The sequence below is a fragment of the Schistocerca piceifrons genome, chromosome 3 (genome assembly GCF_021461385.2).
Source record: "Schistocerca piceifrons isolate TAMUIC-IGC-003096 chromosome 3, iqSchPice1.1, whole genome shotgun sequence".
Lineage (NCBI taxonomy): Eukaryota > Metazoa > Arthropoda > Insecta > Orthoptera > Acrididae > Schistocerca > Schistocerca piceifrons.
Window position 1 is genome coordinate 535,843,297 of NC_060140.1, and position 138,576 is coordinate 535,981,872.

At 42.6% G+C, this 138,576-nt stretch overlaps 1 protein-coding gene across 1 annotated transcript; it reads left to right on the forward strand.

Annotated features, from left to right (window-relative positions):
* Positions 1-29,228: 29,228 nt before the first annotated feature.
* Positions 29,229-114,372, forward strand: LOC124788805 (juvenile hormone esterase-like; the record flags this gene model as incomplete). Its single annotated transcript, XM_047256087.1, has 8 exons — positions 29,229-29,412; positions 64,033-64,218; positions 87,552-87,757; positions 90,761-90,902; positions 92,732-92,913; positions 103,963-104,092; positions 107,835-107,967; positions 114,204-114,372. Coding segments are annotated over 8 exons (1,332 nt in total), but the record flags the coding sequence as incomplete, so codon positions are not given.
* Positions 114,373-138,576: the final 24,204 nt, after the last annotated feature.

A 138,576-nucleotide genomic window follows, 5' to 3' on the forward strand; every position in this document is an offset into this window, starting at 1 on the left:
CTAGTATTCTAGGTGCGTACATCACTGTTCTCAAAAAGTGATGTATTAAAAATATATATATTGTGACAGAGCAGTTGAATTGCCTAGCTCCTTGAAAACATACCTACATGATGTCCATCGGTGAATGCCACATCTTTCTGCAAGCAATACATTCTTTCGAAGTGATGAGTTATTCCAGAAAATGACCCCATGGGACATTACTGGGTGGAAACATGCAAAGTATATCAGGCGGCTGATTCGTTTGTTTCCAAGATTAGCAATTTATAGCGAGAAAAAGTAACTGAACGTAATTGTCTGAAACTCTCAGTAGTATGCTTCCGGCAGTTTAAGTTTTATAAATATGTACACCCACAAACATGAAGCATCCTACTCTATTTATTGACTACTTCTTATGCTCTAGATCCATAATACTTGAGTTTTCTAAGATAGTAACGTGATCTACACAGTCAAAAGCCTTGGAAAGATCACAAAACTAGCAACTGGCGGTATTTTATTATTTAAGGCCTGTACTATTTGATGAGTGAATGTATAAGTGCCATGACTAAGAACTGTGAGCGATACAAAATCTGTTTTTAAGAAACTCATCACCATGCTGGTGTACTTAACTCTGCATCTGAAGAATGGAACACCCTCAACCATGTCATATGCTCAAATGAAATTGATGGGAAAGTAGTCATTCACACAGCTTAGTGATCAGCAGTTATACCTTGCTACTTCCAAGCCATCATATACCAGTAGCAAAACTTTAATTTTCTTCTACTACCTGGAATTTCCTACATACAGGTTGAGTATTAAGTCACAAATGCGTTAGTGATGTCAGATACAATCCGACAGAAATGACAATACTGAACTCAGTACTTACTTTCTCAAATACAATATAATACAACTGTACTTTATATTCCAAATATGATTACTAGAGCTGCCTTCCTTTCAGTACAGAACGATGCGATACAGTGGTAACACTATGAACAAGTATTCTGGAGTATGGCAGTGCGGCCTACAGGACATAGATAGGGAGTTGCAGACAACCTTTGTATCAGATCAGACTTGAACGCGAGGGTTCCTGGTTGTATAGCACCTGAGCACCACGATGCAATATTTGTTTCAGAAACGTTTCATTTACACTGTACACTGAGGTGGGTTAAAAAATTGTTCTCCGCTTGTCGTACTGTTCGAAGAAAAAGTTCCACCTGCCTCAGTACAGCGTCAGTTCACCATCCCGTTTCTCTGCAAACGTAGGTACTATTTAGTACTTCGAAAAAGCAACGCTGATAAAACGACGCCTATATTTAAGTTGCAAAGTCCACATAATTCTAGTAGCCAGCTATCCTGCAAATATTTTATAATAATTTTCGGGCGAAAGGTGGTTGTTTCATTCCTTTAGTAAAATATCAACATTCTAATACAAGTCTTTTCATTTCCTTTAGCTTAAATGAAAAAAAATACCTGCCATCAAGTCCAAATGTACTTAACTAACAAGTCCACTGTTCTCAGTTAACAGTTCATGCAATCCAGATCACACGCAAAGCAGCCAGAAATAAACATAAGTCCGACCCGAGTAATTACACGAGTTTACAGTTAAAGTTCCGCTACTAATAGTGAGTTTCACTCTCGATCCTTTTCAATGGATTTCTTTAACAGAAACTGATCGCCAAATATTCCATATATGAAAGCGAAACATGCTGTGCGGAATTTACACACAGGCCGAAAGTTCACACGCAGCTAACATTCCAACAAAACAATTCCAAAACTTCCAACTTTCAAAAAACTGCCCGTAAATGCAACTGCTTTCACAGCAACACAATCTGGACGTGAGAAAACAATTACTTCTTCATTTTACACATAATGAAGACTGAAACGTTCAGCATGACTTGCACATCCAACAGCTGACTAGGGACTCCTTAGGTGTTGCTTCTGTCACAGCATATCTATTTAGCAGTGCGCGGGAACTGCTTATTTCTGAGTGGCCGATCATTTTGGCTGGCCAATCAGAAGAATTGTTCGAGATCATTCTCGCGCCAAAACCGGCCTGCGCCAATCACTATTCACAGATGCATTTACATCATTCCAACATTCAAATACTAGTAGATTTAATAAAACCAACGAAACAAAAATCAGTCTTGAAATAAATTTAGAAATCGATTTTACTTTTTGCCGATATTTTGGCTGCCTCCTTACAAAAGCAAGTACACTTAGACATACGTCAACAGTAAAGTGGACACAATCATCTTCCACGCACAAAGACGGCGTAATGCATTATATAAAATTAATCTTGAAATTTAACGTATGCTTCTCATAAACTCTCACATTTGCTCTCATTCATTCCCACAACAACAAAGACACAAATAATAATTTTATCTGATTTTTGTATTACGAAATAGAAAAATAGTTAAAGTTTTTGAATTAAAATATTAATTAAATAATTCTGCCCATTGAGAGTTGTTATGTTTTCAAATGATACCAAAAGATAAACTGTTGTGGTTCCTAACTGAATTTAATTCCCTAAGTTTCGGTTTTGGACTTTTTAAGTAAGTTTTTCTATATCCGAAACTGATAGTTAAAAGGATGAGATTTTTATAGAATCCTCTCCTGAATAACAAGAAGTAGTGCACCGATTTTGAAAATGATTGAATAATATTTAATATAGTTTATTTAGGTTTACAGGTGGCATGAATATACAGTCGTTCGAAGCAACACGAATGCCGTATCTCACGGCTGGCATTAGCGACAGGTGCTAGTGACTCATTGCTAGGACACAACTTGCTGTCTACTTCACAGCCAACGGCTCCAATACTGCAGGCTGTACGGCAATGTAGTTTACTGAATTAACTGTTATCGCATAATAACTCGCGACTCACAACAGGTACGTCTTGGTACAAATGCGGACAATTGTAATACGAGATTCAGTTAGCCGCTTTAGCGAACATTATTAAATCTTGAATTATTCTACGGAAGTTTGCCTTAGGCGACATTATAATTCCAATTTTAGTCTTGAAATAGACATCAGCCACTGCCCCTTCTTAAGAAAACACCTTGTACAATCAAATACACAATAGGTGCACGAGAGAAAAGTAGGATTTACATTTCACCTACTTTAGCATTTAAGAAATATTACTTGAGGTTGGATCACTCCACTTATTGACCCAGTATGGTTCCAAATTCAATATTGACGCAGATCTCAAACACTGCCCCTTCTTAAGAAAATCATATGTACAGTTAAAATACACGAGAGGGACACAAGACGATGATAAGATTTGCACTGAATAAGGGCCGACGACCTTTTAGCATCATGGTATTAAATTTCAAGTATTCCACAGAACGACTCTCCCTCTTTCTGTGTCTCTCTCTCGCAGTGAGATTCCTGACATACTAGCATTACAAAAATGTCTGTCACAAAATTTTGTGCAGTGCTTATTTCCGGCAGTAAATGGATGTTAAATGTCGGCCGTATGACAACACTGTAAGCAAATGTATAGTAAGTATCTCTGTCAGCAAACAAGTGTAGTGATGTGCAGGAGGTGCAGTGGATAGCGTTTTGGGTTACTGTGCAGGAGGTCAACGGTTCGATTCTGGATTGAGGATTATTTTTCTTTATTTGCTAAATGTAGTCTGCGTGATATGGTGTCTGGATCTTATTGGTCATACGGCGATTACAGTGGGTCTTCTACAAAGCAGTTGCACCTACATACTACGAACACAGAAATGGAAGTGTAATTTTTTTCACTGCTTATCTTTTAAAGAAGTCTTTTGCATATCGTGGAAGCGAATTATTTCACACTACTGCATCTACTAGATTGCGAACCTGGTGTTTGTGTAGCCTCCCCCAGTGGTCTCACTAATAGTACCAACTACTATTCTGGTCACGTTCACGTCCATTACATTGCATTATGGTCCTACATCCCTAGTAGGGCTACCTACTGCACCAACTGCACAGCAGTACTGATGTTTGCTAACAGAGGTATTTACAGTAAATGTTATTACAGTGTTGCCAGATTGCCAATTTTTAAAATTCACTTACAAGAGAGTGCACTGAGTTAATGGGTCTTACTTTTTTATCGTGAAACAGTCTAACGATCAAAACTTCCAACATTAGATCACTGTATAATTATCAACTCAGGGGGGTCGCCCTTTCAGGAACACACAGTAAGTACTAAGCTAGACAGAGGCACTAAGCTAGACAGCGGCACTTCTTAGGAAAATAATCGGAGCAATCAGAACACAGAAGATATTATAAGCTACCATCAGTTAAATTGAGCAAATAGTTCACAGGCGAAAAACCAGTAGGAGAAATTTTACGGTCATAGCCCTGCAGGAAACTTACTTACGTCTAGACAAGAATTCAGCAAACAGTTTAGCACTATATAAATCAAACAATGAAAGCTTACTGTGGTAGACACGCAAGATTATTAGAGAATGTTAAAGTCGCTTTGCCACACGTACAGGTTTCAGGACTATTTTTTGCAGGAACATTCTTATGTCGATACACGCTCTGCTTCAGAAGGTTTACTATTACTCTTTGTGCAGTAGTAAGAATTATTTATTGTGGAACTGAGAAGAACAACTGCACTTCCCTGCGGTACGTATACTTCATTGGGAGCTGTACAGAAGCTGGCCAACGACTTCAAGGAGCTTTAGTAAATTTCCGTGGCACGCAGCCGGCTACCAGGGACTCACAGGGTACTTAAGACCACAGGACTTCAGAATAGCTCGTAGCTTCATAATCTTGCACCAGGTTTACCCTTAGTACCAACCAAATTTGCACAGCTTTCTACAACAGAGGAAACGCAAACACCATACAACTTTAATGTTGCCCTAGAGCCCCACAACACAGTCACATTCAGCCACACAAACCACTGCTCATAATCACTCCGCACTATACAAAAGGCCATAAGGCGCTCGTGCCTTTTTAAAACAACACAAGCTAGGCCAAGCTCTATCAGTATCACAAGAAAGGAGAGAAATTTGTCGGTTTCACAATAAATTCTTAAAACTGCCAACGGAGCAATCTTAAACAATTTGAACAATTTGAAGCAGAGGTTACATCAACGAAGGAATCTCCCTGAAAAAAAAAGAAAGGAAAAGAAATAGTCCGACAGCCTCAGCCTTCCTTTTTTTTTGGGGTCATCAGTCATCTGACTGGTTTCATGTGGCCATCCACGAATTCCACTCCTGTGCCAACCTCTCTATCTCAAACTATTATTTTCTGATTTCTTTCTCCATATCACTCAAAATGCTGATGAATTCTTCTCGGGTTATCAGCCGAGTGGTGGTGGTGTCGTCTTGTCGCAACCTTACAATGAGTTTGGTACCCATCATCTTCAGGCGAAGTGGACACCTCGCCAGAAGGTGATGGGTACGAAACTCATTGCAACGTTGCGACAAGACGACGCCACCACTCGGCTGATAACCCGAGAAGAATTCATCAGTGAAATACGTCGAGAAAGACAAATCAGTCTAAGTGCTACTCGTGCTTATTGCGTACCCAGCGTAACAAGTCTAGTCTTGAATTACGTCGAGACAAGGTGGTGGTAGTACTGTCACTGACTTCCCTCATTTGAAGCTCCTCAGAGCTAGAATTACAAAATCTAATTAAGAGAACAGTTATAAACATAAGCTTTATGAGTGTGGATTTTTATTTAAGAGAAAATGGTGCCAAATACATCGTGACTGTGTCTGGTTGTTCATATTACATTGCTGGTTAGCGCTTTTGCTATTATCTTTTTTCTCTGCTTAAACCAAAGAAGGCATTGATCACGAATAATTCCAATTAAAACCACTGCAGGCGAAACCTTTCTCACCCTTGGAATAAAAGCAAAACATATTCCAGTGCGTAGCTGAACAAACTATTACAATTAGCATCAAATTTTAAATGAATTAAGTTCAATCACTGTAAGTATTTTAACGTGTTTCAACGTGTCTCTCCTACGAAACGAAAAACGACATTTTTTACCATTTCTCATCCGTCTGCGATTCAGTGGGAGATTGGAACAAGGAAACTTGATTGGGCCACCGAAAGCTTATAGCAAATGGAGTTTCGCTGTAGAAAGGAGTTGGATTAGCACATCCACCTCCAAGTAATATACTTTATGCGCAATCGGAAACAAAGTCTCCAGATTATCCATTTCTACGACAAAGTGATACCAAAATCTGACTGCTAACTAATGTAGTGCGGCCCTACTGTTAGGAACAAGCATTATGCTAACGTTTGTGAAAACGACAAATTTGAGAGTCTTGCTATAGTTGAGGTACATCACAATACACAAAAATAACATGTTTCGATACACACGTCCCAAACGCGCTCAACGAAGTTGCTCTCCGCGGTCAGCTGAGCTCTAAAATGTTTCTTACTTCCCTTCACAGAGTGAGAAAGGTATCGGTTGCAATGGTTTTCATTGGACATTGTCCATCAGCCTGATCCCTTCCACTCGTCTAGTTACAGCGCCTGCACGATAACATCCTGCAAGCTTAGATATTCCTATGTTCGAACGTTTGCCATAAATTTCACAGGCTGAAATAGTGGCCAGATATTAACTTTACAATGTAATCTTTCCGTGACAGTTGTTCATAGTGCTTTTGACTATTAAAATACTGGCAATGAAAGTTAAGAATAACGTGTCTTCTCTTGGCCTCTTCTGGTTGTCATCTTTCAAGTGTTAGTTTCTAAGTGTGTATTATCGCAATAGATTCTTGTATCTGTTCATCTGATGTTATCTGACTGCTGTAAAGTGTTAGTGAGAATCAGCGACATGGAAACTCTAATCACCATCAATGAAAATCCCGAGTCTTTATCTTGAAACCATCTTCCGATGTATCTTCTACATTGGGGAAGTTTTTTGTTACTCACTCGTGTTATCTCTTCTGCGTTATCTTCAAGGTAACAGTTAGCTCCAATTGAGACCAGAGCTTACTTTGAATTGATTCATAGGGAGATGATTAGGTCTATATGAAGTAACGAAATTCCTTTTGATTTAAAACTTATTATTAGCATTTTCTCTTATGGCGCCAACTGTTATTATACACTATTACCAATGATGGCGCCACCTTATTCTATTGAACACAACACTTCGCTAAAATAAAACGTGTTCGATAAAGTTGTTATCCTGTGGTAATGTCCATCTTGTGTTCCCAGTAACCTTTCTCACATACACTGTCAGAAGAAAAGATCGCAATACCGAACAGTAATTAATGTAAAGTAATTTAAGGAATACACTTTTCTAGGTAACATATTTAGGCGATTTACGTTGCAAGATAAGTGAGAAGCCGTTGCAAATACGAAATGCTGGTACATTAATAATCGGTGTACCCGCCAGAATGTTGAATGAAAGCACGCAAACGTGCATGCATTGAGTTGTACAGGTATCGGATGTCAATTTGTGGGATGGAGTTCCATGCCTGTTGCACTTGGTCGGTCAATATAAGGACGATTAATGCTGTTCGTGGATGACGCTGGAGATGTCGACCAGTGATGTCCCATATGTGTTCGAGTGGAGACAGGTCTGGTGATCGAGTAGATCAAGGTAACATGTCGACACTCTGTAGACTATGTTGGGTTACAACAGCAGTAAGTGGGCGAGAGTTAGCCTGGTGTAAGACACCCCCTGGAATGCTGTTCATGAATGGCAGTATAGCAGATCGAATCACCAGATTGACGAACAGATTGAAAGTCAGCATGCGTGGGATAACGATGAGTGTTCTCCTGCTGTCATACAATATCTCACCCCAGACCATAATTCCAGGTCTACGTCTAGCATGTCTAGCACGCAGAAGGTTGGTTGCAGGGCCTCAGTTGGTCCTTCTAATCAACACACGGGTATCACTCGCACCGGGGCAGGACCAGCTTTCATCAGAAAACACAACAGACCTCCACTCTGCCCTCCAATGAGCTCTCCCTGGACGCCACCGAAGTCGCAAATGGTGGTAGTTTTGGGATAGAGAAATGCACGCTAGAGAGCGTTTGGCTCGGAGGTGGCCTTTAAGTAACCGATTTGTAACAGCTTGCTACTGTCATTCCAACTCTTCGTTGTGCCACTGCTGCCCAAATTGTTGAAGCAGGTGCAGTACGATCCAGCAGAGCCATACGCCGAACACAATGGGCTTTCCTGTCGGTGGTACCACGTGGCTGCCCAGAGCCCAGTCTTCTTGCGACAGTCTTTTCCATTGACCACTGCTGCCAGCGATCATATGCTGTGGCTACTTTCCTGTTATCTTTCTGCAGTATCGCGGTCACAACATCCAGCTTCTCGTAACCTGTTACCCAAACTCGTTCGAAGTCAGTGAGGTGTTGATAGTGGCACCTTTGTCGCCTTAAAGGCGTTTTTCAGTAACAACTCACGACGTCCAGTCACAAAGGAAACTAAAGCTCACTACCGTAATAGTGTGTATTTAAAGCAAACCTTATTTGTATTCTCATAGTGGCCCTACTAGCGCCACTCATACGACTGGCGTCAATTTGAACAGATATCACCTTTTAAATGTAGAAGCACGCCTATCAACTGAAGTTTATGTCCCATTGCTCCGTGGTTTCCTGTTTTCTTTTTCTTTCTTTTTCTCCGTCAGTGTATTTGTTCCAAATATTTCCAAAGCACTTCCACACCACTCACGTTCTTCGCTCTTCCACTCATTACCCTGGACGTCCATGGCCGTTATGCTCCTTTGCTGTTACGCTGTTACGTGCTCCAACACTACTTGGGGGGTACGTGCCTCCAATTTTGCGCCACTGCGTCGCATGCCTGGTCCCCCACCAATTACATCGCATAGCCTCACGTAATTTGCCGATGAGTACAGTATTCTTCCAAATACTTTCCTTGTTACTGGTCTTTTCTTGTTAGCGAGCTTCTACATACAATTGGGGCTGAGTTCAGGACGAATTGACACATTCATTTGCCAATACAAAAATTTTAATGTTTTTTCAATTAATAAAAGTGTTAGGTGGCATCGAAGATTTCCGAAGATGTGGTAGCCTAAGAACTTGCACGGTTTATGTTATTGATGAGAGATTGATGGTGCAGAGAGACGCCACATCCATAGGAATAGTAGGGGGTCCTTTATAAGTCAGCCGAAACCACAGTGTAAACGTCAGAAAAGAGCACTCAAAAGACGCTGATTTCTGAATGTGATTTTGATTGATTGCGACAGAATATTCCAAATCCAGGAAAGGATATGGCAATATTTCAGGTCGCAAGGGCATGGAGCCTGAACAGTATGCCTATGGACTTAATAAATAAACGATGTTCGTATGTAACAGTGGCAGTTTATTATACCACGTTTTGGAATGGCTGACGTATTGTCCTTATAGCTTTAGCTTACTATTTTCTTGATGTTGCTTCACGCATTGTGAACCTTTCTGTGTCGACTATTCGACTCATTCTGCAGTCAGCTACACTGGCAGCATGCATGCTGTTTTGCCAAGTTTCTGTTGCTAGCAAAATATGTAAATAATGCAACAGACATGTGAACGTCGTCTCTGGTACGGTGGGTTGCACTTTGCAGAGTTTCCAGTGGATTTCAGTGTCAACTTGAGTCTACAGCCATAATCATATTTGTCTTCCACGCCAACACAATGACTACAGTCTGTCAGCTTATCACGAGTGTAATGGTTCAAGGAACCAATGTGTCGAAGAAAATCAGAGCAGCAACAGCTAAATCAAAACATAATACAGCCACATACCCTGCAGCCCTGGGCGGTGTACAGTCATTTATGGTGAAAATTGTGCAAGAAATCTGTATAAGACTGAAGGGTACCGCTGTTCTCATGATCTGCATATTCGCTTGACTTGTCGCTGATCGACATGTGTAGAGCATAGTCCACCGGCAGACCTTTTTCTGAACCCAAATTAGAGTCACTCTTTCATTTCAATCCACGACGCCTAGAGGGTCTGGTTAGAGCATGAATCAGTCTCAATTGTCTGCATAAATACACTGAACGGTCACATTAATGGGACCACCTGCCAAAAACCTTAAATGATCGCCAAGGATAGATGCGTTCATGTGTTGATACACGGTTGCAGTTCATTTCGGCCTTAGATATCTCCGCAGCAGTCGATCACAATGGTCATATATGGGCGTTGTGCTTCACAGTTGCTTCGCGCTGGTTCTGGATAGCACAATTTTGCCATGCACAGTACACTTAAACCACGGCGGCACGCGAACTGTTTACAAAGCATTAGGACATGCATGAAATGATCGTATTTATTCGCCGAAACCGGGCAAGCTACAGCCAATTAAAAATGTCTCCCCCGTACGAAAATATACTTAATAGAAGTATGAGTGCAGGCTGTAGATAAATTGTTGATGAAATATGAGAGTTTTAGTGTGGTGTGAGTCGCACTCGGATAGCCTAATGGTAAGGCATCCGCTCTCGATAAGCAGGAAATCCGGGTTTCGAGTCCAGGTCCGGCACAAATTTTCATTATCTTCATTCCTTTATATAGCTGAAGGTTGTTGTCCATATCCATTTCATGTTTACAGAATTTGCCGCTTAAGAAATCCTTCCACCCTTGTCCCAAAAACCAATGATCATGTCCTTTTGGACGTCAGATAAACCGCTGATTTTGCAGAAAAGCGATAAGCTTTACATACCCTACACTTCTAGAATTGCCACCCGCTAACTTGTGACGGCAAAAACAGAAACATCGTCAGCTAGCTGAGACATGTATACTGGCAACACATGCAACATATATTGTTTTTGCAGTATAACGGTATGGGAAACATTCATTTTATTCTTCTTTTTCCATGTATGAAGGATATTATTACTATTGTTTTGTACCAAATATGTAGAATGGTCGCTGCATCACAATTTGCAAGCTTGTCTGTACTCTCTTATGGAGGAATAAATTCATTTACTTTTTCTAAAACACTATGTCATAAGTATTTCGCTCATCAGACCAAACTGAATAAAGCCTCTTGTCTACAATGAAATCTTTGAAGGAATTAGATAATGTTTCTGATATTCTGCACGATGATATTAATGTTAATGCCATGACCCCACCCCCAAAAAATGGATAGAACTCTTCATGATTTAAACGATGTTACAGGACAACTGTATTTAAAGCGAAATAGGAAGCAAACTAATTCCAAATTCCTTCGGTGAACAGTTCTTCAGTTAGTCGAACCAAGTGTGAATCGAAAAAACAGTTAAGTTTGCGAATTCTTATTCGTCAAAATACGTGCCTATATCGTGCTTATTTTGAGACTTCAATCAAGAAATAAAGTTTTTTAAAAACTCTGTTATCGTACCCGAACCGTCGTTCCTCTGTTCAGTAGTGTCTCCCTTATCAGTTGAGTAACATGTTATCTAATCAGGTTATAGTCGCTACAGACTGACCTCCATATAAGAGCCTCCGCTCCGGAGTCGACTTCAGTGTTCGTCCATTAACGCCGTGATCCGTCGGCATCACTAACAGATATGGAGTTGAGACTTTCATTGTGTGGATTGTTAATACTCGTCACCATAGCATGTTTCGCCAAGGTGAATACCATATATATTGTTTCAGTTGAAATACCTGTCAGTTTACAAAAAAATCAAATGTCTCTGAGCACTATGGGACTTAACATCTGAGGTTATCAGTCCCCTAGAACTTATAACTACTTAAACCTAACTGACAAAAGGACAGCACACACATCCATGCCCAAGGCAGGATTCGAACCTGCGACCGTAGCAGTCGCGCGGTTCCAGACTGAAGCGCTTAGAACAGCTCGGCCACCGCGGCCGGCGTCAGTTTACAAAGTGATCATAAGAGTGTATTAGTGTCGTATGGACTAACAAGATATTTAATTGCAGGATATTTACTCGTACGTCACCCGGAGTCGATTTATGTTACAGAGGAAATGCTTATATCCTTACACAGTATTACGTAGCTTTTCTAAAGAACTTTTCCGTACTGTTTTAGACTTTCCAATCAAGAAGAATACTGAAAATTAGTTTCATTTTGCAAAGAACGTGTACACCAACAGTTCTGAGAAAAATTCCATGTATTTCTACAATTTCATGACTTGTCATACTAGCTTTAAGCAGTTTCTACGGGTTATGCGCTACGCTGTACAAAGACCTGTTTCAGGTATCGTTAATTGTACCCGATGGACGCTGAGACGTGGCCATATATGCGTATACTGTTTTGACCTCAGAATCTTTCTCCAGGTTATACAACGACCTGTTTGTAATGACATGAATGTCATCGGTATGGAAGACTGTAACCATTCACTATTTATACGTCTTCCGTTTCCAAGCCATTTTCGGGCGTGACGTGATATTCAGTCGGTGACCGGACAGAATATCTCCCTTGAAATTAATGGATTTATGGGATAGAAAGAAGCGCGACCAACAGAAAATGGCTCTGAGCACTATGGGACTTAACTACTGTGGTCATCAGTCCCCTATAACTTAGAACTACTTAAACCTAACTAACCTAAGGACATCACACACATCCATACCCGAGGCAGGATTCGAACCTGCGACCGTAGCAGTCGGAACAACAGAAGCTGGACCGTTGAAGATACACAATGTAGGTTATTACGGAGGCTCAAATGCGGCAAGAACCGTAGGGTCCGCGCCGTAGTGTGTACAGGAATTCTCCCCTAATAGTCGTCAGGTGCATTCTCTCAAGTATTTCAGCAGATACTTGCAATTTCGTTTCTGCATCGTGCAGCTGGAGTCAGCCCAAACAAATGCTAGCCGTCACGTATTTCACGCTGCACCCAGTGTCGTCGGAAAGCGTCAATTTGTTTCCCATTACAAACAAAATGTTTTTTAAGTGGACGTTTACGTGGCCATTCGACAGAGCGGTCCCAGATTAGTCTAGTGTGATATTTGTTTCATCGAAGTGCGTTAACAGGAACAGTGAAACTGAGAACGTCCAGTGTTCCAGCAGTGACAGCACAACCCTGGCCCTCGTTGACTGCTAGCGGCAGACGCTATAGCGGTCTGCTGGATTGCTGGTTATTTTTCTAGTTTTACTGCCCCTATTACTATATGTCCATGAAACGATTATCACACAAAACTCATTTTGGAATGTGAACTTCAATTGCGGAAACAAACCCCCTTGAGGACTTGGGGAAAATGTTAGGTTTCAGTTATTTATTTATGTATTTATTTTATCAAATTCCTTTGGCGGTTCAGAGTTTTGTCCGGTTAGTTTACAAGGAGAAAAAATTTCATCTACTAGCACCTAACACATCGCTCCTGTCGAACTTCACCTCTTTCCCAGCCGCCGAACCAGGTAGCGCAGTGGTAGCAGATTGGACTCCGATTCTGGAACACGACGGTTCATATCTGCACTCGACTATGCTCATTTACGTGTTCCGTGTTCTTAAACCGATGAAGGAAATCCTGAGATGGTTACTTTCAAAAGCCACGGTCGAATCTTAATCCGGGTTTGTGCTAAGTCTACCATGGCGTCATAGGCGACGAGGCGTTAAACATTGCTCTTTCTTGTTTTTTCTTCCAGGGAGATGATGTGCTCGTGACTGTCAAGCAAGGAGTGTTAAGGGGAACCACAGCCACGAGCGTCTACAACGTGTCTTACACGTCCTTTGTGGGCATCCCGTATGCTACGCCGCCATTAGGGAAACTCCGGTTCCAGGTAAGTGTTCACCTGACGGAGAGTTAATCTGCAGGCTTGTGTCGTAGCACAGTCTTTAAGCTACGTTTGTCCCAGTGGAACGAGAACCGTTAAAAAAACTACGAAAATAATTAATTTTGAAACTTGGAAAGTATCTGAAATTGACGAATCTGATGTGCCAGTTTACGATAGTGCAACTAACTTCCATACGAAATGTGATTATGCTGCAAAGCAGTTTGCTCCTTATACGAGACACGATACTGATACAGGCTGTGTGCAGGGCCTATAAAAAGTGAATTCTGAGCCCAAATAAATTATGGGTATCATCGATAACGCTGATTATATAAAGTGGCTACAGCCAATCCAGGAAATTGCGCCCAGAGTTTAAGTGTGCTAAATGTGTTGTGTGCATATGTCAAGTAATAAGTCAAAACATGTATTCAAAGTACGTGGTTTACTAGTGAACATAGTTCTCTGACTTCCCAGTTCACAACAACGACCATCGAGCATGTTTCTTTCCTTGTTACTAACTTAATGTTAGCAGGCCTTCTCAAAAAACTAGGTATTGGAGATCTTAACGCCCATCTCATCATCAGCTCGGAACTGAATGTGTCATCGCTTAAAAACCTATATGTACACATACCTCCCTGCTCCACATTAAGGATTGTGAGGTCACAAAAGAAAAGTATCTGTGGTGTCACCGCCAGACACCACACTTGCTAGGTGGTAGTTTAAATCGGCCGCGGTCCATGTAGTACATGTCGGACCCGCGTGTCGCCACTGTGATCGCAGACCTAGCGCCACCACCAAGGCAGGTCTCGTGATACGAGAGTGGACTCGACCCCAGTTGTACGAGAACCAAGCTACCGCCCAGTTGTACGCGAACCTAGCTAACGCCCAGTTGTACGAAGCCTTCTCTCTCATTAGCCGAGAGACATAATAGCCATCAGAAGTTAATGGCTACGAACTAACAAGGAGCCATTTGTATCAGTGCCTATAGCTTACGAGTATTCAAGAGAGATGTATTCCAAGGAATAAAGAAAAGATAAGTAAAAAGCATCTACATACTTTTCTTCTTATTCATTCATAAGTTCACATGTTCCAGACTTCACGCCCGTATGCGTTATTGCCGTGCGTGCACTATCGGCCACAGCGTTAGTTTAGCATTCCTTTTCAGCAATCCACATCACGGTGTCGGTCCAGCTACCGACACAACATCTAATGGCGACGAGGGAAAAGGACCTTTTTCTGATTGCTTACATTTATTTCTGATTGCTTACATTTCATTGTGTCATGGCTTCGCCACATTCTCCAGATGTACTGTCCGAATTTTATCGCTTGCAGAATCAGCAGACGCAGGCGTTACTGGATGCCCTTGGACAGCTCGTCCAGGGTCAACGTGCGCTGCACACCGATGCGGCCGCAGCCGCTTCACCGCTACCGCAGCCACAACCGGCCGTTGCACCGCCTTTTAGGCACTACGACCCGAACCACGAGACCTGGCAAGAGTGGTCTCGTCAGTTCGCATTCCACCTTGCTGCCTACAGACTTCAAGGTAATGAGCGGCAGCCGTTTTTGCTTTCTTGTGTCGGTGTGTCCACATACCGTGTGATAGTGAAACTGTTTCCCCGACGCGACGTAGCAACTTTGTCATACGAGGAAATTTTGTCTGCATTAGATGCCTATTTCAAAGAAACAGTTAATGTGGTTGCAAAACGGTATACGTTTTTTCGTACAAAACGTACGGCCGGTCAAACTAATAGGGAGTGGGTAGCAACATTGCAAGGACTTACTAGGGACTGTGCCTTTGAATGTGACTGTGGTCTTTCTTATTCAGATACAATGGTGCGTGATGCAATTGCACAGAACGTTTCTGATGTTCGCATACGGGAGCAAATTTTGAAACTAGTTAATCCCTCCCTTCAACAAGTGATAGACATATTGGATAGACAGGACACACTTGACTGTGCTCAGGAATCTTTTGAAACTTCGCCAGCTGTGTGTAACATTAACCGGCCCGCCGGGCGCGCTCGCGCAACGCGGCCCGGTCAACTGCCCTCGCGGCCGTCCGCACAGCTGCCGCCGCGCGCTAAGCCACGTGTGCCGCGCCAGTCCACAAATGTAGTGAAATCGTGCCCGCGGTGTGCTACTAGACATTCGCGTGAACATTGCCCGTCACGCCAAGCTATTTGCTTCTTCTGCAAAAAGAAAGGACATGTTCAAAGTGTTTGCCAGAAAAAGCTCAGATCAGACAATCACAATCATTCCAGGCCCTTTGCTTCGCGCCGGAATCGAACCAAGGACACTCAGGCTCGTGGACCTTCGCCTATGGACATTCATGTCGTTAATTCCACTTCGTCCAGTGACACTTTCTCTGACAGTAACTGTGTTCGTCCCACAAAAACTGTGCGTCGACGTCGCCGGAAATCACGTCAATTAGCAAGTGATTCTGTACCAGTGTCTGTTCCAATTGCACAAAACAGTCGCTCTTGTCGTCAGCAGGACAATAAACTTTTTGTGGACTTAGACTTTGAAGGCAAAGTGATACCATTCCAGCTCGATACCGGAGCTGCAGTTTCATTGCTCAATCACGACACATACAAACAACTGGGCGCACCTCCGTTGCGTTCCGCAAATGTTAAGCTAACTACATATTCCGGACAGAAAATTCCTGTGTTAGGACAGTGCAGCCTTCTTGCAACATTCAAGGGACAAACAAAACTTGTGTCATTTTACGTTCTTCGTTCTTCTTCTGCAGTGAACTTATTTGGTCTAGATTTATTTAAGTTGTTTAACATGTCTATTGTAAATCAGGTCCTATCAGTGAATCAGACTGTGCCTACAGACAGTGTTTCTCGGCTGTGTGACGAATTTGCAGACATTTTTGCACCGGGCTTAGGTTGCGCTAAAAACTATGAAGCACATTTAGAACTGAAGGTAAACGCGCAACCGAAATTTTCAGGGCGCGCAATGTTCCCCACGCATTGCGTGATGAGGTCGCAGGAACGTTACACGATCTCGAATCACAGGGTGTAATTGAACGTGTGCAAGCTTCTCTCTGGGCCTCACCCTTAGTAATTTTGCCAAAACCTTCCGGAAAATTGAGACTTTGCGTGGACTTCAAGGCCACAGTGAATCCACAGCTAGTGACTGCTACTTTTCCTTTGCCCCGCCCGGAAGATCTTTTTGCTAAACTGTGCCCGGGAAAATATTTTTCAAAGTTGGACCTAGCCGATGCGTACTTGCAAATACCGGTGGACGACGCATCCCAGCGCGTATTGGTGGTTAACACGCATCTTGGATTGTACCGCTTCAAAAGACTGCCATTCGGGTGTGCATCCGCCCCTGCCTTGTTTCAGCAATATTTACAAACTATTTGTGCGTCGGTCCCTACTGCAGCAAACTATCTAGACGATATAGTGATCTCCGGACAGACAGAAGAAGATCATCTTGCGAACTTACGAACATTATTTCAGGTCTTGCGGCAAAATGGTCTTCGCTTGAGGAAGGACAAATGTGTGTTTTTTGCTCGTGACTTACCATACCTGGGACATGTCATTAATGCCCAAGGCATACATCCGAGTCCAGAGCACCTCCGTGCCATACAAGAATTGCCTTCCCCTCAAAATGTGAAACAGCTACAGAGTGTGTTGGGTAAAATTAATTATTACAATAAATATGTGCGCAATGCCTCTTCCATTTCAGCTCCGCTTCATCGCTTACGCCGTAAAGGTGTTCCGTTCGTCTGGACGACGGAATGCGAACGCGCCTTTAGCCAGTTGAAATCGGCGTTGCTTTCTAATACTTGCCTTACGCCATTCGATCCCCAGAAACCCCTTTTGTTGATGGTAGATGCCTCGGATTTCGGGATCGGTGCTGTGCTTGCGCACAAAGTTGGCTCCCATGATCGCCCTATTGCGTTTGCGTCCAAATTGCTCTCGTCTGCGCAAAGAAATTATTCACAGATAGAGAAAGAAGCTTTGGCTCTCGTGTTTGGTGTTACTAAGTTCCATGATTTCTTGTATGGTCGTCACTTTACCATCATCACAGACCACAAACCTTTGACATCGCTTTTTCATCCGACCAAGCCTGTACCTCCACGTACAGCGCAGAAATTCATTCGCTGGTCTATTTTCCTCTCGCAGTACCGCTACGATATCTTGTATCGGTCCACTGCTAAGCACGGAAACGCCGATGCGTTGTCCCGTTTGCCTGTTGCTAAGGATAAAGCATTCGATTCTTCCGAACTTGCTTGCATGTTCATTGATTCGGAAACCGATGAAGTGGTCGAATCGTTTCCGATTGATTTTCGTCGTGTCGCTACAGCCACAGCTGCTGACCCTGTCCTTGCTACTGTTTTACGTTTTGTTGCTACGCAATGGCCTTTGTCAAAGTCTCGGATCGAGGATCCGTTGGTTCGCCGATTTTTTGCTCACAAGGAGAGACTTTTTGTTCGACGTGGTGTTTTGTTGATGCGTTCTGATAATGATCAGTCCAGAGTCGTGGTCCCACGTTCGTTACAGTCCTCTGTTTTACGGCTTCTTCATCAAGGACATTGGGGTATAGTGCGAACGAAACAACTTGCTCGTCAGCACTGTACTTGGTTCGGAATCGATGCTGCGATTACGAATATGTGTTCTTCGTGCCCGGCGTGTGCCGAACAACAGTCCGCACCGCCGCGGAAAGTCTTTGCGTGGCCAAAAGCCACTTCCCCTTGGCAACGCTTGCACATTGATTTTGCTGGTCCATTCTGGAATGCTCGATGGTTGGTTCTGGTCGACGCCTTCAGTAATTTTCCTTTTGTTGTCCGGATGTCTTCCACGACGTCCTCCGCCACCATCCAAGCGTTGTCTGCTATCTTTTGCATTGACGGTCTTCCGCAGACTATTGTTTCCGACAATGGCCCACAATTCATGTCCGCAGAATTTCAGTCATTCTGCCAGGCCAATGGTATTCAACATCTGACATCCGCGCCGTTTTCGCCTCAGTCCAACGGTGCCGCTGAACGATTGGTCCGGACTTTCAAGTCACAGATGTTGAAATTGAAAGAGTCGCATTCTCGGGAGGACGCATTGTTGCTCTTTTTGTCTTCGTATCGCTCTCAGCCCCGAGATGGTCGCTCGCTGGCTGAGTTGCTCCACGGTCGTCCTCATCGCACCTTGATGTCTTTGCTGCATCCGCCGCATCAGGTTCCTGTGCAGCGGCAGACTCCTGTTTTTGCTCCAGGCGCCGTTGTATTTTATCGCAACTATCGAGGTTCACGGCGTTGGCTCGCAGGGCGCATTCTTCGCTGCCTCGGCCGCGCGATGTATTTGGTTTTGGGGGCCTCTGGTGAGGTGCGTCGGCATCTCAATCAGCTGCGCCTCTGTCGTCGCTCGGGTTCTGCCGCTCCCCGTCTGCTTTCAGCGACGGTGCCGTCCGGTCAGCGCCCTGGGGACCCATCTACTGGCTCGCCTCATCCCCAGGTGTTACCGACGATGCCTTCCATTTTGCCCCATGGCGACGCGCCGCCGCCGCCGCAGCAGCAGCAGCAGCAGCAGCCGCCGCCGCCGCCGACCGCATTCGACGCTTCGTTGCCGCCGCCAGGCGCCTCCCAGGGTCACGCGCCGCCGATCGCTTCCCGTGACCAGCTGTCCGCCGCCATGGAACTCCCGCCCGCTCCGGACCACGTGACGTCATCGCGCGTCGGCTACCCCGACGCAATGGAGGTCGACACTTCGGCCCCTCATGTTTCTTTACGGGCGCATACACCGCATGTTGACGTGCACCCTGGACTAGTTTTGCAGGCGTTTCCTAGCTCCCCTCGGACCGGATGGCCGGGTGCGGGTGGCACAGCCTCGCCTGTTGTTAGGCTCCCCACCTCATCGCATACGTCAACATGTGGTCCTCCCCACGGCGGGCGGAAGCCTTATTACACGACCGTTCGCCGATTTGCGGGGGAGGAATGTGGTGTCACCGCCAGACACCACACTTGCTAGGTGGTAGTTTAAATCGGCCGCGGTCCATGTAGTACATGTCGGACCCGCGTGTCGCCACTGTGATCGCAGACCTAGCGCCACCACCAAGGCAGGTCTCGTGATACGAGAGTGGACTCGACCCCAGTTGTACGAGAACCAAGCTACCGCCCAGTTGTACGCGAACCTAGCTAACGCCCAGTTGTACGAAGCCTTCTCTCTCATTAGCCGAGAGACATAATAGCCATCAGAAGTTAATGGCTACGAACTAACAAGGAGCCATTTGTATCAGTGCCTATAGCTTACGAGTATTCAAGAGAGATGTATTCCAAGGAATAAAGAAAAGATAAGTAAAAAGCATCTACATACTTTTCTTCTTATTCATTCATAAGTTCACATGTTCCAGACTTCACGCCCGTATGCGTTATTGCCGTGCGTGCACTATCGGCCACAGCGTTAGTTTAGCATTCCTTTTCAGCAATCCACATCACGGTGTCGGTCCAGCTACCGACACAACAGTATCAATATATAATTCATAGAAGAATTAACCTGTCGGAAAGAAAGCACTAAGTTAATTTGCAATACTTTGAACATTAAAGAGATTAAATGTTAAATTAATTAGGCTGTTTAAAACAATGTCACAGCAAAAATGTTTGAGTCTGTCATTCCCTCCAAGAATCTTCTGCCATCTCAGAAAATTAAAATAGGTGTAATACACTCCTGGAAATGGAAATAAGAACACATTGACACCGGTGTGTCAGACCCACCATACTAGCTCCGGACACTGCGAGAGGGCTGTACAAGCAATGATCACACGCACGGCACAGCGGACACACCAGGAACCGCGGTGTTGGTCGTCGAATGGCGCTAGCTGCGCAGCATTTGTGCACCGCCGCCGTCAGTGTCAGCCAGTTTGCCGTGGCATACGGAGCTCCATCGCAGTCTTTAACACTGGTAGCATGCCGCGACAGCGTGGACGTGAACCGTATGTGCAGTTGACGGACTTTTAGCGAGGGCGTATAGTGGGCATGCGGGAGGCCGGGTGAACGTACCGCCGAATAGCTCAACACGTGGGGAGTGAGGTCTCCACAGTACATCGATGTTGTCGCCAGTGGTCGGCGGAAGGTGCACGTGCCCGTCGACCTGAGACCGGACCGCAGCGACGCACGGATGCACGCCAAGACCGTAGGATCCTACGCAGTGCCGTAGGGGACCGCACCGCCACTTCCCAGCAAATTAGGGACACTGTTGCTCCTGGGGTATGGCGAGGACCATTCGCAACCGTCTCCATGAAGCTGGGCTACGGTCCCGCACACCGTTAGGCCGTCTTCCGCTCACGCCCCAACATCGTGCAGCCCGCCTCCAGTTGTGTCGCGACAGGCGTGAATGGAGGGACGAATGGAGACGTGTCGTCTTCAGCGATGAGAGTCGCTTCTGCCTTGGTGCCAATGATGGTCGTATGCGTGTTTGGCGCCGTGCAGGTGAGCGCCACAATGAGGACTGCATATGACCGAGGCACACAGGGCCAACACCCGGCATCATGGTGTGGGGAGCGATCTCCTACACTGGCCGTACTCCACTGGTGATCGTCGAGGGGACAGTGAATAGTGCACGGTACATCCAAACCGTCATCGAACCCATCGTTCTACCATTCCTAGACCGGCAAGGGAACTTGCTGTTCCAACAGGACAATGCACGTCCGCATGTATCCCGTGCCACCCAACGTGCTCTAGAAGGTGTACGTCAACTACCCTGGCCAGAAAGATCTCCGGATCTGTCCCCCATTGAGCATGTTTGGGACTGGATGAAGCGTCGTCTCACGCGGTCTGCACGTCCAGCACGAACGCTGATCCAACTGAGGCGCCAGGTGAAAATGGCATGGCAAGCCGTTCCACAGGACTACATCCAGCATCTCTACGATCGTCTCCATGGGAGAATAGCAGCCTGCATTGCTGCGAAAGGTGGATATACACTGTACTAGTGCCGACATTGTGCATGCTCTGTTGCCTGTGTCTATGTGCCTGTGGTTCTGTCTGTGTGATCATGTGATGTATCTGACCCCAGGAATGTGTCAATAAAGTTTCCCCTTCCTGGGACAATGAATTCACGGTGTTCTTATTTCAATTTCCAGGAGTGTATTTACGAAGTTTACAGTGACTGAAATGATGTTCAAAATGTTTCCTCTTAACGGATTTGTTGTACTGATTCCAAATCGGGGCTTAGATTTTGCAAGTCAGTAATATTTTCAAAAGTTGTGAAGAATTTAAGATTGTGAATAACATTTTATCAATATTAATTCTCCTGATGGAGGAGGGGACGAGGGAAAACCCATGACGTCAGCAGTGCGACATTGCAACATCTTCACTGGGAGCCATAGGAGATGGGCTGAGGGAGGGACATAATCGAATAAATTAAAGGAGCGTCAGCCTCTCTGTATTCCCCTACTAGCGTGATGCAAAATGCTTCTCCCGTAGTAAATGCCACTAAAGTTGGATGAACATCTCCGCGACCATTTCGCGCACACTAAATGAACCTGTAACGAAATGTACCACTCTTCTTTGAATCTTATTATTTCCTCTATCAATCCCATCTGGTATGGAGCACAAACTGACGATCAGTATTCAAGTATTGTACAAAAGAATGTTTTGTGAGGTACGTTTTCTGTTTCCTGAGGGTTCTTCCAATGAATCTCAATTTGATATGTGACATGTATGGTGAATTTTATGTGGTAGTTTCGCTTCAGATCGTTCTCCATGCGTACTCCTGTATATTTTAGGGAAGTAACTGCTTCCTGTAATTGTTCTGCAATCTAGTAGCCAAACAATAACGGTTACGTATGTCTATGTATATGCAATACATTTGTTCACCTTGTGGCTCAACTGCCACTCCATGCTCCAAGCGTCAATCTTTTTTTGGTCTTTTTGTATTTCGCCACAGTCCTCTGGCACTGCGACTCCTATTTAAACAAAAGCATCACCCTTGAAAAGTTTCTTATATGTACTGTGATCTTATAACTCTCCGTTGTGGGAACGCCCGTAGTTACCTATACGTCTGAAGGCTTCTCTCCATTGAGAATGACATGCTGTGTTCTGTTTGTTAGAAACTTTGCGCTTCAATCACACAATTGGTCCTACGTCCCAAACGTTTGAATTTTGTTCATTAAGAGACAGGGCAGAACTATACCGAGCAACTTGCGGAAGGCAAGGAACAACACAGTAGAAACAACATTCTGAGGTACTAGTCTGAAAGTAAAGTATCCAGAGCAATTAAAAAAATCCAACCGGAGCGCATATCGCAGATAAACCAAATCCGTTGTGAAGTCTGTTGTAAGGACGACTCGTAGTTGTGAGCTGGATATGTCATGCATATAAGGAATCGAGTTGTCTCGTAGTTTCTGCTTCGTTTATATTTCTCTCCGGAAAAGTCAACTCGTGATATGATCTGACAGTTGGTGTCTCCTTCGCTTGGAGCATCACCCTTGTGCAACATTCCACTTTTGATGCGCCACCCATATGGTACGTGGTACATGGACAGATCGTGTCCTCCTCAAAGGCGACCACTTCGCTGTCTGTTACTGCAAGAATGGTAATAGGTTCTGGCTAGTCAGCTTTCCGAGACAAGCTAGCTGTCACACTAGAAGTTACACAATGACCAATCCTAATGAGGGAAGTCTTTCATTGACCCTCAGTGTGGTTTCATTGTTGGCTTGCCCATACATGGATCACATCCGGTGCAGAGTGATAAACAGTAATCAGTGACTATTGGCCTAGCACACATATTGCGGTGGTAAAGCCTTTTGAGTTACGAGAATGTTATTACTTCTTCAAGAAAAAGACAATGAAGCAATCTATTGAGTTAAGAAAAAGAAATTACTGTAATTATTCCATGTGCTAATGAAACTTTTATACTGATTCCGGTCAATGTGCTCGTTTCTGATGCGAATCCATGCGAAGTTAAACTAGTAAATGGTAAGGATACAAGAAGCTGACACCCAAAACTCGAGTGGGAGTTACAGAGTGCTGTATCAGAATGTAAAGGACAATGAGCTTGTATGTTTTGCATATTTTGCTAAGATGCTGTATTGTATACATCCAACAGAACTAAAAATATTAACGACAATAATGGCGATAATAATAAACATCTCTCTCTCTCTCCCCCTCTCTGGATCAGGCATATCGTTTCTGTTAGTAGCGTTCGGTTATCGTATTAAAAATAGCAAAGCACGTACAATAGGGAATGTCATTTGGCTAAACCCTGAGTGTTCTGAATTTTTATTGCACATATCAGCTGAATTTTAGATGATTTTTTGGCTTCAGAATCAGTTACTCAGAACTAGAATATGTGAAAAAGATGAAAACACGTAATGTAATACTCTAAGTATGATTATATTTGGGGGGGAAGACGTACTGAAATTAATTATATTAAGTACACGTGAGATGAAAACTATGAATACAGCCTACAGTTAATTAGTCATACATACTCTCTGTAAGGCTTTTGTTCTTTTGCTTACATATGAACTTAAACAGAAATAAAGTATACGAAGATTTACGTTCCTTCGATATTTAACTTATTGTTGCTGCTGTAAAACTGTTTCTTACTTTCAGTGACAAGATCTGACTACTTAAACATTCACATAAAATAGCTTGTCTATGATATTAGTTGTATATTACTACTTGTACTGAAAAATTACCGCCTCTTTCTCCATTTAAAGATCGTGAGTGCTTGCTTATTGACAAATGTGCATCTTGTCTTACTGCGCAGTATGTACCGTGATTTAGAACTGAACTTCAGTTATTTCAGTGAATAGTCCCGAGAATCTGTTTAGTGTATGGGTCAATGTAAAACCTTCTATAAATTATTATGGCGATTAACGCAACGGCTAAAAGTAGAATTCGTGAATGGAACAGGGAAGGGGGGATCAGATAGTGGTACAATAAGTACCCTCCGCCACACACCGTAAGGTGGCTCGCGGAGTATAGATGTAGATGTAGATGTTACTGTGGGACAGTACGTAAAGCACAGGAGCTTGTAACACTGTTATTGCCATAGATTGCTTTTCTATAGGATAACAACTTCGATTCCCTAATCAGCAAACTCTTCCATTACCAATGTCGAGAATAGTGATTATGGGACTGAATAATTTTGTTTGAGTTTATATGAGGGGGAGTAGAAATGAAAAAGGTTTACCTTTGCTGAGATTCACGTGTATTTTATAATATCGTACGAAAACACGAAAGTGACACTTTGCCTCGATATTCAAGCTCACAGAGTGTTGTAATGCCTTTAACGACCTTTAATTTTGATCTCTGTAGGACTATGGCTAACAGTCACACATGCTCTGTCGATGGGTGAGGTGTGGAAAGTGAAAATGACACTCACCAACACATAAGCCTACCACTTCACATCCACGCGTGTGCTATTAGTACAATATGGGGCGTGTACCAAAAGCTACGTAATGTAATGAGCATCATCAGCAAAGCTATGATGTCCACTCGGCTGCATAAGACCGATAAACACTTGTTACCTAACTCTTTGGCTGATCACAGCCTTTTATGAAACAACTACTGGAGCAACATCTATCTCTCTCTTTCTATCGGAACAGGCCTCGGAAGGTCGAACGGAACAGACCGACCGCCATGTCATCCTCAGACGATGGGCATCACTGCATGCGGATATGGAGGTGCCTGTGGTTAGCACCTGCTTTCCCGGCCATTGTCAATTTTCGTGGCCATAGCCGCCACTTCTGAATCAAGCAGCTCCACAACTGGCTTCACAAAGGATGAGTGCACCCTATTTGCCAACAGCGATCGTCAGACCTAGACGCCACCCATTCAAGTGCTAGTCAAGCCCATCAGCACTTAACACTTCGGTGATTTGACGGGAACAGATGTTATCAATACGACAAGAGTGTTAGAATTGGAACAACGTGCCACTGGTGCAGTTTCTTCTGTATAATCCGCTTATATTATTTTAGTCAGTTTAATATCAAAATGAAAATACACAGTGAAATCTATGAACGTTGCCCCAAACTTGATCCAGGCATACAAACACAAGGAGGAGGCCAGATCGTAAAAAAAAAAAAAAAAAAAAAAAAAAAAAAAAAAAAAAAAAATCATTACTTAAGCTTGGAAATAACTTGAGTCATTAAATACAGGGTGGACGCTAAAGGCGGGAACGTTTGGTCAAAACTGGACTTACAACGAAATCACTTCAAAATTACCAAACTTCCTGTACGATACGTGTCAGTGACAGTAAATAACACTCAAATAGGCTCGGGCGAATACAAAATTTTTAAATTCGGTCACTAGGAGACCTTAATCTGGCACATAATACGTAACACATAGACATGGGTGGACACTAATCACAAGGAAAACACCCTAAGTGCGAAAAAATGTCCCGCAAAATTGGTGTCGGTGTACCACATTTCACTTCTTAAGCTTGCAAAGCAAGTAGATTGTGACAAAATGGAATCTACGTTAACGTACCAATGATAACATGACAACTTGGTCGGATATCATTCACAAAGGAACACGATAAAAATTAATATAATTCTCACACAGACTGTATTAATTAACTTTACAGTGGGCAAACATCTCGTGGAAACAGAAACTACACAGGTCTAACATGTGGCCACTGGCGTACCAATGTGGTCGGATACAACTCACAAAGAAAACGGCACAAATTAAATAAAATTTATGCACAAATGATTGTTGCCTCAAAGGTACTGAACTGGATTAACTTCTACTGGAATCAATTATTTGCAAACGCAATCTAAGCCAAGTTACGTTAGGACGAGACAAATAGCTGGAACATGTTGTCGAACACAAGTCACAAAAGAACCATCCAAAATTCGATAAATTTCCCTACTAACATGGTGTGTTTGCAATCATATTCACTCAGTTAATTTTAGAGCAGAATCGGAAACACACTACACTGAGATTTCATCACAGTTAGCAAGTTCGCGGCAGATAACGCCAATACGTGGCCAAGAAATGTATACGATAAAAAGCCTGGTACTGTTAAAGTAATGAACCAAAAGTGCACCGATCCAGCAGCAAAATGAAATTTTACAGCCAAGGAAACATTGAGAAAACACGCAGCAATTGAAATAAGAGAGTGAACTGACGGTTCACACTACACACTAACTTGCAGCTAAATGCCCGTATTTTGCCACCTAATCCACAAAAATAATAATTAAAACATCATTTACAGTTTCTCTGACTAAACTGACCCTGAAAGGAACATTACTTGCTTTCTGCACGAACAAACAATACGTTCTAATACTTCCTTTTTACCACAATGTGAGGAGCCGCATACAGCTACGTCTGCACAGTTCGCCAGGCAGCCCGTCTGCCCGCCAGCCAACCTATGTCTGCCCAAGAGGGCGGAAGTAGAGGGCAATGGCTCTCTGTTCGAATTCAATAGAGGGTGTTAGTTCTCCTCGGCAGAGACCAATCGGACACCCCCTCTTCTCTGCTAACATCATTCATCTTTGATGATACCTGTTGAATTGTTGAATTTGCTCAGAAGGTTAAGTTGGTACAAACTGTACTCTACCGCCATTCTCTCTGGCCAGACCTGATCCGCTATATTTACCCTAAACTCACTTTCATCCACTCACACACATCGGGATGGAAATGGGGAGGAAAAAAGGAGTGCTACACATAAGTCAAATTCCATTCCAGCCACCAGGCGTAGTACGACAGTAAAAAGGAGAATGGTTTTGATACCCCTACCAACGATAGCAAATTACCATTTAATGAAAATAACAAATGTAGCGAAACAACAGTGACGATTCAGTACAAGCTGACATTTAAAATTAAGTAACACGTTTTTATGGTGTGCCAAGTAACTGATGACGAATACTGCACTAATCTTCAAAGTGACACGTATTCATGACACTATTTTTCAGCATAGTCACCAAGCCCCTTTAAAATCGTCGAATCATTCTACCTGTCGTTTACTTCCTGGATTATAGATATCCGCCCATTTCTAACGGAGCCATTCAAGAACCTTTGCTTGTACATGCTTATCGCTGGGAAATCTCTTTCCTGTGTCGTTGCTGAGAATCAGTTCCTCGATAGCCTGGACACAGTCGTCTATGGGCGTTTTTGATGGCCTTCCTCCCCGGTCAGCGTCATCGACTTGTGTGCGAGCTTGTTCAAGTTGTTAGCATTATTTCTGAATCTGGATGAAATTTAGATGTTTTGCACACAAGAATCCTTCTGAGCAACTAACTCCAACTTAAGAGTACATTTACAGTTGCCGCGTCACGCAACTCGCACACTGTGCTGCACACGTTATCCGTACCGCAGCAGAACCACGTCTGCTAGAAACTAAGAGGCTGATATCCACGTCTGGAAACGCGTCACTCTTGTTGCTCAGTAACTTTAAGCGTGGGACGACATTGTAACTTACTTCTAAGGTCCCTGCGTAACTATTATAGTTCCACTTCCCTGACACGTTTCGTTAACGCCTTTATGATGCTGTGTTGTTGTTGCTGTTGTGGTTGTCGTCGTCGTCTTCAGTCCAAAAACTGGTTTGTCACAACTCTCCATCCTATTATAGCCTGTGAAAGCCTGTTCATCTCGTAATAACTACTACAATCTACATTCCTCTGAATCTGCTCACTGTATTCATCTCTTGGTCTCCCTCTACAATTTTTACAGTCCACACTTCCCTGCAATACTAAATTGGTGATCCCTTGATGTCTCAGAATGTGTCCTATCAACCGATCCCTTATTTTAGTCAAGTTTTACCACAAATTTCTTGTCTCCCCAATTCTATCCAGTACCTCCACATTAATTACGTGATTCGACTATATATCCTCCAGCGTTTCTCTGTAGCATCACATTTCAAAAGCTTCTATCCTCTTCTTGTTCAAACAGTTTTCTGTCCATGTTTCACTTCCACAAGTGGCTACACTCGAGACAAATGCCTTCAGAAAAGACATCTAACACTTGACTCTGTATTCTATGTTAAGGAACTTCTTCAGAAACGATTTTCTTGCCATTGCAAGTCTTTATATCCTATCTACTTCGGCCATCATCAGTTATTTAGTGGCTCAAATAGCAAATAGCAATATCTACTGCTTTGTCTCGTTTCCTAATCTAATGCTCTCAGCATCACATACGCCTACATTCTATCATCATTGTTTTACTCTATTGATGTTCATCTGATATTTCCCCATCAAGGTACTCTCCATTCCTTTCAACTGCTCTTCCAAGTGTTTTGTTGTCTCTCAAAGAATTACAATGTCTTCGTCAAACATCAAAATTTTCATTTTTTCTCCTTGCACTTTAATACCTACTCCAAATATTTCTTTCGTTTCCTTTACTGCTTGCTCAATACAATGGGTCGTAGGATCAATACTGCCTCGCATGTTACTATATTTCTTCGAAATCCAAACTAATCTTCCCCAAGGTTGGCTTCCAACAGTCTTCCCAATCTTCTGTAAAGAATTCGTGTTAATATTTTGCAACCATGACTTATTAAACTGATAGTTCGATAACTTTCAAACCCGTCACTTATTGCTTTCTTCGTAACTGGAATTATTGCATTTTTCTAGAAGTTTGAGGGTATTTCACTCTATGGAATTTGAAATTACTCCGACAAATCATTACAGGCTCCGCAACCGGCAGAAAACTGGGAAGGAATACTCAACGCCACCGAGTACGGCAGTGACTGTATCCAACAACGCGGCGGGGGCTCCGAGGACTGCCTCTACCTGAACGTGTACGTGCCGGGTGTGCCGGAGGAGGGCGCCCAACTGCCCGTCATGTTCTGGATTTACGGCGGAGGGTATAGAAGCGGCAGTGGTTCTGGAGACCAGTTCAGCCCAGACTTTCTCGTCTCCTATGGCGTTATATTCGTCGCTTTTAACTACCGCCTGGGACCCCTTGGTAAGTATTGCTTTCGATAGTCCTATCTACGTGTAGAGGCTTTGATTAACGGTCAAATAGTCCTGAGTCCCGAGTTAGATATCAGCAGTACCGATCAAAGACTTTCAGTTTCAGTAATCACAGCCATTCTGTCAACGATCTGCTCAAGGAGGTCGTAGATGCATACAGAGTTTCAGATTTATTACCCCTACAGCGAGAAACTGCCCTAGATGCTGCAGAATAGGCAGATACCAATAGCGTTAGGAAGGTAATGGAAATAATGGCAATGAACCACAAAATAAGGATCCACAAGAAATGTCCTCTCCAGCTGAAAAAGTGTCACGATGATCTCGACTTCGCCGCGCGGAGTAGCCGAGCAGTCTAAGGCGCCTTGTCACGGTCCGTGCGGCTCCCCCCGATGGAGGTTCGAATCCTCCCTTGGGCATAAATGCGTGTGTTGTCCATAGCGTGAGTTAGTTTAAGTTACATTAAGTAGGGTTTAGGCTTAGGGACGATGACCTCAGCAGTTTGGTCCCATATGACCTTACCACAAATTTCCAATTTTATTGATCTCGCCCTTGACAAAAGATTAAGGATTAAATCACCATTTGGATATCTGGATGGGACTGCCAAAGGAAACAAGATTAAGAGACCAACGAACGAATACACTCCACGATTCGAAGCATGGAGTGTAAGAAGTCTGAACTTCGTAGGTAAAACTTCGAAAATCTGAAAAGGGAAATGAAAAATTCAAACTAGTTGCACTGGGGACCATTGAAATGAGTTGCTGGAAAGATAGAGGTTTCCAGTGACACGAATATAGGATAACATCAACAGCAGCAGAAATAGGAAGGTAGAGCAAGCTCAGAGAGGGAGCTTTCATAATGTAGAGAAGAGTTTCGGAAAGCAGTTAACAAGGATGGTTATTTAGCTGCCGCTTTTAGATAATTAGCTGTTCTAGTGGTACTCAAGCTGAAAACCGTTTCGGCCTTCGTGGCCACTTGTTGACAAACTGCCTCTTGACTTCTGTTTCGGGTACTTCGGCCGACGTTTGTATGATGATTTTTCTGATATTTTGCCACCAAGAGTGGCTGGCATTGTCAAAGCTTCACCCTGAATCGCTAATGATGGACTGGAGTCGAGCTAGCGGCCGCAGCCGGCCGCGGTGGTCTCGCGGTTCTAGGCGCGCAGTCCGGAACCGTGCGACTGCTACGGTCGCAGGTTCGAATCCTGCCTCGAGCATGGATGTGTGTGATGTCCTTAGGTTAGTTAGGTTTAAGTCGTTCTAAGTTCTAGGGGACTGATGACCACAGCAGTTGAGTCCCATAGTGCTCAGAGCCATTTGAACGATTTAGCGGCCGCAGATTATACATACCTAGCGCGCCAACGTCCAAGAGTATTTCCGTGGTCATTTTCGGTACCGTTATCCTCTTACCGCCTGCAGCGGTCGTTCGCTACACCACGGGAACACTAGATCCGTTCGCCTAGAGGTTTTATTCTTTCTCGTTGAAGCTGTTGCCATGTTTGCGTATTTCTATAGCTTCACGATGGTTCAGCAATATATGCCGAAGCCGCAAGCAGAAGATGAAGACATAGAGAAAGTAGGAGGATATTTAAAGGGTAAAACAATACATAATGGAAGATGAAGATCTTGTAGTCGCTGGAGACTGGAATGAAATTGTAGGGGAAGGAGTAGAACAAAAGTTTTCGGGAGAATGTGGGCTTAGAACAATGAATGAGAGAGGAGAAACACTACTTGAGTTCTGTAATACATGTTAGATAGTAATAGCGAGTACTCTGTTCAAGACTCATAAGAAGAGGAGGTATACTTGGAAAACGTCAGGTAATACAGGAAGATTTCTGTTAGATAACTTCATGGTCAGACAGAGATACCGAAATCAAATACTGGATTTTAAGGCGTACCAAGGAGCAGATATAGACTCAGATCACAATATACTAGTGATGAACAGTAGGCTGAAGTTTAAGACATTAGTCAGGATCAACATGCCCCCATATTGAGATACGCTTGAAGCTCTCTAAGGCTGTAGATAGAACAAAAGGGAATAGCTCAGTATGCAGAACAGTTGAAGAGGAATGGACATCTCTAAAAAGGGCAATCACAGAAGTTGGGAAGGAAAACATACGTTCAAAGAAAGTAATTTTGAAGAAACAATGGGTAACAGAAGAAATACATCAGTTGATTGATGAAAGGAGGAAGTACAAAAATGTTCCCGGAAACTCACAATAAAGAAATACTACTTGCTGAGGAATGAAATAAATAAGAAGCGCATGGAAGCTAAGACGAAATGGCTGCATGAAAAATGAGAAGAAATCGAAAAGAAAATGATTGTCGGAAGGGTAGACTCAGTATACAGGAAAGTCGAAACAGCCTTCGGTGACATTAAAAACAAGGGTGCTAACATTAAGATTGTAACGGTAATTACCGAGCGAGGTGGCGCAGTGGTTAGACACTGGACTCGCATTCGGGAGGACGACAGTTCAATCCCGCGTCCGGCCATCCTGATTTAGGTTTTCCGTGATTTCCCTAAATCACTCCAGGCAAATGCCGGGATGGTTCCTCTGAAAGGGCACGGCCGACTTCCTTCCCCATCCTTCCCTAATCCGATGAGACCGATGACCACGCTGTCTGGTCTCCTTCCCCAAAACAACCAACCAACCAACCTGTAACGGTAATTCCACTGTCAAAGGCAGAGGAGAGAGCGGATAGGTGGAAAGAATTCATTGAAAGCCTGTATGAGGGGGAACATTTGTTTCATGTGATAGAAGAAGAAACAGGAGTCGATTTAGAGGACATAGGGGATCCAGTATTAGTATCGGAATTTAAAAGAGCTTTGGAGAGCTTAAGTTCAAATAAGGCAGAAAGGATAGATAACATTCCCTTAGAGCTTCTAAAATTATTGGGGAAAGTGGGAACAAAACGACAATTCACGCCGGTGTGTAGAATGCATGAGTCTGGAGATATACCATCTGACTTTCGGAAAAATATCATTCACACAATTCGGAGGACTGAGAGAGCCGACAAGTCCGAGAATTATCGTACAATCAGCTTAACAGTTCATGCGTCCAGGTTGCTGACAAGAATAGTATACAGAGGAAATGGAAATGAAAATTGTGGACTTGCCAGATGACGATAAGTTTGGCTTTCGGAAAGGTATAGGCACCAAAGAGGCAATTCTGACGTTGTGGTTGATGATGGAAGCAAGACTAAAGAAAAATCAAGACACGTTCATATGATTTGTCGACCTGGAAAAAGCGTTCGACAACGTAAAATAGTGCAACATGTTCGAAATTCTGAGAAAGCGGTAAGCTATAGGGAGAGACGGGTAATATACAATATGCACAAGAACCAAAAGGGAGTAATAAGAATGGATAACCAAGAACGAAGTGATCGAATTAAAAAGGTTGTAAGACAGGGACGTAGTCTTTCGCCCCTACTGTTAAATCCGTACACCGAAGAAGCAATGATGGAAATAAAAGAAAGGTTTAGGAGTGGAATTAAAATTTAAGGTGAAAGGATATCAATGATGCGATTTGCTGGTGACAATGTTGCCAAGTGTGAGAGTGAATAAGAATTACAAGATCTGCTGAAGGGAATGAACAATCTAATGAGTACGGTATATGAATTGAGAGTAAGTCGAAGAAAGACGAAAGAAACGAGAAGAAGCAGAAATGAGAACACGGAGAAGCTTAACATCAGGACTGATGGTCACGAAGTAGATGAAGTTAAGGAATTATGCTACCTAGGAAGCAAAGTAACGAATGACGGAAAGAGTAAGGAGGACATCAAAAGCAGACTAGCGATGGCACAAAGGGTATTCCTCGTCAAGAGAAGTCTACTAGTATCAAACATAGGCCCTAATTTTAAGAAGAAATATTTGTACGTCTGGAGTACATCATTGTATGGTAGTGGAACATGGACTGTGGGAAAACCAGAACAGTAGAGAATCGAAGTATTTGAGATGTGGTGCTACAGACGAGTGTTGAAAATCAGGTGGACTGATAAGGTAAGGAATGAGGAGGTTCTGCGCAGAATCGGAGAGGAAAGGAATATGTGGAAGACACCGATTAGGAGTAGGGACCCGACGATAGGACATCTATTAAGACATTATGGAATGATTTCCACGGTACTAGAGGGAGCTGTAGAGGGCAAAAACTGTAGTGGAATATATCCAGCAAATAATTAAGGACGTAGGTTACAAGTGGTACTCTGAGATGAGGAGGTTGACACAAGAGAGGAATTCGTGGCGGGCCGCATCAAAGCCTAGTCAGAAGACTCTTGAATCCCCCCCTCCCCCTCTCCCCCCAAAAAAAAGCTTCACTGGACGAGCGTGTGTGATAGCTCTTCTCTACAGCAATAAATTCCGTGTCGGCGAATTTTACTGTGTGGTCGGTCTCACACAGCGTGTCCCAAAATGCAGCGCCGCTTATGTTGTGTGATCCTGGTGTTGACCGATCGTTCAGTCAATATATCGTATACTATTTACACGCGGAAAAGTTTGTGTTGGTTCAGTCATACCAACATAACCTTTTCTGCATGTGGATGGTACACGATATATTCCCGATATTGCGAATGGGTACCCCTTTTCCTCTGCCGATCTGAGACACTCTTGTCTCTCCTTTTTCAGATTATAAATAGTCTTTACGCCGTGTTTGCACAATATACGGCCGATTCTGTCCGTCATTGTGGGAATATATGGCAGAAATGCCATACCCGATGTATCACTTCGCTGAGTGTTTGTGTCATTTCATATGTAACTCTCTGGCCGGCCTCTGTGGTCGAGCGGTTCTAGGCGCTTCAGTCCGGAATTGCGCTGCTGCTAAAGTCAAGGTTCGGATCCTGCCTCCGGCATGGATGTGTGTGATGTCCTTAGGTTGTTTAGGTTTAAGTCGTTCTATGTCTAGGGGAGTGATGACATGTTAAGTGCCATAGTGCTTAGAGCCATTTGAAATACAGAGGAAGTCGCGCAACACAGTTCTACCACCTCGGATCTATGGATTACCAAAGATCCGTAAGAATAATGTTAGCGCTCCTGCCTCACCGACGTATAAACTGGCGAAACATGTGGCCTCTCTGCTCCATCTGCACTTGCGGAAGACTGACACATTCAAGATGGACTCAAGAGACTTCACTGAGGAGCCAAGAAAACTAAAACTTGGATCAAACAACATACTGGTCAGCTTTGATGTTGTTTCTTTGTTTAACAAAGTGCCAATCAGAGATTCTCTGAAGCACATTTTCTCTCAAGACACCACCAAGCTCTTTTATGGGTGTCTCACCACGAGCTGTTTCACTTAGAAAGGCAACTTCTACGAACAGCTGCAAGGCGTCGCCATGGACAGTTCTCTAAGTCCAGTGGCGGCCAACTTTTTCATGCAACATTTCGAAGTTCATGCACTGGACTTGGCACCTTTTAAGCCTAACGTGAGTTTCAGATATGTTTATGATACCTTATTTGTGTGGAGCCATGATGAGAAACAGCTCAGTGGCTTCCTAAGACACTTTAACAGCCTCCACTGCAACATAATATTTACCATGGGGTCAGGAAAGGACTAGCAGCTACCCTTCCTGTATGTGCTGGTCACAAGGGATGGTGGAAATCAGGGACACAGCGTGTATCGAAAATTGACACATTGACCGATACCTTCACAAACTGTCAAATCACCACCGGACCCAGAAAAGAGGCGTGATTAATACGATCTTAACGAAAGAAATACGAATATGTAAGCCTCAGCACCTCAGATGCGAAATTCAACACCTAGAAAGCGTTCTGAGGAGCAATGGGTACCGCATACCATGTACATACGGAAAAGTTTACATTGGAATGACTGGCACATCAATCAGTACCAGGATCACGTAACATAAGCGGCAGTGCAGACTGGGGCAGAGCATGCGCTGTCGAGACCGACCGGACAGTAAAGTTCGGCGGCACGGACGTTATTGCTGTAGAGAAAAGATATCACACCCACTTGTTCAGTGAAGCTATAGAAATACACAAACAAGATAACAGTTCAACAGGAGAGAAGAAAACCTCAACGTTAACGGATAGTGGATTCCCGTGCTGCAGCGAACGACCGTTGCATGGGAGCAAGGAAAGAACCGTACCGGAAATGACCACAGGAAAGCCTTTGACCGTTGGCGCACGGGGACACACAACCTGTGGCCACGAGTTCGATTCCTGTGTACCACCAGCAATGTATGATTAAGCTTTGAGAAGGCCAGCCACTCGTGCTGGTAAAACGTCAGAAAAATCATCGAACAAACGTCGGCCAAAGATCCCGAAACTAAAGCCAGCGGGCTGTTTGTCAGTACTGTAGCTGTTGGTGTTGGTCATTAGGAACAAGTAAGGGCTTTCTTGTGGTTCAAGCAAGAAACTGTGAGTGACTATTTGGAAAGTAAATCCACTATGCGCATGTATGCCTTAGCAAGAAACAGTGTCTCAAGAGGTCTTTTATCATTTGTTCTTGTCTGTATATTTGTCTGAGACACTACAAACGTGACAAACATGACCTATTGGTGATGAAAAATATTAATCGTTTGGCTTTCCAAATTCTGCTGTATTGTTTGAATATTATTATTTAAAAATTTATTTTTGTACAATCCTTACTAATCTGCATAATTGATTCGTATTTGTCTCATGAAATTTTCGTCTCTTTTCATAAAATTATTCTTTCTGGTGGCTTAGAAGTTTTTCATAGTGTGCTCTAAGAATTAGAGTATAATAATAGTGAAGAGTATGACGGTAGTATAAATGATAATCAGATTTCTTTTCTGATCTGAGGCTACAGAGGTATCAAAGTTACTATCGTAGGCAACATGATTTGCCTCGATATAGATACAGGAATGATTGGTGGAGGCAATGGGAAGGGTTACCTGACCACAATGAAAGCGGCAGTTTGAGGAGAGGTTAAAATCATTAGAATTGCAGCAGGTGTGCTCACAATCACAGTGATAGAAGAAATGGTTGCCAAGGTTGTTGGGGTGATAGAGATTCAGGTTCACGCCTTGTGGAGGCGTGTTCAACTGATCCAAACATTGTAATAATGTAGCATGACGTAATATTCGCTTTTGAATGTTAGTAATACCTACTTGAATAGGCACAGCGTACAACCTCCGTGTCAAATCTTTCTTCTTTTTTTTACATTCGTCTCTTAGAGATTAAACATCCGTTTGTAATTGCTTGTGCTGCTCACCCGAAGATCCTTGCTATTTAATATGATATTTCTCTGACGAAACAACTTCGGTTTCTAGACTAGAAATCCTGTCATCAAAATCAGAATGCAACTCTTGTAATAACTGAGTGCTTAGCGCATCAACTATTCCTGAAATATATTTCCTAGTAGATTATAATTTTTGCTCTAAATTTTATATATTTCCCTCTAAAGAAATAGCCTTAGTTCGATGCTCCATTGCACTAGCCTTCATTTCCTCAGTCGTTTTTCCGGATTTCCATCCATTTCTTCTGCGAATTCGTTACCCTGTTTTATTTTACTAATATCTAACCTTTCGCCTCATTTTTCCCTCACAAGAAAATTGAAACTTTCTGACAGATTAAAACTGTGTGCTGGACCGAGACTCGAACTCGGGACCTTTGCCTACGCTGGCAAGTGCTCTACCAACTGAACTACCCAAGAAATTCCATATCAGCACAAACTCCGCTGGAGAGTGAAAATCTCATTCTGGAATCATCCCCTAGCCTGTGGCTAAGCCATGTCTCCCCAATATCCTTTCTTTCAGGAGTGCTAGTTCTCCAAGGTTCGCAGGAGAGCTTCTGTAAAGTTTGGAAGGTAGGAGGCGAGGTACTGGCAGAAGTAAAGCTGTGAGGACGGGGCGTAAGTCGTGCTTGAGTAGCTCAGTTGGTAGAGCACTTGCCCGCGAAAGGCAAAGGTCCCGAGTTCGAATCGAGTGAAAATCTCATTCAGACAAGAAAATTATATGTGTTCGAGCAAACATATATGTTTAAAATTTTGGTTACAGAACGTTAAGTACCTCTCAATGTGCTGGTAACTGTCGGTTTTCTGCAAAACTCTGCAAACGTACTCTATATAAGGTAAAAGCCATACGCAGCGCTGCAGTCTGGAACCTCAAGACCGCTACGGTCACAGGTTCGAATCCTGGCACGGGCATGGATGTTTGTGATGTCCTTAGGTTAGTTAGGTTTAACTAGTTCTAAGTTCTAGGGGACTAATGACCTCAGCAGTTGAGTCCCATAGTGCTCAGAGCCATTTGAACCATTTCTGAACCATACGCAGCTCAGATATCGTGAACAACAAATGCACGTGAGGATTGTCAGTAATATCCTCAGAGGAATGTGAATAACTACAAAACGCACAGTGATGGTTAGAGAGTTGATCAGAAGTCGTAACTGCACATCCTATAGTATCAGTACTGACACTTTTGAAGTTGTCCACATTGTCGTCAACATCGTAGCCAGCGTTCAGATAAGTCTAACGAGGTGCTGGTCTCTATACTTCTGCAGATAATTGATTGTAAACGCATTTTTATGATAAAGAAACTGTCATTTCATTGTGGTTTGATGTTTCTGGGGCGTTGTTTAAGAAAGTATGTCAATTTCTTGGCATATAGTTTATAATGGCTGAAAAAATACGTCCAGAGATTGTGCATATTTTGTAGTTTCGGGAGAAGATTTTTAAAATTGCATCTTTTTCTCCAGAAGCATTCCGTGGTACTTGTTCATTTTTATGTCCAGACCAAGAGTCACAAAGCATTAGTGATTTTAACTGAACAACAAGTAGGAGAAACCCTCTTCAGATGTTCTTTTGTCACCTTCCAGCTCGCACTTGCATCTGCGAAGACATTTGGAGGACACCGTTTTCCTATATCCCTTGAAACACGAGTTATAAACTTTCCGTTTGGTTCTTGGAAACATACATAGAATTTGTCTGTCAATCGTCCGTCCATTGATAAAGCAACGTCGATCGTATAGGTGTATGTTGCACTGTTAATTGATTGCAACGTCGAGACTGTGTTCCTCTATCCCTTAATGAAAAGCATTCTTTCGGAAGAGAGCTCGCAGTTGAACTGACTCTGTTCATTGTACAACCCATTTTGATGTTTTTTGTCGTGATAAGCGTATAACTTCAGCAAAAAACGTATGAGCACTTTGAAACATCTTTTCTTCATCATCTTAACTTTTCGTGCATGGAGTATTGTTACACGGTGTGATATCATCCCAAACTTCTTATTGGAATTTGTAATAAATCCCAGTGATGCTGTAAAGTTCGTTCACCCGAGATTTCTTGCTACGTCCAGTGCCCAACGCTGTAAATGCCAGTAATGAATTCAAGAAATGCATTCTAGGGTTTCATCAAACTTCGCCTTAACGCGCTGCTTGACGACATTGAACTGCAGCGATTTCTGTTGAATGCTCATGCCTTTTCTTTGCCACATAGTCCAGTACATTTTTAATATTGCTTCCTGGCTTCAGCTTATGACATCTCTTCAGGGCGTTGTCATATATGTTGAAACCTCTGCCGTCATAATTATTGTAGTATATGCGCTGTCTAGTGTGTTTTCATCAAACACGGAGATGACACTTCTTACTTTTTATCAGGTGAAGGTTGGAATTCACTTTCACTGTAACCATCGCCTGTTCTAGAACTTTCCACATCACACCGCTTGCCGTGAAGTGTTCGTCATTATCATCACTAGCATCATAAGTATGTGTTAGCGTTACAATAGTAACCGTTGCTAATCGGTGATAATATTTTTGCACTGTAATAGATAAAATAAAACAGGTGAATGATTAATTCTCTACACCAGTACCATTTTCACGAAGAAGATTTCGTAGTAATTTCATTTCTACCAATCGAAATAGGTTATCAGGGTTGATTCCGACCTGCCTGACGCTTCACTACACAAATAACGTCACAAAGAGCAACTTAACGTACACACTGCACCGTCGCTACTCGTTTCGACTGGAGCAGCGGCAGGAAAATATCGAATTCGGCATGGCATACTCAGCAGCATCTAATGGACGACTGCAGAGGTTTCCAGATAAACGAATTTCACCAGTACAGTAAGCGACCTTGAAATGATCCCTTCCTCGTACGATCCATGGACCTTGCCGTTGGTGGTATGGTTTGCGATCCTCCGTGATATAGATTGTCGTACCATAGCAGCATCAGCTACCGAGGAGTATCTGTTGAGAGGCCAGACAAACATGTGGTTCCTGAAGAAGGGCAGCACCCTTTTCAGTAGTTGCAGGGGCAACAGTCTGGGTGATTCACTGGCTTGGCCTTGTAACATCAACCGAAACGGCCTTGCTGTGAAGATACTGCGAATGGCTGAAAGCAAGGTGAAACTACAGTCGTAATTTTCCCCAAGGGCATGTACCTTTTCTGTCGGTTAAATGACGATAGTATCCTCTTGGTTAAAATATTCAGGAGGTAAAATAGTCGGATCTCCAGGCGGGACTGCTCAGGAGAATGTCGTCATAAGGGGGAACAAAACTGGCGTTCTACTGATCGGAGCGTCGAATGTTAGATCGCTTCGTCGGGCAAGTAGGTTAGAAAATGTTTGAAAGGGAAGCGATAGGTTGAAGTTAGATATAGTGGGAATTAGTGAAGTTCTGTGGCAGGAAGAACAGCACTTCTGGTCAGGTGAACACAGCGTCGTCAATACAAAATCAAATAGGGGGAAGTGATGGGTTGAAGTTAGGTATAGTGGGAATTAGTGAAGTTCTGTGGCAAGAAGAACAGCACTTCTGGTCAGGTGAACACAGTGTCGTCAATACAAAATCAAATAGGGGTAATGCTGGTGTAGCTTTAATAACGAATAAGAAAGTAGGAATGCTGGTAAGCTACTATGAACAGCACAGTGAACACATTGTAGTAGCGAAGGTAGACACGAAGTCCACACCGACCTCAATAGTACAAGTTTATAAATCGTGATGAGATACTAGAATTCAATAGTAAGAAAAGGAAAAGAGGGAAAAACAGTAGGTGAATATGGAATGGAAATGGAAAAGGAAGCATCCTGGTACAATCTTGTGCAGAGCATGATTTAATCATCACTAACACTTTCTTTAAGAATCATGAAAGTAAGCTGTATACTTGGAAGAGCCTTGGAGGATTCAGTTTCATTATGTAACGGCAAGAAAGAGATTTAGGGACCAGATTTTAAACTGTACGGCATTTCCAAGGGCAGATGTGGAATCTGACCACAATTTATTGGTTATGAACCGTAGACTGAAACTGAAGAAACTGCAAAAAGATAGGAATGTAAGGAGGTGGGACCTGGATAAACTGAAAGAACCCGAGGTTGTTGAGATTTTAAGAGGGAGCCTTAGAATACTATTGACTGGTACAAGGAAAAGGAATGCAATAGAAGACGGGTGGAAAGTTCTCAGAGATGGAATACTGAAGGCATTGGATAATAAAATAGGTAAAACGCCAAGGCATGGGAGAAAACCTTGGATAACGCTAGAGATACTGAATGTAACTGACGAAAAGAGAAAATATAAAATTGAAGCAGGCGAAAGGGAATAAAAATGCCTAGAAAATGAGATTAAGAGGAAGTGCAAAATGGCTAAGAAGAAACGACTAGAGGAAAAATGTGAGACCTTTCGAGAAAAGAGAAGCGGCTGTGTGAATCTGAAGAGCTTGTATGGAAAATCAGTCCTAAACAAAGAAGGTAAAGCTGAAAGGTGTATGAAGTGTATAGATGGTCTACACAAGGGAGATGAACGTGAAGGCAATTTTATAAAACTGGAAGAGGACGTATATGAGGATGAGATGGGAGATATGATACAGCGAGAAAATTTGATAGAGCAGTGAAAGACCTAGCCGAAATTGGGCCTCATTTGGCTGACATTCCATCAGAACTACTGATAGCCTCTGGAGGGCTAGCCATGACCATACTCTTCCATCTGATGCGACAAATGTATGAGACAGGCGAAATGTCTTCTGAATTAAAGAAGAATTCAGTAATTCCGATTCCAAAAAAAGGAGGAGCTGACAGGAGTGAGTATTACAAAACTATCAGTATAATAAGTCATGATTGCAAAATAGTAACACGAATTCTTTACAGAAGAAAGGAAAATTTGATAGAAGCCAGCTTCGAGGCGGATCAGTTTGGATTCCGGAGGAATGTATGAAATCGCGAAGCTATGCTTACCTTGGAACGTACCTTAGAAGATAGGTTAAGAAAAAGCAAAGCTATTTTTATAGACTTTTGTAGAATTAGAGAAAGCTTTCGACGCTGTTGACCTGACTTACTCTCATTGAAATTCTGAAGGTAGCAAGTGTAAAATGTAGGGAGCGAAACGCTGTTGGCAAGATGTTCAGAGACAAGACGGCAGTCACAAGAGTCAAGGAACATGACAGGGAAACCGTAGTTGAGAAGGAGTGAGATATGGTTGTAGCCTATTACCGATACTATTGAATCAGTACATTGAGGAAGCAGTAAAGGAAACCAAAGAAAAATTTAGAGTAGGAATTCGAGTTCAGGGAGAAGAAATAAAAATTTAGATGTTTACCAATGACATTATAATTCCGTCAGAGACAGAATCTTATAACCTCCTTTCAAATTACTGTCCATTGAAAGGACGATATAAGATGAATATCAACAAAAGCAAAACAAGGATAATGAAAATGTAGACGAGTTAAATCAGGTGATGCTGAGAGAATTAGATTAATAAACGGGTCATTTAAGGTAGTACACAAATTTTGCTGTTTGAACATCATGATAAATGATGATGCCCAAAGCAATGTTTAGAGCCTATGGGCGCTCAACTTCGTGATTATAAACGCCTTTACGCACGTTAAAAGAAACGACTGTGGATAAAACTACGAAAACATCATCATACGGTGAGAAGAAAAGTTATAAAATGACACTCATGCACTCCCTCCTCACTGGCGTTGAATGTAGACTGACAATGCGAAGAAAAGCGTTTCTGAAGAAGAGACATTTGTTAACATGGAGTATGGACTTGAACGTCCGGAAGTCTTTTCTGAAATTATTCGTCTAGTGTATAGCCATGTATGGAAGTGAAAAATGGCCGATAAACAGTTTCAACAAGAACAGAATAGAAGCATTCGAAATGTAATGCCACAGAAAAATGCTGAAGTTTAGACGCGCAGGTCATGTAACTAATTAGGAGGTACTGAAAAGAATTGGAGAGAAAAGAAATTTGTGGCACAACCTGATTAAAAGAATGGATCGATTCGCAGGACACTTGCTGATACATCAACGGATCACCAATTTAGTATTGGAGAGAAGTGTTTGGGCTAAAAATTGTAAAGGGAGACCAACAGATGCGGTTAAAGGCGCTGCAGTCTGGAACCGCAAGACCGCTACGGTCGCAGGTTCGAATCCTGCCTCGGGCATGGATGTTTGTGATGTCCTTAGGTTAGTTAGGTTTAACTAGTTCTAAGTTCTAGGGGGCTAATGACCTCAGCAGTTGAGTCCCATAGTGCTCAGAGCCATTTGAACCATTTTTTTGAGACCAACAGATGAATACCGTAAGCAGATTCAGAAGGATGTAGACTGCCGTATTTATTCGGAGATGAAGAGGCTTATACAGATTAGAGTGGATAGCTGCATCAAACCTGTCCTCGGACTGAAGATCACAAGAGAAGCTGCAGAATCTCCTAAATAGGTAACACAACTGCTGGAGGACTCATATGGACAGACTGCACCAGAAATAACTGCTAGTTCATTCATAATCACACCACTTGAGTCACAAAAATAGCACTGTTAACTCAATTATTATCGTCTAACTAACTGACATGTTGACTGAATCCCAAGAAGGTACACATTTATCATGTTGGGTAACAGTGGACAGAACAACATTAAAATCAGACTACATTTCTACCGCAGAGTTCTCAATTCTACCCAATCTGCTGCTTCACTCTTTGACTTACTGTAGCCTTCTGCGTTATAAAATTAATAACAAAAGTTCCAATTAATGAACAACTACCTCAGAGCAGCTCACCAAATCGGTAAACTTACAACTAGTTGATGAGCAAAAAATTCCTCGAATGAATATCCCAAAATTCTCTAAAAAGCCCCATGCTAATATTAAATAAGACAACACTCGAAATCTCTCCCCAGTAATTTACGGAATCTCAGAAATAAAAACTGAAGCAAAAGCAACGCTGCACAGGAAATATGCAGGTTTAGCTACAGAATTGTATTCAGCGTTTAGTAGTGGCTCCACAAACATTGAATATTCGCGGGAAAGATTATCTGAATCAATAGAGAACCACAAAAAATCTCTACTACATGCCTGGTGTCCTCACTTCTACCTCAGCCCAGCTCCGAACACAAAATATTCCAACTCTAGAAACACATTAATTTCGGTTAAAAATTAGTTATATCACACTATGTACTCAGCATCCTCTAACAATGTGAAGACGGCTCCATACAAAACGTATGTCACTGTCTCACTCTGTTCAAACGTCTGTGTTGAAGGAGGAGGGGGAGGGGGTGTTTAAGGACCCTCCAAGGTTCACACAATGAATTATTACACGAAATCATTCCACTTTTCTCACCACAATGTAATCATTTGTTGAAGAATACGATATAAAACGTTGGTATGTTTCCATTTAAATACAGGGGGGCTATAATTAAACATTTGCACATGAGCCATTGTAGACGAAAACTATCTACGGTATGTTTTTCTGCTTAGGGTCTCATTCAGATTTGGTCTAATGGTTTGAAGCGTCCCTGGTGTTTTGCCCTGTACACCAGAGCAACAATTGCGGTCTCACTACACTCCGAAAGGGTGCAGTCACGTGCAGTAGGCTTTCAGGGTCGAATCGTCCAGGGGCTGTCAGCAGTGTCGAAGGCTGTCGAGAAAGTCGTCGTGTTGCTCAAAGCACTCTAAACTGTCGTTTGTGACCGCGAAATGTGTGGGAATCTACGACCCAAAGGAAAGGTTGGTTTCCTTGACGCTCTTTTTTGCCACCGCCTGAGGCATTTTAGTATAAATACTAAGCGGTGGCATGTCTGAAATCTTTTCCTCGGCCACCCATAGAAAATAGAGTGCTTTCAATGCTTGGCTTAGCGGTTCTGACCTCCATCGTAGAGGCTTTGCGAGAGGAGTGTAATTATGTGTATGAAAGGTATGACGACCTTCCCAACGTTTGAAACGTCCATGGTGGCATTGGGAAGAATTGTGGTGAAATTTGGTGTTACTGTGACATTACTAATCAGCCTTAAACCTCACATGGACTTCTAAGCTCCGACCTTGTTTCTCTCATGTATCGACGACTTTGGAGTGTAACCGTGTAGCCGTGCTCGAGAGTGACGTCGTATGGTGTCGCGTTGTTGTACTACTACAGAGGAAGGCTTTAGGCACATTGGAGTCAAGTTTCAAACTTCTGTGTTGCAGTCGGAGTCAGTTACGGGGTTTCGAAAAAGTAACCCTTTAATTATGTGGCATAGTGTATTTCCTGGTGCTTTAGATACTCTACCTTCATCTGATCAACCATTTTTATCTTCCTTACACTTCACTGACCACTTTTGTATCTAGTTTTAGCCATTATATTTACATTTTCGTATTTTGTTTCTACCTACCTCATTCATTCTTTTGACATTCCTCACTCTGACTAGTAGAAAGTTATTCTTATTTAGTTTTTCCCATTTTCATCTTATGCTCACCTCTCCCATGGTAGACTCCTCCCAGACGTCCAAATCGGGTTTAATGTGAGAGAACTTCAAGATACTTCTTTCAGTTACAGAACATATTGTCTTTAACGCAGTGTTTATCATTGCCTTCTGCACACTCGTGCCGTTGTTTATTGCTGATTCTTCTGCACGCAGGAGCAGTTTTCTATGTGAACGGAGAGAACGTCCTCCGAACTTCTGAACTTCTCCGACATATTTTGACAATGCGTGAGCAAATAGTAAGTGACTGTTTTAATCGATAGTCTAAGGCCGCCTATACTGATGAAATGTATTGAAGGCATCTGCCCCTTGACTGAGGTAAACATACTACAATTTTAGAGAAACCAAGGAATGGACAACATTTTTAACTTACTCCTTAGACAACACTGCCAGATGGCAAAATATGTAACTGTAATATATTTTCTTTTTTTCGATAATGTGCATGAGGTATTTTTGATACCTTGTCTTTTATGCTTGTAGAGGTCCGTTTATTTCACTATAGTCACACCCTGCTGGTTGTAAAGCTGAGGGGTTCCCAGTTGAAAATACTTGAGATGCGATTATCGATTTTTCTATTCGACTTTGTTCCAAATCTCAAAATTCTTGCATTCTTCAAACCGTAGATACAAATATTACCCAAAAAAATGGCATTTTCCATCAAACACATGAAACTTCTGTAGCCAGTGTTACACTGTTTCATTGTCGTTACAGAACAGCATCACGAAATCACCAAAAGATGTTTTAATGTGTATTTGTCGAAAACTGCCAACGATCTTCAAGTCACAGATACCATTACAGCGGGTTAAAAGGAGGATCCGTTTGCGTCAGTTCTATAGTTATTGTCAGCACTTGTGACAGATAACGAAACTGATAATAACTACGTATTTGATGTAGTGGTGTCCTTGACTAGGAGATGGTTTCTGGATGTCGGTAAATGCAGACAGATGAGGGCAGGATTTGTTAGCCTCGCGAAGCCGATCATTAAATAAGTGAAGCTTAATTGTGAGTCCAAGCATCAGTTGAAGTCACAACCAGTACAAGAGCTATACAGAGTTATTCATAAGACCTCCAGCACTTGGGAAGATGACAGGGCGAAAACTACTAGACATACTGAAAAAGACACATGTTAGTGGATAGATCATTTCTTCAAGTTTCGATTCGTAATACACGCTGCGGCTTGCCAGTAGTTGTAGAACACAGTCGTCAGCACTGTGGACTTAGATTTGTGTTGGCGGCCGTTCAAATATGCGTCAAGCCATCAACACTGAGTGGTTCCATTATTTTTCTAAACCGCCTCAAACAAATGTCGAGAAGGTTCCTATGAAAGAACGCAGCTGACTTCCATCCCTATATTTACTCAACCCGAGCTTCTGCTCCCTTCTAACAGCCTCGTCAAAGGTGAGATACTCGCTGTTACGTGAAGATCCGTTTACACCTACCGAAAATTGATGCGTGACGAGAACTAAAAAATAATGACGAAGATATCGCAGCTACTAAAGCGGCTTTCGCTGCAAAAAGGTATTGTGAAGAATTCCCTCTCACAGGTGTCCATTTCACAAAAAGGAGACACTCCTACGTTATATGGTTAGCACCACTGGATCTCTGACATACGTAAATAGGCAACAGATCTTTCACGTTTACGAACTTCGAAAGTGAGCTAGTGCGCTTATAACAAGAAGCATTCGGCCAGTTTTGATGCATGAAGTATCTGCGTCTTCGTATTCGAGATGGTGTGCTTATTCTTAGCTGCAAAGATGCTCATCCACTTCTTTGATAGAGGAATATCTATTTAGACACACTCTGATGTTTTATGTTTTAAGTGGTAAAGAGTATTTTGTACGAGGTGGACCGTGTTGCGATGAGATGCAGCAAGCTGCAACCATAGTTAACCCGTTCATGAAGAACCTTTAGATATTGTCTAGGGAGCTACTTCAGCAAAGACAAGTCGTTTTCATAGCTTCATCAACGACAGATTTGATGTCTTACCTCGGTAGCATTAATAACCGGAAGTTGACAGTAGGGGCGGAAACAGACGGTTCTTTTGCCTTCCATGACCTCATCGTCCGTGAAAACGAGTTACAGTGGGTATAGGAAACCCACTCACTGTATTCGCACGCATTTATTCACCGCCACCAGGCCAATAAGGATACGTTTATAAGAACCTTTATTCTTCCAGCGGACGCCGTAAGCTTCCCACCGCCAGCTGCAAAGATATTTCAGTGAAAATGACTGTAATGACCAACAAACACCGCGAGCTGTGTTTGGATGTATCCGGAAGCGGAGCACTGCTCACGAGGCGACTAAAATGCTTCCGGTTTTGTCATTATATGGAACAATAACTGTCTTCTTAAGAGACATAGTACCAAGTACTCTAGCCTTCACCTAAGGCATTCCAGAGAAATCCTCTAACAGATAACATATGCCTCAGGTCTGACGGCATGGTGAAACATTTGTGCCCAGCGACTGTTTTTATTTCAAGTACTAAAGAGTATAGAGGTCAATCGCATGTATTGTTTATTGCATATCCAGATTTTGGACACTGTGTGGCCATCTCCAGGGCAATAAATGTAAGTTAAAAAAGTGAGACCACTTACATATAAGTACCGACTCATCTACTCGTATCAAAAGTTTTAACTTACATTTGCTGCTCTGAAGATGATCTCATAGCAAACCGATAGACAGTAAAAAATATTTGTGATTGATTGCTGTTGCCTTTACTACTTGATATGCCTCAGCGACGCTGCCATTTACAAAACACTGCGTGAGTGAGGGTGAACACTTGTACTGCGGGTATAGTGTGTGCACGACAGAACGACGCCATATTGAATAAGAAAGGTAAGTGCGACTACTTTTTTCAGAGGAAAGGCGGGAGCTGAACGTCCTTTGCAAAATGGACATGAGCTTATGTCCAACGACTCCTGTATCATCATGAGGGACGATTTCTGGTATACAAAATAGTATAGATTATAAGACATAAAAATCTCTAATGACATTCTCCCTAAAAATGGAGTCTGCTACTTAGTACAGCGTGGACCCTGTCCTTTAGAAGGATAATGCGGGGAGAGTGGAGATGGAACGAACATAATGCGATATATCGCGATGGACTAAGCAACAGTGACGTTACATCCAGTACCATGGTTATACATATTCATAAACGACTCCGGAATTACAGAAGATTACAAGACATACTAAAAAATGGGACATCTAGTTTAGAAGTGTAATAGGCGCTGTGTAGTATAGCACACCACTAAAGGGTAGACATGTCAGAACACTTAGACAAATCATCTGCTTCGTGTTGTTCGTGATTGCATTTAGGCGACCCAATGAAGATTTCTTCATACGAGCCACTGTCATTATAGCTTCATGGCCTACAGCAACAGAGTCTTCAGTACATTACTGTAACAGCAATTAGAACAAAACACCGAAATGATAGAACTCTGACTCACATGTGAGATGTACATTGCATCCACATATTAATGGTTACCATGACACAAGTATGTCCACCTTGAGACTCTGTAATCTGAATTAAAGGCTTGGAGAGATGCGCTGTCCACTAATATGTGGCCATTCTTAGTAAGTCTTGTACTTTTCGCTCAATCATTTTATGAAACCCCAGAGAGCTTACGAACAATCCTGTGTGAGGCCAGCAACTACATGGCAGTCATTTACCACATTACAAAGTCTTAAAACATTTATAATTTACACTTGGACAGACTTCGTCTCTAAATAACAGAAATACACTGCTCTATCGACTGAATACTGCTCTTTCATTAACACAGATATGGAGGAATGACTGATGAACAACACTAGAAATACTACCTCTATACTCGATACCATTTGGTAAAATACATTAAATCTGAGCAAACTCTCTTGCTGTTCTTGTATGTGGCTTTCCCTCATTTCTGCCCCTACAAATTAAGTTCACACACATACACACAAGACACATGTAAGTATAGATACAAATATGGTGTTACAATAATATTTGTGCAACTAATCCTGTAGTTAAAATATGTCACGTTTCGGTTTGGCGGATTTGTGTGTTTTATTGATGATGGTGTTAATCTTTGTATGTAAAATAACGAGTCCTTGAACTGTTATGAATTCACTGAGCCTCCTGAGCGATCTGTGCGTGAACAGTGAGGGCTGAATAGAGGCTGTAATATCAACTGGCTAACGCAAAACTGCTGCTGTTGCGTTGTCGTTCTATAGCCAGGGGCTGTTTGCGTATGTCGGCAGGGCGTTGCAATTGGATTAATCGCCAAAGCAAAATTAAAGTGCGAAGTTGCAGTAGGTAGCCACCAGCGCGAAGGAGTCACTGGCTAATGCAAAATTGCTGCTGTTGTATTGTCGCTCTACAGTCAGTTGCTGTTTGTATATATCGGTTGAGCATTGCTATTGCATGAATCGCCAAACAAAATTAAAATACGAAGTTACAGTAAGTAGATATCGGCGCAAAAGGATTCAGTTTGTCTCTTTGAAGGCCAGGCCACCGGCGATGACAACACTGCCTGGAACTTACATCGCCGTGGCACGCGAACGGCCGACTGCTTCCTCAGCCCCTGAATTATGTGCAAATGCAAATTCTCCAGACACTGAAATTCCGATGGATGTCAGTGCCGTCATAGCTGACGACCTACAAGAGTCCCACCAACCTACGAAAACAGTTGAAGTTCCACCGAAAGAGGCACCTGCAACTGTTAAGGCAGCAGATCCGCCGGAAGTTGAAGACCGACACACCTTGCAGGAAAGCGAAACTAACTTGGATACTGAGAAAAGTCCGTCGAGAGGCAATTCTCCCAAAAAAAAAAAAAAGAAACGCCGGCTGGCGCGCAAAGGGGCAGAGGAGACAGCTCCTACACTCCGACAAAAAGCAAAGGAAATAGGTAGTAGCTTAAGCCAACAGATGGCTGGCAACACGAAAGCGACACCAGTTTCTGAGGAGCGTTCCCCTTCTGCGCTGGAAAAACGGGACGTCCAAGGAAAGCTAACAAAGAAAGCATCCACCCACCCCCCAGAAACGAGTCACTCTCCTGAAGATTCACTCGTCCAACGCACGACGACAACGTCATCCAACTGGGCAGACGAAAGCGATCGTAACAATGCGGATGAAGAAATGACAGAAGTTTCAGAAACTAAAACAGACTGTACTCCATCCCCAAAGGTGGCTGATTTCTCCAACGAAGACGTCTCCGTGAACGAACTTTCTAAAGACCAAGGACACACCACTGAAACATTTGCTACCGGTGAATATTATTAAAATGAGTTTTAAAGCTGACGCTTGCGAGACAAAACGGAAGAACGTTGTTTAAAGTTTGATCAAGTAGAACGAACAATGTCTGACATACAAGAGTAGAAGATCGGTACAGTAAACCTTAATAAGATTCATAGTTCCTTTAAATTACAGTACTTAAAAGATTTTATATATGCTTCTGACAGTGACATTATCCTTTTAGAAGAAGTGACAGACATTGAGCTCGGTAACGTACCTGGCTTCAACGCCATTATAAACCCAGGGCATGGAATGGAAATGGGCACAGCTCTGCTCGCAAAGGAGGGCATAGTACTCCAAGATGTGTTAAAACTACCAAACAGTAAAGGAATAGCGGCCACAATAAACAAAATACGAGTCATTAACGTATATGCCCCTTTAGGATCCAGCAACAGGCACCGCAGAACGGAGTTCTTTAAAGAAGAAGTTGTCTCACTACTTGGAACTCTATATGAACACCTTATCCTGGGAGGAGATTTTAACTGTGTTTTGAATGCCAAAGACCAAACTCCCAATTTCAACAAGTGTAGTGAACTAGAACGTATAGTTAATGACCTAAGACTAATAGACTCATGGGAGCATATGCACGGTGCCGCCCCTGGCTTCATCCACACCACAAGTCACTCGGCGAGCCGTCTAGACAGGATATATGTAACTCATAATTTGAAACACCACATTTTGCAGTCAGAAATATGGCCTACCGTTTTCTCGGATCATGCTGCGTACATATGCACAATCAATCTGACGAAACAAGGGACCTACCGAGGTAGAGTCACATGGAAGCTCAACGTGTCACATCTGGAAGACCAAGCTTGTCAGGAGGCATTTTACAAGTTATGAAGAGAGTGTGAAAGCAAATTTAGCTCGTACAACTCTGGCACTGACTGGTCGCTGAAACATGCCAAACCTAAAATACGGAGGTTTTTCATAAATTACTCAAAAGACAAAAACTTTTGGTACAAATCAACTATAGAATTCTACTTTCAGTGTCTAAGGGATTTGTACAAGTCCGATGCAACAGTTGTGGACAACTACGAAAGAATTAACAAAATTAAAGCAAAAATTTTGGCTCTTCGGCGTAAACAGCCGAAAGGCTACCAAATACGCTCGCATTCCCAGAATATAGCACAGCACGAGGCCACTTCCATTTATTAGGTCATTCGTGAAAGCAAAAGGCCGTCTCGCAAGATATTCTCTGAAATAACAACTGATGATGGAAGGATGCTGACGAAGCAAAGAGAGATTAAAGAGGCAATCGTACAGTATTTTGAATCCTTAATGTCTAGTCAACCAGTTGACGAACAGCTTCAAGACGAGTTAATGATCAACCTCCAGGGCAAAGTATGCCACGCGGAAGCACAAACTCTCATCTCGGAAGTGACTGAAGATGATGTCGAAGAAGCTATATATGGAAGCATTAAAAATAAGGCTCCAGGGGCAGACGGGATTCCGGCAGAATTTTATCCGAAATTTAGTGACCTCGTAAAAGCCAAGTTAACTCTCATCTACAACGAACTACTAAACCCTGAAAATGACATCCCGAAAGAATTTCGTGAGGGACTCGTAGTGTTAGTGCCAAAAACCACCAACACGAAAACTGTAAGCGCTCTGAGGCCAATTACGCTTTTAAACAGCACATAGTATTAGGAAACTCGATGAAGTTCAGAAAGTAATAGTGGCAAATGTATATATCACATCCAAAGTTAATTACGTAGCACAAGTTCTGCCACCACCTGCGCCTTTGTCGAAAAGTATCGCATCTGCACTAGGACATTTTGTCAGCCGCGGTCATATTTTCAAAGTCAAGTATGACATTCTGATGCTCCCTACGAAATGCGGTGGGTTAAATCTCACCGATATCAGCAAAAAAGCGCAAGCCTTATACCTTTCAACCACACACAAACAATGGAAGGAACCACGTGGCACCCTTGCTGCACATTTGTTAAATGAAATAGCTCCTGCTGACATCAGTGTACCTATAAATGTCCAACACATACCCAACGGACTATACCCCTTGAAATACTTTTTAGCGCAATACAGCTACATACAGGCAAGTATCCCTGAAAAAGACATCATGAAAGTGAAAGAACTTTACAATAACTTCATGAAAGACAAACCCAGAATCGAAGTAGAACAAAAGTATTCGTTTTATAACTAGGGAACAATATGGCAAAATATTCACTGCCGGAACCTGCCAACGTATGTTATGTCGACCTGGTACTATGCTGTAAACAGGAAAATTACGACGAACTCTAAACTGCACTCTATTCGATTGGCCGAGTCACCGCTATGTACATTATGTAATATACCAGATACCGAATAGCATAGATTGTTGTGTGACAAGGTAAAAGGCAAATGGCTCTACATAAGACAAAAGACAGCGAGCGTCAGCAGAGCTACACCCAACGCCGAAGCATGCACGAATGCTTTGTGGTACAAGGTTATACTTCACGTAGCAAGAGGAGGATATCCAACAGCAAGTAATCAGAGAAGATCATAAATATAAACCAGTTAAGCCAATATGTATATATTACTTTGTTTTGAGGGAAGCATACGACACAGTGATGAAACTGGTATCTACCCTTTATTTAGTTTCTTTCTTTCACTCCTTCTTTTCACAGGAAGACATATTTAAGTTATTTATGTGTAAAACCAAGCAGCAGAAGCCTACTTTAATTCATTACCTTTCTGAAAAAGAGAATTTTACGTTTCCATAACAATTACGTGAATGCCTTAACAATGGAATTTACATTTATTTTTATTCAAGCCATGTTGCAAACAAAGGCAGCAGAAGCGGCATACTTAGTTTGTCGGTCAGAAGAAGCGCGTTTCTACATCATCAAGTTACATTCTCTCTCAAAGGCGGAGAAGCCGGGCCGAGAAGGCAAAAACTGGCGAGCGTAAAGGACGGGTTGAAGGGGAGGAAGACGATCAAAAAAAAGAGTTGGTAGAGCACTTGCCCGCGAAAGACAAAGGTCCCGAGTTCGAGTCTCGGCCCGGCACACAGTTTTAATCTGCCAGGAAGTTTCGTATCAGCGCACACTCCACTGCAGAGTGGAAATCTCATTCTGGAAACATCCCCAAGGCTGTGACTAATCCATGTCTCCACTATATCCTTTCTTTCAGGAGCGCTAAATCGGCAAGGTTCGCAGGAGAACTTCTGTAAAGTTTGGAAGGTACGAGACGAGGTACTGGCAGAAGTAGAGCTGTGAGGACGGGATGTGAGTCGTGCTTGGGTAGCTCACTTGGTAGAGCACTTGCCCTCGAAAGGCAAAAGTCCCGAGTTCGAGTCTCGGCCCGGCACACAGTTTTAATCTGCCGGGAAGTTTCATACTTATGTGTGATCCGCACCCCTCTCCCCTTGTCTCCCACGTGTGTACCAATCAAAATTTGCTAAAATGGAATGGTGACATAGTTCTACCTGCCCATTGGGGATAAACTTAGGAATAATTGTAGGGTGTGCCATTATTTCCATATATAAAATTTTTATATTTTTGGAAACATTGGTACTGGAATGTGCTGCATCACGTAGGTGTGTACTGAGCGCGATTTTCGAGTTCTTGCTACTAGAGTCTTCTTTAAATCTAAAATTAAAACATTTCCCCGTCTGACTAACATATCTTACTGGGCAACAGTAGCAAGAAATTCCATACGCACCTGTACCGTTCAAGAAGTCAATCCCTGACCTCTTTTTGTGCCTCGAGCAGCCAACAAGTATCTTAAGTATCAAACCAGCGTGGGTAACCTTCTCTGCATGCTATCCTTTGTGAACTCCTTCAAAAATTCTACCAAGACCTAGTTAGCGTTAATCAGAGTTGGTGTTATTCATTATTTTTCAGATTTGTTTTAACAATTCCTCTAATACTGTTGTTAAAAACTCAGCATTATATCCATTGAAATGGTATTAGTATTGGTATGTATTTTCAGTTCCATTTCAAAGGCTTCATGGCTAAGTGGAACACTATGCAACCTGTGAAATAACGAACTGAAGTCAGTAATCTAATAAGAAAAAGGATGGTTCGAATCAAGTCAATAGTGATCTCTTTGCCACTAGGGGCTTTCAATAAGTAATCCAACACATTTTCTTCTGACGGCCGTTGGTTTCATTCAGCGTTACAATACACAATATTATTCCTCACTGTTTTGGATACAAAACTTATTTTTCAACATAGTCCCCGTTCAATGGGAAGGGCAACTTACTGGGAGGACCTGCATGCTCTCATGGTACCACTCTATTGACGTCGGTGCCAAAGCCTTGCTGCATCAGCAACTTCCCAATCGTCCAAATACTACTTCCGGTGGATTCCATCCTTTATTGAGCCAAACGGATGGAATTCGCATGGTACGAGATCCGAAAGGTAGTGTGCATAGGGAAGGGCATTCCAGTGTAGCTTTGTGAGCCCCTGTAGGCTGCGAGTCTTGTGTCAGGCTTTGCGCTGTCATGTAGAAGGAGAAGCTGGTTTGTATTTTTGTGGCGACGAGCACGTTGAAGCCCCTTCTTCAATTTTCTGGGAATAGCACAATACACTTTTCAGTTGATCATTGCATCATGATGGGGGACATCACACAGCAATCCCTTCAGTCACAGAAGACCGTCTCTATGATATTCCCGGCTGAGAGTGCGGGTTTGAACTTATTCTTCGGAAGAAAGATGGTGAGGCGCCACTCCATGAATTGTCGTTTTGTTTCCCGTTCGAATTGGTGAACCAATGCTTCATCGCCTGTGACGGTGAGCCTCGTAACGAGCAAGCAATTGCGCACAGATGGTCCTTCGTTGCTCGTTATGATATTCTGTTACGTGGTGAGGAACTTAGCGGGTACACACCTTTGTGTACTCCAACTCGTGGACGAGTTTGGCAGCATATCAGAGATGTCAAGTTGTGCAGCGAGGTGTTTACTTGTGAGCCGACGATTACGTCGAATGAGAGAGTCCGCACATTCCAATATTGTAGTGGTCACAATTGTGGACGGCTGGCCGGCACGCGGGAGAAAGACAGAGCTGCGCGACTTTGTTGCGATGGTGACAGACGCCTCGCCCAACGACTCACCGAGCTTTTGTTCGCCGTCAAGTCTCCGTAGGTATGCAGGCGGGAGAACAGTTTTGCTCGACCTTGTTGTGGTGATGACAGACACCTGGCCAAATACTGCCTGTGCTTTTGTTCAGTGCCAGACCTTCGTAGACACTCTGCAAGCGCCTATGAATATCTGTGATGCTCTGGTTTCCCGCCAAAAGAATCTCCTTGACAGCTCTCTGCTTGAGACGCTCGTCCATTACAAGACGCTATTTTGAAGGCGACGTGTAGTGCCACCACAAATCAGAACTTCATGAAACTATATGGGCTAAAGAGGGAATGTTCCACAAGAAATTCCCCATTCTCTTCAACCAAATTTGGCTTGCAGCTAGTATAGAAACCACATTCAAATTATATGACTGAAAGGCCAGTAGTTGAGAAAGAAGTTGGAGTGGAGAGTAACACATTTACTCTGTCATTCGGTCTCTACATTGAGCTAAACTTGCCTTTTGGTTCATGGGTGCGTCTTCAAGTAGTGATCAAAACATTCTGGGTGTCGAGTTGTATTCCAGTCATTGTTGAAAGTTTAATAAAAATCATCAGAAATGATGGTCGAAAACATCTGTTATAAGGAATCGTCTTCGGTCTTCCATCACCCTTGTCAAAGAGGACCGAAGAGCTGACAGAGTTTAAGGGCCACTTCTTGGTACTGGAAACTGATGTTACCAAGAGGAGATATGATAAGATTCAAGCTGGATTACATCGTGGTCAGACGTAGACTCCGAAATCAGACAGTGCATTGTAAGACGTATGCAGGAGCAGAAGTAGACTCTAACCGCAATTTGTAATGTAGAAGACTAAATTCAAGTTCAAGAGAATCGTTTGGAAGAAGTAAAGCGAAAATAATAGGGATACTAAAATATTGAAAAATCACGAGAAGCGTCTGAAGTACTCTATAGCCGTAGATACTGCGGTAATAAATACCGAAATAGGCAGTTCACTTGAAGACGAATGGACATTACAAAAAGAGATATCACGGAAGTTGGACGTATCGACGGAAGTAGGATGTACTGAAATATAGGCAGGAATGCAGCAGTATAACTCAGTTAAGACTGCAACAAATAGTAAGTAAAGGAAACCAATGGTGAAATGGCTACAGGTAAAACGAAAAGTTCGAAAAAGAAATGATCGCCGGAAGAACACATTCGAAATATAGAAAATAAGGAACCAGTCATCAATGAAATTAAAAGCAAGTGCAATGAGAATTCTATTTTTTAATGCAAAGAAGAGAGCAGATAGTGGAAAGAGTACACTGAAGACCTTTTCTAGGGCACTGATTTGTCTGATGACGTGATAGAAAAAGAAGTGGGAGTCGGTATGGAAGACATAGGAAGTCCAATATTTGAGTCAGAGTTTAACAGAAATTAGGAAGACATGCTATCAAATAAAGTAGAAGGGATAAATAATATTACTTTGTAATTTTTAAAATTATTGAAGAAAGTGGCAATTAAAAGACCATTCAAATTCTTATAGAATCTATGACACTGGAGATATATCATCTGACTTTCGGGAAAATCTTATCTGCGCAATTCAGAAAATAGCAATGTAGGATACATCATACGGAACTATCACGTAATCAGCTTAACCGATAACTCATCCCTGTTACTGACAAGAATAAAATAAACTAGAATGGAAAAGATGTCAGTTTGACATTAGGAAAGGTAAAGATAGGAGAGCGGCAATTCCTACGTTGCGTTTGTTAACAGAAGCAGTGGTTAAACAAATCGTGACACAGTCATAAAATTTGTTGACTTAGAATACGAGGTGAAAGGATATCAATGCTAATATTCGCTGATGAGAACGCAGTTCTCAGTGAAAGGGAGGAAGTTTTAAAGGATGTCTTGAATAAACAGTGTAATGAGCATACACTATAGATAGATAGTAAATCCATGAAGACAAAAGTAAAATAAGGAGCACTAGAAAGGAGATTAGCGACATACTCTACATCAAATGTGATGGCAACGAAGTAGAAAAAGTGAAAGACTTTCGGTATTTTGGATGCAAAATAACAAGTGATGCGCGAAGCAAGGAGGACAGCCTAGCAAAGGCATTCCTAGTCAGGGGATGTCTACTAGTAATCAAAGATAGTCCTCAATTTGAGGAAGAAATTTTTAGAATGTACTTATCGAGCTGCCGGCCGGGGTGGCCGAGCGGTTCTAGACGCTACAGTCTGGAACCGCGCGACCGCTACGGTCGCAGGTTCGAATCCTGCCTCGGGCATGGATGTGTGTGATGTCCTTAGGTTAGTTAGGTTGAAGTAGTTCTAGGTTCTAGGGGACTGATAACCTCAGAAGTTAAGTCCCATAGTGCTCAGAGTCATTTGAACCATTTTTGAACTTATCGAGCACAGCATTGTATGAAAGTGAAACATGAATTGTGGGAGTACAAAAACAAAATAGAATTGAAGGTTTTCAAATGTGGTGCTACGGAGGGATTTTAAGAATTAGGTGGATTAATAAGATCAGGAACGAGCTGATTTTCCACATAACTGGCGAAGAAAGGTACACATGGAAAACACTGGAAGAAGGGACCAGATGAACGAACTTGTATCAATACACTAAAGAACAACTGTCGCGGTACTAGAGGGAGTGGTAGAGGAAGAAAACTCCATGTAAAGACAGAAACTGGGATCCATCAGGCAAACTATTGAGAATGAAAAGTGGAGATGTTACTGTGACATGCAGAAGTTGGCAAAATAGAGGCAGCGTGGCAGACCACATCAAGCTCGTCAAAATACTTATGACTAATAAAAAGAAAGCAGTGAGCCAAATTAGGGAGAAATTTGGAAAGAGGAATTAAAGCTCAGGATGGACAGATAGTAACTTTAAATTTTTTCCATGCTATTACATGGCAAAGGATTGATAATATCAGTGATGGAACGAATATTTTATTGAAAAGATGTTACAAGATGCATAAAACAAAAACGAATGAATGATAACGCAATATAGGAAACACAAATCTGGCGATGCTGAGGAGATTACACACTAATAGTAGTACATGGGTTCACTCGGGACACAAAACTAACTAACGAAAGAGAAGCAACTGAGATGTAATATACAGACTAGCAGCAGCATGAGAAAGATTTTTCTTAAAAGAAAATATTGTAATATCACATATAAATTTACCTATTGGAATGTTCACTGTCTGCCAATCCGCCAAAAAAAATAAAAAATAAAAATAAAAAATATTGAAGCAACTAGAATGCATGGTATGATGATAAACTAACTTCTTACTCATGCACAGATGGGCAAAAGATAAATGATCAGAGTTGCAATTTGTTGTAACAACTTGAACAGCCACCAAGTGTGTTAGTTTTGTTCGTATTTATTAACGTTTCCAGGTTTCGTGTATACACAAGCGTGAACAGCGTAGCATGTTGAGTCATTACTGTGAAAGACACGGAGAGGCTGCATACGCTTGTAAGACAGTTTAGTCAGCGGGTAACAGAGTTTGAAAAGAGGTGCCATTGGTGGGCTCCATTTAGTCGGCTGGTCCAATCGTAGAATACCCTGATTTGAGGGAGATTTGGATGTAGTCGTGTGCTGACGTAGGACTGTATCACAACGTGAGGTCAGACTGACTCATCATCAACATTTCATTCCACCACATGTGACCACCACATGAGTGGGAGCGGGATCGCTTCATAGTGGACCAAGCACACCGAAACAGAAGTGGTGTCAGTAGATTTGTTTTCTGGTTTCATATTCCTTTATTGTGGCTGAGGCATCGACTTGTCTCCCTCATGGGTAGGCTCGGCATCCCACAATGCTGACAGAGCGTAGCATGCCCGAGCATTGGCGTAACACCACTGCTTCCGTCAGCGAATTCGTCCGAGCTCAGGAGTGGCGTATGTCTCCAGTGCTGTGACTCTAAGAGCACTGTGGCCAGTGCGTTATGACCTAGGACTCGGCAGGCCCCGTGGCGGCGGTAGCTCTGTGCCTTATGTTCAGGGCTCTAATATGACGTCGAATTGAAGATTCTTTACAGCATTCCAGACGGCACCCCAAGTGTCACAGCCATGTGACGATAGTGCTGCAATATTACTCAAGAACATTTCAATACAAAAGTAACTAGGTATTTACAATTCACGGGCCTCACTATTTTTGGCTTTGCTATGCCTTGCAGCATGTATATTGAACACTTCTGCAGTTGCTGGTGTCTAAAGGCTTCTGCCTTGTTCCGCTTAGATGTTGCTGTGTCAACTATTTTCATATCTCGCCTGGATGGCCCCCTCGCAACATTCAGTGGCTGTGTTGTATTTTATAAGGCGTAACATCTGCGCTCTCCTGTGGCTATCTCAGCTGTGATATACTTCGTACTTTGCACGTTTCTAACGGAATACAGTCGGGGTAACTCCTTCACATCTGTGTGTGGCATCCAAGATCAAGTAATGGACGCCCTGCCTCATTCAGTGTCATCCTACACCAATGGTTGGCAGCCGGATTAGAGAATTATCATGCCATGCCGGCCTTGTGGCCGAGCGGTTCTAGGCGCTTCAGTACGGAACCGCGCTGCTGCTACGGTCGAATCCTGCCTTGGGCATGAATGTGTGTTAGTTAGGTTTAAGTAGTTCTATGTTCTAGGGGACTGATGACCTCAGAAGTTAAGTCCCATAGGGCTCAGAGCCATTTGAACCAATTATCATGCCATGCATAGACTACCATTAACACCACAACACAAATGGCTGAGATTGGAGTGGTGTTATGGACTACTGATAACTGCTATCACATCGTGTTCAGTGATGAATTGAGGTTGTGCACTACCTAGAATGATCGTCTTCTTGTGTAGCGAGAGAGAGGTCCCATTCTTCCAGAGACACAGTACTCTTGGTATAATGGTGTGGGGAGCTATCGAGTATGATTTTAGGTCGCAGCTGGTACTGACGGCATAGCGGTACATCATGGACACCTTGAATTATCTTGTTTTACCTCTCATATGTCACTATCGTGGTGTCATTTTACAATTAATAATGCTCGTCCATATGTAACACATGTCTCTATGAACTGTCTTCATGATGCTGAGGTACACCTGTGGCCAGCAAGATCCATTGATTTTGTCTCCAGTAGAACACACCTGGGAACAGCTTGGACGTCAACTCCATATCAGTCCCAGGATATCAACGACCACTTAGAACAGTTTTGGGCCAGCTTACCTCAGATGACTACACAACAGCTCTGTAATGCCCATCCCTACTGAATCAGTGTATCAGTGCAGGTCAGTGACAGTGCAACGTGATAGTGATTTGTGTGCTCAAACTGCCCAAGATCTTCATAAATTTCATTATGTTTTATAATCACAATAACATCATGTACCCCTTCAACGGGTGAATTTTCATTTCCTTTCATCCTCCTTTCTGGCTACTTAACTTTTTTTGTCAGGAAATGTGTTTTATGTATGTGTATGGAGCATTCGTTGTATGGAAGTCAAACGTGGGCGGAAGTATTGCTATACGAGAACTGAATACCAGGTTTTGAAATGTGGTGTTAGAGAAGATTATTGAAGATTAGAGTGGTAGATCGAGTAACTAATGAAGAGATACTGAACCGAACTGGGAAGAAAAGACCTTTATTAAACAACTTAGGCTAAATATGATACCATTCATACAGATGCATCAAGGAACAGTAAATTTGCTAACGGACGGAAGTTTGTTCTGGGGTTAAAGATCTTTGTGGGTGACCAAGAACTGAATAAGGTGAATACGTTTACATCTCCAAAACTAACTGTAGATGATGATGATATTTGGTTTGTGAGGTGCTTAACTGAGCGGTCATCAGCACCCGTAAAAAGACCCAATTTTTACACAGTCCAATCTTTTTACACAATTCAATCTAGCCACTGTCACGAATGATGACGACAATGAAATGATGGGGACAACACAAACACCCAATCCCTGGGCAGAAAAAATCCCCAACCTGGCCGGTAATCGAACCCGGGACCCTGTGGTCCAGAGACAGCAACACTAGCTACTAGAACACGAGCTGTGGACTTAGTAGATATGGGGTAGTATGGAGAATGGCATCACATTTGTATTCATACTAAAGAATACAAGAAAATATGTTGAAAGATTTTGACGATGCTTTGTACAGAATGACTTGCTGAAAGATCATTCGTGTCTGCTTATAAGTAAAGCCACCACATCTAGTCTTGTCTCAATGTGCTTTGGGGCGAGCTACTTTGTTTTCATAACCTCAACTAATGCCTTAGATTTACGTTTATTATCGTTGTAGAGATTGATATTTGGTATTAGTAGCATGGGAAGGTATTTTTCCAACCTGTAGATAGGACACACAATTGATTCGCCGCACTTTTGAAAGCAGTTTGGAGATTGGCAAAGTAAATTAGTAACGACGTGCATACGGGGAAGAATGCTGAGTGACAAGATAAGCGGAAGCTCATCGTACCCTTGGGATACTATAAGGTCTGAGCAAAAACTCTTCAGTGTTGGTCACCAAGAGCCTGCACTGTGACAATAATGGTAAAGCAAAATTATTTGAAATTACACTTATACTAGTGTCACGAGAGTAAGCAAATATTAAAATTGCAAGCAACTACCATTGTTTGGAACTAAGAATTGCGTAGGAATATCTTGCTAGCAACCTTTTTATATTCACATTGATGATGGTTTCCGGAAACTTGGATCCGCGGTGTCATTATATGTAGACACCAAATGTATGTACAAGTTGTATGTTAAAACGTTCATGATAGCTTCTCCTACATCTAGAGGATGTTCAGTTTTCCTTAGACACCGCACGGCACTGCTGGTCAGTTAGCCTTTCATATCGTGTAAATTTCTTGAGTTTCTTATCATCATATAAGGGCTAGGACACGTCCATGAATTTTACGTTGGAAAATTTGGTACTGTGTTGTTCTTGTTGTGGTCTTTAGTCCGAAGACAGGATTGATGCCTCTTCATCTCTCAATAACTGCAATCTACTTCCTTCTGAATTTGTTTATTGTATTCATCTCTTGATCTCCCTCTATGATTTTTGCCTCCCACACTTTCCTCCAGTACTAAACTGATGATCCACTGATGTCTCAGAATGTGTCCTATCAACCGATCCTCTCTTTTAGTCAAGTTGTGCCATAAATTTGTCTCGCTAATTCTATTCAATTTCTCCTCATTACTCATCTTAATGTACAGGGTGACAGAATAACGGGAATGTTTGAAATGAGTAGTGGCAGACATGGGCAGGTGGCAGCACTGCGGGTTCGATTACAGCGAGTAAACAGTCCGCCATTTCAGTAATCATGGATCAGTGGAACGGACAACAGCGTGCGGTAGCCACAAAAATGTTTTATAAAAACAATGATAGTTTGGTAGCGGTGAAGAGAGGGTTTTGACGATTTTATAATTTAGGACGTCATGATACCGTTACGTTGAAACACGCGATAAAATGATGGATTAATAAGTTGTAGAGATGGATCTGCCTTCAAGAAGAAACCAACAGGACGATCAAGAAGTGTGCGTTCTCCAGCAAATATTGATGTTGTACGCGAGTCTGTCTTACGGAGCCCACGCCATTCAATTCGTAAGCAAGCAGCAGTGGATGGAATGTCCCGGGAGTGTGTTCGTAGAATTATTCATTTTGATTTGAAATTTCATCCACACAAACTACAGATGGTGCAACTATTGAAGGACAACGATTTCCGATTACGATTAGGATTCTGTGAACAAATGATAACAAAAATAAACAATGACAAAATTTCTAAACAAATTGTGGGTGTCAAATGAGGCACATTTTCATCTCACAGGTTATATGAATAAATAGAACTACCGTTACTGGGCAAACACAAACCCCAATGACGTTCATGAGCGCTCTTCACACGCTCATAAAGTGACAGTATGGTGTGGGATTATCAGACCGTATTTTTTGGTTAATGAACAGGGAAAAACAATAACTGTCAATGCCGATCGTACGTGGAGATATTACGAACTTAAGTTACAATTTCATTGAACAACTTTCCAAACGTTCAAGAAGCTTCGTTTCATCAGGACGGAGCGACATCACACAGTGCACGGCAATCAATGGCACATGGGCGAGAATTATTTGGCAACCTTGTGGTTTCACGATTCGGTAACGTTCCATGGCCCCCTAGATCGCCAGATTTATTCGTTTTAGATTTTTTCTTGTGGGACTACCTCAAGAAAAAAGTCTACATGACGCATCCAAGAACCTTGTGTGAGTTAAAACAGAGAATTCAGGATACTGTTCACAGTATCCCAGCTGAGATTTGCAGCGGTCAATGAGGAATCTCATCAGCAGATTTCACGCTATCTAAGGGACGTAATTTTTGAAAAACGATAAATGCCATCAATGTTTTGTAAATGACAAAGTTGTACTGTTTTAATTACTATGAATGCAATTTCTTTCCTTCACCACTTCTAGTTTTATTGGATTGTGGAAATGTTTTTCTGTGTCACCCTCTATATGTAAACGTTTCTCGCTTTTGTTTTGTGCTCGTGCACTACTAATTCAGGTACTTTTGAACCACAAATTAAAGATATTTTTTAAATGGATCATGAATACTGCATTCACACAACTGCGATCAGCACATTTCGCCTTAACATTCGGTGTCTACCTCTACAGTAGTCGTTTGGCTCTGTTGAGAATAACTTCCTTTGTCATGGATGTCGTGTTCAATTTCAGGTTTTCTGGGAACGGGAGACGCCGTCGCACCTGGCAACGCGGGACTCAAGGACCAGCAGCTGGCGCTGACCTGGGTGCAGAACAACATCGCCAGCTTCGGCGGCGACCCGCAGCGAGTCACGTTATTCGGACAAAGCGCCGGTTCGATGTCTACTTCGGTGCATTTCGTCTCACCGCTCTCCTCAGGTGAGAAGTTGTGGCATTGTTTAGCTCCACATTTACTTTACAGGGTGATCCAGAGAGAACGTCCCTTTTTCAACAGTTCACAAAAACTTTATGAACACAGGTCATCATGATTTACAAATGCAGACGCGTGAGGCTTTTGAGTTCCATGCGGTATATAGGACTCACTTCTTAAAGATCACACCACTCAGATGGGCACCACGGTTAGCGGAGCACTCATATACAGGGTGAAAAGTATTTAAACCGACAAACTCTGGGAGGTTGTAGGGGACATCAAAATAAATACTTTTCCCTAATGTCATTTTTTCCTATGAGGAGTTTTTAAACAGGTAGAGGAAGATTTCTCTGGTCGCAAATTAATTAAACCAACAAACACTTTTAAATTTCTTATGCCCAAGAGACAACACATTTCAGTTACATTAGATTTTCGAAAATGCCCCCATTGACACGTAAACAAATGTTACACCGTTGGATCGTGTTCTGTCTGACACGGGCAAAAACCCCAGGAGTATCCTGAATTGTTCCTGCTGCTGCTACTATCCGGGCAACCAGATCCTCTTCTGATGCAACAGGAGTTGCGTAAACAGGGTTGCGCATCTAGCCCCATATGAAAAAGTCCAGAGGGGACATATCTGGGGATCGAGCAGGCCATAGTACAGGACCACCTCTGCCAATCCACGTTTCTGGGAACCGTCGGTCCAGGAACCGACGCATACGATGACCGAAATGTGCCGGTTGGAACCACATGCGTTGTCTTGTAGGGAGCGGGACGTCTTCCAGCAATTCTGGCAATGCTCTGCTGAGAAAATTATAATAGTGCCTGCCATTTAATGGCCTAGGTAGCAGATACGGCCCAATTAAACAGTCCCCATCAACACCGACCCACACATTAACGAAGAACCGCACTGATTGAAGGATCCCGCTCCACATGCTGCAAGACAAATTCCTCAAATTGCAGTGATCTTACCGTGCGACGCCGTCCCTGTCCAGGTAATCTGCTAAATGACCCGGTCTTACGCAGACGTTGGTACACAGCAGCAAAGGTCGTATGATGCGGGATACGGCGATTAGGATATTGTTGTTGATAAACCCGCTGTGCAGCTCGTCCGTACTACGTAGCGCACCAACCATATCAGTGTACTCACTCCAGGTGTATCGCTCCATTAGTAAACAGAGACAATGCACTAATACACTGGTGGACAGCAGTTGCCTACAACTGAAGAGCGTAATACGCCCTCTAACAACTGAAGATCGTAATACGGCGTCTAACATCTGATGAGCGTAATACGGCCTCCACCGGTTTAAATAATCCTCATAGGAAAAAATGACATTAGGGGAAAATATTTGTCTTGATGTCCCCGACAACCTCCCAGAGTTTGTCGGTTTAAATACTTTTCACCCTGTAGAGGAACTATCAAGCTACTAAGCGAAGTGTTCTCCAGTACAGTAATAGGAATACCGACGACTTCTTTACGGGTATTTCCCTCCAGCGCCTAGAGGTTTGAACGCCGATTTTAGAACACTCTGGACTTAAAGAACTCCCAGAGGAAGAAATATGGAGTATGGATGGTGTTTATCGTTTTTTTCAATTCCAGTTTAACTTGGACTCTGAAACCGTGACAAAGCCGGTTTCGGAAATGACCGATTTTCAGTTTTTTATTCATATTATCTGCTATAATAAGCGTAGACGTGGGACAAAGATTGAAAAACTATGACTTCCTTCGTTTCGATATACATGTAATCCAAATATTAAATGAAAAAGGGAAATAAAAGAAGAAAAAATAATCTGTCCACCGCTCATTGCTTTCCTCGAAGAGTGTTAAAAGGTGAAATACTACAGAAAATCATTAGTATTCTTCTACTGATTCTAATTGTTTCAAACTACGGTGAAGAATCTTGTTGTCATTGAGGATCATACCACTATCTGCGTATTACGGATAGGCACTGATAAAGGATGAAAACTGAGGTTGAAAAACTCTATCTTTCGCTTTAGTATTCCAGTTTTTAAGGGCTACAAGCTGATAGATGCGTGTTATGTATACACAGGTAGCCGATGAGATACTTTGTATTTTTATTGTAAACTGTGAATTTATTGTTAAGTTTTAAGTTTTCTTCTTATTTGGTGTAGCAAGTTGGTTGTGGCTCCTTCCGTTTTCAGTATTTTAAAGCAAATGAAACATTATACTTCGCTGATACAGCACTTCTTAAAATACTATAAGTCTAGGCCTCGAGCTACTCTGTAGTACAACTCACCGACGACGAGAAACTACCATTTTCTCGTCCATCAGATGGGGCTGGTTTCGCACACTGTACGTACACACATAGCATCAAACAGGCCACACCACATGGTAACAGGTACATTATCGTAAAATGTAAACTTTCACGGCCGGAAATGTCACAGTTAATAAAATGTTCTTGGCTATCCGATGGTCGAATAAATTTCACATTACAACGCAATGTTTCGTCCCCATCAGCTGAGGCCATCTTCAAGGGGGATCATAGCTTTGTTGACTGTCCGATTCACATCCTGGCTACAGTAAAATTCCGTTTCCGAGAGCTTCCGTACAGTGGCGTGAAGTCACTTGTTTTGAACACGCGAGCACAATTGGCCGTTGACGACTACCGTCGTCCGCTGTTGCTATCATCCCACGGTGGAATACACATCTTCCTCACCACCGGAATCCAAATTTAATTCCGTTTCACGCCATGCTTCTTCTGCTCAAATTTCTAGGGTGTTTCGCAATTACTATGGCCTCTCTGACTAGCCTTTCATGGTAGCCGCTTGTGGCTATCAAAATTAATGTGGTGGTCTCCTGCTGCAGGTCATGTTCAGCAACAGCTAATCTGTCAGTCTCCCCTCTTTTATTATTTCCCTTGTCCTCTTTGAGTCGTTTTTTGACAGTTCTTTTTGTAGTGCTCACGTATACCTCCAACTGCAAGGAATCCATAAATTCCAGCTTTCTCCATCGGTTTGCGAGCATCCTTGGACGATTTTAGGTGATCTAGTATCTCCTGTGTAGGTGTTTAGATTACTGCGGTATTCTGCTTTTTTTTAGGATTTTTCCTACGCAGTCAGTCATGTCCTTAATGAATGGCAGGAAAACTTTCAATTTCACCGGCGCTACAGCACCGCTATAATGTCTACGCAGTGTTCCTAACGCTCATTTCGCATTAGTGGACGAATAATCATTCTTGCAATGCATTGGTGAGATGTTTTAATTCTGTGTCAAGCAGATTTTCCTTGCTCTGTCCGCCAACTTTTTTATGATGCATCGCTTTTGCTGTGGGTGGTGGATAGAATATCGGCGTATGTAACCATCTGTGCGCGTGGGTTTTCGGAAACCGTGTCGCACAAGCTACCATCTTCTTTCTTCAAAACTAATACATCAAGGAAATGTAATATTCCGCCTGCCTCCTCCTCCCAGGTAAACAGAATCTTCGGATTGATCCTATCAAAACGCTCCAGTTCCTCCCTGACATACGGCCACAGAACAAAAGCAAAATGCGATCCATGCAGATTACAATGCATGAACTAATTGCAACAACTACAGCCATGTTTTTTAGACATAAACATCGAATGATGAGGAGGTGTTTGGTCAACTAACTTTCAGCGATGTAAGAAAAAGTGATAGAAACCAATAAAGTGTCAGTCTATTACACTTGTAATGTATTTTTCAAACACTGACAAGCTTTACACAGATCTATAATTATTCCTGAACCGTGAATTTCCTTTCACCCATTTAATCACACTATGTGAGCGTGGAAGTAGTTGCCAGTGGGTAAATGATGAAAACAAATCAAATATCTTTCAAGAAATAGAAATTTTATTCCTAAAAGCCTTTTTTCCTTTTTTTTAGAAACAGATTTAAAATTATAATCAGAAAGCACCCTCTAAATATCAAGTTACAATTTATTCCGAGGCAGAAAGAACAATTTTTGACTGTATGTGCTTTCGGGCTGAGAACCTTGCCGCTCCCTTTTGACGCGGCCATAGTCACGACCGCTCACAACAGCCTCTGAAAGACTACACTGGTGCAAATCTACAACACACCAGATTACTTTGAACTAAAAATTTCAACAACTCACACAAGCACATAAACTATGCACCCCGTAGGAGGGATGGAAATGGTACAAAACACTAGCATTAAAGGATTAACTTGCCACCGAAGGTGCAACTCGATTTTACAAAAAACTCTTACGCTGGAAGGATGGCAACTTTATATACTAAAATGACCATTTAAATAAAACCCCATGAAACGCAGTCTTACATAAAATATACAAGGTTATCAAACATGCTCTACATTACACACATACCGCCTCTCAAGATAATAGGCATGATCAAAACAGGAATTCGGCGGTTACACTTCAAGCAATAAATTCGTTAACACAGAATCCGACAAACATGACAGAGGCAGCTATTAACGTATGGCAGATTGACAGGAAGATTACCGAACAACCCGAACCGCAGTTTGCTCTAACCCGCCCCTACTCCACAAGGGAAAAACGGACCACCCAATTCATAAATAACCACCTTCCCGTGGGTGGACAAACGGAGAAGAATGGTGGGACTACCCCATAGCAAAGCGGCTGGTGACCTCGCCAAGAAAACAAGTAGAATTTAACAAGTAAATGAAACAGCATATCTCCAATCACTTAACTTCTAATAAACTGCGATTTCTGGCGAAGACCTGGCGTAGCACCCCGAAAACGCTCTCCCGAACCGTCCGCTGCCCGACGCTTCAACGGACGCAGGAAGCCGCGCCGATCTCCCGTCTCACGGCGTCGCAGCTCGCACCGGCCAGACGGATGTCGTGGGTTGACTCCTGTTGCTCTCGTGTCGGCCGCGAAGCCACTACCCCTCGCTATACGGCGCGGCCCACTGGACTCACGTGGCGACTTCACATGGGCCGACGCTCAAGGCGGACAAGTCATCTTGTGTCTCAGTGCGCGACCCACCAACCGATCGATCCAACCACCAATGCACCAACCGATCGATCCAACCACCAATGACCGTTGCCCGAGCAACTCGAACAGACTGGCGCCCCAATGCGCAGACTCAGATGCAGGAACTCAGCCCTGACCGGGCGACCACTAGCGGAGTTCTGTTACTGGCGGAGTGGCAAGAGTCTCATTTTGCCGACGTTAAAGTTTGATCCGACCGACAGACATGATGATGATGATGTCCTCCTCGCTGTGTCCGGCGACAGCGACTCCGTCAGTCTTCTCTGTCCTTGTTGTGGTAGGCTCGGATGTGGCTCGCGAATCCGAATTTCGCTTTGAATATCCTGTTGCATGAAGCACAGTGAAGTTGACCAGCAGAGTTGTAAGTATACGTGTAGACAGGCTTGAGCTGAGATTTTCGGAGCTCTCTTTTAGCATCCAGGTTCATTAGACGCTTTTGCTCGAATTGTTCGATGCTCTTATGTACAATTGATCGCCACTCCGATCGGCGCAATGCTAGCTCCTCCCAACGGTTGCTTGGAATGCCACAGGCTGCAAGGTGGCGTTTAATGGTGTCTTTATATCGCAGGTGTTGACCACCTTTCCTCCTCTTCCCGCACGAGAGCTGCGAGTAGAACACCGCTTTAGGTAGCCTACTGTCATCCATGCGTACTATGTGACCACTCCATCTCAGTTGATGTTTCATTATTAAAGCTTCAATAGCAGCCAGTTTCACGCGGCGCAAAATCTCCGTGTTTGGGACACGGTCTTCCCATTTGATGCGCAGAATTGATATCAGACATCGAAGATGAAATTTATTTAGCTTCTTAATGTCAGCTTTGTAACAGCACCAGGTTTCCGAGGCATAGAGTAAGGTGAGTAATACTACTGCTTTGTAGACTGCAATTTTTGTTTGGAGTTTGAGATCATGTGATTTCCATACTCGGTCATTAAGCTTACCGAAGGCTGAGGCTGCGCTGGCTATACGCGCTGCGATTTCCGTTATCAGGCTGTTGTCACTTCTAATTTGGCTTCCCAGGTATTTGAAATTTGACACATTTTGCAAGGATTTGTTATTTATCTCAATACTGGAGTCATCTGCATTAAGACCTCTAAGTGGCTGTTTGAGAACTTGCGTCTTAGTGATGCTAATGGCTAAGCCAAATCTTCTGCAGGAGGCATTTAGCAGATTTATGTAAGTCTTAAGAGTTTCGCAAGAATTAGCCATCATGCATACATCATCCGCGTAGAGAATCTCTAAGATGGATAGTTTGGTTACGCGACTTTTTGTTCTGAGGCGAGAGATGTTGAAGACACTTTTGACTGTCCTTGTGTCGAGACTAATTTGATTACTACAGGCTTTAGTCGCGTCTCTCATAACAACTGCGAAGTAAAGTGAGAAGAGTGTGGGAGCCAGAACACAGCCTTGTTTTACACCACATGTCACGGGAAACTGTTCTGAGAGCTTGTCCTCATGGCGGATTTTTGCCATCATGTTTTCATGAAACTGCTGAATCAAATTGACAATTTTGTCCGGCCACCCAGTTTTCTTTAGTATGATCCAGAGAGCTTCCCGTGGGACACGATCAAAAGCTTTCTCCAGGTCTACAAAGCACATGAACAAAGGCCGATGTTGCTCTAAGCTTTTCTCTTGCATTTGTTTGACAACAAATGTGGCATCCACTGTGCCTCTGTTTGGGCGAAAGCCACACTGGGTCTCTGGTAGCAGTTTTTCTGCAAAGTGTGTTAACCGGGTGATAATTATGTGGGCAAGGACTTTTCCCGCTGCTGAGAGAAGAGAAATGCCCCTGTGGGAGCTGCAGTCTGATATGTCACCCTTGCCTTTATAGATCTTGGAAATACAAGCATCTTTCCAGTCTTGTGGAATCATTTCATACTCCCAAATCCTTAAGATCAGAGCAAACAATGGTTTCTTGATGTTTGGCCCCCCATATTTATATAGCTCTGATGGCAAGTTATCTAATCCTGCTGTTTTGTCATTTTTCAACTTAGCCAGTGCTGAAATGAATTCATCGTAGGAAGGCGCATCCGCAAGTTGTTCCTCAACTGGCAGGTCTTCAAGTGCTTCTATGCATGGAATATCGGTTGTCTGATGGTCGGGAATAAGAACGTCATTAAAATGTTCCGCCCACTGAGACAGGATGTCACTCTGTTGCGTCAGCCGATAACTTTTATCTTTGTTATAAACTGGTGCTATCTTCCCAACTCTTGGACCAAAGATAGTTTTCAGGGACTCAAAGAATCTGCCCGTTTGGTGTGTGTCGGCATATAACTGTATTTCATTTGCTTTATTTGCCCACCAACTGTCTTTGAGAGCACGTACCTTCACTTTCAGATTGTAATGCGCTGCTCTACGCTTGTTATCGAACGACAGACAGACACTAACTGCCGCACAAACAGGGACAGTCCACGAACTGGTGACGAGTGACTGATCCAGACTCGCTCCGACTGACCAACTGACCGACTGGCGAGCGTATAGCGCCCCTTAAATGCACGTGAACAGGCAACCTTTACCCTTTTCCACCGGAGGCGCCACCGCCATAAACGGAGGGCGACTGCTTCACACAACGCCCTGCGGCGCGCTCTTAGCAATTTTTTCCACGGCTCAATTCCACAATGTGTAAACACGTTTCTGGGTACAACAAAGATACGAATATTGCTCTCATTGTATGTTAACAGAAATCTGACAAAATCCCTCTACTGCGCACTCTCCGGCACTACTACACTGAAGAGCCAAAGATACTGGTACACCTGCCTAATATCGCGTAGGGCCCCCGCGAGCACGCAGAAGTGCCGCAACACGAAGTGGCATGGACTCGACTAATGTCTGAAGTAGTGTTGGAGGGAACTGACACCATGAATCCTGAAGGGCTGTCCACAAATCCGTAAGAGTACAAGGGGTTGGAGTTCTCTTCTGAACAGCACGTTGCAAGGCATCGCAGATATGCTCAATAATGTTCATGTCTGGGGAGTTTGTGGCCAGCGGAAGTGTTTTAAATCAGAAGAGTGTGTCTGGAACCACTCTGTAGCAATTCTGGACGTGCGGGGTGTCGCGTTGTCGTGCTGGAATTGCCTCAGCCCGTCGAAAATGCATGATGAATGCATGCAGGTGATCAGACAGGATGCGTGCGTACGCGTCACCTTTCAGAGTCGTATCTAGACGTATGAGGGGTCCCACATCACTCCAACTGCACACACCCCACATCATTACAGAGCGTCCGCCAGCTAGAACAGTCCCTTGTTGACATACAGAGTCCATAGATTCACGAGGTCGTGTCCATACCCGTACACGTCCATCCGCTCGATACAGTTAGAAACGAAACTCGTCCGATCAGGCTACATGATTCCAGTCATCAACAGTCTATTTTCGGTGTTGACGGGCCCAGGCGAGGCGTAAGGCTTTGTGTCGTGCAGTCATCAAGGGTGCACAAGGAGGTGTTCGGCTCCGAAAGCCAATATCGATGATGTTCCGTTGAATGGTTCGCACGCTAACACTTGTTGGTTGCCCAGCATTGAAATCTGCAGCAGTTTATTGAAGAGTTATATTTCTGTCACACTGAACGATCTCTTCAGTCTTGGTTGGTCCCGTTCTTGCAGGATCTTTTTCCGGTCGCAGCGGGGTCGGAGATTTAATGTTTTACCGGATTCCTGATATTCACAGAACGCTCATGAAATGGTCCTACGGGAAAATTCCCACTTCATCGCTACCTTGGAGAAGGTGTATCTCATCGCTCGTGCGCCGACTATACCACCACATTCAAAGGCACTTAAATCTTGTTAACCTGCCATTGCAGCAGCAGTAACCGATCTGACAACTCCTTCAGATACTTGTTGTCTTACATAGGCGTTGCCAAGAGCAGCGCCGTATTCTGCATGTTTAAAGCTTTCTGTATTTGAATAAGCATACTTATACCAGTTTCTTTGGCGCTTCTGTGTTGTACGAACACGGCAGGCTGCGATCTCTCAAGTTGCGCAGCTTATCTGTAAGCACTGATCTCCGGCTAACATTGATAGTACTTAATTTGACAGAATACCAAAATGTTATTTATAGTTCACCAAGATTGTAAAAAAAGGTTGTCTTTCAGTTGTATAGATACAAATACTATACAGAATTGCAAACCTACATCTACATCTACATCCATACTCCGCAAGCTACCTGACGGTGTGTGGCGGAGGGTACCCTGAGTACACAAATAGTGCAAAGAGAAGTAAAATATATGTGCAAGTACGGGTTGGTGAGCACTCAAATCTGCGTGACATGGCAAGAAGTCAAAATGTTATTTATAGTTGTTTAACACAGTAAAAATCATCTACCAATAGAAGAAACACATGCTTTAGGTACAGCAGACTCAGGGACAACTCACACTTTGTCCACTGACAACCACACCAAAATGTTTTAATGTGGCACTCCTTTTAATATTCAGATAAAGATACGGTACAGAATCTGTAGTAATAGTATAAGGCACAAGTATAACTTGTCGAGTGCCTCAGAATTCATGAAAATCATAAAAGCATTGTCATTGCATCCCTTTGAGAAAACAGGGTGTCGTAACTGACATAGGAGATCAAAAGTCTCATATATGATACAGTAACAGAAACAAACCATAGTGAATAAATGAATAATAAGTTATATCCACTTGAACTTAAAAGTCAGCATTATGTGAATAGACACATAGGCTCAGTGCTCAATAAATGACAAAAATACATATGACCACAGATAATTACCTAAGTGTGGAAAGTTCCTTGAAATACAGATGTAAATTTGAAGTTTAGCGCATTCGCTTAGTGTCACACTCGTTCTACAGCTTGGTTCATCTGAAGTTTCGGATGAAAAATGGTTCAAATGGCTCTGAGCACTATGGGACTTAACATCTGAGGTCATCAGTCCCCTAGAACTTAGAACTTCTTAAACCTAACTAACCCAAGGACAACACACACATCCAGGATTCGAACCTGCCACCGTAGCGGTCGCGCGGTTCCAGACTGAAGCGCCTAGAACCGCTCGGCCCCACCGGCCGGCGTTTAGGATGGGATTATCTCGAAAACTATACATCGGATAAAAATAGTGGGTAAGACAAGTTCGTAAGCTCAAAGGGGGACATCAAATAATACTACACCTGAACCTCCGTCCCCGACCCCTTGGATGGGGCGGGGGGGGGGGGGCAACTTTTAAATCTTAAATGGAAACTCCCATTTTTTTATTGCAAATTCCGATTCTCCATAAAAAAGTTATCAAGTTTTGGATCCGTTCTACACTATCTGCAGCAACCCAACACGAAAATTGGAAATTTGTGGTAAGGTCTTATAGGACCAAACCGCTGAGGTCATAGGTCCCTAAGTTTACGCACTACTTAATCTAACTTAAATTAACTTACACTAAGGACAACACACACATCCATGCCCGAGGGAGGGCTCGAATCTAGGACGGGGGAAGCGACCCAACACGACCAGTCCGCTCTTTTATGGAGTAAGTAATAATCTGTAGTGTCCTGGACTGAGATCCCTACTGTTATTGGGATGACAGCGTCGAGTGCAGTTGAGAAAATTGGTTAGCATACTTGGCAGCATATCGAGAAGTTTAAAGTTTAAATCATGTGTTCTTCTCTTTGGCGGCTCTCAGGCCAGTTTAAATCGTGTATTCTTCTCTTTGGTGACTCTTAGGCCAGCGGAATTACGGCGCATTCCTTCTTAATGTGCTGACGCTGTGTCAGCAGTCTTCGGAGTATATCACCGCCCATTCACATAAAGACGATTTGTAGCAGGTGGCAGGTCTCGCTATCAGCAGGCGTAGCCACTTCTGCACCACTTGTTAGCAGCAGACAAAATGGCTGCACCTAAGACTGAGATGGCGTGGAGTTTTACCATTATTTATTGAACTTTCTTTGCAATTTCTCCCTCGTCGTTGCTGCCCAACCCTGCGGATCCCTCCGCCTGGCTGCTGCTGTGTAAATTCTCCGACAGAGCGCGCAATGCACGCCGCTGATTGCACTCGGGAGCCTCAGGCCACCAGTGCTCCGCTGAAGCCAGGATGCCCTGTGGTTGAGAAGAACTCGTCGCCGTGAGGTCAGCTGCCGATGCCTGCTGCACCGGCAGCTGGGAAGCCGTCAGTCGCGATGTCTCATAGGCGGACCGCGCGCCATGTGGCCGGGTTGCCGTGAAGTCCAGGCGTCAGTCCCCGGCGGCGCCTGTGACCAAGACCGCGCTGCGGCCAGTCCTGCTCGAAGTTCTCGCTGTAGTTAGTCAGCCATGGTGCCGACTGAACTCGGGCTGACCTCCAGAGCTGAAGTTGACATCTGGCAGCCAACAGATGACTCCTGCAAGCTGGAACAGACTCCCAGAATCGTCACATAGAAAGATTGAGCATTCGGACATGGACCACATCCGTCCTCAGATCCCAACTGCTTCCTAATGGCTTCTGTCTGCTGCTCTCTGTGCTCCACTATTTATATCTGGCAGAAGGACGTTTTTTACCCATGGTGGTAACTTTTTGTTATTACTCCCACAGTATATTGCAGCGTAACTTGGCGTGCTGTCCTCACTTCCCCGTACTCAGCACTCTCCAGGCTTCTCTCGAAGCTGTCTGTGTGCGTCCTTGCGTCAGTCTGTTGGTAGACTGCTGCTGTTAGCGAGGCTATCTGTGCTCGCTTACTTCGCCACGCCTCGGACGCTGGCGTGCTTCTGTTTTGCTTTTCCTCACTGTGTGAAGCAACGCTTACTACAAGTGGCCGCAATACTGCCTCCTCTTAAAATTAAATTCGTCCCCGAATTTACCCTATATGTTAACTCTAGTTCTATATTCTACTTCTTCCCTATATACATCCAGGGTGCTCTGACTCATGCCCTAGTGGTAATCCATTCTACAGGAATCTCATGGAGTGGTCTTGCATTAACATCCTGTATCCTCCATTTTAATAAGACATATACCACACCGATAAATACAATCAACACTGTAATAGTCTGGTTGAAATACCAATGGTCACTATGCTACGTTTCCAGCTGGTATCGTACTCCTCCACATCCCTTAATAATTACTGCATTGAAATTTGACCTTTCTCCGAACCTACTAGTTTATCTATCGTTTGCAATACTTTAGCATCGAAGGTGTTGTTAATATATGTCAAATTTTCTCCTGGAGCGATGCTGAATGACGCATCTGGCCAGTACAACGTCATATGAGTACCTGTCACCTTGGTGACTCCCGTGACTGTGGCTGGTAAGCTGAAACGATCCCCTAATATTTCACAATTTGTCCCGTTGGTTAGCAAACCACTGTCCTGTAATTCCATCTCCGTGGTTGCTGTCCAATTCCCATTGTCATAACACTTGGCTGATATCCTCTCCGTAGCGAATACTGAATACAACCAATGCCTCCCACCTTGCTGAAAATGTGGCATAGGCTTCACTATTATTCTTCGACACTCCGAAGCTTCTGCTTCTGCCCTAAATAACTGGATCTCACACGACACCTTGCCCGTGAAAACATCCCGTGATGGACAAATGGAAACTGACTCCGTTAGACATCTACTCCCCTCTAAACTCGACATAGTAGTATGAGTATCCCCCTCCTTAGAAATTAATAAAATCTCCTGAACTGGACGCTCTTGCCCATGCGCTCCCATCTGAGCGGATAAGGATGTACTGTGTAACAGTGATACTTTCTCCCTGCACTAGTTACTGGAAATCTAATCTCTATATACATCGTTACTGGATCAGTTGTTACCTTAATGCCAAACATATGATAAAAAAGTGACATACTCGCTTCAATTATCGGCACTACATGCTCTACCCCCTCTGAAACTCTCCCTCTGCCTGCTTCAGACTCCGCCCGAATTTTTCTGGTGACATCAACGTCACACTCACCTGCCCTTGTAATGCGTGATGTACTGCCTCCTACAGTTCATCCATCCTCACTCGTGCATCACCAATACTGTTAACCAGTTCCCGCAGCAATTTAGCCATTTACAGCTTCCTTTCCACTATATCCAATCGCATTTGTACCTGTTCCAGATCCGTATTCACTAATTTCCGTGTTTGTTCTATATATGCTCGTAACCCTGTAGCCGTCCCACGCACCACGTGTGTCACATTCAACAACTCTGTACCTAATCCCAGTATCTCTGTTGTGCGTATATCCACAAACTTCCCTATGCTTTCCTCCCTGTCGCGAATAACTGTTAAAGAATTGCTCAAACCCTCAATATCGTCTCTATCCGCTATTCCAAAAATTGTTTTCAGCAACTTCCCACCTGCATTCAACCAACCCCTCTTTACTCTCTGTCTCCTCCCTGGAATCATGCTCACGACTTGGTGCAGTTGTCCCCTTATTTTCTTACATGACCTATCCAAAGCCTCGTACTCTTCTTGCAAGTCCCGTAATATTTCGTTCTTACATGCAACCGTTTCCACATTTGATGCCACCTCCTGTAGCTGCCGCAGGTCGTTCCTTACCTGCAGGATATTGAGTGCCAGCCGAAGCGTCCACTCGTGACTCGTGAGGACCACATCCGGTTGTTTCCCGAACAACACCCCACTTCGCAACGGCATATCCTGTACCTGGCCAGCTAGCGTCAGCTGTCAGAGAACTACGCCCCATACTATCCACTTATACCCCATCCTGCGTCACCTACAGAATGGAGAGAGAAGGAAAAAGCTCCCATCATTACCCCCTGGAACGGCTTAACTCTACTAACGTGAACCACCGTTGTCTTGGTAGGCAATTGTAATTATACATTGACAGGTGATGTCTTTCAACTACCTGGTAGGGTCCCTGGAACTTGTTTGTGAACTTCTTGGTTTTCCCTATTGGAACATACGGATTAGCTAGTAGAACCCATTGGCCTTCTCCATACTGTGGCAACTTCCTCATTGTATCTCCCATCCGTTCTTGTCGTTCCAACGCTTTCGTGTTAGCTCGTCTAACTCTCTGCCATACTTCCTTAATGGTTTTCGCAGCTTGCCTTACTTGTCCGCTCTCCGCTCCCAGCCTTGGACGAAGCATGTCAAAAGGTGATGGCATCTTCCGCCCACCACTTCGTACAGTGACAATCCTGTCGACGTATGTGCCTTACTATTATATGCACTCGTTACGAATTGCAAGTACACATCCCAGTCGGTGTGTTGACTATTTGCATAGTTACTCAACATCTTAACGATCGTGGGATGCACTCTCTCCGTTCGTCCGTTTGCTTGTTGATGGAACGGACTAGTCCGTAGTTTCTTTACCTTGAGTAACTTACACAGTTGCTTCATTAGTACCTTGATCCGAGATTAAAGACTGAGGTATCCCATACTTGAGTAACCAAGCTTGTGCCACCGTACTTGCCTTCTGATCTGGTAATGCGACCATGACTAAATACCTAGAAAAGTGGTCAATCACTGTTAACCATACTTATTCCCTGCTGCACTCCTATTACATGGGCCTAATACATCAATTCCGATTTGTTGGAAAGGTCTGTCTGCCTTTGGTTATCTTTGAAGCTGAATCATTTGATGGCTCAAGTCCGCACGCTGTGCGCATGGCACACAATTCCTGACGTACTCGTCTACGTCTTGACGTCGTGTCCTCCACCAAAACTTCTCCGCTATCCGCCTATCCGTAGCTCTCCTCCCGCCATGTCCTGAAAGAAAATGGACATGCGCCTGTTGAAAAACTTTAGATCTTAACGCTGCTGGTACGACGACGCGCGGGCCGCATTTCGTCGATCTGCAAAGTAACCCGTCCTGTGCTAGGACTGCGGTTGCTTTCTGAACAATTGGCAGTCACTAGCAACGGCTCGTGCCGTTTTCTACTCGTCTTCAGTCACCCCTGTTACTTGTAGTACTGCCACTTTCCTGCTCAATGCGTCAGCATTGGCATGTTTCACACCTGGCTTGTGTATTACCTCATAATAGAACTCAATGAGTTTCAGCGCCCATCTCACTAGCCTACTCGCTGGGCCTTTCAGACCTAATAACCATTTCAGAGCTGAATGATCCGTGACAACCTAAAACCTTCTACCGTACAGATAACATCGAAAGTGCGAAATCCCGTATATTACCGCTAACAATTCCTTCACCGCCGTGGAGTAATTTTGTTGCGCCTTGTTAAGTTGACGAGACGCGAACGCAATTGGATGTTCTTTGCCATCAATTTCTTGCCAAAGTACAAACCCTAGAGCGTGATTAGATGCGTCACATTGTAGTATAAACTCCTTCAGAAAGTCTGGAAACTTCAAAACTGGATCTGATGTCAGTATCCGTTTCAACTCTTGATATGCTTTCTTGCACTGGAAGGTAACACCTTTTCTTAGCAACTTAGTAAGTGGCCTCGCTTTTCTGCGAACCCCTGTACGAATTTTCGATAATAGCTCGCAAGACCAAAATACAATTGCAGCTGTTGAACCGTTTGCGAAACCGGAAAATCTCGTACTGCAGAAGTGAGACGAGGATCTGTCCGTACCCCGTCTTGACTGACAACATGCCCGAGATAATATACTTGTGCTTGCGCAAAATGGCATTTGTGGAAACTTAAAGTTAGCCGTGCTGCCCCTAATCTTTTAAACTCCTCCTCTAACCGTTCCACATGCTGCTCTATATCTCTTGAAAAAACTATAATGTCATCCAGATACGCCATGCACTTTTTCGGTTTCAACCCGCGAAGGACTCCATCCAATCACCTCTGAAGTGTTGCTCGAGCGTTTTTTAGTCCAAACGGCATTCTTTTATACTCGAAGTGACCATAATACGTCGTAAATGCTGTTTTTGGCCTGCCCTCCGGACATACTTCAATCTGGTAATAACCGCTTTGCAAATCCATAGTGGAGAAAAATTTACACTGCCCTAGGTTGTGTAACGTTTCTGTGCTATTCGGAATCGGATATACGTCCGCCACTGTCCGTTCATTCAAATGTCTGTAATCACAACAAATGCGAAATTTTTTCGACCCGTCCGGTGTCTTCTTCGGAACAAGGACCACGTTACTAGACCAAGGACTATTATTGTGCTGGATTATTCCATCTTCCAGTTGTTGCTCTATTAATTGCTCTACTACTGGTTGTAATTGTTTCGGTAGTCTGTATGGCTTACGATACATCGGAGCGTGATTCCCTGCCGGAATACGATGCTGTGTTATCGGTGTAGCAGGTAACGTACCCTGTGCTTCAAACAATGCTTTATACTTTAGTAATAATGCTTCCATACCCGAACGATCATTTCCTCTCAAATGATTTACCTTGTCACGAAGTGCAGACGTGCTGACGTTTTACATTACATGATAGTCTAGCCTCAAACGGTCAATGTCCTCTTTATCCATTAACTCTACTGTGGCTATTAGTAATCCCTTCGGCAGATCGACATCATCCCGCCCGAAATTATCTGAACTCACCGGAACCACAAACTGCCCGTTTATGTCCGTTACCCGTGAGACACTCCTACGAATAAAGCAATGCTTCTCGTCTAAAACCTCATTACTCAGTAGTGGCTCTACCAAGAATAACCCCTGCTGTGGCACATCAACATCCACCGGTACCCATATCAACTTCCCTGTACCTGTTCTTACTTCGTCTCATGAAATCGCCTTTAATATACATGTACACAGTTTAATTGGTATCACCTTAGCTACCGGTGCACCTTGCAATTCTGAAACATTTGTAACGGCTGTACCCATTGAGAAAAAGTTCCCATCGAGTTCCAGCGTATGTTGCGAAATGTCAGTTTTGGCGAGATGTTTAATCAGAAAGTCCAACCCAAGTATCGCTGAAAATCCCTGTCCCACAGTTGACAACACCTCCATTTGCTCCCGGAACCATACGTTCCCTATCTTAAACTTGAGCTGTGCTGTCCCTAGTGCATCTAATTTTTTATCACCTACTACGCGCAATCTGTATCTCGGAGCTTCCAATCCTTTTTTGCCCTCGAGATGCACACTGACAACTGATATACGCGCTCCAGTATCCACTAAAGCTCTTCGCCACTTATCTTTTATCCAAACCATCAAACTACAATCCGCCTCTTCATGCACTCACTCTCTGATTACCTCTTTTTACTGGGAATGCCTCCCTACGGCAGGAACACTTCCTTTTTCGTTTAACGGTTTTTTACTTGCTGTATCATTAACCTGTTGCTTGGCTTTACACTGCTGTGCCTTATGCCCTATTTTCTGACAATTGAAATACTGCGGTTTCCGACGTTGTCCCTTAAAATGACCTTGCTTCTCCACAGTAACACTCTTTGTAAGACGAAAAAATTTTCTTGTCATTGCCAATTCTAGTGGCGCTATCCACTTCCTGCAAATGTGTAGCTACACGCAATGCTGCTGCTAAGTCACTTGGACTTTCCATCCGTATCCGGCGTGAAAAATCCAGCGAGACTCCTCACAAAAATGCGTCTAAAGCTCTATTTCCTGCTTCTTTCAACAGAACTTCATTTGCACTCGCATCTTGCGTTAACTCATATGTGTGCGCATTCGTTGTCCTAAATCTGTCTGAAAATTCTTCTATCGTGTCACCCGTTTTTTGCATCAGCCTCCCAATTTTTCTCTAAAAATTCTTACACTGTTTTGTTTCCTAAACCTTTGCAATAATCCCTCAGCCAACTCTGTGAACGTAGTAGCATCCTTTAACCCTTCGTGGTATGCCACATAAGTCTTTGCATCACCTACTAACCTTAACTTCGCCACTTGCAAACACATTTCATCCGACAAGCCACACAGTCTATCCGTACTACGTACGTCATCAATGAAAACATTCACATCCTCTAATGTTTTACCCGAGAAGGAAAGTATCAAATTAGCCGCTGAACAATCTGCCACACCGGAAAAGACAGTACCCTTGCATTCTACGCTATCGCTTCCTGAGCTTGATTGAGTATTTTGCAACAGTTGTTGCTCCATCCTCTGCATGTGCTGCTTTTGCAACTTATTTTCTTCAATCAGTTTCTTAACTTGCTCTGTCAATGCGACTACGGCGTCACTTGTCCTGGTTGCACGTGTCTCTGGCATTTTCCGTGTGTTATACCTCACCCACAAAAATAAATTTGTATTACCCAGAAGCAAGTTAATTCCTAGCACGTCTAATGGCAGGACATCTAGACTTACCACATTTCCCCATTACATTAACATAGAAGCCACACACATCACAAGTGCTTGGTACAAATTCATCGCAAGGAGAGACGTGACTTGATAATCCACACACTACACATTTAGATGGAATTAAGTAAACGTGACTATCATTCCCACGAAACTGCGATACGTCTACAGGGCTGCTAGGCCTTTCAAATGACACTCTCACATGCCTTAACGTTACCCTCGACATGTCTAGCTACACAGGAAACATAGAGAGAAGGCAGTTGCTGGACTCACCCTATTCGGTGTTTCTCGGTTGCTCCGCACAGTGCTAGTCAAAGATGTGGCGTGGGCGCGCCTGACACCACTTGTTATGACTTCTGCACCACTTGTTAGCAGCAGACACAGTGGCTGTGCCAAAGACTGAGACATCGTGAAGTTTTACAATTATTTATTGAACTTTCTTTACAATTTCTCCCTCGTCGTTGCTGCCCAACCCTGCGGATCCCTCCGCCTGGCTGCTGCTGTGTAGATTCTCCGACAGAGCGAGCAACGCACGCCGCTGATTGCACTCGGGAGCCTCAGGCCACCAGTGCTCCGCTGAAGCCAGGATGCCCTGTGGTTGAGATGAACTCATCGCCGTGAGGTCAGCTGCAAACGCCAGCTGCACCGGCGGCTGGGAAGCCGCCAGTTTCGATGTCCGCGAGGTCCCGTCATGGGCGGACCACGCGCTGTGGGGCCGGGTTGCCGTGAAGTCCAGGCGTCAGTCCCCGGCGGCGCCTGTGACCAGGACCGCGCTTCGGCCAGTCCTGCTCGAAGTTCTCGCTGTAGTTAGTAAGCCATGGTGCCGACCGAACTTGGGCCGACCTCCAGAGCTGAAGTTGACATCTGGCAGCGAACAGATGACTCCTGTGAGCTGGAACAGACTTCCAGAATCGTGATCTACGAAGATTGAACAGTTGGACATAGACCACGTCCGTCCCCAGATCCGAACCGCTTCCTAATAGCTTCTGTCTGTTGCTGTCTGTGCTCCACTATTTATATCTGGCAGGAGGACGTTTTTTACCCTCGGTGGTAGCTTTTTGTTATTACTTCCACAGTATATTACAGCGTAACTTAGCGTGCTGACCACACTTCGTCTTATTCAGCACTCTCCAGGCTACTCTCGGCGCTGAGCTGTGTGCGTTCTTGTGTCAGTCTGTTGGTAGACTGCTGTTGTCAGCAAGGCTATCTGTGCATGCTTATTTTGCAACACCTCGGTCTCAGGCTTGCCTCTGTTTCGCCATTCTCCACTGTGTGAAGCAACGCTTACTACATGTGGCCGCAACACTTTGGTGACTCTCAGGCCAGCGGCATTGCAGTGCATTGCTTCTTAACGTGCTGATGCTGTCTCAGCAGTCTTCGGAGTATATCGCCGCCCATTCACGTCAAGACGATTTGTGGCGGGTGGCAGGTCTCGCTATCGGGAGACGTAGCCCCTACGGGAGGCGCTGCTGTCCAGGACAGCGACTGTGTATTTCCACAGCACTCTCGTAGACATCAAAAGGGTGTGCCCTGGTAATCTCTCAGCGATTCTGCACAGTGTGGAGATGGACAATGGGCAGCCCTATCACCAAGGAAGGTAGGGGTTGTTGATGACATTACCACAGGTTACAGGTAGTAGGCTGGGGCATCGGCTGTTAGCGCGCTTCCTGAACCCTTCGACAAGTGGACGGTGCGACAAACTTCATCAGTTCTGTTCGGCAAACAGCTGTTAGAAATTTGTTTTCTCATCAATAGGTGCGAAGTCGGCAGCTGACGTTCGTCGGCGGAAGGCAGCTTGGCGAAGCGTAGCAGTCCACCACACATTGTGTCTCGTAGCTCGTGTACTGCAACGTAATTCATTGTGAAGCTCTGGAGCCTGAGTATTTATTACTGTTCGTCTGATGCAATGGCGCTATGCCTCCCCGACGATGACTGTATGTGGCCTACTATGGGCTTCAGGCGTTCTTGTGACTCTATTAATCTCTGTTGTTTTGCAGTTAACTCTTTTAATCTCTCTTGGCGTGCTGCTAGAGTAAGGTTACGTCTTCTTCTCGCCGAAGTCATGTTGCTGGATTACGTCACTCATCATGCTGGGTGAGACAGTATGTACATGGCTCTGAGCACTATGGGACTTAACATCTGAGGTCATCAGTCCCCTAGAACTTAGAACTACTTAAACCTATCTAACCTAAGGACATCACACACATCCATGCCCGAGGCAGGATTCGAATCTGCGACCGTAGCGGTCCCGCGGTTCCGGACTGAGGCGCTTAGAACAGCTTGGCCACCGCGGCCGGCTCGGCTTTCTACCTGTCTGACTGCGACACTGGGCGTTGAACGCACTTGACTTGGCTTACTGCTGGCTGGAGAGGGCTTTGAGAAAATTATTATATCATTTATTTCTGTTTGTTGTGTTGATCCATAATTTATGATCATAAGATTAAGTTACCTTAGGGATAACAGCGTAATTGTTTTTGAGAGCTCATATCGACAAAGTTGCCCGTTTTACATTTCTGCTACGAAATAAATTTGTCCAATGAAATTACTTGCAGGAACAGTTCAGTATCTTACGGCTCACCTTTATTTGATACGTGAAAGATAGATCTTCAGAAAAAGGCAGTAGTAAAACTGACTGTTAACCTTTGTTGAGATATTGAATCTTCATGTTTTTCAAAGGCTTTCTCGTCGATATAAATGCAACCATAGAGGTACTCTCTTTGAGAAAGTTTCTGTACAGTAATATTAGTTAGGGCAAGTTACGAAAGGTACAATGATATATCCAGCGCATCCTCTTAGAGTGTAGATCTGCCCCACCTGTAATGTCTACTTCGTGCAACTTTTTACCATTAGCTCCAAGTTTTTCTTACACAGATCAGAGCAACGCACTATAATTCGTGGAAGTAATATCATTTAGTTTGAGAGCGATGTCATTAAGGCGCCTCCTCGAACTGGAATATTATGTACGATGCATCCTTGGCTGACTATCATTTTACTAGAGTACCTTTCATATGTCATGCTATACATTACCGATACTGAGCGACAGCTGTATTGTAGATCTGTCTTGAGTTACGGAAAAAGACAACTAGAATTGATTTTGAATGTGGTTACATATTTCTTGATGGCTAGAACTGCTTTTTCTTTTTTTCTTTTTGTGGTTAGATTAAAATCTGTGAAGGGTTTTCGTTGTCCAGAATCTCTATGATTGCTACTACTGCTGGTACAAATTTCACGGACTGTCCCGATCTATTTGAACATTAACTGAGTCGCGAAGAGTATGGCACAATCTAATTCTACGATCTCTGATTACTCAAAGCAGTAAAGCTTCTTCAGCGCCGAAACTGTGAAATGAAGAAAATGGTTCAAATGGCTCTGAGCACTATGGGACTTAACATCTATGGTCATCAGTCCCCTAGAACTTAGAACTACTTAAACCTAACTAACCTAAGGACATCACACAACACCCAGTCATCACGAGGCAGAGAAAATCCCTGACCCGCCGGGAATCGAACCCGGGAACCCGGGCGTGGGAACGCTACCGCACGACCACGAGCTGCGGACGAAACTGTGAAATGACTTTCTTTCATGCCTCCTGCAATAGGTGTGCAAGAAAAAGTAATGGTTTATGGCATATGGAAACGAAAATTAAACCATACAAGTGTGAGGAGCCTCATAGGGCGGACAAACAGTAAAAGTACTAATTTTTCTTTAACATAATAAGTAATTTAATGAGGCATAAAAGTTGTTGAGATGGAAGGGGCGATTGGATAGAGAATTTGCCGTTGCCTTTTCTTTTCTTTCTTTTTCCACCTTCACATTCTTTTGGCAATAGAAAATATAATTCAGCCTCTTCCAAGACATAATTATTGTGAAGCCCCTGTAAAGAAACGGGACGAAGATTGTAAGAATTGGTCTTGTAGAAAACAGAGGGCTTCACTTAGATTTATTTATGTAAAATGAGACACAGATAGTAACACAAACTCAGACAGTTATCAGCCTTAAAAGTGCTGCTTTTTAGCTGTTGCTACAATACCGAGAGGTTCGAATTTTGCTTTACGTCATATTCTCCTTTACGTCATATTCTCCGTTGTCTTCCATGAAACTCACTGCATTTTAAAATAAAGATGTTCGTAATTCCTTAACGCAATGTACTTCATTCTGAAAGAATGTTTAGTGCAGTTATTTGATCATAGTATAGATTGGTTCAAATGGCTCTGAGCGCTATGGGACTTAACATCTGAGGTCACCAGTCCCCTAGAACTTAGAACTAGTTAAACCTAAGAACATCACACACATCTATACCCGAGGCAGGATTCGAACCTGCGACCGTAGCAGTCACGAGGTTCCAGACTGTAGCGCCTAGAACCGCTCGGCTACTCCGGCCGGCCACAGTATAGAGAATGTCTTTGCAAAGCATATTCAATTCAGGCACCATTGTAGTTCTTTATTTTGTATGATCTCTTCTTCTTCTACAGTATTTCGTCCTCTATAGGTTGTAAGAACGTAATTTTGACACGGACAACTCTACAGATCCCTTCATGGGAAGCTCATTTCGATGTGAATTTGAAATATCTCTCAGTACGTTTATTAGATTCTTTACAAGGGGCCGTGTTATAGACACTGAAAGAGTATCCGAATCATTTTATGTAACAGATTGAAGCCTACCTTAAATTTCCAGTTAAGTGCTTTATTTTTTTCGAAATCTTCTTACTCACTTATCTTTGTTTTCCTTTCAGTCCCGCCGTTCTTAAATACCGTACACATTTTAGACTAACTAAAGGAACCTAGGTTTCAGTTTCTTCTGTTATTATTCTACTAAACACGAGGTCTCGGTTTCTTTCTGTCTTAAAAGCTGATCTTCCCTTTATTCATTTTCTATTTTTCTTCTTCCTTGCGTATATTTTCCTCGTAAAGTAATTGAGTTACGAATCAGGTTGTGCGATACTACTCACAAAAATGTCTGTTATTGATAGTGCAATACTTGCTATACAATTTATGGTCTACACAGTTTCAGAATCCTGATGGTTCACCTTTTCTCTAATCAATTTTTGGTATCAGATTGGCTAATTCTAGATAACACTTAGAAGTTATTGAACATTAAGTGAAAAGAGAGATTCTTACATTTCTTCCTTATTTGCTTAATTTACCCGGAACTGCTTTCTCATTATTTAATAATGTTCTACAGACAGCGCCACTAGATGTTTACCTTGGGTTATTCAGAAACAAGGTGAATAAGTCGCACCTGAGTACAATACCTATCATACGTTTCTCAGCGCCAGCAGTAAATTAAACTATATAATACTTCGTTTTGCAGGTCTTTTCTCACAAGTCCTCCTTCAGAGTGGGACCGTTATCACCGAACATCCTCTCACAATCGCAGAAGCCCGGAACCATTCGTTTGGACTGGGTGCCGCACTGGGCTACGAAACGGACGATTCGCAGCAGCTGATCGACTTCCTACAGTCTGTGAGCGCTGAAGACCTCTTGCAGGTAGACGACTCACTCATCATGCCACAGAAGGTACGTAGGAGCGCAGCCTCCTTGTTCTGTACCGCGGCTTCACTGCATGGCTCCCTGGTCAAGAGCACGCCCGTGGTCCCACGATCTTAGCTTATAATTTGGTGTGCAGATCACAATGTCATATGAGCTAAGAAGCATAGCTGATTATTGAGTTGGTACAGTTTACGATTGTAATCTATGTTTAGAAACCGAATGTACATTTCTGTAGCTTTCATGTTTTGATACATATAGAGGTCTTTGGGGAACTATTACAAAAAATAAATTGCGAATATGAATTGCAACTCCTCGACTGAATATTTACGTAGGGTATGCAACTTAGTTCACGAGCTAAAACTTTAAACTTCACCAAAAACTAATCTGTGGCCTTTTTCTTTAAAACGAATACAAACTAAGTCATAGAAAAAGAAACACATTGTTTTCTGTTTTCAGTGTACATTTTCTGACGTCTTCATAATTCATTGTTGCATCTGAAAACTGACTACTATTTGTTACATATCAGGCAACAATATCTAGTGTGGAATAATTTTCTTAGGTAACAGCACCTATTATTCGACACCCTACAATGAAAGTGTTTCTTTGACTTCATTAACATGATCAGTCGACTAATGCATTCTTTTAATATTTTCTGCTCTATGAAACGACGATGTGAATGTGTTCCCAAGCAGCTGAGAAAGCAAAACCAAAGTGAAAATTCGTTTCTTTTTTCATTTTATTTATTTTCTCGATTTAACATGTTCTGATTAGGGGCCTTCAGGCCTCCTGTGCGGCGGACCACGGTTTCACAGATACAGTACTTCTTTTTATATCACAGTTACCTAAAAATTGCTATAATTCGAATATAAACTAATAAAATGACTTGAATGTGTAGAGACGAAGTAAGTTAGTTCTGGGGAAGGGAGATTTAAGAAGACTGCACCATCTAAGTATACTGGGAAATAAGGCACATCTGGCTGGAAGGAAGAATTTAAAAGTGTAACGTGTTCCGACAGAGACAATGGTAGTCATTATTCCTGTTTCAGTATATATGTCGTTAACTGTCTTTTGAAACTGGAGATGTTATTGAATTCTCTAACACATTGAGGGAGGTCATTCCAGAGTTAATTTCCTGCTGTTGACTGACAAAGTGTTTGGGTGACAGAGTGGGACAGAAAGGATTTTTGTTCTGATGTGAATGGGTGTTCCTTCCATGTTTTTCAGATAAAAATATTAAGCTCGAGGAAAGATATGACGGATACTGTACGTTGATAATACATTAGACGAGACAGAGCGTATGACAATCTCTGCATTTCCCTGCTCGCAGCCAAGGCAGCTGTGCATATGATGAAGTATGATCAAAGGGTCATACATTACAGATGTATCGAACATAGGCGTTCACGACGTGTTCCAGGCGCAGTGAGCTTTCCTGAGAAAGACCTCACACAATAACATCGCTGTTATCAACAAATGAAGGTACAAGAAGGAAGAGCATTTTATATTTTTCTAGGGCATAGAGAGATGCTGTCGCCTGTTTACGCATTGTCGTTACATGCTCAGACTAATTTAAATTTACATTTGTTATTACTCTTAGACTCTATGGTGAGAGATATTGGTACTTGTACCATTTAGGATTACAGCTTTAACCACATACCTTGAGTGCATTATCGTAGTGCACACGTGCCAGTGTTGAAATTTTCACAATCAGTCTTCAAATTCGTTGGTTTCGCACTTAGATGCCACTAGAGATTAACAGCATACATTGGTATTTGCAGTAGGACATAACTGACGACACATCATTGACACATCAGTGAAGCAATAGCGAGCCCTCGGAGAGTCCTGATACAGCCTGTCTCCACTGTAACTTTATGGTACCAGACACGTGAGGCATGAGCGAAGCCATTGTACTGCGTTTGGCGAGAAATTTAGGCTTGGCTACTAAAGTATAGAAGTCGACAGAGTGAAAAGGCTTTGCTGAAATCTGAGAAGCATATGCAGTCACCTGTTGTCCGTCATGACGGACTTCAGATCATCTATTACATTTATTAATGCAGATGTACTGTGATGTGTATGGAAACCTGTTTGGAATTCGTCTGGTTAGTTTTTTGTAGTTGAGAAGTTTATTAGAAGGTGTGCAGTATATATTCTCACGCCCTGCACAGTTGCGGAAGAATACAAACATGTCGGTAACCAGAAGGTGCTGTGTCAGCTTTCTTTTTTTAGAGTAGTGGCTTACCTAGTCCCTCTTTCCAGCCCTCATGGAGAACAGCTATGATTAAGTGGAATTCAAAATACCTGTTATAGTGGGCAGAGGTGGGTCAATAATAAGCTTCATCGTTTGGAATGCGATGCCGTTGTGTCCGCTAGATGCTGATCTGAAAAGCATGATGACTTTATTTATGATGATACTGCAAATAGTATGCTTTATATATAATTTTTTGTGGCTACAGTGGTTTACCCCAATTAAGCAATAAATCATTCTCTGTTCCGTTTTCGCTTCAATTGCGATAGCAGGTAAGGTGTAACACCGGTTCAGTTCACCAGCTGGTGCAATGGAATCAACTAAATCAGCTACGGATTTAATTTTGCGTATACCAAGACCACGCAGACAATGCTTGAGTTGAGCGTTTGTCATAGCTTGACTGACTGTTCCGTTTCTGCTTGTAACACGATTTTCAGATGTAGGGCGTAGTTTTTACGCCAGACGTGCAGCGTCTCTGAGATTCATGAGCTATTTTAGTTCGTCGTTAGCCAACGCGCAGACTTCTTGCTTCATTTTCCATTCTTTGAGGAAAGGAGAAAACTCATCGATCGTAAGATTTCTCAAAATTCTGATATGTAGCTGGATTCATGAAACATTTCTCTCATTAAATTTGTGTTTACTAGAGATTTTTTCTAAAAGATAAAAATGACGGAGTAATATTGTGAACAAATATAATTAATACTTGAGGCTAAGCGAGGATTTGATACCTCACATATATCTTTTGCCACATTACACGTGTGAACTACAAATTGCGTTCCCCATTTCAGCCAATAATAGGACTCTTATGGGGACCAAACATCGAGCCAGACGTGGAGGGTGCTATCCTGTCTGAATCCTATATTCAGAGACTTATCGACGGCCGTTTCAACAAGGTGCCTGTCATGGCGGGCACTGTTTCTGAAGAATCTGGTACGTATTCCGGTTCTGCTTTATCGGATAGATTCAGCTGACAACACTTCTGCTTGAATTTATAATAATTGGAAACTTAGGAGTATAAAAGTGTCAGAATACAGTGCATTTATTACCATTCTTTGAGTTACACCTAACAATCGGCACCAATCCATCTACTTCACCGAGCGAGGTGGTGCAGTGGTTATCACACTGGACTCGCATTCGAGAGGACGACGGTTTAAAGCAGCTTCCGGCCTTCCTGATTTTGGCTCTCTCGTGATTTCCCTAAATCTCTTAGGCAAATGCCGGGATGGTTCTTTTTAAAGGGCTGGTCGGTTTCCTTCCCCATCCCATCCTTCCCTAACCCGATGGGACCGATGACCTCGCTGTTCTGTTTGGTCGTCCGCCCTCCCGCCCCCCTCCCCCCCCCCCTCCAAAATCAAACAACCATATACTTCCCTCAGTTGTATAGGGTCAGTCTTCTCCTCTTCTCCTAAAATTTCCTTTCCCGAGCTTTTTTCTAACGTATCCACGAAGGAATTTTAGTATTTTTGATTACATTCCAGTTGTGATTAATGTCTGCAAAAAGCTTCATGAAACCCATCATATGTACATAGTACTCAGCCTAATGTTATTCACTATCTGAAACGCAAATACACAGCTGGGACACACCTCACCGAGTATATAACGAGGCCGGTAGCTCGGCCTAATTTGCTTCTATAGAAGGAACGTAAGCAGTGATCTGTGTTTGATTCTTAGTGTCAGAACGTTGACCTGAATTTAAGTTCATTATATATTACACGAAACAATCAATTTGGTAAAAAGAACCTTCTGGGGAGGACAAGACAGATAAGAGACTTATAAATAACAATAGCAACACTGAACACCTGTAACCATTCAAGTTATCATAAAAACTACAACAATTAAAAAGTCAATAATAATGAGGTGTTTTTTCCAAAAGCTGCATAGCTGTATGAAGGTGCTTTATTCGCAACTACCGGTTTCACGTCCGTTTAGACGCATCTTCATGTTTATAATGATGAAAATTCCATACATGAGTCCCACCTTTAGGGAAATTGTCTACGTTAAGAGTGAAACCACACTAGTGGGTTGTCATAATGAAATTGTGTACACGCAAAAGATATTTTTCAAAATGTAAAAGTATGACTGTTGAATGAGTAAGGCCGGATAACTCCTGAAGGATATATGCGGCTTTTGGAAACACATCGTCACTATTGACTTTTTGTTATAATATTTATTACAATTTAAAGAGTTATTGATTGTTGAGTGTTGTTATTGTTATTCGCGACAGTCAATTTGTCCATAATATCAAAATTTTCTGAGTAAATAACAGATTTCCACCCAATGAATCACAAATGTTCTCTACATAGATACATTTAAGATACTAAACACGTTCAGCTGGAATAGACAAAGGGAAGGATAAAACGTTATATTACCGAACATCTCTATTCCATAAGAATATTATCTTACCTGTTTTTCCGCATCACGCAACTATGTAAGGTCTATTCACAGTCATTGCGGTCAAATTACTAATAAGAACTGACAATTAATTGAGAAAGGAAGTAATTAATTTCCCGCAATATTTTTCTTGTCTTTTTCTCAGTACAATCAGGCAGAGGTAAAAAACGTTGTTAACTGGCTGTATTACAAATTTTTTACGTAATTGTTTACTTGTTTTTAGTAAATTAATGGTGTGTTATAACATACATTTGTATTTGGTAATGGATGTTGAAATTTATTTACCTTTTCTTCAGTTTCGTACACTGATGCCCTGTGTTGCGGTACACAATATTTCGTTCTAAGTGATTGCTTGTATTTTCTCACAGGAGACGAAATTATTCGGAATACGGCAGCGATCGCCAGTATGAACGAAGACTTTCTGGCGGCAATAGGTCCCTTACTACATCTGCCTACCGTGGAACAGCAAACCGAGGCCGCCTACAAATTGAGAGACTTCTACTTCGGCAACGACACCATTTCATTAGACAATCCAGACCCTCTGGTTTACGTGAGTGACTGCTTATTGCTGAACTAGTTCTTAGTAATCTTCGTAATATTTTCAGCGCAGATAAAAGTATCCGGACACCCAACCTGATGGAGCCATTTCGAAGCCGCTCATTTATGAACACTTGTTCTCTGTCAGACTGAATCAGATGAGAAGCCTGTGTAAGCAAAGGGAATTTCATCATTAATGTAAAGAAATTCAAAGTACTGTATACAAATAAGAGCGCAAAGCAATCAAACTGACCTTAAGGAGTTCAACGCTAAATCGTCCACCGAACTAAAATGTGAAACGTAAGGAACAACGTGGCAAATAATCTTAGAACGTTTTCATCTTACGTAAAACCAGAAAACAAATCAAAATCCTTTATAGATCACTGAGTGGTAGTACTAGCGTAGAAATGAAATGCATAGCTAACGTTGAAATAAATTCAGGTATCATGTTTCATTGTGGAAAAACCTAACATTGTGCCTGTCGTCAGTTGTCGCATGAACGACCACATCTACAGTGTCAGTACGGAAACGGGAATTAGTGATGATGATGTCATTATGTCGAAAATGATTACTAAGGTTGCAAATCCGTGAAGAAGCTCAGGCAAGGGTTTATGCTAAAAAAAGTAGATAAGCAGTTGCTAGCATTCCTTACACAATGAATGGACATTATTAAGCTCCAGTGTGATGGGCGTAAAGAGATTAAGAGCAAAGTTTAAAATGACCCTAAATTTTGCTCTGGAGAAGTATGTGCCAAGGAAGTGGATTAAGAACGGAACTGACCATCCGTAGTTTAATAATCAGATTCGGAAAATACTGAGGAAACGTAGATTATTCCACTTTCGCTTCAAAAGAGAGTACGTAAACGTTGTCAGACTATAGCTAGCAGAAATTCGTGCGTCAGTAAGAAGAGCAATGCTCCAAGCATACAACTCCCACCGTCATAGCCCAGCGAAATATCTTGGTGACAATCCGAGAAAGTTCTGTTAATATCTAAAATCAGTAAGCGGGTCGAAGGCTTCTGTCCAGTCACTCATCGGCCACTCTGAGCTGGCAATAAAACATGGTGAAAAGAAAGCTGAAGTTTGAAATTTCACGTTTAAGAAATCATTCACGCAAGAGGATCGTACAAACATACTGCCGGGGCTAACTGTCGTACAGACTCCCGTAAGGTGGACATAGAAACTGGCGTCCGTGGCGTCAAGAAACAGATGAAAGATTCGAAAACAAATAAGTCACAAGGTCCAGATGGAATCCCAATTCGGTTTTACAGAGAGTATTCCGAGGCGTTGCTCCTTACTTGACCTGTATTTATCGCGAATCTCTTGCCTAACGAAAAGTTCCAAGCGAATGGAAGAAAGTGGGAGTGACTCCTATGTATAAGAAAGGTGAAAGAACTGACCCGCACAGTTACAGACCAGTATCCTTTACGTCGGTTTGCTCCAGGTTTCTTGCATACATTCTGAGTTCGAATATGAAAATTTCCTTGAGACAGAAAAGTTTATGTCCATAAATCATCACGGATTTAGAAAGCACCGCTTGTGTGAAACTAAGCTAGCCCTTTTCTCACATGATATCCTGCAAACCGTGGAGGAAGGGCAATAGACAGATTCCATGTTCCTAGATTTTCGAAAGGCGTTTGACACGGTGCCACATTGTAGATTACTGGTGGACGTCCGACAATACCGTTTAAAGTTCCCAGATGTAGGACCCAGTATGTAGTCCCCGATGCCTGGTGTACATCAGGGGATCGTCGGTGGTGCCCCAGAGAACTACCATACTGTGCATCCTCTACATACATAAATGACCTGACGGATAGGGTGAGCAGCATTTTACGGCTGTTCACTGTTGACGCCCTTGTGTACGGGAAGGTTTCCTCGTTGAGTGACCGTAGGTGTATATAAGTCGACTTACACGAAATTTCTAGTTGGTTTGATGAGCGGCGCTTGCTCTAACTGTAGAAGATCGTCAGTTACTGCGGATGAGAAGGGAAAACAGTCCTATAAAGTGCGAATACAGACTACTGCCATTAGATATCCATGTGTAGCGTTGCAAGGCGATATGAAATGGAAGTAGCATTTCAGGTTAGCAGAAAGGAAGACGAATGTTCGTCTTCGATTATTGTGAGTATTGTGCGAAAGTGTAGCTCATTCAAAAAACACGGTCTCTTCTTGAGTTCTGTTAGACTGTTTGGAATCCCAATGACGTCGGACTAAAGGAAAACATTGAAGGAATTCCGAGGCATGCCGCTACATTTCTTATCAGTAGGTCCGATAAGCATTGAAGTATCACGAAGATGCTTCGTGGACTCAACTGGGTATCCCCGGAGGGAAGGCGATGCTCTTTCCCCATGGCACTATTGCTCATATTTAGAGAAACGACATTTGAGGCCGACTGCAGAACGATTCTAATCCCTCCAACATATATTTGGGGCAAGGATCATGAAGATAAGATGCGAGAAATTACGGCTCGTACGATGGGCTTTAGACAGTCGTTTCTCCCCCGCTCTATTTGCGAGTGGAACAGGAGAGGAAAGAACAAGTAGTGGTACAGGGCACCTTCCGCCGCGCACCGTACGGCGGTTTCCGAAGTATATATGCAGATGTCAACAATATAATAGACATTAAAGTAAGTGATGGCGGAAAATAAAATCAAAGTAACTTAACTGACGGAAGGAAAGCTTCTACGTCTTCACATTGGTGCTGTTATTTTATACGTAACATGCCAGTTTGAGTGTTTTACTTCTGATGAAGGCACTCATAGTAGTGACAAAACCAGGTCAAAAGACTTAGGTTTTGCGACCGAGGTCTGTTATTGGTTTAATTTTACTTTTTAAACAGTCGCTGACCACGCAGCCATGTTTAAAACTTTAAAATACGAAACTAACTTTCGCTTGACGTGTCACTATCAATGTTATTGATACCCTATACTCCGCCCCCTTGTGCATCTTTTCACAACTTCATTCAGCCTCGCTCATTTTTGGATGACAATTTGATACCACATAGAACAGCGCAGGAGGACGATCTCTTGGAACGAGAGGACATTCGGCGAATGGACAGATTTGCCAGTTCCTCTGACTTAAATCCCATCGAGCTCTCGTCGTATGCGTTGGGGAGACGTATTGAATAAACGTACACATCACCAAGGGTCCTCTATGTTGTCAGCTACGCTGGTGGAGGAATCGAATGCCCCGTCACAAAAATTCCCTACCAACCTTGGGTGCACACTGAAGAGCATACAATGCTTGACGTTTCTGCTTTTTAGGCCACCGAACGCTGTCTTCGGAATTCATTACAGAACCAAAGACACTGAACCGCCACTTGCTAAAGGCAAGATTAAAATAACCCAACAAGTATTACAAAGGCGACAATGAACTCTGAAGTTGCATTGTCTCCTGCTTTTAACACATAAAAGGTCAGAAATTATTTTTACGAAGTTTCTTTTTTAGGCCCATCATATTTTTGAGCTGCAACAACTCAGGACGAGGGTGGTTTCTGCCACATCTAATTATAACTAAATGTGAGTCTTGGATATGACTAAAAGACTGTGCTGAAGTAGTGAATACGAAAAAGGACGTCAAAGATTGTTCTTATTAAGAAGTCTTTAATTAAGGGACGAATCGAATACAGACAGAATCTACTTAAATTACAGCGTCCTTCACTGTATTGCTAGACGGGCAGGTGTAGCGGTGTTCCGGGGAATGTCACTTCTGCCACCTCAAGCGCTGTTCACTCGTGAAGTACGAGACCCACCAGTTGATTACCTTCCCGGCGCGTGCAGATTTGCCAATGGTATCTACACAAAATTGTAGACATCCATGACTTCCAACTGTATGATTTGTTCACTGATGCGGCTGCCGTCACAATGGAAGGAGTATTTAACAACCATAATAGCTATGTGTGGGGGTTGTTATTACTGCACTGGTGTGTTCTACCATCAACAAAGATTTACTGTAAGTGAGTAGGCTGGCGTCGTTCATGACTGACCGGACTCTACCTTCTGGCTACCACACTTGGTGGACGAAATTACCGAACTTCCTCTATAAAAATAGTGCAGGAAATGTTGGAGAACGTTCCGGTCGGAAATCGATTTTTGATTCAGCATGATGGGAGAGCCCACCGCACGTTGCCATTGATATTAGAGAACATTTAGACAATGTTTCACCCCAATTATTGGACTTGGAGTGACAAGCCAGTAACGAGACCACCGCGTTTTCGTGACCTCATTCTGGGAGATTTCTTTTTGTTGAAGGAGATGAAGAGATGAAGCTTTTGCCGTACACGACTCCAACAGACATACCAGGACAGCCAGTGGACCATATGGTCGAAGCCTTACCTATTATTCGTCAAAGTCCTTGTTGCTTCGACTGTGTTAGATAACCATTAGCACGCAGATGCCAGCTGTGCATTAATGTAAACAGCGACATTTTCAGCAACTTCTTTAACACAAAGTACATCACAGGCTGTCTGAACAACGTCTCTCTGAACATCACTACCGTTAAAAATTTCATGGACCCCAAGAGGGTAAACGGAGAAACTGTTTTGTCTCATAAAAGGTGTTTATTTTTATGTCCTGTAAACCCTATAAAACTTCTTGTAGGTAGATTTTTATACGATATACGTAAGTGACAGTGGCTGTGGTGGTCTACCGTGCAGAGCACCCGTCTCCGGTCCTATTGGTCTCAGATTGAGCCCCAGAGAGGTGCGGCGAATTTTCCTCGTTCCAGCACGGGGCAGGTCGACTCATCCTGCTGTCAGATGTGTACCAGAGATCTTCCTCGGAGGTTAAAGTCGGCCGGAGTGCTGCTCTCGCCACCCTCCCCCTCCTAGAGCCGCAGTGAAGAAAGGCTGTACTATGCGTGTACAATCAGGCAAATAGATCACGTGTTTGTGCCATTCGTTAAACATCATCTCACCCTATACATATATTATGTATTCAATATTTCATCTATAGACATGTCATAAGGAAATGATTTCAATTCGTTTTTCAAAATTCATTGTTCAAGAACAATCGGAGAAATCGGAGATAGTTACCAGACTTCAGTGTCAGCCGCTACAAGAAAGACGCTGTGCGTCATGGTGAGGTTTACTGGTAAATTACGAGGCAGTACTGTCCAATAAAAGTCCGGTAACTTTCGAATGTTCCCACATACATCACTTGAAATGATCCAGGTGGAAAAATTTGAGACTGTCAACCTAGTCCAGAAACTGACCTCGCGAGAGGAAGAATTTATAGCACCACCTGAAATAGCCTCAGCCATACACGTAAATGCGACTTCAGAAGTATGAATATAGGTAAGAGTTAATTACGACGGGATAAGTCTTTAGTACTTCACAACTTTGTGAAAGCACCGCACCTCGTAGGAGTAGGGAGTTAACTGAGAAGTATCGCCGAAATGGAAAGTTCACCATGTGAGTGAACTGTCACACGTAAGTGGGAACTCATTTGTCATAGTTGTGCTGCATCTTAAGTCCTCGATAAGTGACAGAATAATGTGTCAACATGTGGTAGCTGTCAATTTCTTTGATTGTGAATGTGTTGATAAGCTATTGACCAAATTACATAGAGAGATGTAAGAAATGCTATCTTTAGTATGTAGAGCTACTGAATAACGTGGTCGTGTGTGGACCTATTGACTACCTTGGAAGGTATACTTACCTGAACGTGTTGTGGCGATAGTTATTCAGTCAAGGTGGCATTAGGGCCTACAGCAGACACCTTGGTTTGTTCGTGGATGTTCCTTTTAACCAATGATAAAGTAATGAAGACACTTTTCTCTCATTTCTATGTCAAAATAAGAAAGATTAACTGACTTTCATCGCAGACTCTGTTACGTCCCTGGAGAGTCAGAAAAGTCCACTATAAAATTGTTGTGCAATGATTCACGAAAGTTCGGTAAGATAATAACAAACTCTGTATTCAATGTATTGAAAGGCAGCATAAAACTTTCTTGCCAAACTAATTACTGCAACAGTACGAAAGGAGGTCATACACCTGTTGTATATTAGTCATTTCTCTGGGTTGTCTGAGAGGGAACAGTAACAGGTGTCTGGAGACACCAGTTTACGTAGTGTACTTGCTGCAGACGACGTTCTGGGTTTAGGAAGTAGTCTCCCAAGAGGCTGAAAAACAGTATCTTATAAATATATAATAATCTTCTGCAAAATCCATCACAAAATGTTTGCGAAATCTAACTCCACGGAAAGAAAAAATATCTACAACCCCATTTCGAATATATGAAACATTGTCGTTAGAGGTAAGCGTGTAATTACTAAGATTATTGTAATATAAACATTTTCACACTATTCTTAATTCAGAAAGTCTGGAAACGTCATCCAATCCCCTGAAGAGTGGAAGACTAGCTCTAGAATTAATGTACGTCATATTTTAGCTTGTTCCCGAATTTAGTGTCGTTCAAACTGTCCGAAACTAGTCAAAGGCTGGCTATTAGCTCGAAGAAAGTCGACCACCACCAGCAAATCTTCCTTCGAAAAATGGTAGAAGCTTCGTACGTAAATAAATCTGTACACTTCTGACAACGCACTGATAGGACGTTACGGTTCAGTTGCTAATTTCCTCTGTGCGGTAGCTTCTGTGAGACCGTTTTCGATCAATATTAATTGTCCACGGTCACATCTGATACTTCAAGAATGTATTTATTTAACTACGTCGACAGAATCCTTGCTAAATTGGCGATGTTGGAAGCGATCCAGACCTGGAACACCATCAAAGGAATTCTTTCCAGACATCATGTTTTCTTTGTGCATATTTCACTGTCTACTAACAAGAATTTATATAACAACAAATAACTAACTTATGAAATATGACTTCCCACATCAAGAGCCTTAAGAGCATGACTGTGAATTACGTGTGACACATTCCAGTCTCGATCCTGTCGAAACATGCAACACCGCATATGGTTGCTGACTTCGTCATTACGTTCAGGTGTGAAATAAAACTACGCACAAGGTCTGTGACATGAGGTAAACTTGACGAGACCTATGCCACTGGTGAATAGGTCGCTAAAACAACTGGTCGCTTCACTGTTAAAAATTTTTTATTGTTGACGCGTTTCGACATAGCCCATCTGTATGTACAGAACAGGGAATCAGTGATCATAAGGCCGTTGCAGCATCCCTGAATATGGAAGTTAATAGGAATATAAAAAAAGGGAGGAAGGTTTATCTGTTTAGCAAGAGTAATAGAAGGCAGATTTCAGACTACCTAACAGATCAAAACGAAAATTTCTGTTCCGACACTGACAATGTTGAGTGTTTATGGAAAAAGTTCAAGGCAATCGTAAAATGCGTTTTAGACAGGTACGTGCCGAGTAAAACTGTGAGGGACGGGAAAAACCCACCGTTGTACAACAACAAAGTTAGGAAACTACTGCGAAAGCAAAGAGAGCTCCACTCCAAGTTTAAATGCAGCCAAAACCTCTCAGACAAACAGAAGCTAAACGATGTCAAAGTTAGCGTAAGGAGGGCTATGCGTGAAGCGTTCATTGAATTCGAAAGTAAAATTCTATGTACCGACTTGACAGAAAATCCTAGGAAGTTCTGGTCTTACGTTAAATCAGTAAGTGGCTCGAAACAGCATATCCAGACACTCCGGGATGATGATGGCATTGAAACAGACGATGACACGCGTAAAGCTGAAATACTAAACACCTTTTTCCAAAGCTGTTTCACAGAGGAAGACCGCACTGCAGTTCCTTCTCTAAATCCTCGCACAAACGAAAAAATGGCTGACATCGAAATAAGTGTCCAAGGAATAGAAAAGCAACTGGAATCACTCAATAGAGGAAAGTCCACTGGACCTGACGGGATACCAATTCGATTCTACACAGAGTACGCGAAAGAACTTGCCCCCCCTTCTAACAGCCGTGTACCGCAAGTCTCTAGAGGGACGGAGGGTTCCAAATGATTGAAAAAGAGCACAGATAGTCCCAGTCTTCAAGAAGGGTCGTCGAGCAGATGCGCAAAACTATAGACCTATATCTCTGACGTCGATCTCTTGTAGAATTTTAGAACATGTTTTTTGCTCGCGTATCATGTCATTTCTGGAAACCCAGAATCTACTATGTAGGAATCAACATGGATTCCGGAAACCGCGATCGTGTGAGACCCAACTCGCTTTATTTGTTCATGAGACCCAGAAAATATTAGATACAGGCTCCCAGGTAGATGCTATTTTTCTTGACTTCCGGAAGGCGTTCGATACAGTTCCGCACTGTCAGCTGATAAACAAAGTAAGAGCCTACGGAATATCAGACCAGCTGTGTGGCTGGATTGAAGAGTTTTTAGCAAACAGAACACAGCATGTTGTTATCAATGGAGAGACGTCTACAGACGTTAAAGTAACCTCTGGCGTGCCACAGGGGAGTGTTATGGGACCATTGCTTTTCACAATATATATAAATGACCTAGTAGATAGTGTCGGAAGTTCCATGCGGCTTTTCGCGGATGATGCTGTAGTATACAGAGAAGTTGCAGCATTAGAAAATTGTAGCGAAATGCAGGAAGATCTGCAGCGGATAGGCACTTGGTGCAGGGAGTGGCAACTGACCCTTAACATAGACAAATGTAATGTATTGCGAATACATAGAAAGAAGGATCCTTTATTGTATGATTATATGATAGCGGAACAAACACTGGTAGCAGTTACTTCTGTAAAATATCTGGGAGTATGCGTGCGGAACGATTTGAAGTGGAATGATCATATAAAATTAATTGTTGGTAAGGCGGGTACCAGGTTGAGATTAATTGGGAGAGTGCTTAGAAAATGTAGTCCATCAACAAAGGAGGTGGCTTACAAAACACTCGTTCGACCTATACTTGAGTATTGCTCATCAGTGTGGGATCCGTACCAGATCGGTCTGACTGAGGAGATAGAGAAGATCCAAAGAAGAGCGCCGCGTTTCGTCACAGGGTTATTTGGTAACCGTGATAGCGTTACGGAGATGTTTAATAAACTCAAGTGGCAGACTCTGCAAGAGAGGCGCTCTGCATCGCGGTGTAGCTTGCTCGCCAGGTTTCGAGAGGGTACGTTTCTGGATGAGGTATCGAATATATTGCTTCCCCCTACTTATACCTCCCGAGGAGATCACGAATGTAAAATTAGAGAGATCAGAGCGCGCACGGAGGCTTTCAGACAGTCGTTCTTCCCGCGAACCATACGCGACTGGAACAGGAAAGGGAGGTAATGACAGTGGCACGTAAAGTGCCCTCCGCCACACACCGTTGGGTGGCTTGCGGAGTATCAATGTAGATGTAGATGTAGATGTAGATCATCAAAGCACCAAAAATAAAAGTCTTCATATAAAGTATGGAGTCACACGTGTCAGCAGTCAACGTCAGTAGTCAACTTACTACGGTACATTGTATGAACACTTCTTGTTTTGAAGTTCTGATGACGGGTTCTGCCCGAAACGCGTCGATTAGTGGGAAATTTTGAGAAGCAAGTGGCCAGTTATTTTAGCGAATTATTCAGTAGTGACATAAATCTTCTCATGTTCACTGTTACGAGTGTGTACGACTTATACTTTCATTTTTGAAATAGCATCATCAACGACAAACGTCGGCTGTCCAGGATGGTTATAATTAAACTTTTACTACTTTTGCTGTCCCCTATAAAAAAAAAACAGTGACCACAGGACAACTAAACTCTGTAGAAACATTTGTAAGGACCTGCAGAAGAGAAATAACGAATAAACGATTGAATGAAGCACATACTGATTTCCATAAGAGACGGTAACATTTATTAATTGCGTGCCATGTTTACGTTCCAGGTTGCAGACGTTGCTCAAAGTTACGACCATCTGCATCCACGACAGCGTGCAACCGCACTGGAGATACCGCTTCACAATAGCTCGCAACGCTTTTCGAACAGTGGACCATGGAATGTTCAGCAGTCGTGACACAGCTCGCGCATTGCTTGAAGATCACACATTGCGTCCACCATTCACAGCTACGGCAGCAGTAACTTCTTCAGCAGTTTGTGGCACAATTGACTGTCAGTCTGTTCCAGGACCAACTCCCAAATCGCCACTAAATTCCAAATTCGGAATCATTTTCTTCAACTGCGGTGCGGGAGGAGGACCTTTCCGTATTCCTTTAATGCTTCGATACTCGCGAAGAGCAGTGGCACTATTGCTGTTGTTTTGACAAAATAGCTTTACCAGTAAAGCCTTGCTCATTTTGCTCAGACCCCTGTCGACTGTCTGTAACTGTTCTGTACACTGATGTTTGTGTTTCGACGTGCGTTTACCAGCACCTAACGGCAAGTCATGACACTAACACTACGAATAACGCAAAGCATGCAGCGAACAATCTGAACATCATTCCTATGAAGTTGGGTACCCATACGGTAAATAGTTTTCCCTTTCCACTGACTCAAGTAGCGAAAGTAGTATTATAACAACCCTGTACTACATATTGTAATTCATCAGTCACATTTCTCAGATGAAGCATTGTTAACAGAATTCTCACGACCGTTGCTGAAGAACTGATACGCACGGATATGGTATCTTTAATGAATATTATGACGTTTCCTATTAATGTTCGATCATTCATTATTGTCTTTATATGGGTTTTTTCGTGTTAATCAATGTTTCCTCATCTCCTCATAATCAATGTTTTCTCATCTCCTATTAATTTTCGATCATTCATTATTGTCTTTATATGGCTTTTTTGAGGTTAATTAATGGTTCATATCCACGCTAATCTCCTTTACCCAGTCAAACCTTTGCTCGTAATAGCAAAGGTTTCTATTAAGTATCTTCGTTGTTTCCGATAGCTTATAATAACTTACACAAATTGTCAAGCTATGTTTTGACTTCTTCTTTAAGCACCACATACCACTAAATTTCAATTTCTTACTCTGTTACTCTGTTTCGTGCCTACAGAACATTACAATAAGAATACAAAGTTACAAGAAAGGCAATATTTGATTTTAATAAACATATTTCATTGCTTGTTGCATCAGTTTAATCTTGTTTTGTAAGATTTTGTGAATCGGTGTTTCTGTTTTGATGTTAATATAAAGTAGTCTCTTACTTTCACAGTTCTTCGACGACCTCAAATGGTTCGACCCTAATGACGGCTTCATTAGAACCGTTGCCGAGCTCTCCAACCAAACCGTCTATTTCTATGTATTCGACTACAGAGGAGATATCATTCACACAAATCAGTGGGGTAAGTACAATAATCACAATATTACCTATAACTGTCACTGATGTTGATAACGTCATTGTTGCTCTTCTTCTTGCTTTACAGATCTTACCAAATAACTAAAGACAATGTTACCCAGTCCTCTGATATTCCACTCCCGGAAGCCTACTATTAGCGTTGCTGTTCATGTATCGATTGCAGTAATCTTGGTCACCTCTTTTAATGCTATGTGCTTACTAGCGTACACTAAAAACAGGACAGTTTCCTTGTTCATTCAATCGTTTCAAACATTTCCTTTCCTCACTAGTTATTTTTTAGATTACACAAGCTGACGAGCCACTTTCTTAATCGCCCATTTCACAACAGTTCTTTTGCCACACTGGACTCGCATTTGAAAGGATGGCAGTTCAGATCCCCATCCGGGCATACAGATTTATGTTTCCCACAGTTCCTCTAAATCGCTTCCAGCATAGTTCCTATGAAAAGAGCATGACCCCCCTCCCCTCCCCCCGTAATTTTCTCAAATTACAACTTCGTTAAATAGAAGTATAATAAATACACTTAAGACAGAAAAATGACCGCATCATGAAGGAATGGGATGAAAGTCGGTAAGTACGGCGGACATGTATAGACAAACGAGACCAGCAGAGAACAAGTACTTCATTTGTCGGTCACTCTGGCTGCTTCTGCCGTACTGCTTCTGTCGAATGTGTGGATGCTGCCGATGCTACCTCTGATGAACGAAGTCGCCCCCAGTGGTCCGCGCAGCCGGTGCCGCCGTCTGTCTCCGCTGCAGACTCGAAATCAGCGCTCCTCTGGGTAGCCTTCTTCTTCCTAGTAGAAGTTCCGCGCCTAACTTCCCACACCTACCTTTTGCTACTGGTTCTCAAGCACATGGTTGACGAAGAAACATATGCTTGGAGCCCCCATGAAAACTGCCTATCATGTAATAAATGTGAGACCGACTATGGTAATAGTTTGGAATTACAGTTGTAACTCGAACAGGATTAGATTCATATGCTGGACGAGAAAACCCCAACTGCCGCGGTTGCTAACAGTTGCTGCTAATGTAATTGCTCTTCCAAACAGCATCGAATTTGAGCAAAACCAGTTGCATCCTAACCTGTGGTTACTCGTGCTTTAGGTACGTGGGCTATGCACGACTCAATTAATAAAATACATAGGAATACAAAATAAAAGTTAAACGAATTATTTAATAACAAGGGTTCCATTCTAACATCTGTAACTGATACAGACGACAGAGAATTAGGCTGAATAATGTTTATTCAAGAAAGGGCATCTCATATAAACGGGAAGTGGTCCTACGATATTCAATTAAAATACAGATAGAAAATATCCTTAGCAAATGCAGTAAAATTACTTAAGAGCGTTACTAGAATGATAGCAGAAGCCGCAAACTTAATATTCATCAAAGACTCACGAAAAATAAATCTATTTCATGATCACAATACACTAAACATTCATTAGCACAAAACAGTTCAGAGTTTAACATGATGATTCAAAAACTGAAACACTAGATACCATGAACAGTAACTCATACTCCGCCTATCTTAGTTTCATAGCACAAACGGGAAAGTTACAGTCCTACATAGGAGTATGTTCAAACCTCTCAATCTATAGGTCTCTTCAGAACTTAAAGTATGTTAGTGGCTGTTCATCACTCGTAATCAATTGCCAAACGAAAGAATACCACTTGTTATCAAAGGCAGGTCTGTCCCCACGAATCACATTTGTAAAAAGTGTCCCGTATCTCTCCCTTGAGGTCTTCATTCGAAAAGCCCCAGATTTCACTTGACTCCCATAGTTTTCCCTACTGTCTGTATTTCCATTGGGTGAAACTGTTTCCCGCCAAAAATACATGTTCCTATGTTCTGCAGACATGATTTAATTCAACTTGAACATTGGACTAAACCAGTATATTGCAACAATATTTAAATAAAGAAATGTTATAAACATTTCCATATACTCATATCATTTACAACGAATATAAATAAAGGTTTATCCATATTGGTTCAAATGGCTCTGAGCACTATGGGATTAACTTCTGAGGTCATCAGTCCCCTAGAACTTAGAACTACTTAAATCTAACTAACCTAAGGACATCACACACATCCATGCCCGAGGCAGTTATCCATATTGAATAAGTCAGTATTCTTGCACAAGTGTACTCATGACAATAATGAAAAACTATTTTTAAATATTGCTTAAACAACTGTATATACATGCTTGTCAGAAACATCTTTTAAGACTCTTTTCAACGATGATGTCATGTGAGACATGCGGCTGACCACTTGTTAAATTACCATGGTTTTATATTATCAACTGCAATAGACATTTAAATGAAGCTACTGATAAAACAGTAAACTGTTCATTAAATGAATACACAAGTAAAACAAAATTTGAGGTATTTATGCTCTATTCATTTACTGTATGATTATGGAGACTGTGATGTTCTGCGGAAAATTTGCGTAATGAAAAGATATAAAAACATAATAAGTCAGGAAATAAAGTATATACAAATACATAGCTTTCATAGATGATAGCTAACTGCAGTGCTATCATCTGAGATATCATATATCGAAATTGCATGAAATATTTAAAAGTTGATAATTCAAAGGTTCATTGTGAAAATATTTATTCACTGTGCAATATTAAATCTGTAGTTTTAGACACGTTGAAAATATTGTCGTGTCACTAGATACACCTCATTTTTCTGAGATCGGAGATGTATTCAGGTTTGCTTTAGTACTTGACTGTGAAATATTATATGCTCTCAGAGAGCTGTAAGAAACCATAATTCAGCTTGTCTGACAGTCCACCATTTCTAGGAGCATAATCTCTCCTCTTAAGCAATCTTCCTTCGTCAAAATCCCCCATGCGGCCATGCCCCATTTCAACAGGACAACTCTCGTCCTCCTACTGCTGCCACTTCCCGAACATGCCTTGCAGCTGTTGGTACTCTGATGTAACCAGCCTCATTTTCCAATCTCTCCCCTATCGCATATGTGTGGGACGCTATAGCGCATGTCATCAGGACTCCAACTCCACCCAGAAATTTGTAGGATCCGTGCCCTCAGGTGCAAGCAGAATGCGATTGAGTATCCCAGTACTGTATCCGAGATTTGTACAACTACATGCTGCACGTCTTGATTCTTGTATTCGCAACCTTATGGGCTCAACACTCTACCAGCACATACGTTTGTGTCCATGTAACACGGTACGTGCTGGTCCTTCCAAGTTTAAAGTGTAATCATTTCTTAAATGTGCCAGCAATGATCGCAATCCGCCTTGTCCTTCTGCGAGCAGCTCTATTTACGATGATGAGTGCATTTACGTTTCGTAATATATGGTCACAACCGTCACACCACCATCCTAGTAGGGATGGAACCAAAGTGTCACTCTATTTAAGACATCTTTCAATGGGAAAGCATGTGCCTTGATATAATTAGATGATAATAATCTGAAAATGGGTCAAAATGATATGGTAAGAGAGCACATATTCTGCCAGGACATACATAGCACATCTGGTAGAGTTTTTACTTTTTTCTAGCAGAGAAGACGAAAATGTGGAAGCCTAGGGTGTGTGTGTGTGTGTGTGTGTGTGTGTGTGTGTGTGTGTGTGTGTACATTTCACTGGACGTCTGGGCAAAAGAACAAAGTCATGACTTTCTTGATATGTGCAGTATATTAGTTTGGATGTGAACAAAACCAAATACTTTCTATCTGTCATTTTTATTTTTTCCAGGAGTTTCACATGCGGGAGAGTTACCAATGCTTTTCTACGGAAAAAATCAAGAGTATAACTTCGATCCTGACTCAGAAGAAGACAAAGTGCGCAGAAATATGCTGCGGCTCTGGACGAATTTCGCAAAATATGGGTACGTGTTTTTTCTGCCTGAAGCTTGGATCACTGAAGACGCTCGTTTTCGGGAAGAGATTGCACATTTACTGAATTTCAATCACTAGTTACTGCATACTGCCAGAGTACGAGAAGGCAGCTGCCGCTGAAACTAAGAGCATTAACAAATTTTTTAGAAACCAGGTGATTCGAGAGTATCCGAGAATTCTAATGTTAAATAACAGCTTCAGACTTTACCGGGAATAGAGAACATTTTATCCTACATAATACATTGCACTGCTGCAGACTCGACTACACTCCGACTACATTCTGTCACTACGTTAAAATACCTCAAGGCAAAACGATAGATACTCATTTTATACAAGAATAGAGGACCCAGACAAACATATCAGTAGGAATGTCAATAAACATAAAGTAATTTGGGCGGAATGTACTGCTGTACCGGTATGACGGGAGTTAGCTCCACTGACTGAACATGGCAGCCAGAGTCACACACCAAAAAGCAAAGAAGACATAGAAGACATAGCGATTTGATTCATAATCTCTATACCCCAGTACATAACTGTTACATTTATCTCTCTTTCTGTTGCCTGAATATACTATCTCCTCTTTAGTTTACACTCAAGTTACGTGAAAGATAATGAATGTGAGTCTTGTGATGTGCATAGTAACATCGATTTAACTACAGATTTGATTCGATAGTGTAAAATACGTACTAGGCAGTGTGAACACATTTATTTTTTATTCATTGAATGTCAGTGGTAGACCGTGACTCGTACCAAAACGATGCATTTACTTGGACTGGTACGTCGTTACCCGACTTACTCTGCCAGTTGCTTTTGTGCTGGCTGGTAATGAATCCAAATTGCCCCTCAGTCATGCCAAAACTGTTGCCTGATTTCAACGTATTAATGGTGCGACGACTCTGGTACACCTAAAACTGGCGTAGTTCCACTACCAGCGAATTATGGTGCTCTTTGATCTTGAGCTCGGTCATTCATCTTCAAAGTCATTATGCAATCGTCCTTACAAAGGTCTTGCATGATATCAGGGATGATATTGAACTTTAACACCATCATCCTGACAGTGACATCATCATCCTGATCAGTGGGAAGCCACACCTCTTAAACCTATCCCCTTTTATCCCCAGCCAGTCATTGCACAGTCTTAAGATGAAACAACCAACTAAAAACTGAAGATGGTTGAAACTGTTAAATTATGTTAATGGGCAATTAGAAACCCTCTCCATCTTCCCTTCTGCCCCCCTAAGTTCAGCCACTCATAGTGCTGTATTAAAATGAAGAAAAAAAAACAAGTTTGGGCAAGGAGCCCAATTTTGCTAGTGGTAAATTTAATATCCCTCCTCTTTCCAACCAATCATAGCATAGTATTAAAATGATGTTTAAAATGGAGTCAAATTACATTATTTCTGGCCTACACATGAAATCACATACATAACTTAACCTCTCTCCCACCTGTTATTTCCGGTCAATCGTGGCAAAGTGTTTATACCCCAAAATGTATTATAGCCCCTTCCTCTCCTCTTTCCAACTAATCAGAGCGTAGTATTAGAAAATATGAAAATTGTGGTAGTGGTAATCTGCAAACCGTCTCTCTCTTACGTGCATTACACCCCCGTCTCCTCCTGCCTTTCTCCTACCTGTCAGAGTGTACTGTTTAAATGATAACGTAAAAACGGCGTCAGATTGCGATATTTACAACGTATACTTCACCTCCCCGTCTCTCATCTCCAACCAACCAGAGCGCAGAATTAAAATTATGTGCCATAAAAGCTCTGAAAGAATTACGTACCCTCAGCAGAAAAGTCGAGGATAAGCATTATTTCAGTGAAATATAATATTTCCGAAACGTATATACATGCGTCTGGTATAATATTATTGTTATGATGCATAAAAATGTTTAGTTACAACATTTTCTTTGAAAGTCAAAGACGATTCTGCACATAATCATACATCTGCCGTGATATTAAGAGAATTAAGTTCAAAAATATGCACACACACACACACACACACACACACACTCACACACACACCTCTCTATTATACACGTCAAATTCTGTAATCGTTACATACATGTGATCTCTCTCTCTGTTTCATACCCCAAATTCTATACTGCTTACAAATAAGAGATTTCTCTCATGCAAAGTGATCGTTCTCTCTCTCTGTCCTTATACCCCGCCCCCCCCCCCCTCTCTCTCACACATACACACACACACATACACACACACACACACACACACACACACGCACATACACATAAAAACAGTGGTAAAAAGTGAATGGTAAATATTGAACAATAACACTAACTTTTGTCGATAAATGCTAATTGTAAACACTATTTACTAAATGGTAAATGATTAACAGAAAATGCTTAACGCTAAAAAGTGTTAAACACACAATGGTATATGGTATTTCCTAAATAGCATACCCTAAACTGTGAATGGTACACGCTTTCGTAACATGCCAAAATAATTACACACCTCAATGAATATTTAACTTGCATAAAAGTGATTTAAAATGACGTATGTGAAAGTCGGATATGATTGTTATAACAAATACAAAACCACTATCTAAACCACAACTTTTTATTGGCAACTACCAGTTTCAGTATGCTTCACATCTGATGCTGGAAAGTGCAGTTTGTCAACAGTTGTGTAAAACACAACAATTCACTGTGTTTTATACAAATGTTGAGGAAACTGTACTTTGTGGTACCACACCCAGAGATGATCTGCAATGTAAATTGAACCAGGTAGACAGTAATAAAAAGTTGAGATCCACACGGTGCTAGTTCATTTATTATAACAAAGGTACCTTGATTCCGAAGACATGGTGTAAGTTATAAAAGTGATTACGTACATAAACATACCCCTCACATAATATTAAAAGATTTCAAATTCAGTCATGAACATACCAAATATCTCCGTATTTTATTCTTTAGTTCCCGTCTTCCTGCTTTTATACCTCAATCTTCCTGCTTTCCCGCAGGAAAATCTGTTTAGAAGTCAGCAGGCAGAATGGTTTTTCTTATGTGTACAATGCCCATTTTACGGAAGAAGGATCTCTCCACGAGATGTTCCCGGAAACACGCTGTCTCTTTACACATGTGCATATTGGAGAAGAAGCGATTAAGCAGACTCGTCCTCCATCTTCACTTCCATACTTTGCGTTAACATTTAATTTCTAATAAAAAAATTTCTAATGTGCGTGAACAGTATTTAAAGCGATAGTGCACTTGCGTTAGGCGCTACGTTAACATAAAGCCTCTCAGTAGCGACCGTGACCTTGTGACGGATATGTAGCAAGCAGCACTATCTCTTGCACATAGTCACATGCGCTAGTTCACCTGACTCGCAGAGTTCACTGTACAGCTGAAACTGACTTTGTTATTTGACAAATATTTTCGATTGTTTTGCGGGAGCCGATAATCCAATGCACACTGCTCAGTCCATATAAAAAATTGCGTGCACTACTTCCGAATGATCGTTTTTTACTGATTTTCCTCAACAGATGGAATGTCGCCTGTCACTCAATTAATTTCGTCAGACATCCTAAACATTTCGGCAATAATCGAATCTCCTCTCGTCAATGTATACTGCTGTCTGTCGCTTTAGATTTGTTCTTGTTACAGCAAACATTCCTAGCAAATATCGTAACACTTTAAAAATTAGTGAGAGAGATGTGCCTACCCTTTGCCTCTAGGGTGGTTTGAATTCTGCTGGGAGGACTTTCAAAGGAAGATCTGAATCTCTGTGGAAAATGACAGCCCATTCGTCCACGACAGCCGAAACCAGAGGTCCAGTCTGGAGCGAATTCCACGTTCTAACCAATCCTAACGGTGGTCCGTTCGGTTGAGAGCAAAGCGCTGAATAGGCCAGTCTATTTCAGGAATGTTGTGGTCCATAAACCATTCTCTCACCATTTGTGGTAGGGTACATTATCATTTTTCTACTCACGTAGTTCGAGCGAAATTAGTGAGACGCGTTGCACACCCTTCTATTGTTCTGTTTACATTTGGAGGAGATATATATAACTCTTTAAATATCATTTTCTTCTCCAAAAGTCTACAGAAGAAGAGAATCTTTAGCAGATCATCTGCATAAAACATTTTTATACATTATATCTTTCTATACTTTTTTTACCATCAGTAGCCTTTCGTCTTAAACAGATAGCAATTGTAACTGAATGTATTAATATTACATAGAGAAAATGAACTGTTTAAAGACATTTAAATTTCATAATTGATTGTTTATGATTATAAGGATTTAAAGTCAGTCACTGTACATGACCATTCGGCTACGGCGCCATACCATCAACCGCTCTTCAAGAATCTCAATTATTGTGTGCTTTCAACAAGACGTTACACACACTTTCAAAGAAAAATCAGACAGCGACGTCCATTCTCATAATTCTTCGTGGTGCAGCTGCCCAACATTTCAGCATTCGACACTGGTTTCTAGTTATCGTGGAGAGAGAGCTACAAAACATGATTTCGTCCGTTTTATTTGAATTCCAACATGCATTCGAAGAAAAATGGCGCAAATTCAGTGTCATTTCCGGCTAACATTCAAAGAGAAATGGCACAATTTAAGTGCAGTTTTTATATTCGATATTTGCAGTGCACTGTAGCCCATTAGCACGTGATAAGCTGCTGACACTCGAAAACTCCAAACGAGCAGGCCTGTGAAGGCCCACCGGTACCGACTGACCGCCACGCCATCCTCAGGAGCAGCAGGCGGTGTACACGTGCTTGTGAGACTCTTTTGTGAGGAAACTTGAACCAACAGTTTAATACAAAGCCATAGGTAAATGTTTATAAGTATCTCCCAAAATTATTGGTAACAAGGCAAATTAGGGAAAATACTAGAACTTCATTCAAATAAAATGTATAATAGTTACTAATGGAAAAGATTATGAAAATCACAGACAGGCTCTGAACCCCAATGGCAGTTGAGGGGTTAGTCTCATACAAAATGTCTCAGATTATTTGGAACATCTGGTGAAACGTAGCAGTCTCTACACGATCTGATCATCAGTGGGTGGTCCCTACCAGATCATCACTAAATTGACACCTTTGTCAGGAAAACAGGCAGCGTTACACGATATTAGTGTAACACGCTCTGAATGTTATCAATTTCCTATGCAGTGTTCTTGTAATACTGAATGTTAGTGAAATGCACGTGCTTGACTACTTCCTTTACTTGTACAAAGGGCGTTCAAAAAGTTTTGCACAGTCGTCTCTAATTTTTTTTTATTTTTTGTAGGGGGAGAAAGAAATTTTTTATGAACATACTTGGGAAGATTTAGCTATACATTGAGCCTACTCAATGTAGCCTCCATCAGCTGTGACGCATCTGGCCCAACATTCTTTCCCTGATGTAAATGCACTTTGCTAAAAATCTGAGGATTGACTTTTACACCATCACTTGACACAGGAAATAAGGTCTTTCTCACTATCAAATCTTTTACCGCGCAGGTGGGCCTTCAGATGACCAAAGAGGCAAAAATCAGAGCCAAGTCCGGACCGTAGGGAGGATGAGGAAAAATTTTCCAACTCATTGTGCTGATTTTCTCCTGCGTCGTATGGGCTGTATGGGGTTTGGCATTGTTATGGTGTAGTCTGATAAACTGACCCTGAAGCTGTGATCTGTAGGTCTTGATGGGACGTCGCGGCTTGTCCAATGACAAACAGTAACGGTCCCAGTTAATTGTGGAGCCAGGTCTCCTTATTCACATCACTCACTGACCGCATTGTGGACTGTTAAGTAGAGAGAAATCACCTTCTTAAAACCTCTGCAACCACCGCTGGATACTGCTGTGATCCACTGTATCCTCCCCATGAACAGGGAGTAATATCCTGTGAATCGATGTGGCAGAGTCTTCGCCGATCTTGAAGAGGAACTCCATCACCGACCGTTATCGCAAACTGACACCTACTTCACGGTCTATTATGGCTCACCTGTAAATAAAAGAAAATACTTTTATACACCAACTTACAGCTAAATGTTCCAAGTACGTCCACAAAAAATTTCAATCTCCTCCTGGAAAAAATAAAAAAAATTAGAGACGACTGTGCAAAGCTTTTTGAATGCTCTTTGTGCATGGTTCAATTTGTTATTAGTAAATATCTTGTGATGAAAACTTTTAGCAAGAAATTTAGTGCTGCTCTTTACATTTATTTCCTAATATCTCTAGAAAATATAAAGGATTACGCGTGTATTATGTGTCTCAACAGGAACCCAACCCCTGAGGCTGATCCTGTGATTTGGGAACCATACGACCAGAGCAGCCGCAGCTACCTGCTGATGCAGGCCAACTTTACACTCGCCCACGACAGGCTTGGGGAGCGCATGGCATTCTGGAGAGAGAACGTGCCACTGCTGCCATTTCCCGACGCCCAGTGATACACCATAAGAGGTACAAGCACAGCATGGGCAAAAAACATTTTTGTGAAACTTCTGATAATTATATTGGAATATTCTTGGTAGAGTATTTGAACACTGGTAGACTACCGTCTCCAGAAGAATTATAACAAAATTTCGAAAATATCGAAAGAATGAAAGAAGTTCAATATTGACGATGTATTATCACTTATGTCTACATTAATCCTACATACACTTGCCTTTCAAGAGGTAAGTAAATACGATTTCTGTTTCCTGTTACAGATATGCACAGCAAAGGAGGAAAGGAAAAACATCAGACTACAGCTGAGTACTGAGTGTCAGCAAGGAAATCAACTAAGAATCCACTGAACCACAGTGAAACCCATCACGTAAAATTGATCGCCAATGCGGTTTCAGGCGTCAATTCATATAATTCAGACACAATCACCACATAAATATCAAGAAATTTCTGTGGGCATTGGAAGTGCAGCGGATAGTTACAAACTGCAGTAATGCGTGGCATACATTAATGTATATTGTACAAAGGATTTTTTTCAGTAATCCTTTCCTTCAGTACAGAGAATTTTGAATGCAAATATTATGCACTAATTCACTGTGTCACTTATTATCTACTCATACACGATAATCCTGAGAAAAAGTGATTTCTTGACAGATGTGAAAGCCGATGACGTAAGTTAATTGAGAAGTAATTTAAAATACTACCTACTTAGTAATTTTGGAAGTGACACGCACTGTCTCTGTACCTGCAGGCGATGGACCACCCCTCAGCAATCCTCACTGGAATTCTTAGGAAGCGGCTTGAAGCTGCTCAGCAGAGTCACTTTTCAAAACCATAGTGTGTAATGCAAATTATAGTGTAAAATGTATTACAAAAATCATTTAATTTCCACTTAGCGTTCAGTAGCTACTAACGTCAATTAACAGTGGCACTTGTAGATCGTGAACGTCCGATATGGTGAATATAAATATATAATTGGTGGAGAAAAAGTGTGTTAAATTTAGTTTATAATTCTGAAACATCCATTGTGGAGTGAGTACAAGGCAGATTAAAATAATCATACGTGCCAGTCACTTATATAGCCTCCCGCGACGTGTTTCCAGGACGACTTAAACCCTCGTCAGTGGCTTGCAACCGCATTTCTTTTCCTCTGTGTGGCATCTAGTCTATCTCATTTTTCAGTTTCGGCGTGTTACAGATAAAGGCACACTGTAGGTCGTTATAGTGGTTTTGTTTGTTAAATCGGTACCAATTGTAGCAAATTATCTCTGAGAGCCTAAGGAGCAAGAAAGGTCATACGTATTTAAAGCCGGAAATGCATCTCCAGTTAAAGATGGAGAGGTGGACGTTAAACATCTTGACAGTTTAGGTTTCAGTGATTGAAAATACCCTTCACAAAACGACTGGTAAATGAGGATGTTAAGTCTTTACTAGTATTTTAGCTCCACAGTCAAGGGGACAGTAATGTTTTCGACAACTTCCACTACCAGTATCACTTACAACACATGTAGGACTTATTACCTGTGTACCTGACTCTGCAGCAAACGGTAGCATACACGTCATGCATGTCCTCTTCATTGTGGTGCTAAAACTCTAGTTCATTGAGAACATTGCTGTTTGACTGAAGTGAGTAGACAGTCTATGTTCTTTCTGCACACTTTAATTAATGGGACATTTACACAAATTGGCTGCAAGGTTTCCCTCTAAGGTCAAGGTGAAGATGAATGTTGCCAACAAGTTTACACAGTATGAATTACCAGATGGTGGTGGAAAAGATGGTGGAGTATGGCAGCGTGCAACAGAACGTGACAGGCTATGACCTCACAACATGGCAGACTGTGACAGCCTGTGGCATCACAAGACTACTAACAAGATGACATACTATGATGTCAGATAGTTCCTGGTGCTGTAGCCGCTTACCAACTAAGTCACTTTTGTTCTATTTGCTCTAAAGGAAGAACCATGAAATGTAAACAGAGATCAGCTACCACCACTGGCAGAATGATAAGAAGAATACTCTCATATTCGATTGCAATTATTGTTATTACCAACCAATTCCTCTCACTGTTCATTGTGTACAAGTACTTATGGATTTTCTTCTTTTCAACAGCAGAACAGCGTTCTGATACAGCACTAGCTACCATGCTGGAGCAGGGCACACATCTATTCCAGCATCTACTGGCTGCCCCACCCATCGAGCCACAGCAGTTATTATACAGGTTACGAGATATATCTGCTCAAAACACATGAACTGCAGTTAATTGGTGTTACTCTGTGCCACAACATATAATTTGACTGTCTGCAGCCGTCCGAAGTGGCCGTGCGGTTAAAGGCGCTGCAGTCTGGAGCCGCAAGACCGCTACGGTCGCAGGTTCGAATCCTGCCTCGGGCATGGATGTTTGTGATGTCCTTAGGTTAGTTAGGTTTAACTAGTTCTAAGTTCTAGGGGACTAATGACCTCAGACGTTGACTCCCATAATGCTCAGAGCCATTTGAACCATTTTTTTTTGACTGTCTGCAGATCAAAGCAAGTAAATGTAGGCATAAGGACAGAGAGTGATTTCCAGGTAATAATGGAAATTGAGAATCGCAAACACAGTGTTAAAGTGCAGTTTAATCAAAGAGTTGGAGTAAGCTACGTTGTGTAATGTCCAACATCAGTGCTCCAATTACTACAGAGTATATCCCATCTCTTCTAGACATAAAGTGCTTGGGTTTGAAGCTATCATAGAGATGTATAGTTATGAAACACTCGAGGTAGCAGCTGGAGACTTTTCTATTTATCCGAGTCATTCAAGCATTATGAACTTCTATGACGGAGGGTGAGCACTATGGGCTGCCTACAACACACTGAGAGAGTGACAGCCATATGTTAAAGCCGTATTCAGTGATTTTCTGTGTAATCTGCATGAGCACAGTGGACATGTGAATAACTAAGAGTAGTGAATTATTTCATGTATCTACACAGTAACAAAGTTAGATACTGCCCACTACAACAGATATCTTCAACCACTCCTTAACCACAAGCGTTTTCCCTGAGGCCAGAAAAACGGGATTAGTAAAGCCACTTCCTAAAAACGACGTCCCTGCAGCACCATCCGATTCCTGACCTATTTTCATTCTTCCCGCACGGTTTGGGGCCTTAGAATATATTTATAGTCCGTGACTGGCTAACAAATTACCTAACTACAAAGAACCTACTAGTTGAATACCATTCAGGTATACATAAGCATCACAGCACAACATGGGCCTTGATGAAGGCAACAGATGATCTTAAACTTGCACAAGAGGCAACTATCATTTACTCCTTAGACTTCAGTAAGAAATTTAACCATGTTGACTTTGGCATTTTACTTGCCAGTGTTAACAGTCAATATCTCACCAAGTGCATTGAATGGTTTCGCTAATACCTGACGTCTCGTCAGCAGCGCGTCATATCTGGAACCACAAAGTCATAATGGAGGAAAGTAATATCAGATGCCCAAGGACTCAATATTAGGTCCAGTACCCTTTTCATTGTATGCAAATTCTGTGTCATCAGTTTTGTTCTTCTGCAAATACGGCAAGTACTCTGATTTCCGTCAGTTGTATCCAAGTGAAAACCCAATAAACGTGAAGATAGCAGTAGAGAATCTCAGTACCGATCTGAGTGCACTGTCAAAATGAATACAGGATATAGGATTAAATCCCAGCTCATCCATAATCACTACTCTACATGGTATTGGGATAGAATGTATAGGATTAAATCCCAGCTCATCCATAATCACTACTCTACATGGTACTGGGATAGAATGTGCTGCAAATACTGTTTCTTAGTGTGGTTAATACCTAGCAGTGGCAAGAGGAAGTGGCAAATATAGGCTTAAACAACGTTCCTTAGCCGAGTCACTTTCTAAATTAAGTGGTGATGGTGCTTTTATTAAGAGTTTACACTACTACCGGAGTGAACTCATATTTTCAGTCTCTTAATACGCACCCCGTGATCACTGTTCACATTCAATGTTGCAGTATTTGTGTGGAAGACCACTTCACTTGGAAGCAATACCAAACTTTGATTTATATACAATGTATAGCTTTTAACAGGTATATCATTAGCGATTCTTGTGAGTGTTTGTGTGTGTGTGTGTGTGTGTGTGTGTGTGTGTGTGTGTGTGTGTGAGAGAGAGAGAGAGAGAGAGAGGAGAGAGTGGAACCATGACCATATTTGATGAAGAATGACAATAATGAGGTCGTTGAGATCGTGTTTTTAACATCTGGTCGCTTATACGATGATTACATCTCTCTTTATAAGGCACACTGGTACCACTTACAAGAATAACAATTGAAGCATGTCCATCCAACGTGTTGGGGTGTATGGTTTGTGTGGTCTACCTTCCAACATGTGCAAAAAAATAACTACGTCTGGTCATGAGGGAGGTATGGTTTTGTCGTGGGAGATTGAGTGCACCGATAGCTGTAAGGGAATGAAGGATTTTGCGTGGAAAATTATATCTATTCATAAGAGGGATACAGATATTGATATTTCCAGAGGCACAGCCACCAGGGAAAAGTATTTCTGATACTTTGCTCGTTGTCGAATGTCATCAGACTGCAACTGCAATCGTAATATTTAATTGTAATTACAGTGATAAATATGTTGTTGCTTTCCTTGCACGGAACCATTTTGCGTGTGGGGAGCGAGGCGGAAGTAGCCTATGTTTGGAACGAGTGGACATTTCCAGCTTAAGGCTCTTGCGAATGGCAGGTACAAAAAAAGTTCCAGCCAGATGGCTAGTCGATTCCTTCACCGCAGATGCAGGGGCAAGTCCCAGGGGTGCCCTCTGGATACCTAAATAGCAAACTAATACTCAGTATGCATTGGGCTGTCTGCGCATCACCTCTGTTGCATGTATTCTCCATGAATAATTGAGCATTTCACTATCGATCACTGCCAAGGGTTGGCGCTGGACTTATGGGGTGATAACACTCGAATTTCCGCCACTTCGGTCATCCCTGGATGTCCTCCATCACAGGGGATGATGGTGTACTATGGTATACACACTCGCCCACGAAAGAGTCTGTGGTTGTAACGTGTGTTTTCTTTGACCTCTGAGCGTTGGAGATGGTAGTGTATGAGTGGATTGGCGTACTGAGTGTGAACATTGGGCAGGGGCGTGCGGGATATGAGAGTGTCTCAGCAATCTCCAACATCTAGAAATGATCACCACTGCTACAGATTGGATCGTTTAAGTGTGTTATGTTTAGTGCTTCTCCATACAATGAATTGAACTCTCCCTGCAGAGGTATTTGTAGTGGTCTCTAGCCTATCATGTAGTAGGCCCTTCCTCCCCCTTGTGAAAGTCGTGATGAGAAGAAATTTAGAAATATTGTCCTTTAAATAGTGTATCGGTACGTCAAATTAGCGATTGATCAATTTCTTGTTTCTGATGGTAGCTATTGCGAGCGCGCATCTGTCCCATCCCTTCCACAAATTTTTTGAGGACATATCACCGAACTGAGTTGAAATCTGAAATTTTGAGCTATTTAAAACGTATAGACTTCCTACCAGATGACCTAACTGTGCTAGTGTCCACCAACACAAAGCAACAGGGAAAAAATCCAGTAGGATTTGGAAACAGGGCAGTTGCAGGATCGAATAATGCCAAATATACCAGTCCTAGTATCCACCAATAGGATGCAAGAAAAAACTGGGTTCACACAAAGGGTGTCGATGAAGTTAATTAGTCAATCAATCTGATAGAGTGAGGGAATATTTCTGAAACAGGCACAGCTGGGGTTTTACCAGGTATCCACCAACTTACTTTTAGTGCGAAATACTAGTTAAGTAAGATAAGCGTTCCATACAGAAAAAGTACTAATAGTTTTATCTTATACATCACATTCTTTAAAAAAATGATACGTAGAGTATTATGTACTTTGATATTCACAATACATAACTCTTTTTTACTAGCAAGCTATCTATAGCCATTGGCTGCTGCTAACGCTTCTACACTTGGCGAAAATGCGACACAGCATTATCATTAAATAAATATAGTAAATATCATTAAATAAATATAATATAATGTAGCCACTGCTTTATTGGGATGATAATTTTCGATGTACAATGCAACCTATTCCAATGTTTTCATCATTTCTCTTATTATGCCAGAAGGTTGCTGTACTGCTGTTACCGCCGTGTCCTCAGCTGAAGAACTCCTCTCGACAACTTCCTGCTATGAAACACACTGCAACTCCATCAGCTCTTTGGTGTTCATTTTCTGGCTATGATCCTTCACAAGCCCATCGTTATCATTGTTGTCCACTCCCAGTCCCATGCTCTTGGCCAAGGACACAATTTCGTTGACTACGTGTTCTACAGGTACTGACTCAAATGCCTCAGAGTCACATTCGACAAGGCATTCTAGCACAAGCTTTTTCCAGGCGGAAATGAGAAATCTCTCATTAACACCTTCCCACGTCTTTTCGGCCATCCTGATGTAGGCTATGATGTTGAAGTGATATTCCCAAAACTCTCTGAGAGTGACATTGGTATCTTCAGTAAACTCAAAGCAATTCTCGAAGAGTGCTTTGGTGTAGAGCTTCTTAATGACAGAAATAATCTGCTGTTCCATAGCCTGGAGTAACGCAATGTTGCTGGGAAGCAGAAACTGGATCTTGATAAATTAAAATTCCTCGAGGAATTGGTCTTGTTGGAATGGAGAAGGGGCAGGAGCATTGTCCATAACGAACAAGACAGGGAGTGGCAGATTCATCTCAAGCAAATATTTTTTCACAGAAAGACCAAACATTTCATTGATCCAATCACAAAAATTTCAGGTGTCACCCATGCCTGGTTGTTACACCACTGCATCACATTTAACCTGTTGTTCTGGACTCTTGGAATTGCTGAATGGTAAACAAGCAACGGTAAAAACCTGTTGCGGCAGATAACCCTAAGAATCGACAAGCATTTTAAAGTTCTCTGCTGCCTTTGGTTGGGAACTGGCTGCTTTTCTGTGCCTTATAACGCTGTGGTTGGCAGCCATTCTCTTACACTTCTCGAACAACCCACTGCATCCCTTAAACACTTCCCCAGTTGCTGATGATCCTGGCGTCTTCTTAACGAGTTCGGCGCAAATCTTTCTCGCGTCCTCACAAATGATGTTCTCGTCAACAGCGTTACCTTGCAATTGCTTTTCATTTATCCATGCAAGGAGTAACCTTTTGACATCGTTCAGAATACGAAGTCGTTGTTTAGATTCTCTTGCCACTCCCTTTGATGCGTCTGTCTTCTTAATCATGTCCTTGTTCTTGAGGATAGTGCAAATAGTTGATGTAGACCGATTTTATGTGCGTACTAAATCAGCAACGCTCACAACACATTCGAGTTTTCAAATATTTTATGTTTCATATCGAAGCTTATTATCTTACTCTTACAGTTGCCTTCATGTGGCTTTATCTTTGGTGACATTTAGACGAAGTTTATTAAAATCTGCACACAAAAAACGCTATGTTAAAACAAGTTTAGAAAAATGTGTCACCGCATGCTGCATTAAGATGGTAGTAGAAGGAGCGCTAACCCCAGACTGCAGTACGTACTAAAGATATTGCTCATGTGCGCTGCCGACAGTGAAAGATGCTCGTTAAGCGAGGTCCCACCGTACTTTGTTGAGGACCAGGTTGGGGTTAGTGCGGCACATGAACATTTCCCCCGTCACTGGCGAACAGCTGATGACATTACACTAAATCGTCATCACTCGTTACGCGCCGGTCGGTGTGGCCGAGCTGTTCTAGGCGGTTCAGTCTGGAACCGCGTGACCGCTACGGTAGCAGGTTCCAATCCTACCTCGGGCATGGCTGTGTGTGATGTCCTTAGGTTAGTTAGTTTTGAGTAGTTCTAAGTTATAGGGGACGGATGACCTCAGCAGTTAAGTCCCATAGTGCCCAAGGCCATTTGAATCATTTTTGAACTCGTTAAGCGAAACATCGCTCGTTAAGCGAGTCATTTTTTACAATTTGTTTTGCTCGTTATGTGACTTTCTCGTCGTGGGAGGTGCTCGTTAAGCAAGGTCCCACCGTACTTTGTTGAAGACCAGGGTGGGGTTAGTGCGGCACATGACAGAAAATAACTACTCCTTCTTGAATATCTTTGTCGCATCAGCTACAGGTTTCCATTGCAGTGGAAGTGTTAGAAAATATGTATGTAACGGGTATCAGGAACAAGTCTGCATGAGTGGCTTATAAGGGGGTGGGTGGGAGAGGGATGGAAAGGAGGAGGTGTCCGGGGACAGGGACGTCTTGGTGTGTGTGTGTGTTTGCATACGTTGATTCACACAAACATAAAGCATCCCCTTTAGAGTGTTTGAGAGAGAGAGAGAGAGAGAGAGAGAGAGAGAGAGAGAGAGAGAGAGAGGGAAAGCACGTATTTTGGGAAGAATTCCTTAGCTATCAATATCAAAGGGCTGCCACAACCTGAAGATTTTCTTCTTGGTATTAGCGTAGCTTCTGGTCTGTGTGCCACATTATGTGGTTGCTGCACGATGCTGCTGACAGTAGTCACAGGTTGCAAGCAGGCGAAGTGTGGACTAAGCATGAGGGAGTACGTGAACTGGGCCAGGGAACCTGTTGGGACGTGGGCATACAATGCCGTGTCTGTCAATGCGAAAGCTTTTTAACATATGGTTATGTGCGGCCCGCCCGGTTGGCCGTGCGGTCTAACGCACGGCTTTCCGGGCGCGAAGGAGCGCCTGGTCCCCGGCACGAATCCGCCCGGCGGACTTGTGTCGACGTCCGGTGAACCGGCCAGTCTGTGGAATATTTTTTAGGCGGTTTTCCATCTGCCTCGGCGAATGCGGTCTGGTTCCCCTTATTCCGGCTCAGTTACACTATGTCGGCGATTGCTGCGCGAACAAGTTCTCCACGTACATGTACACCACCATTACTCTACCACGCAAACATAGGGGTTACACTCGTCTGGTGTGAGACGTTCCCCTGGGGGGGTCCACCGGGGGCCGAACCGCACAATAACCCTGGGTTCGGTGTGGGGCTGCGGAAGGGTGAAGTGGACTGCGGTAGTCGACGTGGGTTTGTGGACCACTGCGGCTGCGGCGGTGACGGAACTCCTCCGTCGTTTCTAGGTCCCCGGTTACCATACAATACAATACCATACAATAATTACGTGTGGCGAGTTATGTTTATGGTATTCCTTGCGTGAAACAAGCGGTCGATTTAATTTCTTCTTCTCGACGTATTTTAGAAGACCTGCACCTACCAATACACCAGAGAATGATGAGCAAGAGAGCTCCAACCCATGCAAACTGAATTTTATAAATAAACTATATATCCTTCCCTATGTAGTTGACATTTTTGTCGTGAGATCCTACCTCTCCAGCAGAGACCCTCAAATTTCCAGGTGATGGAGGAAAGGGAAGGGCTGGGGATGTACCAGGGAGGGAACGGTTAATTAATTGTTCAGTTTAATTAATTAGTCCAACTGCAGGATGGGGCTATTTGAATAACGTAGGCCTGAAGGAGTGCTTCTGTCGGCATTGGGGGGGGGGGGGGGGGAAGGGGGGTGGTTTGCTGAACCGTGGGGGTGAGTGGAGAGGGAGTGGGAGGGATGGGGGGTTTCTCAGACGGCCGTATGCTCCCCAGGGGTCAAATAAACTCCAGGGGCTCATGAACTACTTAGCAGAACAACGTGACAAGGGGAGGGGCTGAGGGAGTGTTTAATGAAAAACAACTTATTGGAACAATGGTTTAATGCCATAAATGAATCAAATGTCAGAATTTAAGTAACTTACATATCAATTTGATATAAAAATTGCACCAGCAGCCCCCTTGCCCTACTAGTATCAATACCTCTGCAGTTTACTTACTCAGGAGTCAGTCATTTGGTGAGGACTATTCCCAATGGTTCAAATGGCTCTGAGCACTATGGGACTCAACTGCTGAGGTCATTAGTCCCCTAGAACTTAGAACTAGTTAAACCTAACTAACCTAAGGGCATCACAAACATCCATGCCCGAGGCAGGATTCGAACCTGCGACCGTTCCGGTCTTGCGGTTCCAGAATGCAGCGCCTTTAACCGCACGGCCACTTCGGCCGGCCCTATTCCCAATGACATCTGTGCAGCAGCAACAGGAAACGTTGTCTCAGGAATTGAGGAATCACCACCGGAGTGTTGCTATTGTCCCCATGAAGCAATAGCACGTCATCGACAGATGACAGTTCGTTTCAGTGACACTACTAGGCTCACACTTTGCAGTTTCACTGTTTTTCGTGGTCAGCTGGCGAACCACACTCCACTAATGGAATTATATTTTCGGTTATTGCGTTGTCTAATGGTAGGCGGGCAATGACTGTCAAATCCAAAGGAAAGCTTGCCACCATTTCTTGTACATCGGTATATGTGTGGAAACAGACATCTGATGTTATGTCTAACTCCCTGTGTTGCACTATGGATCTCTACTGTCAGTCATAGGTGTACCACAAAGTGTACAACACTGATTGATGAAGACGATGTGCCACTCAGTTTGGAATGTTGCAGTTGGCCTTGAACAGTGGCAAAACAGTCATATAATACGTTAAAAGAGTTAAATGCTTGCCATGTATACAATCGTGGAGTTTCGTCAGGATGAGGATAATAGCTGAGACTTTCTTCTCTATTCGGTTGTAATTATGTTGTGCATGAGTTAGTGTCTGTGAGATGAACGCAACAGGGCATTCAACCCCATTAACCTTGTGACAAGGATCACCACAAGTCGTAGTCCAATGCTCCTGATGCCATAATTAACGGCTTGGACATCATGTAAGGCATGTGGATTTTATGGAACTTACATGAGCTTGATCCATAATGACAGGACAGTATAAGATCCTCAGAAAATAATAATTATATTATATCAACAAGGAAATTTGCAGTTAAGCTAATGTACCGAAAACTAACAAAACGATATCTACCAATACGTGGATTGGCATGAACAAACAAGTTAAAGTGAAACGCATTTTGGAGATGAACCAAGCAGGTGGTTAATGATATCATAAAACTCCCATTTAGCAAGAGAACGGCGAGCTTCGGCGCAGAAGGGGATAAGGCCAGAACAACACAATATTCCTCTTAACATAAATAAGGCCAGGACCGAGGGCAAATGGCTAAACATAAATAATCCAGCATGAAAAATAAAAATGTATTCACCGCTAGTGAGGCGGCGATTGGCTACAGCCATATTTGGCGATGCAGATGCGACACGGTGGGGAGTTCATATAAAAGCATTTTGAGACCTTAAGGCTCTCTCTCTCTCTCTCTCTCTCTCTCTCTCTCTCTCGTCTCACGGCGGACTGCACAAGTGTGTGGAAATAAGTGAGGGCATTGTCAGCTTTGCTTTCTGTGAAGTAAGGATGATATGCTTCATGTGTCATTCCGACAGATAGCAAAGCGGTAGTTAATTATTCCCGCGGGAATTTTTGCGGGCAAAGAAATTGTGCACATCGCTCCAACCCATAGCGAGTGTGCAATAGCCATTATTGCGCGTAGGGAAAGATTAACGTTCTATGGGACGCATGAAAGTTGCGACTGAGCGAATTCAGTCAAGGCCAGAGTAGGGAAGTAGCGTTTCAGCTCCAGCACGGAGACAACGCCATTGCAGATGCTGCTTTTTCATTGGTTCAAAAAGTAAATCTATTCTCCACCAACTCAGTACATTGACTAGCTATGGCAATGTAGACTTCAATGAGCTGATAAGAATTTTTAATAATTATTCTTTCCTGTGATAAAAAATTTTGATGTGTAGACATAATGACTTTAATAATAGTCATTCTAATCTGTACAAGAATTAAATATTTTGTTATAGAGTGTCAAAAGTATTTGAACATGATAGTTGTTTATCACTTGACCCCTGAAAGCAACAGTTGATAAATTATATGTAGAATAAAAAAAGGGAATACCTGTTTCGTCTTTCTAGAATAGACACCAAACTTTCACTTTTATTAATTCATGCATTATAGGTAAGTGACAGCAGCATTTCTAATGATATTTGTTATGATCCGTGCCTGATAGTAACTGCCTTACATGGCCAGAGTCGTATTTGTTTAGAAGCCTGTTTGTCATCCTGGGCTTGAGAAGACTGTTCAGATGATCTGTCCACTTGCGAGCTAAGTCGTAAGCTAAGTTTGCACACTTTAGTATACTCACTGTGCAGATACAAAGGCTTGATGTATGAAAAAATGGCGACACTGCCGGGATGCGAAATTACAGGAGTCTAATAGATTGAGGGTTTGCTTTTGATAGGTACAAAACACATAAACCTCCCAAACAATAAGCTGACGCAAACTGGAGCTAAAAATGTAAATGTGACTCAGCTGTGTAGTAAGTGTAGACAGAATGGTATTCATGTATTTCTTAATTGCTGGCGCACTACGTCGTTGAATTGGGTTGTGTTGAGTTCTGGCTCTCCAGGAAACAAAAGTCTACATAAAAGACGAGGAAACGGGTTCAAATAATGAATATTTTACCGTGGATGATATTTTGTGTTAGAATCAATTCTTATGATCAGATATCAACGTGTAGTCAAGTTAGGAAAATTCGCGAACGTTCAAAAATGACAGAAAATAATCGATTAAGACAAAGAAGAAGTCATGGAAGAACTTGATAGGATCGAGTTGAACACGCTACAGATAGATTAGCGTGAACAACGCGACACAGAACACTTAGAAATACCGAATGAGACCGAGACTGCAATACATGATGTTCAACATGGTACAAACAATGAACATGAGAACGGCGTCGCTGAGTCTGTAGATAGTGATTTACAGTATATTGAACCAAACGTAATCATACTGAATCAGTCAGGCTTGCAACTGCATGAAAGAACGAGTGTTAGTGCTCCTACACTATGTTCGGAAGTGAAGGAAACAGTCCACGGAAAACGAGATAGGGAGCGGTTGCAATAGATGGCAACTGGCGAAAATAGTGTAGATGAAAACGCCAACGTATGTGGAATATTGCAGTGTTTATTATAACAGTCTCAGGAATCAGAAAAAGTATAGATGGGCGCATAACACATCAAACAACACAGTTTCAAGAATCAGGACAGGTTATAGAAGGGCGCATAACATAAGGGCAAAAAGAATTAGAAGAGCGCATAACACTGAGGCTGAAAGAAACTAACAACGAAATACAAAAAATGCGTGATAATATTCAACACCCATTAGATCAAATGCGAACTGAAGCTAAGGAAGCGCACATCACGCTTCACATGCTCGTTTAAGGGCACAAACAATTGAGAACAGATATTGACACTGTCCAAACAGACATGATTACGTTCATGAAGATAAGCTACCAAGTGTGAAAATGGTTGAACAACAGGTCGAAGCTTTTGCCATCAAAGCTACGACGAAGGCGAAAAATCTTATTGCTGAGACGACGTCTCATAAAAGAACGAAAAAAGCAGCATTAAATAAATTCGATGCTCGTATTTTAAAAATACAAGAGAAAATTGAACACCAATTTCAACGGCTGAGATCGGAAGTTTTACGTTCGATTGAAAGTCGTGGTGACGTAGAAAGCGTTAGTGACGAGGCGCAGACGACGACAGAATCCACTTTAATGTCGGCAGACACTACTGTGAATATTGCAAAATCAACAGTTGCCGATTGTACGACAGAAAGAGTATCCGAAATTACGTGTGACGTAAGAAGGAAGTGCACACGAGGATACCAGTCCGAAACCGCAAACAGTCAACGGGATATTAGTCCAAACCAGCGTACGCCAGAACGTCACGTAAACCGTAGGGAACAGTTTGGATTACGACCACTTGTTCAAGAAAGAATAACAGGTCAATCTGGAATACAAGAGCGTGGTTTGCAGCAAGGTTCAGTACGCCAGACACAAAGCGTGACACACACTGATCAAAACACAGAGACGCGTTATGCAACGTCACTACCTGTAGGACGAATACGACGGGTTACAGTACGGCGTCTAACGAGCCAGAGTTGCTTGTGCGTCAAGATACAGAGGCGGCAGCGGGCGTTATTCACGCATATTGCACAGTGAGACCTGCAAGTGATTCTACGGCACAAATGTCACAGAATGAACGAAGTTACACACGTTTGTGTAGATTTGACGCAAATTAAGGACAGAATTCCAGTCTTCAAAACCTAGCAGGTAAATCACAGAGAGAAGCGAGAAGTTAAGATGATAACCACTTTCTTACAGTGCGGAAATACCAGCACTATAAGGAAGATCCAAATATTGTCCACCCCCACACATTTATTGACTAATTTAAAGTAGGAATACAGACACATTGGTCATTGAAACATAAGTCAGATTTTGTTTGCGCACATACCGAGGAAAGTATTGCTGAAACTATGCAGAAGAAAACAGAAACTTGCGATTCGTATGATTAGTTTAGAGCTGCCTTTATAGCAAGATATTAGTCTCCTAAGGGTTGAGATGAGAATAAAATATGTATTATTACAAAATGTCTCATTCGAAAATTCGCGTGAGAAAACAGGTCAGATTCTTTGAGAATATGGCTAAAAGGAACCAATATTTAGATAACCCATATATCGACAGAGAATTGATTCAAATATGCAAAACGAAACTGCCAATGAAGTATCAACAAACTTTGATAGGACGTGGAGGCGATAATGTAGAAACTTTTAAAGGTGTTTTGAGGGAAATAGGATTCATGTATGAATACGACAAAGACGTCGCGATTCAGAACAGAGTAATTCATGTTTATTTAGAATGTCTGTTTGACACCCTGGGCTTGAGAAAACTGTTCAGATGTTTTTTCCATTTGCGCGCTAAGTTTTAAGCTAAGTTTGCACACATTAATACACACACTGTGCAGATACAAAGGTCGGATGTACGACAATGAGACATGGTGGAAAAAGAAGAGCTTGTTTGAGATCCCAGAAACCCTTGTGCATGCAGCCATTTTTCCGCAGTAGCTGGTGGAGCGGTTCAGCGGTGTAGCAACATGAGGAATGAATTTTCTGTGGTAATGACTTGCCCAAGCAGGTATTTCACTCATTTAATGTCATTGTGAGTCAGGAGTTTCTAGGCAGACTGAATGCTGTGCGGTATAATATTCTACTTATGGTACGTAAAACACTATTTGTCTGTGTTGCCCTTGAGATTGGCTCCATAGAGAACAATAAATATGGAGTCGAGATTGAAGGCTAAACCTTGAACATTTACCAGTAGTTGGCCGGCACATGATGTGTAAGATGCTCTAAGTGAAGTTGAAAGATGGAAAGTTCACTGGTGATGCCAAAGAGAATCTCATTGTATTGGGGAAGTTCACATCGAGCGTTGATGACCAAGATGTTCTCGTGGGAGCTGGAAGTATGCTTCATGAAGATCAGTTCCTGTGAGGATTGGCCAGCGACAAAGCACGCCATAATGTCTTCTACTTTTAATGTAGGGTAGGCATCAATGACTCATTGAGAATTAATGTAGGGAATTAATCGTGGTTTTGAAGTCTACACAAATCATTATTAAACCATTCAGTTTTTCCACGAGGACGATCGGAGTGGCCCACTGTCTGCTGTGGAATGGAATGAAGACGCCCTCACACTATAGGCATTCGAATTCTCTCTGAAACTTAGCCCTGAGCACATTAAAGAAAAGGAGCATAGCGAAGTGGAGGAGTGGGATATGTGCCATAAATCCTGTGATGCTGGTAGTGGCGTGTGAAGGAACAGATTCATATGTGGGGGAGAATATCCCGCAGGTGAGAACTGGCAACGAATTTGGATGCTGTTAGTAGTTTCGTGAACTTCAACCATAGCATGTTAAAAAGGCGTAACCCCAAAATGTTCGTAGCACCCATCACATCAATCACTAGAAGGCGTGCTATGAATGAGGTTGCCTGGCACTGGCCTTGGACGTTAAACTGGACTTGATGGCTGTGGTGTCACTGCTGTAGCTCTTGAGTAGTTTAGAGAACACCTGGAGCAAAGGAGAGCCCAGGCTGCAATATGTTTCCAAATCGACTGTGGTTCTAGATGAGCCTGTATCGATTTGGAACACCATTGGAACAGCGTTGGCAGCCTTTGTCTGCGTTAAGAACGTATCAGTGATAGGGAGAATGGCCTGAACAAGAAGCATGTAAGAAAGTAAAACACCAGACATCTCATGTAATCCGAAAACCAGAGGGATCAAGCGAGTGCAATGCATGTTCGTTCAGAGAGACGACTAGTAAATTTCTGCCTAGTGTCTCGTTTTTCCACAGGCCGAACATTTGGCTCGGCAATAGGAACACTGCTGTCGCTGGTGCAACATAAAACAGTCATTGTTGGAGGACAGCTATTGAGGGCGACGAGTGTGCCCACAGTGTCTTTGCCTTTGACCAAAGTTGTTACTATGTTACCCACGGAATTAGAAGAAACCGTTCCACACCACTCAAAAAAAATTTCAATAGGGAAGTCCTCTGTCCCGTCACAGCTGGTCTGGGATTTGGCGAAAAGTAATTAATCTTACAAAGGACTGGTACTCAAAACAAACCACCACTTCTTGCCTAATCTTCAGGTTATACAATCAATTTTTAAAAAGTATTATCCACATTTCACGTTGTGTTTGGATATTTCTGCATCTGTTACTTATTAGACTGTGCTTATTAGACAGCTTGAATATGGTGTCGACCCTAAATTGGTCATCACAAGCCTTGATTTTTCGTTCTGCTTTTCCCTATCTCTGATTTCCGCCTCGTAATGCACAAGGCAATCGGTGATGAGCCGATTTAGATTGCTGATACATTGCTACTACACCCTGTGTTAATACCCTAAAGGTGTCAATAAATATGCCAAATTTTGCTTTGAACCGAACACAGTCCTGTGCAGCACATGGATAACACATAATTTCCTTTTCTGTGGTGTCGCCGGAAGAGTTGGATGCTATGCTGCAGCTGGTACTTCACAACCACACCACAAGCCGATCGCGATGCAGCCAGGTTCTATATGCTGCCACTGCTCGACGTCTATTTACACCACTCGACCGATTAAGAGAGCAACACCAACAATTTTCAGATCCAGCAGCGCTTGTATTATTACAAGAACTGTGTACTGAATCTCAAAGTTAATGGTACAATAATATTTGACTGTCCTTCAACACTATGGCGAAGGACGAGGGCAATTCGGAAAGCAAGGAACGATTGGTCGCTAAATGGATCCCACAGAGAAAGATCAAACTGTTTTATTCGCAACCGTCAGCTACGCCTTCCAGATATTCTCAGCATATACGCCGCTACCACTTAGACATCTGTAGTAGAACTGTACCAATTATCCAATACCCTCATATAGAAAGTAGCCTGCTGTGCATCCGACAATTTACTGCGCTGGAATGCAACTCGTTGTCTGTGCCAAAATATTGCCTATATAGCGAGCGGTTCATTTTGGCACAGATGAAAATCAAAGGGAGCCAAGTCCGGGGCTTTATGGTGGGTGATGGAACACTTCCTATCGAAAGCGCTGCACCGGCGTTCTCATTGCCCGTGCAGTGTGCGGCCGAGACTGTCATGAACAAGGAAATGCGTGACACTTACACTATGTGGGGCGGCATGAAATCAGGCGAAGTCTCTCCCTTTTCACCCATGTATGACGGAAAACACTATTTTCGAGGCATTTTTACGCACCCCCTGTGCTCTCAGAACTGAGACGCGCGACCTGACGCTATCTACGGGCATACTAGAGACACTGCCCAGCATGTGTACAAAGCCTCATCGGATTTTCACTGTAGTTTCCATTTCGCGAACGATCGTTCCTTGGTCTGTGAACAGCCCTCGTATAAAGGTACTCTTTGTACTCGGCAACAGTATAAATATATATTGTCATTCAAGTGGGCATTGACTGTATATAATTTTAGTATTCTATACTAAAGCGTTACAGTGAAATATATATGTGAGTTGTAGTAACCCCTCTACCCCTCCTAAAGCAAATGTAGACTTTCTACAACTGGCACCAGAAGCCGAAGTGACTATGTCAAGTGTGGCTTTTTCGCCCATCACATCACTATGATTTCCTTGCAACAAGAGATGTGGAAACGCCTAAGAAGAGATGGACAAAGTATTTGATGTTAACAGGATCTTCAGTCGGTTCTTGGTAGAACAGCATTATAATAAATGAAAAGCACCAGTTTGCTTTTGTTCTACAATATTGTAGAACAAAATCAAACTGGTGCTTTCCATTTATTATGACAAAATATTTGTTTCATCAATTAATTGCACAGAAGGCGCAAACAATTCCATAGTGGTAAGTTCCAACTGTTTGGTGGCATCCAGTTTATATATTTTAAGTAGTGAGTTATACTTACACAGGTGACCTTACATATTGGAGCCAATTACTGCCGTGAAATATCTTCCCTACATCTCCTCCTGTATTATGTGACAGTTTCATTTAAGCTTTGGGAGAAATTGCTGCCACCTACAAGACTCATCATCAAGTCAAATTCGAATCTTCCGTTTAAATTTATGTAACACAGGACATTCTCATTTATAGGGTGACCATTATTGAACTACATGATAAAACAACGTAGATTCGTTGCAAACTACGGCGTGCACACACTTTATTCAACATGGAAACTTCACTACAGGTGTTCCGATTTGCATTATGACATGTTCAATATGCCTGACATCATTGGCGATGATGTGGAGCAAACGAATAGCGAAATTCTGCGTGACCCGCTGAAGTGTCGGCACATCGACGCTGTCGGTGAGGTCCTGAAAGCTGTTTTCGGTTCAGCAGTGGTTTTAAGGTTATGGCTGTACATCTTGTCTTTAGTATGGCCCCACAAAAAGGAGCCGCATGTGTTCATACCCGGAGAATATGGCGGCAAATCGAGGCCCATATCAGTGACCTCTGGGTACCTGGGAGCCAGAATGCGGTCGCCAAGTGCTCCTTCAGAACATCAAACACTCTCCTGCTTCTATGGTCTTGCATGACCCAGATCTTGTCGAAATCAATGTCACTTTGGATAAAGGGGATGAAATCATCTTCCAAAACCTTCACGTACCGTTCGGAATATCGCACCGATTACTCCGTGACTGGACATTAGACTCCACAATGTCACCCGTTGAAGATAAAGAGACTCTCGATCGCGAAATGCGGATTCTCAGTTTCCCAAATGCGCCGAGTTTGCTTATTGACGAACATATGCAAATGAAAGTGGGCTCGTCGCTAAATCAAATCATAGTGACATCTGCATACTAATTCCCATCAAGCCCCGTGGCCAACCGTGCAGTTTGACCTAACACAAACCGTTCAGAAGCTATGACGGTTTTATTTCATACAGCTCAGCAATTGTAACCCTGTACGTCATAATTCATACATTGGAGAAATAATTCACCAAAGCCAAGTGAAATGTTGTAGTATCTCTCAGTGGGACACAAGTCACAAACGATCAGTTTTCTACGCGGACTGAGTGCAGACATACATCAGAAGGTTTCAGATCCAAGCCTGAGCACCACTTCAAGCACGGCAGCCAGCTGAAGACTGGGAGGGTGTCTGCGATGCGACCCAGTATGGCAGCGACTGCGTGCAGGACGATGGCAGCGGCTCCGAGGACTGCCTCTGACTCAAGATGTACGTGCCTGGCGTTACAGAGCTGCCTGTGATGTTCTGGGTGTACGGTGGTGGTTTCACAGTGGGCAGCGACTCCGCTGAGGAGTATAGAATCAGACTTCCTGATCATACAAGCCACCCTCAGCTACCGAATGGGACGCCTAGGCGCGTAAGCTGGTCAGTTATGTAGGAGGCAAATGCTGTTTCTGGGATGCATGTCGAACAGTTTTAATTACCAGCCTTTTACACTTCCGGTTCTATGTACAGCCATTCTCGTCTTTCTGAAACGTCCTTAACCTAATGAAGACTGAACACCCTGAACTAAAACTCATCAGTGAAGTCTCATTCAAATGTCATATAGGATATGCATGGCAGTCAGAAACGGTCTGAAAAGCTTGTGGGGTTATAGCAAGGGATACTGTGCTGAGAAATATTTGTTAACAAAACAAATCTGTACGTTTCGCCGTTTACGAAATGTGTAGCATTGAATTTAGTGAATCAGATCGTCGCGCGCGCGAAACTCATTTTCGTTTTGTTTCCTCAAACGGAGAAACCGTAGTTATCGTTCACATTGCTCAAATTACGAATTTCCGAAGAGGCAAATTGTAACTGATAACGAGCATTTGAACAAGTGTCAACTCACGGACCCACAGATGTCTGTACATTACTGTTGTTATCAATGTTCGTCTTTCTTGATCAGGTGCAAACACGTACATGTTTCCAGCTGTCTGCAAGTACCAATCGTTCGCTACAAGACACGTAAGGTATAGCAAAAGTATATGAGCATATTGAGCGGGTATTTCACTATTTAAAGAGACATGAATAGAAAATAACCGTGGGGTACTGGAACACAATAGTAGAGGAAGGAATTGAGGAAGGGAAAACAGGAGAATAAGGGCTAGGCAGTAGGAAAGAAAGAGGAGAAAGACTAATTGAGCTCTGCAGTAAGTTTCAGACGGGAATAGCTAATACTCTCCTCGAGAATCAGATTTACTTGGAAAAAACCTAGAGACACGAGAAGATGCCAGCGGGATTACATTATGGTCATCAAGAGATTCCAAAATCAGATAACGTATTCTAAGGCATGCCCAGGAGTAGATACAGAACCAGATCGTGATTCAGTAATAATGAAGAACAGACTGCAGTTCAAGAGAATCGTTCGGAAGAGTTAGTCTGGAAGGAGGTCGGATACTGAAGTTCTCAGAAATGATGATACATGATTAAAGTTCCCTAAGGATGTAGATACGGTGTAGATACCATATACCAGAGTTGGCAGTTCATTTGAAGAGGAGAGGACATCTCTAAAAAGCAGAGTTACGGATGTTGGACAGTCAAACATAGGTACAAGGAAGGTAACAGCAAAGGAATTTTATGTAACAGAATAAACACATCAGCTAATCGAGGAAAGAAGGAAGTACTAGAACGTTCAGGGAAAGACAGGAATACAGCAATCCAAATCCTTCAGGAATGAAATAAGTAGGGATTGCAAGGCAGTCAAGGTGAAATGACTGCAGTAAAGATGTGAAGAAACCGAAAAAGAAATGATCGTCAGGAGGACTGACAATGCACGTAGAAAAGTCAAAGTACCCTTCGGTGACATTAAAAGTAAAGGTGCTAACTTTAAGGGTGCAATGGGAATTCCTCGGCTAAATGGAGAGGATAGAGTGGATGGTGGAAAGAATACAACTAAAGCCTTTATGAGGGGGACGCCTCCCCGATGACGTGACAGAGAAAGAAATCGGGGTCGGTATGGAAGACACAGGGTATTCAGTACTAGTCAAAATTTGGAAGGACTCTCAAAGACTTGAGATCAATGATGACAGAAGACATTTCACCGAAATTTCTAAACTCGTAGGGAAAATTCGTAACTGAACGTGTATTCAAGTTGGTGTGTAGAATCTACGAGACAGGCGACATACCATCATGCTTTCAGAAAACTATCATCCTCACTATTCCGAAGATAGGAAGGGCAAGTAAGTGCGAGAATTATCGCACAGTCAGCTTAACAGTTCAGGTATTCAAGTAGCCGAGAAGGTTAATGTACAGGAGAATGGGAAAGAAAATTGAGGATCTGTTTGATGACGATCGGTTCAGCCTTAGAAAGGTAAAGGCGCCAGAGAAGGAGTTATGATGTGGCGCCTGATAATAGTAGCAAGACTGAAGAGAAATCAAGACACGTTCATAGGATTTGACGATATGTAGAAAGCGTTCGACAATGTAAAATGCTGCAAGATGTTCAAGATTCTGAGAAAAATAGGAGCAAGCTATAGGGAAGTACAGGTAATGTATCGGATGTACAACAATGTGGAACAATAACAGTGGAAGAACAAGAACAAATAGCTTGGATTAAAAATATTTTAATCCTTTGATACAATCTATCACACCTACTGCTCTATCTACACATCGAAGAAGCAATGATGAAAAAAAGAAAGGTTCATGACTGGAATTGAAATTCAGGGTGAAAGGACATCAATAGCAATATTCGCTAATGACATTGCAATCCTTAGTGAAAATGAAGCAGATTTAATTTGTCGAATGTCATGAACAGTTTACTGATTGCGGAGTGTGGATCCAGACTAAACCAGATTAAGATGGAGCTAATGAGAAGAAGCAAAAATAAGTCCGAGAGACTTGACATCAAAATTGGTGATTACAAAGTAAACGAAGTTAGGGAAATCTGCTACTTTGGAGCAAAAAAACCCAGAACGGTCGAAGCAAGGACATAAAAACCATGTTAGTACAGACAAACAGTGCTTTCCTTCACCATTGTATAGTAATAAATCACGGATTGTTGGAAAACCTGAAAAGAACAGAAACGAAGCATTTTAGATGTGGTGCTTTAGAAGAAGGTTGAAAATTAGATGGACTGATCGTTTCTCCCTATGTAAGTCGGCGTCAACAAATTATTTTCGATTTCGGAGGAGAAAGTTGATGACTGAAATTCTGTGAGGAGATTCCGCCGCAACGAAACACGCCTTTCTTTTAATGATTTCCACCCCAAATATTGTATCATGTAAGTGACACTCTCTCCCCTATTCGTGATAATACAAAACGCGCTGCTCTTCTTTGAACTTTCGCGATGTACTCCGTCAGTCCTATCTGGTACGAATCCCAGACCGCACATCGATACTCCAAAAGAAAGTCTCTTTAGTAGGTCTGTTATATTTTCTACGCGTTAGCCAATAAAACAAAGTCTTTGCTTTGCCTTCCCCACAACAACTTCGCCGAGTTCTTTCCAGTTTACATTGTTCGTAATTGTAATTCGTAGGTATTTAGTTGAATTTACGGCCTTTAGATTCGACTTATTTATCGCGTAACCGAAGTTTAAAGGATTTCTGTTTAACACTCACGGGGATGAGCTCACACTTGGCATTATTCACGGCCAACTGCCAATTTTCGCTCCATACAGATATTTGTCCCAGACTTTTGCAATTTGTTTTGACCTTCTGACGACTTTACTAGACGATAAACCACAGATCATCTGCAAACAACCTAAGACGGCTGTTCAGGTTGTCTCCTAAAACATTTATATAGATAGGGAACAGCAGAGGGCCTATAACGCTACCTTGGGGAACTCTAGAAATCACTTGTTTTACTCGACGACTTTCCGTCAATTACTACGAACTGTGACCTCTCCGATAAGGAATCACGAATCCAGTCGCGTATCTCAGACGATATACAATAAGAACGCAGTTTCACTACAAGCCGCTCGTGTGGTACAGTGTCGAAAACCTTCTGGAAATTTATAAATACGGTATCAATTTGAAATCCCTTGCCAACAGCACTCAATACTTTGTGTGTGCAAAGAGTTAGTTGTGTTTCACAATATCGATGTTTTCTACATCCGTATTGACTGTGTGTCAATGCACCGTTCCCTTCGAGGTAATTCTAAATGTTCGAACACAATACACGCTCCAAAATCCTGCTGCATATCGACGTTAATGATATGGGGCTGTAGTTTAGTGGATTACATCTACTACCTTTCTTGAATATTGGTTGGACTTGTGCCACTTTCCAATCTTTGGGCACAGATCTTTCATCGAGCTAGTTGTTGTATTTGATTGTTAAGTATGGAGTTATTGTATCAGTATACTCTGAAAGGGGCAAATTGGTATACGGTTTGGACCGGAAGACATGCTTTGATTAAGTAATTTAAGTTGCTTCATTACTTCCAAGTTACTCATGTTGGCAGCTGTTCTTGATGTGATCCGAATTATGGAATATCTGCGTCTCCTTTTTTGAAGGAATTTCGGAAGGCTGTGTTTAGTGACTCTCCTTTGCCAGCAGCTCCGTCGATAGTATTTCCATTGCAATCGCGCAGAGAAGGTGTTGATTGCGTGTTGCCGCTATTATACTTTAAATACATTCAGAATCGCTCTCTTTGGATTTTCTGCAAGGTTTGGACACAAAGTTTCGTTGTGGAGAATACTGTAAGCGTCTTAGACTGAAGTCCGCGCTAAATTTCGAGTTTTTGTAAAAGATCTTGGACATTTTGTATTTGCTTAAATTTGGTATGCTTGTTTCGTTTCTCTGAAACAGTGTTCTGACCGGTCTTATGTACAATGGGGGATCAGCTCCGTCGTTTGTTAATTTATTTGCCAGTTGAAATCCATGTTCCTGACTTGGACTTGAACCTGGAAGCTTGCCTTTCCCGTGCAATACTCTTA